The 137,912-nt window shown below is 47.3% G+C and overlaps 1 protein-coding gene across 1 annotated transcript; it reads left to right on the top strand.

Annotated features, from left to right (window-relative positions):
• Positions 1-46,053: 46,053 nt before the first annotated feature.
• LOC138837092 (neprilysin) lies at positions 46,054-115,619 on the top strand. Its single transcript, XM_070035881.1, has 23 exons — positions 46,054-46,155; positions 50,035-50,204; positions 50,868-50,903; positions 70,721-70,882; positions 71,760-71,840; positions 71,929-72,024; positions 72,145-72,263; positions 72,817-72,882; positions 79,561-79,695; positions 81,804-81,905; positions 83,311-83,447; positions 83,556-83,649; positions 84,733-84,861; positions 85,804-85,902; positions 89,648-89,728; positions 91,474-91,577; positions 101,329-101,387; positions 107,993-108,112; positions 109,130-109,263; positions 109,365-109,430; positions 110,548-110,643; positions 110,918-110,994; positions 114,694-115,619. The coding sequence occupies exons 2-23, from the start codon at positions 50,045-50,047 to the stop codon at positions 114,791-114,793; spliced, it is 2,253 nt and encodes a 750-aa protein (XP_069891982.1). The 5' UTR covers positions 46,054-46,155; positions 50,035-50,044; the 3' UTR covers positions 114,794-115,619.
• The last annotated feature ends 22,293 nt before the right edge of the window (positions 115,620-137,912 follow it).

The raw sequence follows: 137,912 nt of genomic DNA on the forward strand, positions 1-137,912 counted from the left end.
TTCCTTCATGAACCGGGTATATTTTAGTTCAAAGGCACAAAGGAGACTGGCCTGCCATCTTTGGAAGCACTGAGCAATCCACCTAAGGCCGGCTTCAAGACACTTTATTCATAACCTGTAAGAACTCCAGCTGTTTTCCTTGAGTTTGTTTTTCTACAGAATACTCTTCTTCCATCAAATTCTGAATCACAAAGTACTTTTCTGCAAAACATCCTCATTAATTTCATTTTATCTCAGAATCTATTTAAGGAAAGTTTTCTAAACTCTGCAAGTTCTTGCTTAAATTAAAATGTCAAGCTACTTTCTAGATTTAGACACTGGATCAGGAATGCAAACTTGATTTTGATTGCAAAAAAAATACTCCTTGTAGATATTTCCAATTGCATAATTTTATCCTGAGCTAATTTTTCCTTCGCATCCTCTTTCCCCTGATCATGCGGGAAGCTGGACATATATTTCTCCTTCCTGTTGTGTACCACAGAGGAGGGATTTGATTTCACACTGTAATATTATACGCCATGACCAACAAAACCACTCCAGACCTTGCTGGTGTCTGAGTTCCTCCTTAGTGAGAAATTGCAACATCAGAAGAAATTCAAAGGCTCGCATGCAGAAAACAGTCAATTCAGATTAAAGCAATCTATTATCTCGTGAAGAAGTAAGTACTTTTAGCTATTTGCAGAGAATGATTTTAGCTTGTCTCTGCTTTTCATGAGGTGAGAATCGTCAAGGGTTAGTCTATGAATAAACAGGACACTGATTCTTTTTAGGCAGTGGAGGAAATGTAAACTTTATTCACTGAATGTGTGTCTCAGATGTTTTACCCTTTATATAATAGCATTAAAAGAATCTATCAGAGAACAGGGTACAGATATGAAGTTGAACATGGCTCGCAGAGGTATAAGGAAGCCAACATTTAATAAGTCATGGCATTGGTGGCAAAAGTGCCAAGGACAGACCAAGATAAGAGAAGGATCCTGGGGGGAGATGGGAAGGGATGGGAAGGGGAAACAAGGAGGAGGCAACAATGTTTGATAAGAAATGTACTCATTACCTTGCCCATGTAATTGTAACTCCTCTGTACGGTATTTTCACAATTGAAAAAAAAAAGAACATGCATTTAAACACACACACACACACACACACACACACACACACACACACACACACACACACACACACACACACACACACACAAAGAGAAGGATCCTGCAATGTCTCAGTGCCAGGTATAGAAAAGAAACAAGATGCCACACTGTGCCAATTGTCAGGCCAGCTTTGAGTACAGATCAATACAGTACACTCCAACTCCCTGTCTCCACTGATTCCTTTCCTATACCAGCACACGTGTTCACATGTGTGCATATGAACATGGTATGCACAGGTTGTACATTATTATGTACTACTCATGGGAGCAGTTTACCCAGGAAAAGAGGCCCACAGCAAATCACCTGCTAAGAGGCTGGTTTACCGATACATGCATTGGAAAACTAGGGTAGACATACTGAACACCATTAATGAAATGAATTCACAAGCTAAAAATTACCCAACTGTGGTGTTTAGTTACTTGCATTATCTACAAATGTAAGATGTTACCATTTGTAAGAATTTGGTAAATATAAAATTAAAGGAGAAAATACTATATTTAGTATTATATTAGTATATATTAGTTTCACAAGTTGAGTAAATAAAAGGATGAGGAAAATGTCATAGAACTGGCCAGATATGGTCAAGGGAGAGAAAAGGAGGAAGAGGAGGGTAAAGGGAGCAAGGAGGGGAATGAGGAGGGGGGAGAGGAGGAGGGGAAGGGTAGAAGGAGGAGGTAGGAGGAGGAGGATTCCAGTTGTGAGAATGTTTGGCAAGCAGTAGATCAGGAAGTACTATGTCTCATCAGGGAGTACTGTGTCTTGTCAGGGAATACTATGTCTCATCAGGAGTACTGGCTGGACAAGTTCTAAACAGAGTGAGATTGTCCTTCTTCCAAAATATCCTAAGGAAACATCACAGGTAAGTAATCAAATTAACCGATTTAGCTCCTGTTGAGAACTAAGACGTGAGGTGCACGGCGGGACCTACCCATCAAGGTCAGGACCAGATAGTCACCGATCACTTCTGAATTTCTGGGTTTGTGGCCACCAAACTTTTCTTTAGAGCAGCAGTTTTGACATAGGATTGTATTTTTAGACATCTTCTAAGCAGCAATGTAAAGCTGGTCTTTGCTGTTTGTGCAGGTATCTACACCAAGGGCATGCTTTGGAATAAGCTCTATTGTAAATTAGGATCAGCAATGCCATTCACATCTGATGGTATCTAAAGGTCCAATTCATGCCTCCAAGTGGGCATGGGTGGCTCACGCCTATAACCCTAGCTATTCAGGAGGCTGAGCTCTGAGGGTCAGGGTTTGAAGCCAACCTGGGAAGAAAAGTCTGTGAGACTCTAATTTCCAATTAACCAGCAAAATCCAAGAAGTGGAGGTGTGGCTCAAGTGACAGAGTACTGGCCTTGAGGAAGAATGCTCAGGAGCAGCATCCAGTCCTGGATTCCAAACCCCAGGACTGGGACAACAACAACAGAAAATACAGTTTAGTAATGAAGTACTTCTGTACACAGTTTAGATCCAATGACTTAAATTTTTCCTGACAAATGCACATCACGAACACACTTCAGAAAGGGAGGAAAGCTCATCTCAGCTTGAGAAATGATGGATACTTTGCCCAACATCTAAGGTTGTGTTTCACACATTCTTGCATGACTCATGTTTTAATTTTTTTCCATTGTGAGGATGTGAAATTAGGTAAACGAAGACTAATATGAGGATTGTTTGCATGAAACAAAAAGTGCAAATAATGTCAGCAGAGAAGGACTAGATTGACAAGGTCCCAGGCATGAAAAATAACAGAGAGAGGGTGTGAGGACGTATAGCAGGAGGAGGAGGGGGTGCCCGGTCACCCAACACTGAGGGAGCTCCCAGAATTCCCAGAGGTCTGAGTCACTAATCACCCAACACTGAGGGAGCTCCCAGAATTCCCAGGAATTTTCCTCCCAGGGTTCACGAGTCAGCGTCCTGAGGCCAAAGCTGAATCACCTGTCTGTTTGCCCCTCTTGGCCAGGGCAGGTCAAATACCTTTCCTGGTGGACCTATACAACACCCATACCTGAGAGAAGAGCTCAGTTTCCAGAAAGAGCTAAATAAAGAGAACATGAGTTGCCTTAACCAAGTCCAGGCAAAACAGCATTCTGGATCTGAGATCAGAGAGCATATCTCACGCAGTAGGATCCAATCCTAAGATTCTGGAATTTCACAAGATGCTTTTCGGAGGCGCCCCGGCCCTCCCTCCGTGGGCAGGCAGTGGACGCTAGATAATGGAAGGTCTCGTTGCCAGCATCGGGGGTGGAGGAGGGGGGTGTTGCCAAGTAGGCAGTGAAATGCCACCCTGGTGTCCTCACATGCAGAGAGTATGGTCCGATCCATGTTTTGGTGTTTATTCTTTTAGCCACGGATGGAAATGTGGGGGGTGGCTTCAGGGAGCAAAACCACGGAAAGTCGGAAGCCTACTTAGGCAACTGGCAGGCATTTAGTCCAAACAAACTTATCCCAACTTGATCCAAAGTCACAGCAGTGGACTAGGAAGAAGAGAAGGGCATTCATTAGCGATTTCTAGAAAGCAAACCTCCCCGGAGCTTAGCAGGTTGGAGCCACCATTGAAGCAACGAGCAGATGGGTTGGTAGTCAGCTGGCAGTGGGGAGGGTGATGCTGGGCTGTGCGTGGAGATTTGGGATCCCCACTCGGGGGGAACATGCTGACATCTGGTGTGCGGAGAGAAGCTGATGCCACAGTGCATCAGAAAATATGGAAAGAAGTCTGTGAATGCCTATGCTAGCAAATGATGTAAAAGTCAAGTCTTAGGCGGCATGCATGAGCCAGTCCTTCCCTTTAATAATCCCTGACTCCATTTAAAGTTCCCAGGCCTTCTCCACTGGGCAAAGCAATCCAGAGTTCTCCCTCCCCTAGGACTGCCAGACGCTCAGGCCTGCTACACCTGGCAGCCAAGTCCTCTCAGCCCAGGAGCTTGAGCCTCTCCCCTGGAGAATCACTGGTGAACCTTCACTTTGTTCTGCGCCACCTGCACAGCTGTGGGCATTTGACTTTCCTGCTTCCAGCTCAAAGCCCTTCCCATGGATTTAGGCCATGGGGGAGGAAGAGAAGGGGAGGTGAGCCCAAGCGTCTCCCGCATTTTTCCTCCAATCCTGGGTCTCAGAATTCACTCCACTTTGCTCTACTGCTGGGCCAGAATAACTGGCAAGCTTGCAGTATGCATTGAATTTTAAAAGGTGACAATGTTATAATAAACAAAGTACTGGACACATTCATTCAGATGCGACCTTGGGCAAATTACTTTGAACCATCACAGTCTGGAAGCAGGGCCAGCAGAGGAGACACTCTGGGGTTGGGTATTTTAAGAGCAATTCAAACACATCCAGAAATGATAGAAGAAGCATGTTTGCTAAAATAGTAGCAAAAATGTTATCTGAGTTCAATTTGAGGTGCTATTCTTCTAATCTTTCTATTAAAAGATAAAACCGGAGTGAAAATATTACATGCTTCGCTAACCTTTGCTAATGCAGAGGAATGCAATTTGTTTTTTAAGAGCATAAACACTACAACAGGTTTTGAAGATAACCAAGCTTTGAAATCTTCCTTGTAAAAAACTTGAGGAGGTGGGGGGGTGCCTGGGTATGCAAAGAGGCACAGTAAAGGCATTGCAAATCATTACACAAACCCATTGCATAACCGCAGAGCAAACAACCTCGCTTCCTTTCCCGCTCCACTTAGAAAACATGAAGACCAACTCAAGCAGGCTTTTAAAATCTGAATCATATTTTTCTCAGAATATGAAAGAGAAACATAAGCTTTTTAGGTGGTTTAGTCATTTGAGTTCCATAAACCCCCAAACCGCTGAAGATCTAAATCAAGAAGCTGCAAGACCATCTCTTTGTCTGTCACCTGTCTGTTGGTCTGTTGTCTATCTGTCTGTCTGTCTCTCTCTCTCTTTCTCTCTCTCTCATGCATACACACACACTTTTCTGGGTTTTTAGTCCATTATGTATTAACCATTTTTATTGTTAAGTGTTAATATTATTTATTTCTAGCCACTCAATAACATTGTAGAGAAACCCCACCCTCGTCAGAAAGGACTAGTAAAGATCACGATTTTTGCCTTAGGCTGAAAAAGCCACTAAATACCTATCCATTGTGCGTTTATCTTTTTTTGTAAGATAGGTAGAATAAAAGATAAACATGAAAAATAAAAAGCTTTTTTGGGGGGGCATAAATCTCTATTTCCTTGGCCCAATACCAGTCGCCCAGACCTGTAATTCTAGCAACTCAGGAGGCTGAGCCCCAGAGATCTTCTAACCTGAGATCAGCTAGTGGATAGAAGCCAGCTTGGGCAGAAAAGTCATGAGGCTCCATCTCCAGCAAAAAGTTCCAGACAGGAGGTATGCCTCAAGTAGCAGAACACAGCCATGAGCAAGAAAGGTGAGCAGGAGTCTGAGGCCCTAAGTTCAAGCCTTGTAACTGATGTACGCGCGTGTGCACGCGCGCACACACACACACACACATATATGACTTGACTATATGAAAATGTTATGAATTCAGACCTTCTCAAGTTGGAACTTGTGATCACTCAGAGAAAGATTGTCCAGTGTACCTGATTGTATAAAATAATCAGGAAGTGCTGTCTCTCTGTGTGCAGATTCTTTTGGACATTTTTTCCTGTGGGAGTGTACAAGGAACCCCTGGCGCTGCCATTCTACCTGAGTCACACTCAAATCGTCTAGGCTTCCAGGCAAAAAAAAAAAAAAAAAGGCTCTACAAATGTCCCCGCTGCTGCTGTGCCCTCCTGCCCTCCTCCCCTCCCCTGGGGAAGTCACCTGGCTCATCCCCAGCAGTGTTCAGTCCTCCTCTGGTAGCTGAGTCTTCCCAGTTCACCTCCACACTTTGGTCACCTCCCTGCCTGGAGCACCGAGCTCGGTGCTTCTCCCACCAGTTCCGTCCGTCCCTCATGGTCTCTGCCCACTCCAGCTCATCCCTCACCTATTGTCCCCACATCTCCAGCTGTCACTCAGGAAGAGGCCACGCTGGGCCAGTCTCCCATCTTAACAACTTTTATTATGGATGCAATCTCGTGTGTTTATTGTGTCCTGCCTATTTACTTTCTCCAATCCTGCTCCCCGCCTGCTTCTGCCAGGAAACAGTCATCTTACTTACAGTGCTCACAGTAATGAGTGGGCCCAACAGCCAGGTAGGACACGTTCTCACAAGGATCGAATGATGTTTCTGTCTTCCAAGTAGGAGAATCCTTGCCTCTGGCCCTTTTCAATTTTTATTCCAGAAGCATCAGCTTTTGAGAAAAGCTATTGTCATTCACAAATGTTAAGTGACTAAGGCAACCATAGGTCTGTATCCATTTCTAAAATTCCTTCAGTACCCATTGCTTTCCCACAGAATCTCCTTCTTTTTTTTTTTTTTGTAAGCCGTGGGGCCATGATTGTCTGTAAGCCCCAGTCAGTACAGATGAATGGGTCTGTTGAATGCCACATGCTAGTTCACATAGTGTTGAGTGGGTGTCGAGTGCCAGTTCACGTGGTGTCGAGTGCTAGTTCACGTGGTGTTAAGTGCTAGTTCATGCGGTGTTGAGTGCTGCATGCTAGTTCACAGTGTCAAGTGCGTGCTGGTTCATGTGGTGTCAAGTGCTACTTCACATGGTGTCAAGTGTGTGCTAGTTCACACGGTATTGAGTGCATGCTGGTTCACCTGTATCGAGTGCTGTGCTAGTTCATATGGTGTCAAGTGCATGCTAGTTCACACAGTGTCTAGTGCTAGTCCATGCGGTGTTGAGTGCCGTGCTAGTTCACGCCGTGTTGAGTGTGTGCTAGTGTCGAGTGCTAGTTCACACAGTGTCCAGTGCTAGTTCATGCAGTGTCTAAGTGGCGCGCTGGTTCACACAGTGTTGAGTGTGTGCTAGTTCATGCGGTGTCCAGTGCTAGTTCACGTTGTGTTGAGTGCCTGCTGGCTCACGTGATGTCGAGTGCCATTCTAGTTCACGCCGTGTCTGTCCACACTGCAGCTAGGCTGTGACTGATGGCATTGAGTCCCTGGCAGGCAGAGTCATCCACAGGCGCCCAGCAATCTCCCCTGAAGGAATGCGGTGGAGGCTGTCACTGTGCAGAGATTCCCAGGACGCTGGCAGAGGTGCTGGTGAGGACCGGTGTCAGCTCTGCCATCCTGTGCCAAGCCCTGCCCCCTGCCCCCCACGAGGCCTCAGCCAGAACACCAAAGCCAGAACCTCAAAACCACTCTGTTGAGTGATTCCTACTCACCCCTAGCTCTAAAGCTCTGTGATCCCACAAAACATACTGGGCCACAAGCGAGCCCCGGAATTGTGTAAGTGCATTGGTTACTCTCTTCTTCTTATCATCAAGGTGATGTACAGAGTTTCAGTTACATATGTAAGGTAATAAGTGCATTTCTTGTCAACCTTGTTACCCCTTCCCTCAATTTTCTCCTTTCTCTTCCCAAAGCCTCCCCACCCCAAGTTGTACAGATCATTTCCAACCTATTGTCTTGTGCATATCGCTGCTGCATTGGTTCCCTCTGTCCTTTGTCTCACTATTCTGTTGTTCCCCTTCCTTTCCCTGATTCAGATAAATGTATATACAGTACCAGGGTACCAAAATCAAATACAGTGACAACAGGGGATATACCATAGGGGGAAGAACCTACAAAAGAAACAAGAAATCACATAGTACATTAAAAACAACAACGAAAAAGGAAAACTTCTTGTGTCCACGTCTTGGAGTTCATTTCCCTTAGCATCGTCTTATATGGTCCTATGTACATAGCTTTTGAGCTATGTTACTTTCAATGTTAAAACAGATCACACTTTCCCACCGTTTGTGAGTACCCTCTGTTTTAAGCAGCCATGATGCCTAATTTACCCTGCATATGTTCGAGAAACAGTATTGTGCTCCGTGAGGCAAGTTTCTGTTACATTACTTATTCTACAGTTATCATGTGATTGAGCCTGCCAGTTGTGTCCTACAGATCATATCATTGGTGATATGTAATCATTAAAATATCAAAATGCATGTTCTCCATACAATCTGGAACAATCCTGAGGATGTATTATTCACAGAGAAAAGCAAAAGGTACATTAACTCTCCCATATGCTGCCATATGTTCAAGAAAGAACTGTCTCTCTGTACCATTTATATTTCTGCCATGCACATACATTACCTTTTGAAAGAAATAGATTTCCTTTTCTTCGCAGTAACACATAATGGGAGAATTGGCACCTTGGGCTTCATTCGCAAAGAGCAATCCAATCACCAGCTCCAGGACCAGCTGCTATTTATTTGATATGAGCAAAGTCAGAAACGAAAAATAAACCAAATGAAAAAGCAGGTATAAAGATGACATTCTTGTAATTCCTAGCCTAGCTGCCTTTGCTGCAAGTTCCAGACGTTTCTAAAGTAGTAAGCAATGTAAACAGAGGCTGGTGGCTCACACCTGTAACCCCGGCTTCTCAGGAGGCTGAGATGTGAGGTTCTTGCTGATCAAAGCCAGCCCGGGCAGCAAAGTTGGTGAGACTCACATTTCTCATTCACTAGCAAAAAGCTGGAAGTGGAGCTGTGGTGCAAGTGGTAGCACACTAGCCTTGAGTGAAACAGTTGTTCATTCGAGCCCCAGCATAACACACATATGCTCTCATGCATGCACACACGCCTGCATACACACCTATGCACACACACCGCTAAGAGTTCCACAGAACAGAGCATTTGGCACCAGTCTAGGTTCCAGCTCTGGCCATTTCGGTTTCTGCTGCACAACCACAGACAAGTGACTTGGCCTTCTGCACCCTGTTTCATGGCGCACGGGGTGGAAGTGCCTGGTTTGCACTCTCTGGAGGCTAGGTGCATGCACACAGCCACCAGTGCCTCGGCCCCTTCCCAAGGCTCTCACCTTGTCGGCAGTCCTTGCAGGACCTCACACCGTCCAGGCTGCAACAACAAATGGACTTTTCTGGACCTTGGGGCTGGAGCTGAAGTGTGAGCAGACATACCCCTGCCCTCCCGCAGCACAGATTCTGCAGGGAATTTGAGATATCGCATGCAGCATGATGGCTCAAGGTGAGACTTCTAGCAGAGCTGGTGCAGGGCGCTGTGCAAAGGTGCATTGGGGCCTCTAACCATGGATGTGTCTGGCTAGACTTCTGGGAAGGGCCTCGTTCAAAGCCAGGCTGGATGTGAGAGGAGGGGCTCACACGTGAGTCTTGAAGGGACTTAGATGACATTGTCTTTATTTTTGGAAAGTATAGATTCACATAGCCAATTCACATAGCCAAGGGGCGGCAGGAGGCATCAGCCCCAGCGAGAGGCCCATGTAAGCTCTGGGATGCGGGAAAGACAGGACACCTCAGCCAAACTGGAAAGAGAGGCAAATAAACCAGAGGCAGAAGAGGATGGCCTGAAGATCAGAAGCCCAGTTTAGGATGTGGCTCCCTGGGCTGAAGTCAGGGGCTCATGCCTTGTGAGACGGCAGAAGAAATTTTAGACCTATTTTTGGAAAAGAAAAAAGAAGAAAATCACTTGGCTTTCCTGTGTGTGCACTGGTTTCATCCTGCTTGTATGTTTGAAAATGCAAACGAGCTGGTAGGACTTTTCGCCTTCTCCTTTTACCTGACTCCAAGGTAGGAGGGGATGGAGAAATGAAAGTTTTAATACATTCAACAAACTCTGGTACTATGGAAAACTTTGGCCATGTAGAATTGCTTCCTAGCTTTGAAACAGGGCATCTAACTCCTAATTGCTCAATTTTAATTCTGAGTAATCTAATCCTGGGAGGTAAATTAGACCCTTTCAGTGGGCTATTAACTTTCTCCCACCCCAAGGGGAAAATTGTTGAGCCTTTTCATGTGTTCTAGGAAGACAAACTTAGGAAACTGGCCTACAAGCTTATAATGATGGCCATGGAGTGAGTTTTCACAAGGGTTTAGTATCATTTTAAGTCAAGCCATCAACCCTTTCTCTCTTTCTCTCTCTCTCCCATTCCTGTATCTTTCTCTTTTCCTTTCTCTTTCTTCCTCCATTCCTCTCTTCTGTCTCTGCCCTCTTTCCTTCTCTATTTCTTAAGAAGTGAGTTCATTCGCACACTTTTGTCTTTCTCGGCACACGGAAGCATAGGCTATTTCTATCCATCTTTCCAGCCCACCCAACTCCCTGTATCTCTTTCCTAACCCCCCCAGATGGGTGCAGGCTCCCCCTGCATTGCAGTCTACTGTCATTTCCGACCTTCTGTCTGTAGTCTATGGAACTTGGCAGCAGGGTTTGTAGCTCTAACTGGCCTTGGTATTTCCTGGTCCCAGGAAGCACTGGACATGAGGCAGGCCCTGGACAGACCAGTATATTTTCTAAGTGAGCGTATGAACCGCACATTAGGCCAACATTCACAGGCTTGGGACAAAAATGAAATGCACTAGTTCAGCTAATCCAGTGACCACCTTCCACAAGAAAGAAGCCACTAATTCCTTGGGTTTCAAAAGGAATGTCTTTGTCACAACGGAAAGCTTTTTTCAAGAACCTTCATAATCAGGAGCTCTAGGTCCCAGAACAAAACAATATGTAGAGTCAAGCTAAATGCACTGGATCACCTGTTTTCCAATTAAGTACTAACACAGTTCATGAGCAATACAATTAGCTACTGTCTGCAGGAGTTCAGTAAAGATTGCATTGTCTTTATTTGTGGAAACTATAGATTTGTAATACAATACTCAACTCACAGAGCCAAAGGGAAAAAAAAACAAGTGGAGATATTTGATGGCTAGTTTGAGGGCTCTTATGTAGTATATAGCCAGCAAAATGATTCTACAAACAAAATGAAAAAGGAAAGCTCAAAACTCAGAATTAGAACCAAAAGACTATCTTTGTATTAAGAAACCAAATGATACAAATTAGCTTCTCTAGGTATACACTGAAACATGGGAGGAAATGCCACGTTGACTGAGCGGTGGTGCTCAGCCCATTGCACAAGCCTGGGCCTCAGGTTCAAACCCCAGGACTGCCAGAGAAAATGAAAGGATTCAGCCCTGACTACCAGTCTTGAAAAACCAAGATTTTCCTTACTACGACTGCATTTCCCAATCCAGGCAGACGTGAGGCTGTGGGTGGCTGGGAACTCGGCCGGTCGGATCTGTGGTTTGCAGGGGCGGCTTCCCGGGCCTCCCTGAGCCCTGGCAGGAGGAGAGCTGGGGGGGGGGGGGGGGCCAGGAATTCACACGCTCGGAAACTGCTGTGTCAAGCCTTTCTGCCAGGCGAAAATAACATCCAGCAACAGCTTTCCCCGCATGCTCACCACATCTGCACTCATTTGGGGTCAATCAGAAAACAAGCAACAAAGAACCGAGGAGACATCGGCCAACCATTCCGAAGTACAAACAGGGAAAGGCAGCTGTGTACAAACCCTGCAGAATGTGCTGATGAGGCCCCGGTGTGCAGAGAGCCACGTCCGAAAAAGGAAACGCAGCCTGCGAGCAGAGGGGAAGAAAGGCCCTTTCCCTCCACCTAAAATGATTCGAGGGATAGCAAGGAGGACATCTTCGTTCCACCCGGAAAGAGGCTTTCCTGGCCATAGAAGGTAGGTGGACAGCTACTGACTGACTGGCTGACCTCACACACAAACACAGGAGCAAATGACAAAAAAAAAAATCACAGACCAGTCTCTCAGTAAAGCATCTATTACTTGCCCACTGATACTTAAAACCGTGTCTGTGATTCCCGGGGACATGAATAAATGATAGGGACATTTTCCCATTTTAAGGAAGGTTGTGTTAGCATGTGTCAGTGTACAAAATGGGGTCTCATGGTGACGTTTCTGTGCATGGAGACAACGTATGTATCATGATGACTCACCCCTCCTTCCCTCTCCCTCATCCCCCACCCCTCCCCAAAGTAATTCCAGCAGCCCCTTGGTTCTCTTTCCATGGCTCTGTTCTCCCGTTGGTGTCTGCTACCCTCACCACGGGGCTTGTTTTGTTTCCCTGTGATTTGTTTTTCAGCATTTATTCATTTCCGTGACAGCAGCTCACAGGGGCCTATGTCATCATTTAGTCAGAGTGAGCTCATCGCTTGCTCTCTCTTACCTCGTCTCCCTTACAGCCTGCAAAGGAATGAAGACTCAATGTCCTCCCCTCAGAGAACCGCACATCAAAACCACACTCAGACCCATCTCATCCCATTCAGAATGGCAGCCCTCGAGGAAGCACAGCACAATGCTGCCAGGGTGCGGGAGAAGGAGGAGGAAACCCCACGCACTGCCAGTGGGAGCGTCCACAGTCCAGTCATTGTGGACATCAGTATGGCCCCTCCTCTAGTAAACTGCAAATGGCTCGACCCTAGGGTTTCGGGCCTATCTCCCCAGGACTCTAAATTAATCGACAAGTTTATTGCAGCTTTGTTCTAGCATCAAAAAGGCATTCCATGACTTGTCCACATTGTTCAAACCACACTGCAGCCCTTGCTCTGTCTTATTGGAGAGAACAAATCTTAAACAGGCCTTTTTGATGCTAGACAAAACATTCCTTACATATAAATATAAACAATAAATCAAAGTCTATATACATATACATATATAAACTCAGGTACATTTACAATATATATATCCCAATGAACTCAATATTCTTAAGGTCTTATTTTACCAAATAGACAAAATCTCTAGAGAAATCTTAGTAAAACTCAAACCTCACATCTGCCTGTTTTTATGCAAAATTAACAACTCTACACATTTAATTTGGGTGAAGATTAAAGAGGAAAATAAGTGTAGAGCTATCACAGTGGCACACATCTGTAATCCCACATGTAGGAGCTGAGGCTGGACAGCACAGATTTGATGGCAGGATCGATTACAAAGGGAAGTCCTTCAAAAGAGAGGAAAAAAAGAAAGGAAGGAAGGAAGGAAGGAAGGAAGGAAGGAAGGAAGGAAGGAAGGAAGGAAGGAAGGAAGGAAGGAAGAAGGGAAGGGTCAGGTACCAGTGGCTCATGCCTTTAATGCTAGCTACTCAGGAGGCTGAGATCTGAGGATTGCGGTTCAAAGCCAGGCAGGGCAGGAAAGTCCATGAGACTCTTATCTCCAATAAACCTCTCAGAAAACCGGAAGTAGCACTGTGACTCAAGCTCACCTTGAGCTGAAGTGGCACTGTGACTCAAGCTCACCTTGAGCTGAAGAGCTTAGGGACAGAGCCCAGGCCCAGAGTTCAAGCCCTATGACCAACAAAAAGAAAGAAAGAAGCAAAGAAAGAAAGAAAGAAAGAAAGAAAGAAAGAAAGAAAGAAAGAAAGAAAGAAAGAAAGAAAGAAAGAAAGAAAGAAAGAGAGAGAGAAAGAATGAGAGAGAGAGAAAGAGAGAGAAAGAGAGAGAAAAAGAGAGAAAGATAGAAAGAAAGAAAGAAAGAAAGAAAGAAAGAAAGAAAGAAAGAAAGAAAGAAAGAAAGAAAGAAAGAAAGAAAGAAGGGAGGGAGGGAGGGAGGGAGGGAGGAAGGGAGGGAGGGAGGGTCCGGGATTCCCAATTATTAAGCACTGTGGACATAGAGACACTGTTCTCTACAGCCATCAAGAACATACCTATCGAGGGAGCCACTTGGACGTTTGTTTGTTAAGTCTTCTCACCTATCTAGTGAGCCCTCCTGATTACACCTGGGTCCAAGTGGCTCAGTCTACAGATGCTCACTGACAGCATCAGTGTTGTGACCACACATGTGCACACACATGCACACATGCACGCACGCACACACACAACTGTCAGACGTCAGATTTCCATACGTGTTTCATCTCCAGACCCTGGTGGGAGCAGACACTGCCAGGGCAAAGCTGCCGCGCGCCGTTCCCGGTGCCGTTTGGAGGAAGTCATCCTCTGGGTGTGCAGAGGGAGAGCACTGTCAGCAGAGCTGGGCCCAGCTGACAGTGGGACAGGGTATGCCTGGCTGATGGTGGGGCACTGCCAGGCAAGCTGGAAATCCACCTGAACATGACCGATCAAGACTGAAGGACTGATATTCCCTAAAAATTGCTTAACACAACTTGTACTGCCCTCAGGAAACAGCTGGGAAGGGACAAGGAGTTTGATTTAGGGCAATTGGTAGTACCGCTTTGGAAAAATCAGGTGTTATTGATAAACACAAGGCAGGAGTAAGGAGATAAAGAACGAGGTGTGGATAACAGGGCAGGCAAACAGGCAATGGAGGGGGGGGCTGACTCCACAGGGACGGCATCCAGGGCCTGCCCTAGATTCAGGGGATGATGCGGAGGCCACAGAGCCGGTGAGATGTGGCCGTGGACAAGGTTTATCAAGCTCAGAGCACCTGGTTTAACGCGCATCCCAATGGAAGACAGATTGGGGACTGCCTAGATGAGAAATCGGTCCAAAGGGCATGCCCAACGAGCCTGCGTACTTATGTTGTTAGGCTGAGGAGCACTTCAAGTCTTGGAAGAGCCCAGGTGACCTCTGCCCTCGGGGGCCATTGGGTCTACCTGCCTGTGGAGGCACGCTGGGGGAGGCCCACTTCTGGAGGCTCCTGCCTCCCTGTCAGAGGACCAGCACCACATACACAAGGCAGTGAGGCTGACGCTAAATCCCACGGTGAGCCGGAAGCAAGGCGGAGACCTCTGCGGTCCTTGGGGCCACTTCAGAAAGATGACCACAGGCCCTTGAAGAGCTGGACAGGACCCCCCGGAGGAGGAGGCAACCCTCCACCTGCCCCCCCTTGCTCGCCCGCTCTTCATGCTTGCCACGTTCAGGCAGTGCAGCGCCAGCGGTCACCGGCTGACAGCCCAGTCCCCTGCCGTCACAGCGCCATGCCGGCCAAAGCCTCAGCCACCAGAGTCATGAGCCGACAAACCTCTTCTCTTAGCGTTCCCCCGTGTTGGGGTCTTTTGTGGCCACAATAGGAAACAGACTAAGACACTGGTGGAAATGTCCCAGATGTGTTCTGACTCCATCAGGACATAGGCACCTGTGAGCAGTACGGCCTGTTCATCACGAGTTCTAAACCCAGTGGGGTCCTGGAGCACCCTCAAGGGGACGGGGGCGGGGGGGGGGTAAGAAAACCCAACAAGATTCTGACTTACGTATTTCCTGATAATCATAATGCAAGCATTCCGTTCTTAGCTGTCTCGACTTTAGATGCATAGATGAGAATGGATTTGGGTGGAAGATCTTTGTGATGGGGTGAGGCAAAAGCAACACCACGGTGGGTGACCTTCCGCGCAGACACAAGCAATCAGCCTGGAGATACTGAAAAGTGGGGGGGGGGCGGGGGCAGGCGTGCGGGGGGAGGGGGGAATGGGAAGGGATGGGAAGGGGAAACAAAGGAGGAGGCAACAATGCTTGATAAGAAATGTACTCATCATCTTGCCCATGTAATTGTAATGCTTCTGTACGGTACTCTCACAATTAAAAAAAAAAAAAAGAAAAAAGAAAAGAAAACGCATCTCCCGTAAGCCATTCAGGCCTTTCCCATGTCACAATTCCTTATGTAGCTAAGAGCCCTGGCTGCTGACTTGGCATTTAGATTGCGTTCAGTGTAATAAAGCATCTAGAGAAGGCTTGAAGCATTCAGAAGTGTGTGTGCGAGCATGTGTGTGTGTGTGTGTGTGTGTGTGTGTACACATTCCACACAAACACTAAGCCATTTACAAAAGGACCTGAGCCTCCCTGATGCCTTTGTTTACCAGGGCAGTTCCCAAAAGATTCCTCCACACAGACCCTGGGATTACTGCCCCTGGGGAGGGGTGGGGCTCATTTGTAATCCCAGACTTCGGGAGGAAAATCTGAGGCTGATCTGTGATACTCAGTAAATTCCCTTCCTTGAAAATACAAAGTTATAAACAGTATCGACACCTTAATAATTTCCAGTTAGACATGGATTTGATTTTAGATTCTGGAAAATTCCGAGCTTTAGGATGTATCTTATCTGAATTGAAACAGAAGGGTGACAGAGTTGTACTATTTAGCCAATTTACCATGATGCTTGATATTTTAGAGGTTCTCTTAAAACATCATCAGCATAGGTACCTCAGATTAGATGGAAAGACTCAAATTTCTGAAAGGATTCACCTAATTGATGAGTTTAATACCAACATGGATATCTTTGTGTTTCTCTTGTCAACAAAAGCTGGTGGATTAGGAATAAATCTGACTTCAGCAAATGTTATACTTCGTGATATTGATTGCAATCCTTACAATGACAAACAAGCCGAAGATAGATGCCATTGAGTGGGCCAGACAAAAGAAGTACTAGTTATTAAATTAATAAGCCAAGGGACTATTGAAGAATCCATGCTAAAAATTAACCAGCAGAAGTTGAAACTAGAACAAGACATGACTACAGTAGATGAAGGCAATGGAGTATGCCAGCCGATATAGCCACGTTAAAGGCGACCATGGGCCTGTGAAAGGACAGTATTGATGTCCAAACTGAGGAGGGAGTATCAACTGGGTGCACTCAAGGACATTTGCATTATGATGACCATGGGGCTTATGAACGTTTGTAACTTTTTATAATTTCCATATTGCATTTCTCATAGTATGGACAATTTTTTGCCACAAACTGAATTCTCCAAATGCTCAATGAAATTTCCTAAAAAAAAAAAAAAAAGCCACAAATACATAGTCCTGAAGACATCGAATAATCATTTTACAAAGCAGTTTTCTGAATGGGGATTAGTTGGTGATTGTTTGTAACAAATATGCTAATGCTTTAGAAATGTCAGTATTTTTGTAATTATTTCTACCTCCAAATATATATATATATATATATATATATATATATATATATATATAGTCTCTCACTGGAAAAAAAAAAAGAAAGAAAATACAAAGGAAGAGAAGATGAGAGGCTTGTGAATCTACCATAGAACTCATTCGACTTTGTAAGTTGTTCCTGTATCTGGTAGACCATCCCCCGAACTGTGCTGGCCGAGCCTGGGGCCGTAGGATCGTGGCTGTGTTAATAATCCCTTGTACAAACCCAAGTGTGAAAAAGAACTCCTAAGTAGTGGTTTCCAGCGGAGTCACAGAGAGACGCGGTGACAGAACAGAGTTGGATTCCTAAGCCTCTTCCTGCCCAGGCTGATCAGAGCAAGTTTCCAGTGTGGCTGGGAACGAAATCACAGCTAGGAAGACAATCATTGGTGTCATAATTAATGAATAAATGAGTGCAGATGGCTAGGAAGAATTCCACAGAATTCCCAGTCAATCAGAAGGGTGTGTGGTTGACTGTCTCATACACACCTGACCCGAAGTCAGGGGTACTGACACCCCGGTAGATGAAAAAGGTATTTCCTTAAAAACACAATTGTGGGCAAATTAAGAAAATCCCTGCTGCCACCCTGGGAATTCAGGCTTGTCCACCCTCCCGTCAAAGGCTGGACAGAAGCGTCCATTATGTTATCCATTCTGGGGTGTGAGCTGTCTGGTTTGTTGTCGAGTCTACCTCGCTGTGCCCTTACAGCATCGTGTTGTATGGCCTCATCCTTGCCAGCAGCCGCTGCCCTAATTTTCCTCTCTGTGCCCGCACACAAGAGGAACATGATAAAATCAGACAAAATAAACCTAAAGACAATGACAGGTACAAAAAGGAAAAGACCGAGTGGTGAGCATGCTATTAGTCTGTGGTTTGGTGGGAATCATGCTTTGGTTTGGGGTACACAGGCTGTGAGCGGATGCGCTGGTTGTGCGGTGAACGGGTAAAAACCTGGCGTGATCCAAGCAGTTCCAGGAATGCGACTGCTATTGGATCGGTGAGGGAAGAGACGTCGAGCCCAAGGACCAAGCTGGAGCTCATAGAATCATTCAGGAAAAAAGAGATGGAGCAGGAATGTGCCTCCACCCCCACCATCTAAGACAAAGAGCTACTTGGCACAAAGAGCCAAGGATCCAGCCGGATCCTTGAGAACAGGGTGTATCTGTGGGCTGAAGAGAAGGATTCTTGTGGTAGTGATTTTTGTTTTGTTTTTGTTTTTCAGTTTTGTGTTTGTTCTAACAGTGCTGGGAACTCTGAGCTGTAAGTACTCTACTACCAGGCTAAATCTCCAGCTCCAGGGAAGGACTTCAAACTGACTGCTTTAATATTGTGTTGTTGGTGTCTGCGGGTTACTTTGTGTGTCACCATTGCTTTATAAATAACACTACCTTCTAAATAACTGGAAAGGAAAGGAAATCTCTCTTTCTTTCTGGCTTGGTGAGTAGGCCTTTTAAACTTCTGTGTAAGAGGAAAAGTCATTTAGGTCCATTCACATAATCTTACAGACGGTAAGGGTGATGTTTGGCATCTGAAAACCTGACACATGAGCACACTTAGACAGCCAGTAGAGACGTTGGCTTAGGTTCCCCAGCAGTGACCCTGTGGGCTGTGCGTGTTCTCCGGGGCACTTGGTGTATGTTGGAAGAACAGTGAATCGCCTCCTGACTGGTCCCAGCATGTGTGAAGAGGCGGTGCCTGCCACCTGTACAAGAGAAGAACTTCCAAAGTTTAATTTAGGAGGCCGGCCATGGCACCAGACACTCTAACCACGGGCAGGAAAGGACAGCAACCAAGGAGAGGGAGTTCCTCCAATACTCAGCTTTCCCTTTCTGTGGTGCTGTTAAAACCAAAGGAAAGGTGACAGTGTCCTAGAGATGAATTTGAGTTTTCCGAAGAGTGAGGAGATTAACCGGGGACGAACCCCACGCGGTATGGGGTGAGCAGCACCTTTGGCGGTGACAGAGCTGCAGCAGCTCCTCTGGTAACCGAGACACAGGACGCTAGAATGCTGAAGAGCAAAACCGTGTGAATCATGGGTCAGGGTGCTCCTCATCCCAGCTGGGTATGTGCTGACTCTCGGGAGTTAAACACAGGCCAGTAAGTCACTCACTTTTTGTACATATACATAAACACAAACGGGCAGATGTGTTGAGGTTGGACAAGTGAGTTTCAAAGTTTACTAAAAAAAAAGTCCCTTCCCTTCCCTTCCTTCTGCTTCTCCTTCCCCTTCCCTTCCCTTCCCTTCCCTTGCCCTTCCCTTCCCTTTCCTTCCCTTCCCTCTCCTTTCCTCTCCTTTCCTCTGCTGAGACAAGCTTCTCCTTCCCCTTCCAGGCTGGCTTAGAACTCACTAAGTAGTCCAGCATAGTGTAGAACCTGTGATCCTTCTGTCTCTGTCTCCCAAATGCTGGGGTTACAGGTAAGCTTCACAATACTTTGAAACAAACTCCTTACTTAATTTTTTAAAAAATCGTCCTATCTCTCTTAATTACATGTTTCTACAGTAGACACGATATCACAATAGTCTCTGCGTTTTTCTCCAGTTTTTCTGAATCATCAGCACTGTGGCTTTTATCTGGTCTCATTGCACTCCAGCCCAGAGAGGGTCAGAACCCAATGCATAGAATGACTCATAGAGGTTTGCAGAATTCCATGTAAAGAAGATGTGAGTGAGATGAACAGATAAGTGGAGGATTTGCTGTCAACATCACATATTTCCCAGAGCTCCAGAGAGCATTACTAATAGCCCACAGGCATGATGGCTGAGGGCAATCTCAGGAACTGGTGTGTGAGCTATCTCAAGAATTGTCCTGTCTTGGAAGAATGTGGTGATGTGGACCCCACCATCCAGCTCAGCCCCATCTTCCTGGCTGTGTATTTCCAGTGCTGTTGGTCTAGAAATCTTCCTTCCACCATCTCATCATTTGAGAATTAAACAAAGATCTTCAGAAAATCAGTTTCTGACCACTAATTCCCAACCAGGTGCTTTTTGACTGAAAGCCACTAGAGTTAAAAAGGAAGATGTTTGGGTAAGTAAAAATGTGGGTTTCACTCAAGGTTGCTAAAAGATAGGGTGAGAGATAAGGGTCAAGCAGTTTCCCAGGGCAAACCCCAGAGACCAGGGTTCCCAAACAAACCTGTCTCCAAGAAGATTCAAAAACAAGTGATGGGTGACTCACAAATCCAATTCTAGCTACCCGTGGAGCTAGGCTAGAATAGGGGGATCAGGGTTCAAGCCAGCCTTGGCAGAAAAGCTCCTGAGACCCTTTATCAACCCATAGCTGGGCATGATGGCATACACCTGTCATCTCAGCTATGAGAGGGCAGCAGGAAGACCACAGCAACCCAGGCAGAAGAGACCCCACCCCCATCCCAATGAGAGAAGCTGGAAATGGTGGCACTTCCCAGATAGGAGTGGGAAACCAAAATAGGTGGATCAAAGTCGAGGTTTCCCAATCAGGAAGCTAGAACCTCACTTCCAAACAACAAAATAGTCCAGGTGCCAGTGGCTCACACCTGTAATCCTAGCTACTCGAGAGGTGAGATGAGAACATCCCGTGTTAAATGATGTGAGGTCCCTATTCCTCACCCATGGGAGCTGAGTTCTGTTCCAGGAATATTTTTAGAGAAATCCTGATCAGAAGAAAAATCCTTTCTTTCTCCTGTGGGCCGCAGGCATCTTGGTGTGTTGGTGTGTTGGTGTGTTGGCTGCTTGGTGCTGTGGTAGTTACTGGCAAGCCTGGTGAGAGTATTTACAACTCCTCCCAGAATAGTTTCACAATTAGGCTAAGCACTAGATTCCATCGCCAGTGAGAGCTAGGTAGAGACCGGTAGTCCGTGTTTGTGGCCAGTTCCACAGGTAGCTGCTAAGGTCTGAAGAACCCCGAACCCACTGGCTTTCCTAACCTGCTTTCTTCTCCCCCCCGCCCCCCCTGCCCCCCAACATTCTGTACAGGAGCTGAGCAAGCCTGGAAATTTCCTCCCCAGTAACCAGCATTGGTCTAGGCTTTCTCTTTTTTGTATGTTTGTTTGTTTTATAATTTTAATTGTAAAGGTGATATATTGTTCCATAAGTAAGGTGATGATTACATTTCTTTTTGAAGTGTCACATCCCTCATTTTCTCCCATATCCCCCCCACACCCCCTCCCCCAAGTTGTAAAGTTCATTTCTAACATAGTGTATATGCGTATCACTGCTAAATTGGTTCACCCTTTGTCCCACTGTTTCTTTGATTCCCCTTCCCTTCCCCAAGTCAGATAAACTTACATACAAGACAAAAGGTACAGAAATAAAAAAACAGCAACAACAGGATAAACTAAGGTGGGAAAAAAGAAAGAAAAGAAGAAATAACTGCAAACAGTACAATAAAAACTTGGAGTTTCCATTTCTTGGAGTTCATTCCAATAAGCATCATTTTATATGATCATATGTACATAGCTATGGAGCCCTTGTCATCCTCTCCTAAGAATATCCTCCTATGTTCTCACTATGCAATGCTTAGAGTGCTGTTTAATTTATCATGTTCAAGTATAATTTTTTTGTCTTTTACTATCCATTGGGTTTACTTGTAGACTCATAAGCACATTCTAATCATTACAAGTGAGGGAAAACATGCAGCCTGTATTTCTTCAGGCCTGGCTTACTTCACCTAATATAATGTTTGTCCATGTCTTTCCATTTCCTTACGAATGGGGCGATGTCATCCTGATGGAAGTGCAGAATTCTATGGTGTATATGTGCTGCATTTTCTTGATCCATTCGTCCACTGAGGGCATTTGGGCTGATTCCATCTCTTAGCTATGGCAAACAACACTGCAATGAGAACTAAAGCCTCTGGGCTTTCTCTTAGTTTGATAAGATGCTCACGATCTGCACTATAAAAGCTTGGTAGTTACTGAGATGAATCCTCAGATGAAACTTTGTGAGTGAGGTTCAGGGACAAGCAGCCGCTATGTCCTTTTGAGATGACTTTTTAAAAAGAAAGAAAGAAGTGTGTAAGAATACAGTGAAATTTGGGAACCAATCACTCCAGACAATTTTTAAAAGTGGACATTTAGACACATTTTCTTCCAGATGACAATTTCCTGCAAAGGGAGTAATTTAAACACAGTCTCTTTTGATAAATAGGGAAGTTTTTTTTTTCTGTCAGCCCTGTAGAGTTAAAATAGGGTACCATGTGGTATTTGAGAAAACAGCTCACCCCGGCAGGACTCAGGACAGTGTCTTCCTGCTGGGTCCTTGGCTCTGTAAGCTCAAAAGGTATCAAGCATTTTTGCTATGATTAATTTTCAATTTTAATCATTTCAGAATGTACATAAAAAGGGAAGAAGAGGGAGGAAGGGGTGGAGAGAGGAAGGAAAGGAGGGAAGGGAGGGAAGGAGGAAGGGAGAAAGATAGAAAGGAATGTTAGCCATCTAATAGCACAGTCATCCAGCAGCATGAGACCCCTCGTGTTTGGTGCTGGCTTGGGGGTGTCACCACCTTGTATGGAGACGTCCCAGGTGACTTGCTGGTCCTTCATCTGTGTTTCTGTTTCTGGCAGAAGCTGCATTGTAGAGGCTCAGATCGAACTCAGACTTCAAATCGGACAGGCCTGGATTCCCACCCTTTCTCTGGGCTTGAAGACTCGAGCCTTCAATGCATGGCCACGCATCTCTAAGCTTCATCAATGAACTTCATCGCTAACCACCATGTACTGTGAACCTCATGTGAAGATGCGTGAAGTCAATACATGGAGTCCATAGCCCAAGTGACTGCAATTGGAAAACAATCAATAATAAGCTAAGACTTAACGTGTGGAAATGCACTCCACTAGGGTAGTTTGGGTTGCTGGGAACACGGCTCAGACCTCATCATCGTTGCACATGCACTTCCGTGTCTGCTCCTGGCAGCAGGTGTCCGTCTACGCTGCACCTTTTTTCTTACAGATGCCCAGAACCAAGTAGCTACTAGCATCTCTCCCTGCTTCCCTAGAGTGTGCTTTTCTCTCTTCTCCTTCCTGGGATAACAATTGTGAAAACTCAACACCCCCTCCCCTCCCCTTCCTTCCTCTCCTTTCTCTTCCCCTCTCCTCTCTCCTCTCCTCTGCCCCCGAGAAAGAGAGAGAGAGAGAGATCCACATCACTTCTACTTCCTATGACAACACTCCAGTTCCACCCTGGACTTCATTTGCCCAATCCCCCTCCCTAAATGCCCCCACCTCAAATTTAGTCCCACAGACAAGAAGCTTTGGGTTTATGGGTCTGGGTTGCAGTTCATGTTTACACCAGCCCTGCTGCTGTCAGCACGAATATTATCCACAACTCCCCCCACCCCATCCTACCCAAGCGTGCAAACACGCCTAGGGATGAAGGATAAGCAGCCTTGACAGTCCCCAGGCTGAAAGGTGGTGGGAGGCAAGTAGGGGGCATGGGGCCTGTGCAGATCTGACAGGTTTTGGTAACTGCCGAGGCAGAGGGTCCCCCAAAGATACCAAGGAGCAGCTGCAGCTCACAATGGCATGGGCTGCACATACAGATTTCAGGACCTGAAATCTCAGAGCTGGGGGCCCTTCATCCCTTCCCCCGACTGTAGCTCTTGCTCTGCAATATGTGGTAGTTTACAAGCTTCATTCTTTCTACATACCCAAGTATATTAAGACAGAGATTTGTGTCCAGGAATTTCATTCCTCGTAGTAATTAACTGGCATGGTGTCTAGAAATCAAGGTGCCATTGGCCCATCTGCTCTGGTTCAATGCCTTCCATATGCTAAGCCACTTCTTCAGAGCTCCCTAACAAATGCATGGATGAACGTAGGAAATAGGAAACCATGAAAGCGTCTGGAACCTGGGTACAGAGGGAGTCTGATCCTACCTTTTAGGTATTTACGAAGTGCACTACAATCCCTCCACGCCATCCACTTTGGCAAGCACACGGCTCAGAAAGAGTTCCCCGTGGGTTCCAAGCACACAGAGCTTTTTGCACATAAAAATCCTCAGCACTGTGTTCCATCACAAGGGAAGAATTAGCTTCAAATCGCCTAGCACGAAGCCTCTTCTTAATGTAGCTACTAGAACATGCTGTGCCTTGCGCGCGGCTGGAGGAATATTCCACTGTGTGGCTCTGGGGCCCACGTGTTCCAGGCCACACTGGGTGACATTGGCACAGGGGCCGTCAGCGTGAGCTGCAAACACTCTCACACTTCGTTTTGACAGGCCTCCCTCCTTAGAGCTCTGCAGACCGAAAAACAACCGGGGATACTAGGGGCTCCTGCCAGGGGCTTTGGTCCTGAGCACTTACTTAGAGCCCATCGTTGACTGCAGTCTTATACACTCACTCATCAGAGACGGCAACCTCCAGAATTAGATCTGCTGAACATACCTCTCTAGCAGGGCACGAGAAAGTGTTCCATGGTGGGTTGTTGAACCATTGTTCAGCTGGAAGTGGCAGCTTATGCCTGTTATCCCAGGTAATAGAAGAGAATAAAACAGGAGGATCAAGGTCCAGCCTATGGCTAGACAGGAAGTGACAGCCTATCTCAAGAATAATTGGTATAAGAAAGATCTGGGGGCTTGTCTCAGGTGGTAGAGCACCTGCCTGTCAAGAACAAGGCCCGCATTCAAACTCTGGTATTACAGAGAGAGAAAAGTAAGCCTTACAAACTCAATGAGCTGGACTAAGAGACACCCTACAGACAAGATAGAATAAGAGGCTGTGGAAGGGTCCACGGACAGAAAATGAGACGGGTCTATCACAGCTCTAGGGTACATGGGCAGCCTCAGACAAGCCACCTAATCCTGAAAACAAGTTCCTTCTAGAACAGAAGTAACAGTCCTGGGGTTTAAGAATCCATGAGTACCATGGCAGCTTTTGGACCACAACACATCCTTAAGCAAGTTTACAAACGTAAACTCCAGCAATAGATACAGAGGTAAATCCTAGCACGGGTGTACCTTGATCTTTGGTGTGAGGGAAATAGAATACCCTAGAAACTTCCTGGGTCCCTGCTGTGCACCCCACAGTCCTTGGAAGGGCCAACAGTCCAGGGTGGAGACCACAGAGCTGCCCAGGAGTCCTCATGGGACCAACAGGCCACAGCCTGCTCAGCCTCCAACAGACACGGCTTCTGATCCGCTTCTTTATTGACATAAGGTAATTGTATTGTGATATTTATAACATGCATAGGAGATGATGCTTGGATCAAGTTCAGGTTCAACCCATCTCTACCATTACTTCTTTTCTTTTTTTAAAATTGATTCTGGGGCTTGAACTCGGGGCCTGAGTGTTGTCCTTGAGCTGTCCAAGGGTAGCACTCTACCACTTGAGTCACAGCACCACTTCCAGTTCCTGAGTGATTCATTGGAGATAAGAGTCTCACAGACTTTCCTGAACCGTGATGCTCAGATCTCAGCCTCTTGAGTAGCTAGGAGGACAGGTGTGAGCCACCGGCATCTGGCTCTATTATTTCTTAACCAACAGCCATCCTGCTCTCTCCTGTTTAGTTTGTGATGAATTTCACTGTGCTATTATATATAAAAAACCACTCTATTATTCACCCTCCATCAGATCCACTTCTCCTTCTCCCCCACGAGGCCCTCCCCAACAGTCTGCCTGCATTTTTAGGTTAGAGTTAGACAAATGAGCAAAGCACATGTGATGACTGTCTTTCTGAGCTTGACTGTATCACTAAATCTGACCTCTAGTTCTCCAGCTGCCTGTGGATGACATAATTCTTTGTGCTTCATGGTTGCATAGTACTCCACGGCGCACACACATCACATTTCCTTTCTCTTATCATTGGGTGTTGGGCATGTCCCTCAGCTTGGCTGTTGCAAAAGGGCTGCTATACACATGCGTGTGCCCCCATTTCTCACACACGGACTCACATATCTGCCATTACATGTCACGCGAGTGTGTCTGCATCTTACAGGTTTGTGATTACGTGTGTAAGCGTGGTATTGATGTCCTCTGGGCATGGGTTTGCTTCTCTGCCAATCAAAGAGCACAAAGGTAGGAAGTGTCTAAGTGAGCAGAGTAGGTTTATTTAAAAGCAAAGGCATGAGTGGGACCCAGGCAGCAATCCAGGCCCTGTCTGGGTCTGTAGCTCTCTGTCTCCTCTCTCACCAAACCCTGCTCCCTCCCATTTCCAAGGTGCTATCCAAGGTTCCAGGAGCCTGATGAGCCCACACCACCTAGCTGAACCCTGCACAACAACACAGAACCGGGCTGGCTGGTGTTCGCCCAGCGGTGGTGTCCCTCGGGAGTCGGGCATGGTTGGTCTGGGCTCTCTGGCCACTCCACGGCAGGTGCCACTCAGGGCCACCTTGCAGGGTCTGACTCTGCAGCAAGTCATTAATAGGTCCTCAGGGAGAACAGTGAAATGAAATCCTGGAGGCACAGATGAGTCCGGGCCTCTGTAAGCCAAGGCCCAGAGGAGGTGGCAGGCCCATGCCGCAGCTTGCTGACGGATGCACGGCCACTGTCACACCAGGACAGTATTCCAGATGATAGGAAGAGCAAGTCCAGCTCTTGGCGCAGAGGTGAGCCGTGGCACCTGCGGGAGCAAGGCTGTAGCTCGGTGCCAACAAGCAGAGACGCGTAGCATGAACCCAGGTCAGGGGGTGGCAGCCTGGCCCTGTGGCTACCCTTTGCAGCTGGGTGACACCAGGCAAGTCGCTGACATCTCTGAGCCTCCTTTGTAAGACTGGAGGATTGCATTTCCTGATTGTCACTGTCCCTGTAGCGATGCTCACGCTCAGTCATAATCACGCTGCTCTCCGCAGCCAGATGCTCTTGGTTCAAAATGTGCATTCCGTTTCCTCAGCAGCATCCTCCAGGGGCTATTCTTTTCTTTAACCTTATTATCTGTTATCTGATACCCTTCAAATGCAATCCAGAGCGGTGTGGGTGCTGGGGCAGTAGATCCGTGGTCTTGACTCTAGCATGTGTACTGACCGGGCAGGCAGGGAGTGGCAGCAACAGAAATCTCTTTTCTTCCAGCCTGCAAGTTCCAGATAAATTGTCTCAGGTTTGATTTCTGCAGAGACCTCTGCCCTGGCCTGCCCGCCCACATGCCACCTCCACATCCCCCTACCATCACCTCCCTTCCCCACTGGCAGCCACCCCTCCCACTGCCTGCATGCCCCATGGTGTCCTGCTCTTCCTCCTCTAAGGACCCCCAGCCTGTTGACTCCGCCTGCTCATTCCCATTTTATCCTCATGACCTCCACCCCTTATCCTGCTCAGTCCACCATGCGGAAAGAGCGAGGACTGAGAGGCAGAACTGACCACCGTGGGCTCAGCCAGCAGGCTGTGTCTCTTTGGGGGTTCTCTGTGCCCCCGCAGCCCGGGCCTTTAGTGGGGGGCCTGTTCAACTTCATCTTCAGTAAGGAGCAGACCCCCAGGTCTGTCCACTCACAAGGCCAGAGTCAAATCGGGGAGATGCTCGGGTCCTGCATGGAACCGTGGTGACGTCTGGCAATTCTAAAAGCCACTGCTGTCAGAGTCGGGCTGGGTTTGGCTGTGACTGACAGTGACCTTGTGTCTGGAGCTCAGGGCTCTCTGCTTGGTGCTCCTCTCGAGGAGGGGAGGTCCCACCGAGGCCCCGGTCAGGCTCAGGCAGAGAATGACCCTCAGGCTCACCAAAGCTAAGGCTGAGATGAGGCAGAGTAAAAGTCCAGAGTCCACAAACTCCACAGTCCATCAATAAGACTGCCACGCATCTCCATGGCCAGCCGTGGGTGCCAAACCCATCCTTAGACACTGCTGTGCCAAAGCAGAAACTCACTAAACCTTGCTTCCCAAAGAACCATACCCAGGAGACCATGAGTTAAGCAGCTTTCTTTTCCCTGGATGAGAGCTCTAAATGGTCAGAGCAGATAAACTTGTGCTTTCTCCCTAAGTCACAGACGTCAGATGGCAGGAAGTTGGATTGCCTATAAGAATGCAGATTAAAAAAAAAAAAAGGACAGGAAAATTCAAATGTTCAATGTTCCTTAGAAGTAGAAACGGGAGGATCAGAGTTTCACACAACATTGCTGCACGTGTGCTAGGTCCACACATGCATGCTCCCATGGCCTGGTAAAGTTCAGAATGTCTGGGATGGAGGCAGAAAACAGCTGGAGAGGGACTAAGTCCTGAGACCATCATCTTGCCTGGCGTCCAGGCATAGGCCACTGTGCCCGCAGGCCCACCAGGCACCACGTAGGATAAGTTTCACAGTCTGGTTTTCCGCTTCCATCCTTTGTTCCAGTCTCTTTACACCTAGCACCCAAGGAATTCTAGAGCTGCATAGAGCAGGGCCTGCAATCATCAGAGCTCTGAGTGACTCTCCGTCTCAGCCAGGCAAAGCCTGAGTCCTTGGCAGTTCCCAAGTTCCTTCAGGTGTGGCCTGTGTGTGTCTTCACATCCAGCTCCTTCTCGGGGCTTGATTGTCACTCGCCCATCATTGCCCTCCGTGGACCTTCACGGGGCAGCCTGTGCCCAGCCTCCTGGGGCCTCTGCCCTGGGGCTGGGCCAGAGCAGCCGATGCCACCTCCCCAGGGACCCATTACAGCCATGGAGGAGCAGGGACCTGCCACTGTCCACTTCCAGGTGTCAGAATCCAGATGGACACCCTCTGCAAGGGGCCTTTAAGGAAAATGACGACTCAATAGAAGGCTGGAGGAGTTTGGCCTTCTCTAAACCCCTGCAGTTAGAATTAGGCTGTGTGCACACTCCCTGGCCTTCCCAGAGGTGTGAGCCTTTAAAACCCGAAGCGATTCCCACAGGGATTGCACAACCTGGGCAATGTCCTGCCTTAGTTTCTTCTTCTGTAACATATAATAATTAATAATAATAATAATAATAATGGTTCCATCTCATAAAGTGAGGTTTAAATGAGACAGCTTATCTGAGTGCCTGACTTTGCTGAGAAGCTAATAGATAAATAAATAGTAAAATAAATAATAATAAATAGCTCTTATGTGGGCATCAACTGCCTGGCAGCTCTGGTCCCCCCAGTTGGTCGCTGAGCCCAGACCCCCTGCTTCTGATCAAATGAACCTCTTAAGTAACATTCTACTCCAGTTATTTTGGTATCCAGGTGTGCTTCTTAGCAAGTACAGTTGCAGAAATGCAAATTTTGATATGAGCAATGTCACTGTTGGTTGTTTATCTCAACAAAACAAACATTATTCAGACAACTGAGATAGCAGCTGCGTTGTTAATGAATAGCAATTGTGGGCTCAATGTCAGCATTCTCCAAAGTAAGGTCTCCATCTTCTCTTTGCATTTCCAGGGTTTATCAGTGTCTGAGCCATTTCCGGAGTCACTGTCGTGACTCAGATCCCTCTCTCCCTCTCTCCCTAACTACAAAACTCTGACAAGGTGGTCCACACTTTGAAGACGAGGAAAACATCACTGGGGCAGTGGAGTAACCTTCTCAAAGGCTGATGTGTTGGAAGCAGAAGGAGAAAACATTCTAAATGATCACAGACTTTCCGGAGAGTTCAGGATCACATGCCAGGGTACACTGAAATGATTTCACACCATGTTGCCTCGTTATTATCTATTAAATAGGTAAATAGTAGCTATCTATTAATACAAGAGGGAAGTGAAGCCAGATTCCTTAGTTAGTATAGAAGAGACAGTACAACCATCTCTAAAGCTAGATCCATTATATTCATTATACTATAATTTCTTTTGTTTAGTTTTCTATTGCTTCTTTGTTTTAGTTTAGAGAGGAATGAGGAGCTACTAAAACAAGGTCTCACTATGTAACCCAGGCTGGCTTTGAACTTGAAATCCTCAACCTCCTGAGGACTAGATTCCAAGGCTGCACTACCATTCTCGGCTAGCCAGGTAACATTTACTGATCAGATAAAAATGCCTGTTTATATAAACACCAGCAAATTTAAAACTCATGGAAGTCAAAACCTTTAACTATTTAAACCCTTTAACTCAGGACCTCTTGCTCACTTTGACGCTTAACTCACATCTCCAGCTCAGCTTTTTGCTGGTTATTTTGATGATGGAATCTCACAGGCTTTTCTTCAGACCATAATCTTCCAGATGTAAGTAGTTAGGATTAGAGGTGTGAGCCACCAGAACCCACCTCCCTTTCAACATTTCAAGTAAAGGATAAAATAAGAGACATTTCCATGATAGGAAGCAACATTTGTATGCTAAGCAGTTCCTCCTATTTGCTGCTAAAATAGTCTATCAATTTTTCAAGGCTGAAATCACAGACCAAATAAATAAGAAAACGCAGCCAGTGATCTCTTGAGGACACTTCCAAAGGAGCCTTCAGATAATAGCAAATGCAGTGCCTTTGTTCTGATTAAGAGGCTGAACCAGCTAAAAGACCAGCGAAAATGTTCATCAAAATCTCCTGTGCTTTCTTCCAGAATAAACTTGAGGTGACACAGAGAATTTAACCGCAGCTACCCTGGGAGATGGTCTTTCAAACTAGGATATCAACAGGCTCAACATTAGACCATTATTTCAATTAATGAACCAACTATGCCGAGTGCCCCCAAAGAGCCAGGCTCCTTCACCAGGCAGCCCAACTCTCCTCAATGGCAAGATTCAAGTTCTGATCACCAGACAGAGACCTTTGTCCTGCCTGGCATTGCATCCGGAAGTCAGGAAGAGAGTTTGGGCCTGCCTGGTCCCTGCTCACCAAAGAAACTTACTGATGGTAAATCCCTGCGGCCCTAAGATTTACTTGCCCTGCAGGTAGATGTTCCCCGCCCAGCCAAAGCCAAGAATCCCCTGGCAGCAATCAATATGTCACTGGATCACCAAGCACCTCATTAGGGGCAGGGACTGCAGGTCTCGGTCAGGACAAGTCATTAATACAAGGAAGTGAGCAGTTTGCAGCGAGCGGTTTCTGTGCTCGCCTCCCAGGTCTATGACGGATTAGACTTCAGGCAGCAAGGGAGGACGGTGACTCAATGAAGCTGAGGTTTTACGCAGCTCAGAGGAAGGAGAAGCAGAGTTTCATTTGTTAAGCCAGCTCCCTAGTGTTTCCACAAAACATGCAGCAGGCATTACTGGACATGGCGTCTGCCTCTCCTGTCCCTTCCTACAAAAGTTGGAAGAACTTCAAAGAGCATGGAATTTCCATTTTACCCCGTGGGCCCTGCTCTGCTGGTCAATTTAGAAATGAAGCCAAACAAAAAGCAAAACAAACAACAAAACAAAACAAAAAAAACAACCAAAGAAAGTTTAAATTTATATCCAGCAAAACAAACAGGTCTTGTGTTTCCTGCGGAATCCTGTGGATCAGCAGCGGCCATCCAGAGCTCTGCACTGACGGGGGGGGGGGGGGGGGGGGGGGGGGGGGAGGGCCGCTCGCTGGCTACAGGGCAAGAGGCCACTGAGCCTGGGCTGTGTGGACGGAAGACCTGCGATGAAGCCCCGGCTTCACACTCAGAACTGCTGACTCTGGCGAAATGGTGAAGCCCAGGGCTGGGCTGAGACAGGATGGAGGTTAGGGGGGACCGGTGGGGGAGGAGACAACATCCAGCCCGTTAAACAAGGCAGCGTGTGTGTCACACCTGATTCCTCCCATGCAGCACCATTCTCTCTGTGTCCACCTGATGTACCGAGGAGCGACTCGGCCACGCCTGCCATTTTGACTTGGCCAGCTTTTTCACAGCACAGGGCCTCCAGCAACCTCTACTTACTATTGCCTCGAGCTCACCTCCTTTAGACGATCCCACATCCCAGAGGATCATGTGCTATGGATTTTCCTCTGCCTGGCTAATTTCACTCAGCACAATGTCTTCTGTTTTGTAAAGGACAAGATTTCTTGCTTCTGAAAGGCTGAATGCTACTTCACTGAATATAGGTACCACGTGTTCTTTATACATTCACCCATGACAGCACTTAGATTACACATGTTACATAAAGTTATGGCAATAAAATACACATGCATATGTAAACATAAAATATTACAAATAAAGGCATGTTAAAACAGTGAAATGATAAGAATTTTTTGAGTGTGTTCGTTACTCAGAGACCTCAAAGAGATGAACAGCAAACAAAACCCATTTCGTGCACTAGTATTCCATGTGAAGAAACCAATCTTAAAAGCTATTTAAAAATGAAAGAGCTGCCTCAGTTTTGAGGAGGACTGAGAATAAAAATAAAGCAGGAAAATAGGAAATGGCAAGAAGAGTAGCACGGGAGGGCAGGCAGAGCAGGCTGGCCTCTGGGTGGCTGGGGGCCATCGTCCTCGGGCCTTGGCGTTGTCCCCAGCGGCTCAGTGTAGCTGGCTGGACTCAAAGGAGGTCCCAGAGGTGAATGGGGCACTGGTGGTGCTGTGTCCTGATGTTACTGCTAGCTATGTGAGGGTCTTCACTTGCTAGAAGATCTCATTTGTCTAAATATATACTGCATTACCACCCAAGACAGGCGGGTCTCTGATTTTGTTTCCTGGTGTTTGGCTCGAGTTCAGTGCCTCAGTTCCCACTCTGAATCAGGCCTTAGTTTGTCTGGCTTTCCTTTCTAAGTTGGTTTTTCACCTGAGCCGCTGGCAGGGCTCAGCTCCCTTCCTCATCAATTCCCTGCTTTGTTCCCTTCTTCTTTCCCCTCAGCTGCCTGTACTGTCTCCTCCCGCCAGCGCCTTCCCTTCTGCTTTTGCCCACCATCTGTGGATTGAAGATGCGGGCATTGGGTTTTGCCCGAACCTCTTCACCCACATGACATCTTCTCTTCTGGCATCCTTTGCTCATTCCTGTGAGCCGTGCTGAAGGTTGGTTCGGGTGCACGCTTGCTGTATGATTCCTCCGTCTTCATACAGCTTCCTTCCTACGTGCTCAGTCCGGGTGGATGTGTCCGCAGACACTACTGGTGCGTCATTAGGAAGCGCTTTCTATTTTCCCTCTCTTAGTCCGGTACATTTTCCTAAGCTGTGCACTCACCCCTGCTTTCCTTGTCTCTTCAAACCATGGTGACCATGTGTGGGAGGGAATGGAAGGGGTGTGGAGTTCAGTGATGTCATTCAACACTTAATTAATCTTCTTTCCCCGAGTTGCTTTTGGGTGGACTGTCACAATTCGCATCTTTGCTGGCTTGGTGACGCAGGTACATATTTGTTTGATTCCTGTGGCCATCCATTATTCTTCCATGCATGTCTGTAATTGCTACAGTTCTAAAATTTACTATTTTAAAATGTAATTTGGGAAAAAGAGGGACATAAGATATAACTTTTTTCACCACCTTACCCCAGAAAACCCAGGCAAAATGTTTCTATAATGCCTATCATATGCTCTGAGACATATTTGGCAGTTGGTTAAAATCTCGTAAACCTCCCTAGCTTAATAATTATGATGATATATGTGCACCGTGGAGACTCCTTAGCGGTGATTGTAGGAGCTCTGTGGGAGGAGGGATCGATGGGCAGACCCAGGCAGGAGAAAGGCGCCTGGCCATCCCGAGGATATGATGCCCACCTGAGTATCTCTTCTTTGATGCCAGAGCCAGGATTGCACTTACTGCTCGCTGTCTACCCTGCTTCTAGCACTAAATAAGTACCTGTGTGTGGATAAGAACTAATAAGTACTCATGTATGGATAAACAAAGGAAGGTAATCATAACAGGACATAAACACAATGATGTCAAAGAACACGGCAGACAGGACAAACATCTCCAACATTCCTTCACCAGGCCCGCCCTTTTGCCAGCTTGGAACTAAAAGCAACAAACAGGTATCGGCATAATGAGTCAAGAAAATAAAAACATGAGGAGAGACATAATTTAAAAGATGACATCAGAACTGAAAGAAAAATAAAGTAGATGACTGAACCTTGACTTGAGTCTGGAAATGCCACAAAAATGAACAGCGAATTACATTTTTAAAGACCAAACTAGGGTGTATTTAAGAAAATCGAAGTAGATTAATAGTATAAAACTATGTATATAATTCAACTACAGATGAATTAAAATTTTCATGAAGTTTGTTCAATTAGAAAAGAGAAATACATGTGGGGCGCTGGTGGCTCATGCCTGTAATCCTAGCTACTCAGGATGCTGAGATCTGAGGATTGTGGATCAAAGCCAGCCCGGGCAAGGAAAGTCCATGAAACTCCTATCTCCAATAAATCACCAGAAAAATGGTAGTGGAGCTGTGGTTCAAGTGGTAGAGCACTCGCCTTTAGCTGAAGAGCTGAGGGACAGCGCCCAGGCCCAGAGTTCAAGCCCCACAACCAACAAATAGAGAGAGAGAGAGAGAGAGAGAGAGAGAGAGAGAGAGAGAGAGAGAGAGAGAGAGAGAGAGAGAGAGAGAGATGTTCTATATAAGAAACATATATGAGGCAAAAATGATCATTATTCACTAGCATAATAAATACATGTAAATAAAATTTTAGGAAGCAAGAATATAAGATTTTAGTACAAGGGTGTTGTGAGTTGGGTAGTCAGGGAATTAGACCTAGAGTTTCAGAACAGGGTTCTTGTATTAGTTGGTTTTTATTTTCTGAGCTGTTAGTGTAAAAGGCAACAAGTGCTGAGCTTATAAGTGTACCATTGCTTTGATCCACTAGATGAGCAGGCCCTGGCACCAGGAATAGCTCTTCACATCTGCCCTCTGGGACACCAGGGACCAAAATGACAGTTTTGAGAGTTGGCAGCGAAATTATATGGTTTCACAGCTGTCAGACAGCTGCCTGATCTATGAGTACCTTTCCCCTGGGTTGTCTGAAATCTTACAGACCCTTCTGTGGGCCAGCTGCTATGGTAGACGCCTGCCATCCTGGCCACACAGGAAGCTAAGGTTAGGAAGGTCCAGGCCAGCCCACGCGATCACACCCTCATCATGGGCTCTTAGAAGTCGGTATGGAAATCGCCTCACGGCCAGCAAGAAGTCTCAGGAAGAAAAAGAGTGTCTCACACTTGGTGGTGAATTACACACTTCCTAGCCCTTAACCACAAGCAACCAGGAACAGAAGAGGGGAAGAGAACAGAAACAACATTTCAGGCATACCATAGACAATTCAGGGGGCACAAGGAGGAGTCGCTCCATGCACACACACCCCTCCCTCCACCCACGATTCCTGTGAGGTTTTACTTCATTCTGCCCTTCACCTTGGCTTTGATCTTTTCGTATTCCTGTGATCATTTTGTCATTAAATTTTTAATGGTATAAAATGGCTTTAATTACATAAATGATTACATAATTTATATCCGTAGAAATGAGTCCTTCTGAATGCTTAGACCAACATGATCATTTGAAAGTCTAATTATTGACAGATGATTGAGGCATGGATAAAAATATTAATATCCACTGTAACCACAGTATGATTTCAAACAGAAGGCTTGCTTGACGAAGTCTTTGACCAAAGAAGCAATATCTATATTTATACGCTTTCTTGCTCCAAGAAAAATAGTTACATTTTATAGAGATATGCAGGCAATTAAGTTAGTGTATACCACTGAAATGTTATTGAGAAAATGATTGCAGAAGTATTTTGCACATTTTAGCTTGGAAGAAGTCAAAGAATTTTCTCCAAGTCATAAATCAGGGAGAAGTGATCCTTTTCCAGGGGAAGGGCAGTGATCCTTCGTTCACTCCAGGACTGAGTGTGTTATAAAAACTGACCTTGAGAGTTCTGCATCTCGCCATTGTCTCCAAATGGACACTGTTGCAGACATCAGCCAGGGTGGCTGAAGAGCAGGGGACTCTTAGCAGGGACTACCGTTTTATCATGCAATGACCTCGTGGGACTGCCATTTTATCATGTGGTGACCTCGTGAGACTGCAGTTTTATCATGTGAGGACCTTGTGGGATTACTGATTTATCATGTGGTGACCTCGTGAGACTGCAGTTTTATCATGTGAAGACCTCGTGGGATTACTGATTTATCACGTGAGGACCTCCTGGGATTACCATTTTATCACGTGGTGACCTGGTGGGACTGCTGTTTTATCACGTGATGACCTCGTGTCAAGAAGATGGTTGGACAGGGCAGTTGAAAATGAAGCCTTTTGGGCTGGGAAGGTGGCTCTGTGGTAGAGCGCTTGCCTTGCATGCATGAGGCCCTGGGTTCGATTCCTCAGCACCACATAAGCAAAAAGAAAAAAGCCAGAAGTGGCGTTGTGGCTCAAGTGGTAGAGCGCTAGCCTTGAGCTGAAGAGCTGAGGGACAGCGCCCAGACCCAGAGTTCAGTCCCCATGACTGGACCCTCACTCCCCCCACCCCCAAAAATGAAGCCTTTAGCGACAGAACGCCTGTGTTTAACGTCAGCCATATCATTTGTAAGAGCAGTGAATGTCTCCAGCCTGCCATCATGGTTCATTCACCCAGTACGCACAGGGAGGGGTACAAACCACAAAGAGATCCCCTGCCCTGTCACACTCCCCCATCATACCACCCCCAACATACCTCTCCCTTCACACCACCCTCCTCACACCTCCCCATCCCACCTCCCCCCTCACCCCTCCCCCATCCCACTTCCCCATCACAGGTCCCAGTCACATCTCCCTCAGGGCCTCTGCCACTGTCCACTCCACACTCCCCGGTCTAGTCCCAGTCCCAGGCCTACTCTAGCACGGGAACAGCCTCAAAGTCCCGATTTACTGTCTCACCACTGAGGCTCAGGGCTGGCGGGACACGGCTTCCCTCAGATCAGACCAGGATAAACGGGTCCTCCAGCCTATGCCTCCACTGTCCCTAGCCATCTTCCTCCCTGCCCTCCGTCCATCCGCTCCTCTGTCTCTCCTCTTGCCACGGTGGACCTTGGCCAGCCACTCCAATGCAGCCTTGTCCTGGTTAATTATATCCATGACAACCTGCTTCCCCCACCACCCACCTGGGGTTCCAGAAGGACCTGTGCTGGGGAAGGACGCAGCTGGGGAAGAACACAGCTTGGGGAAGGACATGGTTGGGGAAGGACACGTCCAGCCCCGAAGCGGATGCTTTGGCAGTGTCTTCACAGAAAGTTCTCATTGGTGTGGGGTGTGCTGCTCTTCTCTGCCACCACCTTGGACATCGTTGCCCGGTGACTATCTCAGGCTCTGTTCCTGTTTCACAGTCTCCTCTCCCTCACCACACTGGAGACTTTTTAAGAAGGTAGGTTGTTTTCTCTCTGCTGAGATGGTTTTTCTATTTGTGCTGGCACTGGGGCTTGAACTCAGGCCTTCATCACGTGCTCACTCGTGGCCGGTGCTCTACCACTTGAGCCAGCCTCCAACTTTTTGCTGGAACGTGTTCATTGGATGTCTTTGTAAGGATAATGGTTAAAACATAGTCACCCAGGGGAAATAAGAGAATGGAGGTTCTTGGAGTTCACACTGGCTTTGGGGGTGGAATGCAATGGGAGGATTTAAGAGGTTCTCTGAGATAAAAACTGTAACACTTGGAAACTCACTGTAGTCAATAAAAATGTCACAAAAGATCACTTGGGTGTTTTAAGCACAGATAAGCTTGGTACAGTGTTAGAGTTGTGGGAACTGGATCTACAAAACTTCCCACAAGTGAATAAAAAGGGGAACGACATTGATCTATCTGTGCAGATTCGGAGTGATCTGCTTGTGTCAGAAGCTGAGAGAAGAGTGGGTGGAAAGGCAAAGGAAGAAGGGGGGACAGGAAGGAAAGGCTTGCCAAGGGTGAGCACCACCTGGTAGAAGCTTAGCGAAGGGAAGGGCTTAAGAAATGCATGGGTTAAAGATGAAAGGTTTGGCCCCAGTGACTCACACCCATTAGCCTCACTACTGAGATTGAGATCTGAAGATCAAGGTTCTAAGCCAGCCCAGGAAAACAAATACGAAAGACTCTTTTCTCCAACTAACCAGTAAAAGGCTGGAATGGAAGTCTGACTCAAGAAGTAGCACAGCAGCCTGAAGTGAAAAAGCTAAGAAACAACACCTGAGTTTAAGCCCCAGTACTGGTGCATGTATGCACGCGCGCACACACACACACACACACACACACACACACATACTTGTACACACACACACATAGTATTGATCAATTTCTGCTAGAATGTGCTAGTGTCATTACCAGAGGAGAGAAATTGTACTTTAGGGAAAAAAGCTTTTTGATCTATTTTAAAGAGTTCCTGGAGAAATTGTGCTGAATTCCTCAGCAGAATGAAAAGCCCACAATCTTAGGAGAGTCAACGTTAATTCCATGAGGTCAAGAAAACAGGCCCGGTTGCCTTTGGCTATTGTATCTCAGAACTCACTTGGCCCACTGAGAAGGTGACAGAACACTGGCCCACTGAGAAGGTGACAGAACGCTGAACCCACCAGCATGTGGTGGAATGCACCCCTTATCTTTGGGGTATCATGCACCCCAGCAGAAAGCCCTTTCCTGTGAACAGGACCCAGCCTAGAAACTGCTGGAAATGGGCAGAGCCAGAGAATGAAGGAAGAGACTGGATTCCCTCGGGAAGGGAGCTGCCACCTTGACCCACAATTTGACATCACAGGCAAGCAAGGGGAACAGACAGGCTTCTGACAGGAGCGAAGGCAAGCCAGCCACTGAGTACACTCTGGGAGCCATCCTCTAGCCAGTTACATGTGTGGATGTGCTGCTCAGGTGTGTCCTATTTAATACTTTTCTTGAGTAAGGTTTCCTCTGAGGTACGTCTTAATTCCATCTTGGAACTACTGGTTCACACAAAAACTCACATTTCAAAACTCCTTTATCTCAAAGTAGCTCATATTTTCTTTTCTGTATTTGCTGAGCAGAATAATCAACAAGAGACAAGCAAGCTGGGGCATCGGTGGCTCATACCTGTAATCCTAGCTACCCAGGAGGCTGAAATCTGAGGATCACAGTTCAAAGCCAGCCTGGGCAGGTAAGTCTGTGAGAGACTTATCTCTAATGAAATACCAGAAAACCGGAAGTGGTGCTGTGGCTCAAGTGGTAGAATGTTAGCCGCACCCAGGCTCAGAGTTCAAGCCCTACCACAGACAAAAATAAATAAAATACAAAAAGAGACCAGGTCAAGCAGGAACTTTGAAGCAGCCCACTTTGATAGAAAAGATGGCTTTTACAGTAAAAAGTTACATAGCTATAATTTACTCTAGAAAGTTAAGATGGTAGGAGTTTCACTGTAAAAACTTTGTGCAGTAAAAGGCATCTCCTAGCATTTTAATTCTTTTTTTGGGGGGTGGAGGGGTCCGGTCTTGGGACTTGAACTCTGGGCCTGGGTGCTGTCCCTGAGCTCTTCAGCTCAAGGCAAGCGCTCTACCACTGAGCCACTTTCCCAGCCCCAGCATTTTAATTCTTGACAAATTGGCATTCAAATACTTTGGCTGCCATCATCAACACCTAACTAGATTCCACTCCCATGGGTTCAACAAACTGAGAGAGGGGAGAAATCCACATCACAAAAGCTGTAGGAGAGAAAAAAAATCCACAAACTATCACAAAAATGTAAAAATGTGAATAAAAAGCACAATGCACAAAACTAGTTACCTGCATTTTACATGGTAGTAGGTATTCAGAGTACAGCAATCTAGAGATGACCGGAGGTATACAGGCACACTAATAATGACAGGCAGAAACTCAGATCTGGGAGGGACTGTCACCCATTTCCCATAGTGGCCAAGGCTGACAGAATACACTGAGGGCCTGTGAGGATGAGGCTGGGCATTGAACACAGGTAAACACAAGGATCCCAGGCAGTAATAGCACTTACTGAAAGACCAATCCTCTCAAACCAAGATTAAACATCGTGGCCTTTGAGGTAAAGGACACCCTCGCCAAAGATCGCTAAGAAATAAAGCATGAAGAAAGAGGACTCAGCTGTCCACAAGCTGGTGAAGGGCTTCTAGTTTACTGGGCGCCTTTTCTAGGAATGTGGAGATCCATGAGCCCTGAGAGAGCGATCACAGAGAGAGCCTATTGTGTCTAAGTTCAATGCAGCCTTCCAACAGCCACAGGCACTCTGGGGGCAGCGGACAGGTCTAATGGTAACACAGAGCCGAGTGTGCCCAGATCCAGGCGGAGCCAGGGCCCGAAGTCGCCAGCTGTGTAAATGCCGTGTGCCCACATGAGTGGGTATGAACTGCCTTCTCCACACCATCCCAGTGGAATCCGAGCGCCATGCTGGGATGACACCTGACTCCCTGGGGACGGGAAAGGTGAAGGATCTCCTGTGGAGCCCAGCTTGGGCTCGGGAGGCTCCAGGGAAGCCCAGACCGGCCAAGCCTTTCCTGGCTGGTGAGGTCAGCATGTGTGGAAAAGCTCAGCCAGCAAACAGTCTCCATTCCACGGCGAGAAACTTGAGTTCCAGCTACTGAGTTATCATCAGTGAAGAGCCTGCTCAGCGAGTGGCCATTTCACGGTGATGACTTGATGATTCTTAGGTATTTTCTCTCGAGCGCAATGCCGTCGCATGCTAGAGTCTGTTTAGTTTGTGGTTTCCGTCAATTACTGCAAATTTGGCATTCAACAAATGTTTTGTCGGATGTGAGATGCATCCAATGTCACGCGTGAATCTACACTCATCTAGTGTCACAAGTGCATCCACATTCATCCCGTACCACACATTCATCCACACTCATCCAGTATAGTGTGTGCATTCGCACCCACCCAGTGTCATGCATGAATCTACACTCATCCAGTGTCACGAGTGAATCCACACTCATCCAGTGTCACACATGCATCCACATGCATCCAGTGTCACACGTGCATTCACACACCCCCAGTGTCACACATGCATACACACACTCAGTGTCACATGTTCATCCACACACATCCAGTGTCACGCGTGAATCCACACTCATCCAGTATCACACATGTATCCACATGCATCCAGTGTCACACGTGAATCCACACTCACCCAGTATCGTGTGTGCATTCACACTCATCCAGTGTCACACATGCCTCCACACACACCCAATATCACATGTGCATCCACATACATGCAGTGTCACATGTGCATCCACCCACATCCAGTGCAGTTCACAGAACACCAACGCACAGCAGTTGGCACCACCTTTCTGTGTTGAGATCCCCTGTTCCTTCCTTTATCTGGCAAATCCTGCCTGGTCCTCAAACCAAATCAAAATGTACTGCATGATACTATATTAAGAAGTCCTAAGGATATATTTCTGGTGAACTTTGCATGTAAATCCAAATTGAAAATCACCACAGTCTATTGTAATTATTCCTTGATTACATAACCATTACAGACTTTCTTTGCTTTGCTTCTGTAATACCATGCATAGGACTACTTTTTACTCTCTACCGTATTTTTTGAAGTCACCATATTGATATGTTTAGCTGCAGATGGCTATTTTGCATTCTGTATAGTACTCTGTTTTGTGAATATATTACAATATTTTATCCTTTCTCGCATCAATGAATTTTTGCATTCCAGTTGCTAAAAAATATTATTATAGAACAAGGATGCATGATGTCCTGGGCATTTCAGCAGGTGCACCTGTGCACTTTCCTTTCCTAGAGTGTGTGCCTGAAAGTGGAACTGTGGTTATAAACTTGTTTCCTGTGTGTGCATGTTCATGTTGCTTTGGCTCTGGGGGTTGAGGGATTGAACTCAGAGCCTTTCGCGTGGTAATCAGGATTTCTTCAACTGAGCTATTCTGACAGAGGCCCCGATAACATAGATTTCAAACACATATAGCCCCCAGGTACCAGTCATGAGGTTTGAACTCAGGGCCTGGGAGCTGTCTCTGAGCTTTCTTTTTTAAAATTTTTTATTGTGAAAATACTGTACAGAGGGATTACAATTACATGGGCAAGATAATGAGTACAGTTTTTTGGGGGAGGGGATGGTCGTGGGCTTGAACTCTGGGCCTGGGCACTGTCCCTCAGCTCTTCAGCTCAAGGCTAGCGCTCTACCACTTGAGTCACAACACCACTTCCAGGTTTTTCTTTTTCTTTTCTTTCTTTTTTTCTTTTCTTTTTTTTTTTTTTTTTTTTTGCTTATGTGGTGCTGAGGAATCGAACCCAGGGCCTCAGGCATTCAAGGCAAGCTCTCTACCACTGAGCCAGCTTCCCAGCCCCATGAGTACATTTCTTATCAAGCATTGTAGCCTCCTCCTTTGTTTCCCCTTCCCATCCCTTCCCATCCTCCCCCCACCCCCCCACCCAATCCTCCCCGCCCCCCCCACCAAAGTTGTAAAGTTCGTTTTTCCACATAACGACTTGTACTTCTCATTGTTGCAATGGGTCCACCTGTATCCTTATTTAAACGACTTGTTTTTCGCCTTCCCCTCCACAAATTATACCGACATCAAATACAGTGAAAGCAGGGGTTATACTGTCGGGGAGGGACATACAAAGCAACTAAGAAATAATCTTATAAATGCGTTAGAAACAATCTCATGAAAGAAAAAAACATTTGAATACATATCTTAGGGTTCATTTCCCTAACATCACCTTATCTGACCTTTTCTGCTTGACTCAGACATATACTAGATATATTGCAAATAAGGGAAACCATGGGACCTATGTCTCTTTGGGCTTGGCTTTCCTTAAATCTGGTGCTCTATCACTTGAACCATAGACCCATTTATGTCTTTTGGGTAGTTTACTGGAAATGAAAGGTTCACGGACTTTCCTGCCTGGGCTGGCTTTGAACCTAGACCCTCAGATCTCAGCTTCCTCAGTAGCTAGGATTATAGGCGTGAACCACAGTGCTTGTTGCATTTCAATACCTAATTCACAGAGAACTAAGGGTTTGGTGGGCTTTTTTGTATATAGTAGGGATGCAGATCTAAGCTCTATTTCAATCATTTTAAATCTTTATTCTAACAGACAGGGTATTTTGCCAGATTGTCAGAGCAACAAATCTTTTTCAACAAGAACAAAAACTTGAGCTCCAGTGCCCACTCTGCATGCAGCCTACGCTGGAAGCAAACACTCGCTCTGCTCTCATGCCCTACCTCTCACCCCTGGCTCTAGACAAGCAGCCTTGTGCACACTGAGAGCCTCATCCCAGGAGGTGTGGGGAGGAAGGCTGCCCAGAGAGGCCGGGAGAGCCCAAGCCCTGACAGTCCCAGCTGGCTGCTCCTCCTCAGACTGTCCACAGGGGTCAGACCCTTCCCGCCAGCTGTCCAGATCTCGGGGGAAATGCAGCACACTCAGCAGGGGCTCTCTGGGTCTCTGGGTGAACTGTCTGCACAATCCCGTGCCAGGAACATCTCCAGTGGAGGAGCTCTGAGTTGCTTGTCTTTTTTTAGCCCGGCTTGCGGTTCAGAAGCATCACAGAGAAAAGGTCACCCCTCCTCTGCCCTACACAAGTTTTCTCACAGGTATTTGCCTACATTTTGCAGCTTCTCCACCTACTATACCAAAACAACTACAGATCACTGATTAGAAAATCCAGATACCACTGCTATCACTCATGGTAATTCTACTCGGTAAATTGAACCCTTCCACTTTCCCGTTTATTTCCTTGCTATGACTTCCTTCCATTCCTAAACAAAATTCTATTGGATATTTTTAATGAATGGATATATTTAATGAATCCAGAGATAACTGGATGTCATTTTTGTCTAATCTTTGGCTTCTAACTGGGAGATTTGGTATGATTATATTTGCTGTCATTAATATAATTCGATGTATGCCTATCTTCTTTTTACTCATTCGTACTTTTCTAGTATTTCAATCTTTTTATTTCCTTTTGGATTGATTTTTGAAATTTAATTCCAGTAATTTTTTTCTCTCAGCGATTTAACCTTGTGCATTCTCCTCTTATCTTTTAGTACTTCCACTAGTAATCTTTGCATGTAGAATTAACTTAATGAAATCTAAAGTCTAGAATTAATTAATATCATTGTTTTCACATTAAAGGCATCAGCAAGGACTTCTGCAGTGTAGAATGCCGGACTCGGATGGAGTTTCTTTCAGTTTCTTCACTGTGTCCTTGACTGATATGTGTGTGTGTGTGTTAGTGTATGGGTATAGTTTGTATATTAGTATGTGTGGTAGTGTGTATATGTGGTTGTGTGTGTGGTAGTTTGTGAGTTAGTGTGTATGGTAGTGTGTAGTGTGCATGTGTGTGGTAGTGTTATAACTCTGTGTGTGTGTGTATGTGTGGTAGTGGGGTGTTATCTTAAGGTCTTTCACTTGCTCATCTTGAATGATTACTCTACTACTTAAGCCATACCTCCAGTGTGTAATTTTGCTGTTAATTAGATGGAATCTTGTGAGGACTAAGAGCTGGCTTTGAACCAGGATCCTACTGATCTCAGACTCCTGAGTAGCTAGGATTACAAGTGTGAGCCACTAGCCCCGGCTTAGTCAAACTTAAAACCGATCCTCCAGCATTTGGCCAGTGCTGGCTTAGCCTGCTGAGTCACGCTTCGCCCTTGTCTTGCATGTCCTTCCTGGGAGTGTTGGGTTTTCCGTCAGTCATTCTCAGGGTGACCCAGCAGTGCTAAAGCCACCAGAGAACAGCTGAGCGACTCGCCAAGCTTCACACCTTCCATGCAGAAATCACAGCGCCCAAGGTCCACTCGTGAGAAGTATTTCATGCCTCCACGGAAAATCTCTTCCATTTGATAAACACATCTGACAAAGCAGCAGGATACGAAGCACTCCACACACTCTCTAAAATAGAGACATGAAAAGTGGGAGAGGGGAGAGGACCACCAAGTTCAGGAGACTCTGGGTGTGTTTCAGTACACACTCTGTGTGTGTGTGTATATGTGTGTGTACACGCACGCGCACGCATGTGTATATATAGTCTGCGGTTGGAAGGAGAGAGGGGAATCAGTGTTATGGGTACTGGTATACTTCATGTTCCATAACTGACTTCGAATTCTGGAATAAGAATTCTCACCATAGCTGGGAAAGGCAGCTTTTAAAGACCTGCATGATTAGGTTTGACTCCCAACCCAGATGGAATCTGGGGGTCCTAAGAGAAAATGGTTCTGTGAAATTAATGTTGTAGGCATGTTGTAGGCACAGGCTGGTTCCCCTACCCTGGGCTCATGGGTGCCAGGCCCCCGGGCCTGCGGGGTGTGTGGAGGTGAGGGTGGAGAGCAGAACAGATATCATTCTTATCCTCAAGGCCTCACTCTTACCAAGAAAACAGAAGAAGGTGAGGTGAGATAGATGAGAAGGGAGAGGGGGAAGGAGGAGGGGAGGGAGAAGGAAAGGAAAAGAGGGAAGGGGAGGAAGGGAGGAAAGAGGAAGGAAAGGGGGAAGGAAGGGAGGAAAGGAGGAAGGAAACAGTGAAGGGAGGGAGGGAGAAAAGAGGGAAGGAAGGAAAGGAGGAAGGGAGAAAAAAGGGAAGGAAGGGAGGGAGGAAAGGGGGAAGAAAAGAAGAGAGGAAGGGAAGAAGGAAGGAAAGAGGGAAGGGGAGAGGGAGGGAGAAAGGAAGGAAAGAGGGAAGGGAGAGAGGGAGGGAGGAAGGAAGGAATGAAGGAAGGAAGGAAGGAAGGAAGGAAGGAAGGGAGAGAGGAAGGAAGGAAGGAAGGAAAGGAGGGAGGGAGGGAAGAAAGGGAAGGAGGGAGGGAAGGGAGGAAAGAAAAAAGGAAGGAAGGAGGGAGGGAAGGAGGGAAGAAAGAGAGGGTGGGTGGCAGCAGCCGGGTGGGCCTGGGCAGGGGAGATTCCAGGCTGCACCACAGCCCGGCGCCTCGTTCTGGGGAGCCCGCCCCCCCCCCCCCGCTCCCGCTGCAGCCCGGCGACTCGTTTTTGGGGAGCCCCTCCCGCAGCCGGCTGATCAATTCCAAGAATGCTCCGGGGTCCTTCGGGCAGAGCTGCGGCAAGAGGGGACTTTCCCACGCCGAGCTGCGCGGGACGCGCCCCGCGCTGTCGCCCCGAAGGCGCCCCGGGCCCCGGGGGAGGCGGGCGCGGGGCCGTTCGCAGGCACGGGGCGCGGGGCTGAGCCGGCGGCAGGCGGAGCCAGCGCGGGCGCCGGGGCCGCCCTCGCCCGCTCGAGGTGCGCCGGAGGCCGCGGTGAGTCCCCCGCGGGTCCCCGGGAGGCCGGGGCGCCCATCGCCTTTCCGCCTGGGGCTGGGGGGAGGCGAGGTGGACCCCGGGGGCGCGGCCCGGGCGGGGTGTGCAGCGGGGCGCGGCCACCGCCAACTTCTCCCGCACGACGGGCGCGTGCCGGTGCCGGGGCCGGGGTTGAGACCGGTGGCGAGGCCGGGGCGGGCGGGGGCGCTGCGGGCGGGCGGGGCACGGGGCGGAGCCCAGGCCGGCGGGAGGCGTGGCAGCCGCGGGGACCTGCGCGGGGGGCGGGCCCGGCCCGGGCGCCCCGGAGGAGGGCGCAGGGCGTGGTGTCGGGTCCGGGCCGCGTCCCGCGCGCCCTGCGCCCGGCCCGGCCCCGCCACCCGCAGGCCGGCGCGCTCGCTTCTCCACCGCGCTCGGGCCGCGGGCCGCCTCCGCGCCGCGAGCTCCTCGCCTCCAGGTCTGTTGGGCGGCGGCCTCGGCGGGACCCGCGCCCCCACTTTCTGGGTTTTCCCTTCACACTTCCCCGGCCGGGGCCCCGGTGCCAGCTCCTGGCTCCGCTCCGCTTATGTAATTGGTGCGGGAGCCTCGCGGGGGGCGCGGGACGCGGGGGGACCGGAGCCGCGCGGGGGGAAGACTGGGGGGCGCGGGACGTGGGGCGCAGGGGGCGAAGCTGTCTCCTCCCTGGGCGGAGCGCGGGGGGCGCGCGGGGCGAAGCTGTCTCTTCCACGAGCGGGGCGCGCGGGGCGCGGGGCGCACGGGGCGAAGCTGTCTCCTCCCGGGGCAGGGCGCGGGGGGCGCACGGGGCGAAGCTGTCTCCTCCCCGGGCAGGGCGGCCCGTGGGCGTCGGCGGAGCGCCGCGACCCCCGGTGACCCCGCAGCCGGGCCCTGGGCGGCGCGGTGGCCCCAGGCGGGCACCGAAGCGGAGGAGTGCGGGGTCCGGGACCCAGCCCGCGACCCCGTCCCGCGCCCGACCTCGCCTCCTACCGCGAGTCAGCCTGCGCAGCCGGGACCCGTCCCAGAGCAAATCCGGAAGCTGCTCCCCAGCCTCAGTTTCCCCTCACTGGCTGGCTGACGCAGCGCGTGTGGGGATTAGTTAATGCCGCATGGTGAGGAGGCTTCTGGACTCTTCCACTCGGGGGTCAGGGCTGGGAAATGGTGGGAGGAGGAGGAGGATCGCCTTTGAGGGGCATCGGGCGGGGGCGGCCTGGCTCCAGAGCCCAGCCCGGGTCCGAGCCGAGGTCCCCGGGCGGGCGGATTGCGGGGCTCCGGGCGGCAGGGTCGGCCTGGCCCAGTTCGGAGGGCACCAGAACTTTTAGGGGCGGAGATGCTTTCTCGGTGCGGGTCTGAGCAGCAGCCCAGCTTGGTAGGGCTAGAGGTGTGGCTCCGGCGTGTGCTGCCTGCCTGCCTAACTGCCCGCCTGCTTGCCTGCTTGCCTGCCTGTCTGCCTGCCTGCCTGCCTGCCTGCCTGCCTGTCTGTCTGTCTGTCTGTCTGTCTGTCTGTCTGTCTGCCTGCCTGCCTGCCTGCCTGCCTGCCTACTATCCGCCTGTCTGCCTCTCTCTCTCCTCTCTGTCTCCTTCTCTCTCTCCCTTTCTCTGTCTGCCTGTCTGTCTGTCTCTGTCTCTCTGTCCCTATCTCTCTCCCTCCCTCTCTTTTCCTCCCTGTCTCTGTCTCTCTGTCTCTGTCCGTCCGTCTGTCTGTCTGTCCATCCGTCTGTCTCTCCCGGGCCAGGTGCGGGGAACCTGGATGATCCGGAGCTATCCTGGGGCTCAGCATTCTGCCCCCAATTGCCTGACGGGAAATCCCCGCACGTCTGCACGGTTGAGTGACCTGACCCGGGCGCACGGCGGTCCGGGCAGGGCACGGGCTGCGGGGCAGCAGCCTGGCTGGAGCAGGTACCGGCCGCCAGGCGGGCGCTCAGGCACCACCTCTCTGGGCGGGTGCAGCTCTGAGGCCCGACTGGCCCTCCTTCTCCACCGCCCGCACCGCCTGAGCTTCCAAGAACCCCGCTGGCGGCCCCGAGCCAGCGCACGGGCCGGGAAGGACTGGCAGGGGAGGACCACCCGCCTGCCCACGCACAGGGCTGCTCCGTTCCACCCTGAGCTTCCCTTCAGAGTGGCACCCTGTGACATGTCTAAAAAAAGAACGCATGGGGAGGAAAAGGAATGGGTTGTTCTGTCGTTCAAACATTTCTCGATTGTCTTCTGAGCTGTAATTGGGGGGATCTCTGAGGGTGCTCCCAGCGATGGGCATGAATGTCCACCTGACCGCAAGGCCACCGCAGTCCAGGCCACTGGAGGTGACTTCCCAAAGGAAGCCACACACTGAACTCAGCTAGACCACAGTCTGTGGACTCCTCAAGTCCCCTGAGCACAGCGTGCAGGGATTTGAGGAGCATTCATGAGACATGCCAGCATGCAGGGATTCCAGGAGCACTCAGGAGACACAGCAGTGTGCAGCTGCAGTATTTGGTCTTCAGTGAGCCAGCCACTTTCCCTGGCCAGTAAAAATAGTGCTATTTAGTTCTGTCCCCATGATACCCTCGTGTAATCAAGAGGGCCATGTTTGAGACTTTGGATCTTTAACTCCACTGTGGTTCATTTATTAATCACTCAGCGTTATTTGCTGGGTGTCCCTGATGGACTTCAAATGTAGAGTCATTTTCTACTTCTCGTGGTGCCTCAGTTTCCACAAAGACACCCTCAGCTTCAGAGCACTTCACCTTGATTACACAGCAGACCCTTGCCCAGGAACTGAATTTATATTGAGCCATAAATGGCTGATCCGTTAGCTTCTGACATACATGTCTACAGACGAGCCAGAAAAGTGAAGTTGTTCTAAGCTACCTGGAAAGATAATTGTAAAGAATTACTAGTACTCTGATGTAAACAATGCCCTTTAATATTTAGGCATATGTCCCTTTAACTTTCCACCCGCAATTTCTGCAATAAGATCCTGAATTGCTGGAGTGGCAGGAAACAATTGCATTTCAAATAGTGGCCCAACCACGTGTTTCCTACAAAGAATGTTGACAATTTGTGTGGGCTTGGCAGACACAGAGTCTAGCCTGAAGTTGCTGTGAGCCTGTTCTCTGCAGTGTAGGATTAGAATGCACCATCTATCCTAGGAAGGCTGGGGGGATGGTAGGTGGGAGACACAGACTGACCAACACATGGAAAGAATCAGCCCCCTGCTTGGTTGGTTGGTGCCCTACCTCTTGAGAAATGCCCCCATCCTTGCTTTTTGCTGCATTGTTTAGGAAAGGAAGTCTCCTGGACTTTTCTGTCCAGACTGATCCTTCAAGCAGCTAGGCTCCCTAAGTACTGCTCAGTAGGCAGGCTCAGGTGTGAGCCACCAGCAAATGTATTTTCCTCTAGAGCTACCCAAAGAAATGACCATGTGGTTATATTTCACCACCACCTTGTGATCCAGTGAGTGACCACTTTCAGAATGTTGTCTAACCAGTTTATTAGACACACGTATCAGAAGTAGTAATTTTGAGCAATAAAAAATACCATTGTCATATGTAAACTACCTGGAGTGTTTGTTCCTCTTGGATTTTTTTCTGTAGTCATAATTCAGATGACTTCCTGCTGCCTGGGGCTTCATTTGTGGTCATACTTGAAACTATTGCTTAGTCAAAACCTCCAGGCACTAGTCATTGATTTTTGGAGCTTATAAAAGAAACCCCGGAGCAAGATATAAAGCTAACCTTTCACATTAGTCCAGAGTTCACAAGGGTGAGTTTAAAACGCTGTAAATAACAGTGGAGAAAGTATTTGCTTATAACCTTCTGAAGTAACACTGTGTGGGCAAACCAGCCTAGTTTCTGCTTGTGTTTGTTGAGCTCTTCGGTGCTTACCAAAAGGTGAGAATTAAGACCTTAACCTTTTGCTTTTATTCAGCCTGTCTGTTTGTGTGTGTGTGTCTGTGTGTGTGTGTCTGTGTGTGTGTGTCTGTGTGTGTGTGTCTGTGTGTGTGTGTCTGTGTGTGTGTTGATAGTGGGACTTGAACTCAGGATCTTGTACTCTTGCTTGTCTTTACTCAAGGCTGGTGCTCTGCCATTTGAGCCACACTTCCACCTCAAGCTCTTTCCTGGTTAATTTTGATGGTTAATTAGAGGTAAGGGTGTCATGGTGTTATGGACTTATCTGCCTGGGCTGGCTTCAAATCTTGATCCTCAGATCTCAGCCCCCCCATGTAGTTCAGATTCCAGGCCAGCGCCTGGACACCTGGCCGCAGCCCCACTCCTAAGCATTTAGAAAGCCGCAGATATTTTCTTCTTTGCATCTACTTACATGTTATTTGCAGCGTTCTGACCTAGCTCTGTTTCTGCAGCCTGTAGGTGATGGGCAGGTCAGAAAGTCAGATGGATATAACTGACCTCAGCCCCCCGAAGCCGAAGAAGCAGCAGCGATGGACTCCGCTGGAGATCAGCCTCTCGGTCCTTGTCCTGCTGCTCACAGTCATCGCCGTGACCATGATTGCCCTCTATGCAACCTACGACGGTGAGTGGCTGGCCTGCTGCCACGCATGTGCCGTGAGCCCTTCCATCGCTGCCATCGCGCATGCGCCCTCCCATCTCCGCGCATGCGCCCAGGGCAGACACCCCTGGAGAAAAAGGACCCCAGCCTGTAAAAATGGCGGCCTTCCACTTAAAAGCTTAGTAACTGCTAAGTACGTGTACTTAGATTCAATTCATGAGGACTCTACTGGGTGGCTTTGATGAATCAAAGTGTCCACCACTCTATCAATTCATGTTCGTTGTGTCACTGACATCCTAAAGGACGTCTCAGGAATCTGGGAAACCTGATTTGGGTCTGGGAAGATTTGCAACAGGGATTAGTAAAGATTGGTTCTCTAATGGGGAAAAAAAATGGTAACAATGATGAATGAAAAGAGCAGTGATTTCAGCAGAATAGTCCAGGGCTTGGCTGGCAGAGAAGACAGAATGATTTATTTTTCTGTATAATCAAACTTCCAATTTAGGATTTGCCTATGTCATCTCCCTGTGTTGCTTTTTAACCATCAGCAGTGATATCTAAGGCTTAGGCTCTTGCTTTAAGGAATTGCTTATTTAATTGGCAGGTTTTTAAAAAAAGAACAAAAGGTAAAGAGGGATTAGAAAATGTGTATTGTAAATATTTCTGTATCCACTCTCCTTTTCCTAGATGGTGTTTGCAAGTCATCAGACTGCATAAAATCAGGTAAGAGATCACATTTACATTTAATAGTTTCACAGTGGAGGGCATTTAATAATCAGATGATGATGGAGATGTGTGCAATTGTGCTTCGTTTATATTTGTATTCATTATAGGTCACCTGTTTGTGGTTTGGCTTTTAGAAAAAAAATGTATTTAAGTGTTACATGGATTCATTAGAATATTCTAGAAAATGATTTAATATTTTAATCTTGGGGTGTATGAGGAGGCAGTAGAAACTATGTCTCATATATGTATGTGTGGAGCTGAGAATGGAGTTGGAGAAGGAAGCTGATAGCTGAATGGAGCCGATCACTGTTAGCTGGTGTGTGGTGGGTGTGGATTTGGAAGGGTGTCACATGTAGGCAAGGTGTGGGGGGACTGTGGGGAGGCAGGATTTGGAAGTGGAGTCATGGAAGAGGGAAAAGTCAACATCAAAGAGGAGTAAGAATGAACCCAATGGCTCTGTGGGTGAGCTCAGTGCTTGTCCAACAAGAGCAAGGCCCTGGGTTTGACACCCAGCAGGAAAGAATGCATCATGTTGTTGGAAAGCAGTGAAATTACAAGCTGGGCAGATAAGGTATATTACAGAGACTTGAAACCCATGGTGGCTGTGAAAACAGAGGAGGAGTGAATATTTTCTTGGACAGTAAAAGCTGAGGGGTGGTTTGGGAAAGGCTGGACTGGACATGGTACATGAGATTTCTGTGCGGTGGTGATGGAGGTTTCCTGGGACAGAGGCAGGCTTGCATGTGACAGAGGCTTGTCTATAACAGAGGCTCCTGTGGTGGAGGGTGTCCTGTGACGGAGGCTGTCCTGTGGTGGAGGCTGTCCTGTGGTGGAGGCTTGTCTGAGGGCTCTGCATGTGTCTGGGTGCACGTGGTTGAGGTCACAGAAAGGAAGATGTGGGTGACTTAGCAGGACGGTGAAACCAGGATCACATTAAGTTGAAAATGATGTCCCCTTCCAAACCCTGAAACTGAAGAAGGTGGCACTGGCCATGTAGAAACAGAGGTGGAGACAAATTCGGCATGCTTCATCCAAGCTGAAGGACAGAGAGCAGGGCAGGCAGGCAGCAGGGAGGCCGACATGGGGCACAAGTGGCCATAGGTGCATTTGGGGGTCTTGGCTTGTGGGGGCATGGGGAGCCTTGGAGGTAGCACTGAGCTCCCATGGCAGAAGAGAGGAACAGGGAACAAACTTGGGACTATCCGTAGTAAAAGCAGACCGGACGAGGACCGAGGAATGGTTCACACAGAGCCATGTGTGGAGAGGAAGCGTCAGGAGTTCCAACCCTTCCCTGTTCTCAAAGAAAGAGGGCGTCTGTCCTTTGTCCCCGGTGGCTGGAGCTCCCCCTTGGGTTTCTCTTACTCAATAAACATTGCAGGATGATGATAAGGAGACGCCTGGGTGTTCTCTGTCAGGGTCCAGCATGCGGAGTGCGTGGCCTTGATTGGTTGTTTGCTGGCGGTGTTTTGCCCCAGGTCTGTGTCGGGAGGGCAGACACCTTGAACCGAGGGTAAGGAATATACGATTGGATCCGAGCCACTGTCTGCTGAGTATAACAGCATGGACTTTCTCAGCCAAGGGCTTGCTCAGAAACAAAGACATTTCTTTCTTCTGCAGGCTCTGCACAGATTCCTTGGCTGGGAGATGCCAGGGTCCCCGTGCAGGGGCAAGTGAGCGTGTGCCTCAGTTGTCAGTCAGTCCCTCCCAGACCCTTCCACACCGCCTCTGCCAGCTGCCCCAGCCCACGTCCGTGTCTCCCTGAGAAAGTTCCACTGTGATGCTCACTTCTTTCATGTCTTTCGCTTGTGTCTTGCATCACCCAGCTTAATCGTATTCTCTTCTCTTCCTCTTTATTTTCTTCCTCTTTTTATTTATTTATTTTTTGCATTTTATTTTTCAAGAAACTGGATTGTTTGATTGCGGGGCATACTCTTATAAGCACCTTGGGTGACGTTGCTGTGGAGGTTTGGAGGTTCCTACCTGGTGCAGTCCCAGGGGGTACGTGCATCCCCGGGGGCGGGGTCCCAGTGCTGCAGGCAGTCAGCTAGAGGTGGCTTCTGTCACCAGCAAGCCAATAGCCTGGGATGTGGCAGTGTACCTTCAGCTCTTCCTCAGGTCCCCTCAGGAGCCTTGGGCCTTCCAGGCTTTGGACATGATTGTGGTTTGTGGAGTACATTGCTTATGGTAGAACTCAGAGTTCAAAGACGCAAGAGAACTCTGAAAAGTGAAATCCAAAGGGAGAAGGGTTGGGCGATCTCTTAGACCCCAGAAGCTGCTTCGTGAGTGTCTGTGTGCATCTTCACCCTTGTGCATCCTCGCACACCGGGACACAGCCAGGGTCTCTGTGCGTCCGTTTCATGTTACTTTAATATAATAGTTGAGGCCAACTAGCTTTGTAAAAAAATGGAAGTTTAGGTGGAGTGGTACATGCCTGTAATCCAAACTATGTAGCTCATGGTCAGAGGCTGGCTACTCTACTCTGCCTACCACACAGACCAAGGCTGAAAGAGTCAGAACAGGGCTCTTGTGGTCGAGCTCTTGCCATGTGAGCACCAGGCCCTGGATCCAGTTGCCCAGTACTTGAAATGAAAAAGAAATAAGTTCATTTATCTCACAGTTCAGATGTGAGCGACTTAACCCCGAGAGAGAGCAGTACTCTTGTGCAGAGTGTCAGACACCACTATGTTTTTCTGGTGACTTGGAGAGCAGTAGGAGCCAGAGGAGGCTCCTGAGAACTATGCCTGCTTCAATTCGGTGCAAATTTTAGTTCCCAGGCGGACATCTGGTGGGACAGGACACAGAAAGGAGATACTTTGTCCCTGTACGGTGAAGCAGTGTGTCATAGTCTACTCAGGCATTTGTATATGGCCAAGTCTCTCAGATCCGCAATAAAGGACAAGGGCCAACTCTAGGTGACCCCTCGGAACCCTTCAGAGCAGGAGATGAGACTGCTGCATTATGGATTTACACATGACAAAGTCATGCGGGGAGTGAGAACAGAGCAGGCGTCTCAGCAGACAGACCCCGGAAACACACCTTTGCTCACTTAAACCCAGCAAGTGGAACTTTGCTGCGGGTGGCTTTCCCGACTCGGTTCTCGAGACAATCAGTGGTCATGCCTGCCTGGAATTTCTCCAGTCAATCAGTGTCTGCTGGTCAAATCTGGCAGAAAAATGTTGGTGGTCACTTATGAGATAAATACGCACCTGGAGAGCAGGTTTTCTTACCTTCTAGGGACATTGTAGACAGTATTGCACCAACATTTTTATTGCATGGGCAAGGAACGGGCACCCTAGATAGGTGGAATTAAGATCTTAGAGGGGAGAGATAGCCATGTTCAGTGAGCTCCCAGGGAGTTCAAAGGTTTGCTTTACAGCTACAAAAATTACGTGTTTGCAGTTTCCATGTGTGAAGTACACTACCCAGACTCTTTTGACAGTGTGAGAAGTCATTTATAAAATTCTGGAAATGGGAAAAGGAATGATATGTTGGTGAAGGGTGGGTGTGCACCAGCCGGGGCTGGTCCGCCAGCACTGGGTCTCAGTGGAGAGACACAGACCCCTGTGCAGGGGGAGGGCTAGACTGGGCCCTGCAGGGCACAACTACCAAGCCCTTGGTGTATAGCCCATTGCAATCAAATTAATGGATCACTTAAATAAAACCAGAACAGAAACGTCACCCAAGCCCCTAAATCCTGAAATTTCCATTCTTTAAGAGGTTGGTAGTAATCTCTTCTTTAGTCCTCTTTCTACACTGGCCAGAAAAATTCTCTGTTTCAGGAGATGCATAAAAACAGAAACAATACAGAGAGTGCTATAGTGCTATATAGAGTGCTATATAACAGATATCTCTGTTCAGGTACAGATATGTGAGAGAGGGTTCCCTCTCTTGGGGGGGGGGGAATTTGCTGGTACAGTGGATTGAACTTAAGGCCTTGAACCATTGCTCAGCTTTCTTGCTTACAGTTGTTACTCTGCCACTGGAACCATGCCTCCATTCTAGCTTTTTGCTAGTTAGTTGGAGATGGAGTCCCAGGGACTTTCCTGCCTGGGCTGGCTTCAAACCGAGATCCTCTGGGTCTCAGCTGAGGGGGAGTTCTTAGGGGAATCTGCTCACATCACCTCACGTCACATTACCTCATGTCTCAGCACACACTTTCCTGACATCTGGGACCAGGACAGCTGCTGCTGGTGCCCTGACTGTGTTGGAGGTGCTGGAGCCACCGGAACTGATAGGAAGTACACCCGAGTTCTGAGCGCAGAGGCCGGAGGCTCTGGAGGAGAGGGGATTTGCTGCTCTCGGCCCTCCCTGCTCTCACCGAGGCAGGTCTTGCCTGAATTCACAGGTTGAAATGCCAGTCTCTTCCAGAAATGCCCATGGACACCCTGGGAATCCTGGCCAGTCCGAAATCAGGGGATTCCTTAACCCAGTCAAATAGGTATCTAAAAATTAACCACAATAGACAATCATAAAAAAGCTACACTACACTGAGTATGAAGATGTGAGCAAACCGCTCCATCACTAATCCCTGGGGAGTGTGTGTTTGCACACTCCCACCTCAAAATGTGAGAATCATTTGGGGAAGCAATTTGGCATTTTTTGCAAAAACCTAACCTACAGTGGGACAATCTCAGTCCCGGGAGACGCGGGCACACAGCCTGGTAAGGATTTTGCTGTGATTGCTCGCAACAACATTTTTCACTCTAGCCAATGCTTGGAGACAACCCGAATGCCAGTAATCAAGTGATAAAACACAGTGGAGTACTATGCTGTGGTGAAAAGAAACAAGCTACTTATACAAGCCACAGTACGTAAGACCTGCAGAATCACTGCTCAACACAAAGTAAGCCAGACACAAAACCTCCTGTGTTATATTAGTACTCAGAGTGCAGTCAGTGGAGGCAGAAGTACAGAGGTAGAATCAAACATGGCTGCTGGGTTGGGGTGGAGCAGGGATTGGCTGCGGCGAATGGTCCAGGAGCCTGGAGAGAACAAAGTGGTAAACTTTGTTTTAAGGAGACACTAATGTTACAAATACTGAAAGCAGGACTCTGGAAAGCTTACTGCATCTTTTTCCATTAAGCAACGCTTGGCACCAGAGACACTGATCTGTGATCTTAAGTCATTTTAGTTGTGTGCATGCATTCCCTACATATAGACATTGGACTTAAAATTGTCTCATTTCACAGAGAAGCTGCAGTGGCAGCCCTCTGTGAGGCACTTGCCCTTCGAGGAAATGTGGAAATACACATGGGTCTAGGACACAGATGTATTCCACTTAGCATCTGATTTCATGAAATCACAAGTGCACTATCTGGTGCTTTTTACTGAGAAATCACAGAGAGAGAGGATAAACTTCTTGCCTTGCTGTCTCCACCGAGTTTCCAGGTGTTTACACTGCAAAGGAGCAGGCAGACTTGAAGAGCCCCCTGTGGTCCCCAAGGAGGGGGCTTGGCTGCCTTTCCCGTTGCTTCCTGATTTCCCCTTCTAGCCCAGCCAGCCCTTGTATTTCTCGCTGGCCTCACAGGCCTTACTGCCAGAGGTTCTTGGTGGTTGCACTGGGCAAGCAAGATACAATACTGATGGAGAGAATGCAGGCCAGGTTGCAAACGACCTTGTGGGCCGCGCCAGGGGCAAATTGTAATTCCTACTAAACTCTGCTGAAAGCCAGTCCATGGTTTTTCTGAAGGCTCCAGAATCTCGAAGCTTGCCTGGTGCAAAGACTTACCCAGACAGGAAGGGTAGCTCAGCAACCCCAGGGTGGAGAGCTTGTAAGGCGGAGGCTCTGAAGTGTGTCTGTGGGGTTCCAGGGCAGCGTGAGGATGGACAGGATGGGCAATGTCCTGTGTGGGCCAGGAGTTTTAGTGTAGACTCTGTGTTTGAGCATCTTAACTCCTGTCAGTCACAGTGGTAGGAGAAACCTGGTCCATGATCCCAGCTCAGAGGATGGACTGGAGGCCTCCATGGTCCCAGCTCAGAGGATGGACTGCATAGCAGTCCTGCAAGGTCAATGTCTGTCTGATGTCTGTCTGATGGCTAAGCCCCTCTGAGATTACACAGCAATCTTGTATCTACTGCATGTGCCTTCCTCTCCTGGTTCCTCCTGGAGAGTGCTGTGGGTTGACAGTCTCTCCTGGACATCCCTGAATGACGTGACTTTCTATTGGTAATTCAGACGCATGCACCTCTTGAGGCTGGTTGCTTGAATTCTGGAAATGGACCTGTGATCTCCACTCTTCTTTTTTTGTGCCAGTCTTGGGACTTGAGCTCAGGGTCTGGGCACTGTCTCTGAGCTTTTATTTTTGCTCAAGGCTAGTGCTCTACCACTTGAGCCATAGTTCCACTTCTAGCTTTTTGGAAATAAGAGTCTTACTGGTTTCCTGCCTAGGTTGGCTTTGAGCCGTGATCTTCAGATCTCAGCGTCCTGAGTAGCTAGGATTAGAGGAAGCTCCAGCTCCCTCTTTGTTCTTCTGTGGCAGGAAGGTGTCCCGGGAGATGTGTTTTCTGGCGCGTACACAGTTTCAGCCCATTTTCTCCTCCCATTTTCCACTGCTCCCTTGCTAATTGGTCCTGTCGGTCTCCGGACTTTCCAACATATGAGCTTTCTCAAACCCACAAGTTACGATGCAAACACGGTTGTCATTTTCCTCTAGAGGTCAAATGCGTTGTCTGGAAATGACCGCCAGCAGCATTATTTAGAACTAAGGGGAAGGGAAAGGCCTCAGATGAAGCATGGTGCAGTGTAAGAGTTGCCAAAGGGTACTGGCAGGGAGAAAGAGTGCTGTGGTCAGGTGGTGAGCCTCCCGCGCTTGCCCAGTTGGGGTTGTGATTTGCTGTGGGCAAAATGGACAGATGTGGGTAACGCCTTGTGGGAGGCAGTACTCACAAGGCACAGTGCTTACACCAACAGTGGTGAAGGGGAGTGATAAGTTTCTGACTTGGGCCAGGTGGTAGGTGTGCCCTTCATGTCAGGGGACACAGCAGCTTAACTGTGGGGACCCACGCTGGGAGGCATTAGCGCCCACAGCATTTGCCTTGGATGGGCTGCTTAGTTCCACAGGGGTGGAGGGTAGGAAGCTGGTGGATGGTGTCACTGATATTTCCAGAAGGAACAAAATGGGAATGAGAACCCCAGACGGCATAGGAGGAAGCAACAGCTTACAGTTAGAGAGGGAGACTGGGAAGGCGTCACTGGAAAGGTGGAAAGAGGACTCAACAATGGTGACACATGTGGATGGGCGGAGTGATTATCAAGCCCAGTGGTCAGAGGAGCTAAATGGGGCTGGGGATTCTGGCAGCAGTTGGGGATGGGGATGGAGAGGGCGTGGGGAAGAGGACGGGGAAGGAGACGGGTTCCCACCCATTGGCACGTAGGAGAGGATGGAACCAGACAGGAGGAGCCATTGCCCAGGGGTAGCAGGCCCTGGCCCTGCTCTGTGACTGGAGACAGTGTCTGGTGGGGGCTATGCGGGCCACGTCCGATGCTTCAGCTCTCTATGTGTCTGCTGCACTGTCCCAGGACTTCTGCGGCCAACCGGAATCATGTTACTTTCAACTCGATCCCCGGCCCAGCTGAAAACCCTTCAGTGGTTTCATTTAACTCTTTCTCAAAGCCAGCATCTCAAAACAAAACCCAAAGTAAACAGAACTTTCACACTTCAGAAGTCAGATCGCCTTTTCTGTTTGTTTTGTTTTTGTTTTGATTCTGGTGCCTTTGGTCCAGCGGAGTCTGATGACAGCGCAGCGCCTTTGCTGTGAACACAGTGGTAATGAATGGGAATTAAGGTCGCTGTGGAGACCAGATGCTTGGAAGATAAATGAAGGCATCTAGCTGGAACCCGCTAGTCAGCAGTGCGGCTTGTCCTCTGAGGTGGACGGCTAAGCAAGTAAAATAGAAAAATGCGAATAACACCCTATCTTTTAAGTAGATCTTTTTCCCTTTGGATTAATCAAAGCTTTCCTGATCTTCAAAGATATTCTTGAAAAACTCTCTCAAATCACTAAAAACCTATAATGAGATGTTCATAACAACTAAGTTTAACTTACTAATGCTTCCCGCCCCCCCCCCAAAAAAAAATCCCTTCATGAAGTTCTTTAGCTTAATTTTCTGATATAATGAAATTAAGCTATTTTTTATATCTCTGCTGGTCTGAAGATAAAATAAAGTCATTATCCCCCCAAACACATGGTCATTGCAGTGAGTGATTTCACAACTTAAAAGCCAAGAAGCAAAGTTGTAATACTTATGACAGAAAAATCGGTCATATTTGAGTGATTCAGATGAAGAGTGCTTCAGGCACTTGGCCGCTGACTCAACTTGGATTTTTCAAGACACTGCCTCATGTCCTGTAGCAAGCATAGGACAGTACAGGGAGAACCCGGAACACCGCCTTCAACCCTCACGTACCCCCAGCAACCATGGCATGCTACAAAACCAACAAAAGAAGCGGGAGAGCTTCAGAGTTCACAAATGGTGCTTGAGGTCCCGGCGGGGGCTGAGATCCAGTGGAGACCCAGTCCAGATCTGGCACCCCCTGGGGCCAAGGTGGATGGCTCAAGGCTCCACGCCTGGAAGCCCTCCGCCTGCTGATCCGCCCTGACCTTCACTCTGGTTGTTGGGTTGGTGCATTTTACTTCTGACTCTTTCCCCATTTCTGGAAACAACTCTTGCTTCCACTCACTCTCCCACGGCCTTCTGGGACTGGTCTCACTCACTCACAGCTTGACTCTTAACCTTTGGCTGGAGCTGAGGGACTGGAAGCTGTCTCCAGCACTGTCCTTCCTCAGTGCTGGGCCTGTCCATTAGCCCTGCCCACTGGCCTAGCGTCTCTCCAGTACTTTTTAATGTATGTATGTATGTATGTGTATGTATGCACGCATGTATGTGTGTATGTATCGCTTGGCTTTTTCACTCAAAGCTCTGGCTTGAACCGCGATCCTCAGATCTCAGCCTCCCAGGTAGCGAGGGTTCCAGGCCTGAGCCACCAGTGCCCAGCTCCAGTGCTTGTTAGTTGAGAACTTCTTCTGTTTCTGATCTGTCTGGAAGAGGACTCGGCCTCACTGGACAGGCCACTGGATGGCCAGCGCCAGGACTGAGCCCAGTGGTGCACACATCCAGACTTAAGGTGAAGCAGCTTCGGCAGGCACAGCACAGAGGAAGCTACCACAGGTCCTAAGGGGCCTGCCTGCAGGCCTTTTCATTGGTAGGCTTATTAGCTAATCAAAGAAAATCTATAATGGGATTATATGTGTGAATGGCCCAGTGTTTTCCCCAATACTGCTTATCTGACTTCCCGTGAGTCACTTTTTAATTCAAGGATTGTAATAGGCAAAAGGATCTACTACCAAAATATTTTAAAGATTCAAATAACTGTGTCTTTGGATGTTATAAACAGCAGATGGAGATAATTTACAGATATGCTTTGTTTTTATTTTTTAATGGCCTCATTTTCTTATACAAACCTGTTTTAATTAGCACGTAGTAGTTGTATGAGGCGGGGGGTGTTGTGACATTTCCATACATACATACAATGTAAAGCACACATCATTCCACATGTACAATGAAACATACCCTAGTCAGACTCACCTCTCCTCTCTCTCCCTCGCCTCTCACCCAGCCTCTTGTTGAGAGCAAGGGCACATTTTAGCGTCCCACATAGCCCTGTCCATTCCCCAGGTCTCTCCCCTCTCTGCAGGCCTATATCCTTGGTTAGCAATAAAGTCAATTATGTAACTTTCTCTGTGGTCTAAATTGCTTTGCTAATTCTTCCCTCCTAAGCTAGAACTAGGTCAGCAAGGAAATTTTCACACACATTTCTCCTTTTCCCTCGTTCCTGTTTGAGAGAGATTCCCGCTATTTCCTCATTTGATTAAGAGTTTGCAGCTCTCCAGGATCGGGGCCACCCGATCTGCTCTCCCTTTCTGCACCCCAGTTCTCTCTAGAGCCCTGCATTCTGTGTCATGAATGCTGACTTTTGTTCCCTGGACATCATTATTTAGCTGAGTCTCGCTGCTGTCAACAACCATCTTGTTCTTTTTATTTTTTGCTGGTACCAAGTTTTGAACTCAGGGCCTCGAACTTGTTCAGCTTGCCTGTTGGCGTGGCACTGTACTACTTAATACCTTCAGCCCAGCTTTTTTTTTATGGTTATTCGGAATGGAGTCTAGTATACTTTTCCACCTAGGCTAGTCTCAAACTATGATCCTCTGGATCTCTGCCTCCTGAGTAGCAAGGACGCGGCACAACTGGAGTCATAGCCGTCACCCACAGCCATCACTGGAGGCTGCCGGGGGCTCCTCTGCTTTGTTTGTAAAAGGCCAACTCCAGCTCCTCGACCACTGGAAATGCACTGCGGGCAGCTGCTGGCTGACCTTTAGACTACGTGTCAGGTGTGTGTTTTTCCTTATCTGCTGGCTAAGCGTGACAAAGAAAAATAAAACCTGAGCCAGGTGAAAAAAACCTGTCATCGCCGGGCAGACAGACATCATGTCCGGATAGAGTGATGTCAAAATGGATAGAGTGATGTCATAGCTGGATAGAGGGGTGTTCTTGCTGAATGGGATGACATCATGGCTGGAGAGAGGGTGTCATATCTGGATGGATGATGTCAGAGATGGATAGAAGGTATCATGTCTGGATGCAGTGATATCAGAGCTGGGTAGAAGGTGTCATGGCTGGGTGGGGTGACATTGCAGGAGTTAACCTGCATTACAAAGGAAAGGGTTGTGTTCCAGATGAAAATCTGCAAGCTCTGAGCAGAAAGGTGGTGTCTGGCCATTCGACATGCTCTGGTCAGCATGGAGTGCCACAAGCATAACTAGAGGCCCTCAGAATTACTGTGGACATGAAATGAGGTTTCAGAGCCTGTTCAGTCTTCTGGAGAAGGAGAACTGTTGAGGGGGATCCACGGATCTCCTGGGCTGGCAAGGCTCTGTGACAATATAAACACGTGGAATCAAGCCAGCTTCATGGAATCATGCCGCGCAAGGCTGAGCTCATTATCGGAGCTAAATGTAATTGGTGCTGTCTAGAAAAGAGACTTTGTATAACTTCATTTCATCTTAGGCCTCTTTTTGGAAGCACCGGTGAACTGGCTCAACCTCTCTTTGTGTACTTTAACCAAAGTTAAGCGAAGGCAGGGACTTTGAGTTGCTCTTGGTAACTACATGTTATTTGAGGTCTGCTTGTCATTCTCAATCATAATCCAGATAATGTGTCTAAAGAAGAGGAACATGGGCAGGCTTCGAAATCATCTTCAGAGATGTCTGCCAGCATCCAGGGAACTTGGGATCTACCCAGAGTGCTCCTGGGGGTGAGGAGGGCGGGTACATGGTTACCCTCCCCTCTGCCCTACCTCCAACAGCTGCAGTTTTTAAAAAGAACAGTATTATTCTTCACATTAGAAGCAACAGAAAATCTGCTCACTTCATTGAAGCATCGTGTTGTGTTTGGGTTATATCATAATGCCTAATAGCTTTTGCCAGTTCAGGCTTTTAGGATTCAGAATGCAAAGTGGACCTGAAAAGGAACACATATTTCTACACTTACGGAACTTGAACTTAACAGTAACACTGGTGCAGCTTTCATGTCTTAACAGAATATGTTTTGGTTGTGAATTTTGGGGAAATCCCTTTTGGAAATTCTACCTGGTCCTGTCTAGATGGTGAGCCATTCCTTCAAATAGGTTCTGAGACAAAGTTAAAAACTTTCACTGGGGCTGGGAAGGTGGCTCAGTGGTAGAGTGCTTACCTTGCATGCATGAGGCCCTGGGTTCAATTCCTCAGCACCACATAAGCAAAAAGAAAAAAGGTGGAATTGGCGCTGTGGCTCAAGTGGTTGAGCAATAGCCTTGAGCTGAAGAGCTGAGGGACAGCGCCCAGGCCCAGAGTTCAGGCCCCACGACCGGACCCCACCCCCCAAAAAAAAACTTTCACTGGCTTGAGAACAGCCAACTAAAAACTGCCAGTTTATTTGATTTTAGAGTCCTAAAATACAGGGCCAAATGAAGCTGAAAAAAAAAACCCTACAACTTCATATAGTGCATGTATGTTATGGAGAAAATAAAATCTTAATTGGGTGTAAAGAAAAACAGTGGTTGCTATGGAATTTAGATTTTCTCATTGTTTTTAGAGAGCTTCTGCAATTTCTTTCATATTACTTGGAGTTAGGACAAAACAATAATGTAGGGAAAACATCAGCTTAAAATTAGACCTTAATTCAGTCTAAATTCTCATTGTGACCGTGGGTATGTGATTATTCTGTGCCTACATTTCCTTGAAATGAGTGTGATGTTTCCTTTTACAGAACTATTTTTATGTGTGCTGGTCCTGGGGCTTGAACTGGGGCCTCGGCTCTGTCCTCTAGCTTTAATCTCAAGGCTAGCTCTGCTCTACCACTTGAGCCACAACTCTGCTTCTGGCTTTCATGATGATTAATTGAAGATGAGAGTCTCAGGGACTTTCATTTCCGAGCTGGCTTCTAACTACAGTCCTCAGGTCTCAGCCTCCTGAGTACCTAGGATTACAGGTGTGAGCCTCCAATGTCTGTCTATAAAACAATTTTCAGGGAAGTAATTAAAAGCAAACAGGCAAATGGAGAGCAGTCATTATATCTGGACTCTGATGCTAAGCTATTGTATTCAAATCCCAGCATTGCCCCTAACTAAGCATTTGGCCTTGACCACAAACCATGACTCCTCCTACATTAAATCTCCAAGATGATACCATGTCATGTGTGTTGATGCCCACCTCCAACACATATGCCCGGGAAGCCACATCTGGAGGATGGCAAGTGTGAGGCCAGCCCGGGTTGCTTCGCCAGACTCTGTCTCAAAGTAGATAAGCAAGTAAATATAAAGTAACAGAAATGCATTGACCATGTGGGATTAAATGAAAAAATACCAAAATAGCTGCAGAAGTGCTCGGCACAAAGCTGAGTGCTTCATGCGTGTTCAGCACTCACCTCTGCTACCCCTGTCATCACGTGGGGGCATCTGCTGAAACACAAATGTAATTTGTGTTGTCATTTCTACTCTATTTGTAAATCTGACAGAAAATGGACTCGGTTCACTAGGGGTGTGTGTGTGTGTGTGTGTGTGTGTGTGTGTGTGTGTGTGTGTGTGTGTGTGTGTGTGTGTGTGTGTGTGTGTGTGTGTGTGTGTGTGTGTGTGTTGGTACTAGGGATTGAACTCTGGGCATTCTTGCTCAGCTTTTTCACTCATGGCTGGGACTCTACCCCTTGAGAACCATGCCTCCATGTCTGATTTTTGCCGGTTACTTAGAGATAAGCATCTCAGGTTTGTCTGTGTGGCTGGCTGCGCACCTAGAGCAGGTCTCAGCCCCTGACCAGTCACCAACGCCCGCCAACCTCCCAGTCTTCACACAACTTGACTTAAAATCTTTGACACCATTTGACTTATGATGTTTTGCAACTTTACGTATAAATAAATGCATATTACAAATGCATTTGTTAGACATAATACTTTGAATTCTGACTTTGGACCTTTCCCCCAGCTAGCAACAGGTTGAACTATATTGTCTGGAGGTGCTGGGTAGAATGGTGAGCCACAGTTCCCAGTCAAGTAGCCTGTGGTCCTGAGCACACAGAGAGCTCTGAGGCTGAGCTTTGGTACTCAATTGGTTAGGTCTGGATTCATCGTAACTATATTTCCAGTTTACAGTGAGTTCATCAGGATGCAGTCCAGTTGTGTAGAGCACATGAAGTATACTTAGCAATTACTCTTCCAGCCAAGTATAGATCTCCTCCTATGAACACACATGTGCAGTGTAGCCTTGCTTGGCTGGAAGCATCTACCAGATCTTCTGGTGTAAATCCACAGAGAGCAGGTGGGTAGGCATGGCAGCACAGGGTGCGGACAACATGAGAGTTGAAGCCTCAGCCAGGGATGATAACCCTGGAGTCTCGCCAGGGCCTGTGGGACAACAGTGCAGAGGCACATAACATCTGGAATCTTCCCTCACTTCCCCATCTCTCGTCAACCCAGACATCACACAAGCAATTTGGGGGCAGGGATTTTCATTTTAAAATGAAGAGTAGGTTGTGGAAGAATCCAGAATGCTTGTCCTGAAAGCCATTTGCATTTATTAGCACTGGAGTCAGCATGCTTGCTGAGTTCCAGTCGTTTTCTCTCCGGGAATGGTCCCCCAGATTCCACTTTCCCCACGGCCATGTCGGAGCGTAGTCCTCTGTGACCCGATGTGATTGTGCTGTGTTTCCCTGTGAACTCTCAGACATCCTGACTTGGCCTTACTTTTGGTTGGGGGACGTGGCGGAAGAGAGTGAGAGAGAGGCAGCAGTAAATATGGTTGGCCATGATGTCAACAGCTGATTTGAAGCTGTCAGAAGTCACCTTGTAAGTAATCAAGCTTAATGTCTGCTAATAAAGCTTGCTTTTCAGACGGGAGGTCTGCCTGTCCTTCCGTCTGCCCAAGATGGCAGCCGCCATGGGCACCTGATGTGTCCCCAGAGCAGCCAACAGACAGCCAATCGCAGTTACCGAAAACACTGACCTCGAAATGCTGTGTAGTTGAGGGCTAAAACCAATTTGGAGAAAATAATCTGGAACTAGTTCTGCTCATGTACACATCCCCAAACCTTTCTAGCTGAAGATGTTTTGCCATGGAGAAAGAGGTCTCTCATGTGCGTGCGGCATAAACAAACTCCCAAATATAGAGTGACAAAAAGCGCCCTAAAAACAGGCAATCAAGAAAGAGACTGTGTCCATGCTGTTCTGCCGCTGAGCTGTGCTACTGCTTCCTACGATCTCTGGAACGTTCCAGAAGACTACGAGAAGAGCAGGGCCACACCCTCACTTGGGGTGGATCCCGGCTTGCAGATTTACCGACTCTCGGAAGTAGACTTGTAGCCCCAGAACCAATTACGGAGACACACGCTCAGTGGTTCTCAGACACTCACAGACCAACGAAATGTGCCTGTCGCCTCACATGCCAGGGCTGTGCCAAGTTTGCACGAGGAGACCGAGCAGTCTGTGGAGCCCTGCTCCCCGCATCCTCACATGCTTGTCGGTGACCTCCCTGACCTCAGTGGACCACAGGCACACTGAGGGGCGGGGCTTCAGAAGGCTGAGCTGCACCATACGGAGAGGAGCCACGTGTTCCATAATGCTACCTAGACAGCAGCTGTGGAGTAGCTGGCGTGAGGCGTGTTCACAGACTGACGCTGTCTCTGGAAGCAGACGCACACAGCAAGCTCAGGTATCCCTCTGTTGGGACCAGAGACTGACCAGAGCGAAACCTTGTATTTCCTCTAGTGTTAGTGCACCCATTCAGTGATGATGTCAATTTATGGAACAAAAGTCCTAAGAATAATAGAAACCAACCAGACACTGGCTTTTTACTTCCATAAAATTGCTGATACGGAAAAGGTTAAATGGCCTATGTAGGGATCAAGTTTTAAAAAATGAAATCCACGCTGGGTGCTAGTGGCTTATGCTAGCTACTCAGGAGGCTGAGATCTGAGGATCGCAGTTCAAACCCAGCCCAGGTAAGAAAGTCTGTGAGATTTTCATCTCCAAATAACCACCAAAAAACTGGAATTGGAGCCATGCCTCAGAGTGGAAGTGCGCTAGCAACACAGCTACGCAGACAGTGCATGCACTGATTTCAGGCTGGCCCCACCTGGCTGACAGTTTCCCCAGGAGTGCTTGATACAGGCAGAAATTTCTTTTAAAACACATGCCTGCGTGCACGCACAGGCATACGCCTGGCCAGAAAGCTGGTCTCTAAAAGTGTGTGTGTGCAGACACTCAAATACTTTCTGATGGCTCCAATCCCATTCCAGCCAGCAGCCCTTGGCATTGTTGGAAAGAGAAAATGAGACAGGAAGGTTGGGACTTTGTGGGGTGTGTGTGTGTGTGTGTGTGTGTGTGTGTGTGTCTTACAGTGCCAGGAAAGGTACCTGGGCCTTGCCCATGCTGGGCAGGGGCTTCACTGAGTTCCATCCCCAGCCTCCTTCCCAATGTGGGCACACAGCAGGGCCCCAGGTCATGAGACCCCATGTGTAATGGCATGTGGGAGATGGAAGGGTGGCGCCTTGAATCTCTTCTGAGGGACGTGGGAGCCTCCAGGGCTGTCAGCAGCGTGGCCTGCGGGCCACAGAGGACAGCAGTCTTGGTGGTCCTGCTAGCATTGTCTTCCCCACGCTGGGTCTGGGAGTGCTTGTGGCTAGTGGTGCCTGGGGGAGTGTGCAGGTCCATGATCCTAACCTGACCCACCATAGTGAGGAGAGAGGGTTGGGGCACAGTCCCTGCAGGTCCTGGGGTCATGGGCAGGTTCTGGGCACGAGAGCGTGGAGACTGACGTGAGCAGAGCCTTCCACGGCGGGTGGGGAGGTGTTACAGGACACAAGGCAGGCCCCCTCGCAAAGGGCACTGTCACAGTGAGCCCTGGAGCCACACCGGGCTGAGACAGGGACCGGACAGCACACACAGCAGAGAGGGCACTGGGGTGATACCAGCCTGCATCTCCCACACACTGGGTCCTATGTGTACGTGCTTCTGTCCTCCTTGGTCCCCTGGTGGTATCTCAGAACCAGCCCAAAGAGTGATTTAATAGAAGAGGAGAGGCCCCCTGGCCTGGTGGGGGGTGCCCACCCATCACATGCCCCCCTCCTGTGCCCACCTGTCAATGTCCCCCTCCTGCGCCCACCCATCACGTGACCTCTTGTGGCCCCCATCACGTGTCCCTCCCCTTGCACCCGCCCATCATCACGTGTCCCCCTCCTGTACCCATGTCAGTCCCCTTCCCATCCTCAGTACTCCACCCGTAGGGGAACGCCTTAGCTCAGAGTCTTACACCGACTAAAGCATAAGTCCAAATGACTTGGTCTTGCGAAAGTGACTTAGTGTCAAAAACTAGAGAGTTCCAGAGCCATGGGATTCCGGGCAGGTCAGTCTCATTTAAGAACCTAAACATTCCTGCCGAGCTAGCAAGCATCTCCTGTTCATATCCACACAGTAACAAATATAGTAATTAATGACTTCCCGGAGGCTGGCTGAGCTTGTTTTTAAGTTGTTATAGTCAAATAAGCCGGGGGAATATTACAAGGAGATTAGTTTGGGGGAAAAAACAGTGTGTCATTTATTATCAGCGCAGAACATTCGGAATTGTCATTTGTAAGAAATAAGCTCATTATTAATAAGAGATTACTTTTCTGGTCTTTATGTGACTATTTTCTTAAATTAATTTTTTTCTTTATTGCAAAAGAAATGAGTGTTCATCTAATGTAAATTGGAAAATAGAGAGGGGCAAGTAATACAAAATTAAATGCACCCAGCATCCCTCTCTCTGGGTGCAAGCCTTGGTGTGTGTGTCCCTTGGACCCTCAGAGCTGATGATACGTTTTAAACTATCCCAGACCTTTCATTTTACCCAATATGTTTGCCTTTCCTGGGTTACTGTGTATGTTGATCTGGTAAGGTGGATCACTTTATTTGGTTTTTAAACTCTACTTGTTTGCTCCAAAGTGAGAAACCCATAGATAAGGAAACATCTGGGGATCCGAAGTGTGGCTGGGCGGAGGGGTTGGGTGATTCAAGACAAAGCACAAAACACGAAAACAGCCAGTTTGACAGTTATGGGTCTGTTTCCTATGGCTCAAGCCCCAGCCCCTCCTGCTCACTTTAAAGGAGAGCCAGCACCGAGGAGGTCTGAGAGTGAGGTACAAACGGAGAACCCCACCCCACCAGAAGAGATTAAAGGAGGGTGATCAAAGCTCGAGCATAAAAGCGTTAGCCTGTGACTTGACTTGGCCGAGGGCCCCAGAACCATCCTCAGAACAGAGCTGTCTTTGAAGTACTGGAAGCACCCTGGCTCAGAGGAGCTCTGGTCCAAGGACTCTGCAGGGTGGCACAGGGGCCAGCGGAGGTCCTTCTGCCCATCTCTCCCAGGCCACCCGTCCTGCCCATGCTCTGCCCATCTTTCAGGAAGTGCCAGAACACAGTGCCTCTGGTGTGGCACAGGTGCTGATGCTGGATGCTGGGAGCTGCGCTGAGCTTCAGGCCGAGGAAGGGGTGGAGGAAGCCGGCCACTGTCCCAGCCCAGCTGGTTCTGAGCAGCCTGTCCTCAGCCCCCGCCCATCACTGCTCTGTGCGCCTCCTCCTCCTTCCCTGCACTGCTCTGTGGAGTGACTTGATAAGTAGGCCACGCTTCCCCAAATCGGGGAGTGTGTCCTGCCCAGACCACCGTGGCCTTTCAGCATTACGCCTGGATTTCCTTTTTGTGCCGATACTAGGGTCTGATGCTCTCCCTTAGCTTTTTGTCACTCTAGGCAAGGCGCTCTACCATTTGAGCCACACCTCTACTTCCAGCTTTTGGCTGGTTAATTGAAGATGAGAATGCCAGGACTAAGGACAGAAGTGCTGTGATACAGTAATCACTCCCCCTGCTAGGAACAGCTATGACAGAGAGGGTGCAGGGAGGAAGGGAAGGCCAGTATTGAAGTCAGGTTAAAGGGTTTGTGATTCCACCCGGAAAAAGACAAGACAGACATTTCTGCGCAAGCTTTTGAGCAGCGCAGTCTTCGGAGCTTTCGTCTGTGAAAACCGAGCCGAGCACACGAAAGGAGCAGGCAGTACTGGTTGCATGACTTTTAATCAGCAGCAATGACCATATGGGTTCACACTGACTGTGGAAGGCATCACAGAAAAGAGTGTAAGAAATTACCAACACGCCGAGGAGAGAGGAAGGAGGACTTCCAGGCTGGGAGGCTGTCGGCCATGGCCCTCACAGCAAAGTACAATAGAAGTTGAGAGAGGCATGGCCTGGAGTCGGCACCAAGGGACCAGAGCCTCAGTGATGGACACACAGACGTCCAGAGGTGGGCGGAGGTGGACGGACATGGGAACTGGGCCTCTGCTGCCAACTCAAGAAACCCACGCAGCCCGGCGCCTCGGTGGCATTTTTACTGAATTGATTGACTCAGAGAGTGAAGTTCTTCCAGAAGCTCACCTGAGAACTGCTGCTCTTTCCTCCTGGAGGCTGGCCGAAGTGCTCTCATGTTTTCACTGTAAAACTGCGTGGCTTGTCTCAGAGTGGCAAGGAGAATGGAAACACAGACCCTTCCCTCCCTCCTGCCGTGTCCTCTGGGTACAAGCAGATTATGTCTTACACACCTTTTATCAACTGCAGCACCTAGAAGAGTCAGTAAATTCTCAGTGTTGGTTGATTTGAATTTCCATCACAGTCTCCAAGATAAAAGAGGGGACATAAGAAAAATGAATACACTTACAGCCAGTCTAATAATGACATAGATACTCTGCATAGAGAAATGCAAATTGGGTACCAATTTGAATTGCAAACATGTCGTACCCAAGAACCAAGGAGGGATAACTGGCTTCAGATCTATCAAACTGATAACATCCTCTAACAGGACTCCCAGAGACTCCCAGAGTTGCAGAAATGGCAACTGAGTTACCAGAGGGGAGAGTATGAGAGAACCAGGGCAAGGCAAAGAGTCTGCGCTCTTTTTCCTTTGGAGATAGTGACTAACCAGAAACCCAATTATTCAGGAGGAATGGGTAGGAGACTTCTTGGGGTGAGGAGAGACTGGGGAGAGGATGGGAGGACTCAAGAGACCATGCAAGAATAAAATGACCCAACTAGAGTAAAAGCAGAACAGGGACTGCACACAGATGTGATTCATCGCGGCCGCAGAATTGCCATGGCCGTAGGCAAGGAGAAGGCCCATCGGTCCCCTTGGTGTGACCATCAGCAGATCTTGCTTTGTCTTCAGAGGCCTGCCTGCATCTCACCCCATTCTTTCTCTGGTCTCACAGCTGCCCGGCTGATCCAGAACATGGACTCCAGTGCTGAGCCCTGCACGGACTTTTTCAAGTACGCCTGTGGCGGCTGGCTGAAGCGCAACGTCATCCCGGAGACCAGCTCCCGGTACAGCAACTTCGACATCCTCAGAGACGAGCTCGAGGTCGTGCTCAAGGGTGAGTGCAGACGACCTCCCGCCTCACCCGCCTCACCCGCCTCCTGCTCGTACAAAGCAGTGGCTGCTGGTGGTACAGAGGGCCAGGCAAAAGATTCACGGTGCTGGAACGGCTGGTGTCGGTAGACTTGGCCTCTCCTGTCATTCCTGCCTGTGCTTGTGGGTACACAACTGATAAACATGTCCTGCCTGTGCTTGTGGGTATACACAGACAAAGGCCTTCCAGCTCCAGAGATGATACACGTATGCCATTTTAGAGGGAACAATGAATAACCGTCCGTGCCCCTTCCGTCCCTGTGAGACATGATTAAGGTTGATCTTCTCTCAGAAGCTTAGGGGAGGTCTGAACTCCAATCTCCATCCTCTGTTCCATTCTCCTCTAGAAGTTGCTTCAAAGGGAGAAAAATCTTTTAGCTCCTTTAACATCTAACCATGTAGAACCATCCATTTAATCATTCTGACCATGAAGGCTGCAGCTACACAAAGACAATTCTATTCCCGCCCTTCAGAGGGATATCTCTATTCAATTCCAACTTCCTCTGTGTCACTTACTTTTCCAATCTCAGCTTCAAGCGAAGTAACTCTCGCCTAGGACGAAGCACTGCGTGGCAGCCTGCAGGCCTCCAGATAATCTCGTGGAAAGTCAGCAGTCCTCGAGATAATCTCATGGAAAGGACTCGCATCTGAATTGGCTTGTGAAAACTGTCTTCTAGTTGCGGGCTGGGAATGTGGATCAGAAAATGAGTTTGGCTTTTCCCTTTGGGGTTGGGAACTTGGAAGAAGAAATGCAAGGCCTTGGTTCTGGTTTTACCGAACTTAGGCCGGAAGCCATGGCGGCTGCGAATGAGCAGATGTTCTGATGCGTTTTCCTCCTTCAGACGTCCTCCAGGACTCCAAGCCAGAAGACATAGTGGCCGTGCAGAAAGCAAAAACCTTGTACAGGTCTTGCATCAATGAGTGTAAGTGCTCCTTATGTTCATTTCGATAGGAATGGGGCCAAAATACACATGAGCATCAACTTGCATTTCTTTTGATTGTTTCCTGAAGCTGCCATCGACAGCCGGGGTGGACAGCCTCTGCTCAGACTGCTGCCGGAGATACACGGGTGGCCCGCGGCCACCGAAAACTGGGACCAGACCTATGGTAAGGCAGCTCCCTGCTGTCTATTTTTAAAGCACATGGATATCCGGGTGGCGTCCGTGATCGCCCTATCAGTCATGAACCCCGACTTCTAAAGACCTGTGTCCACTCTCATTGCTTTAGGGAGTTCTTGGACAGCTGAGAAAGCTATTGCACAACTGAATTCCAAATATGGAAAGAAGGTCCTTATCAATTTCTTTGTTGGCACCGATGACAAGAACTCTAACCAGCACATCATTCACGTAAGTCTGTGCCGCACAGCTCGGGGGACTTCACAGCGCGACCTGACTTCCAGGCACCCTGTGGCAATCCACACTTAGAAGCAAGGCCTGTTTTCATGTCAGTCACACGAACAACCAATAAATTCTGTGCTGGAGGATTGCTATAGATTCCTAGAATGTTCACCCTCACTAGTGAGTTCTAGAGCTCCCACAGGGCTTTGTACCAGCCCTTGCTCACGCGCCCGCACCAGGGGAAGAATATGACAGGCTCCCCAGGGGTGAGGTAGGGCCCCAGGTAAGAGTGGGACAGAAGAGAAGGCAGCCAGGTGAGGCCAGGTCCTGGGCCACTGCTCTGCAGAGCCTCACCATCTGTTTGTTGTTTCCTTCGGCTTCCCTGGAGCCTGTGGGTGGCAGAGCCACCTCCAGGTCAGGTTCCGCTCAGGCCTCATGTTAAAGCGGCAGCCACTGGCCTATCTATCTCTAGCACAGGCGCAGATGGGCATCTGCTTTGCTCCAGCTATTTCTATACCTACAGAATGTTTTATTTTTTTTTTTGTATGTTTTTTTCTTCTAGTTTGACCAGCCTCGACTCGGCCTCCCTTCCCGAGACTACTATGAATGCACTGGAATTTATAAGGAGGTATGTTCTGAAAGGGGGGAAATAAATCACTCTCAGTCACAACTACAGAACCATCTGTTGCAAAAACCTGTAATTAATGAAGGTGACTAGAGCCAAGTTTGAACATCCTTCCCACATTCTCAATTCATGACAGACACCTGAAATCACACAGAATAATGAGCCATCTTTCATACAATTAGTCAAAAAGACCAAATGAAGGTTAAAAAACAAAAAGCTTAACATTCCTTACCGGCATCCTGATTTTAGTACTGAAAATCACGCGAGTCTGACTTTTTGCAAAGTCACTTTTACAAGTTTTAATTCACTGGTAACTTGCAGCATTTGGAAAGTGATCAGGTTGTTTGGAGCATGGTGTGGTGTCACTGAGGACAGCGGTCAGTTGACTAGTCCCATGAAAGGCATTCTTCTAGAACCTTCTGAGGCCTGTGCAAGCAGGGCATCCCTCCTCTGGTTCTCATACTGGCCCACCCACCGTGGGCTGATAGAAGGGACAGCTCAGGCGAACCAGGACAGCTGTGCGTGGTTAGATGGGAGGGGCGGCGGGAGCCTACAGATGTTTTCCTCACCATTATTTGGTAGTTGACCTTCGATGACCCTAGGCCTCACGGAGTATGCCCTGACTGAAGTCACTTACTGGTTGCAGTCCTTAGCAAAGGATGCTTTTGCCTCACACTTACTTTGCCTAATTACTAAGGTCAATCACATGGAATAAGCTGTATTTTGGAGTTGATACCCAACGCTGAAAGGAAGGGAAACCTTGAGGTGTCGTATCAAAGGCCGAGCCCAGATCATCACACAGGTGCACGCTCTCTCCCGGGAGCTGTGTGTGCACTGGCTCCGGCCCTGGCCCGCAGCCAGCTGCTTCCTGTTTCAGAGTTAAAAGATACCCAGGAGGTCAGCTCATTAAATCATGCTATCGTCCTGTGAGCAGGGTGTGTTTCATGTTTAGGATTGTACCTTCATGCATATACCGATTTGTTCCCAGTTCTAACGTATGTAGATATTCCACACTTTCCAAGGTCTTTCTGAAGTCACTCACTATGGTGATGCTTCTTTTTCGTTCTTCATTTGTCCAGCAGGTGGGAGGTAACAGTGTGTTGGTGCATTCATACTTGGGTATGTGGCACTCTGGGTCTTGAATCTGGCATAGGGTGTTTTTCTTGACTTAGGGGGTTTGTATGAAGTTCTGATTTGTTGGTATCTTAGATTAGGAGGATGTCACTTGATTATACAGCCCCCCTGGGGGGCGTCTGTGGACCAGGGGCCCCAAGTGTCCGAGGGTAGTAGGGTGTAGATGTGCAGACCCCCAGCCTGGTGACTGGGGCTGTGTGGACCAGGGCCCGGTTCCTAACCAAAGAAAGACGTTGTTGTATGAGGGCACAGCCCGGTGCCCACAGCGCATGTCAGGACTAGAATACTCGTGAGTAAACCGCTGGGCTAGAGAAGCCGTTCCGGACAGGAACCCATGCTTGCATCCAGGCTGGCGAGAAGGAAGAGAAAGGGATGATTCGTCCAGGGCTCTTCCAAACTCTTTGAGTTCAGAGGGGGGAGGGGAGGGGTTTCTTAGGGAAGACGAAAGAACTTAGAATGTGGCCACATGAACAAAAGCCAAAAAGAGATTACTCAAGTCTGTGTGTCTGAATCAGAGGGAAAGCACACAGGACCCCCAAGCCCTGTCTGACGGGAGAAGAGCTCAAGGGTGCTGGGAGCCGAGACTGACCCTCCGAGGTGCGAGTACAGCCGAGGACCAGGCTCTCTGAGGTGGTGGGAGAGAAACGAACCCCGAGGAAACAAGCCCCCCCCAGCTCCCATGGAACCCACATGCTAAAGGAGAAGGCAGACAACAAAGGAACCCGTAAAGACACCAAGGATAAACAAACGATAAATCAAGATAGTGCTACAAATACCAATGTAGGAGAAGAGTGGCAGGCAGGGCGGATCGTTTGAGAATGATTGAAATGGGCTTTCTTGGCCATCTTAAAATTTTTGTTAGCATCCACACTTGTACAAGGGATTTGTCCTGCCACATCCATGAGTGCATACCACACTCCCTCACCGCTCCAAACATCCTAGCAGGCCTTGTCCATCCCTTTGTACATGCATACATGAGGCCTGTGGATCCCTTCACATGTGTACATGAGGCTCATGGGACGAGACCTTTGCATATGTGAACATGAGGTCAGTGTGTGCGAGGTGGTGGTGGTAGGCTGTGCAGGGTGGTGTGGTGTGTGTATGTGTGCACACACACACATGCATGCACAAATGTGTGTGTGCAGGGTGGTGGGCTGTGCAGGGTGGTGTGGTATATGTGTGTGTGCAGAGTGATGGGCTGTGCAGGGTGGTGGTGGGCTGTGCAGGGTGGTGTGCACATGCGTGTGTGTGTGTATGTGCATGTGTGTTCAGAGTGGTGGGCATGTATGTGTGTAGGGTGGTGGTGGTGGGTGTGTGCAGGGTGGTGGGTATGTACAGGATGGTGGGCGTGTGTATATGCACACTTGCATGTGTGTGCGTGTGTGTGTGTAGGGTGGTGGGCTGTGCAGGGTAGTGGGTATGTGTGTGTGTGTGTCTGTGCAGCTTGGTGGTGGTCAGCACTGGTTTCCTCTCTCAGGGATGACTGGTTTGGTGTCTCCTGTAGAGGACAGTGCTCACCTCATCCCTCCTCTCTGGGCACCACCTGATACATGCTGGAGTTTCACCCCTCCCAGATCTCTGCATTTAATACAGTATAAAGGGCGGTTTGACCTGGGAACCTGGGAATAGGACAAGGGGCATATTCTGGAGGTGGCCGGGCTGTCAGGAGTCCTCTGTCTGCTTCCCGAGCCCGGCCGATGACCCATGCGTGCCTGCTCCTCTGCACTGGACGGGAAGCCCCTCTGGACACAGCTCCGGCCCGGAGCCCTGCTCGGGCTTGTGCTGTCCCTCCCCTGCGTCCCAGAAGGGTGGTGTGCTCTGGGTTTCTGCAGACCCTCGGTGGCAGATCCTCGGTGGCAGCATATGCCGGCTGGGGCACACCCAAGCCTTTGTAAGAGGAACCCCATCTTTTCTGGCAGGGGTCCTGTGCATCCCCCAGCCTACCACGTATGTAACACTTAATTTCCCCCACCTCCGTAGCCGAGGGTCAGGCCACTGTACACTTCCCAGTGCCTCCCTGCCCGCACTGCCCAGGGGTCTTGCTCACTGCCTAAACAAACCCTCTGGAGGGGAGCCCCAGCCTGTGGGCCGCCCCCCCCAGAGGACCAGCATCGGGCAGTGTGGACAGTGGCACTTCTTCCCTGGCTTTGCTGCCACTGCAGCCTGGAGGAGGGCAGGATTAAAATGGCTTCTCCCACCTCACTGAACCCCAGCTTTTCCCAGGCAAGGGGGCCCCACTGTTAAAGAACTAGCATGTGAATGTTATTGTCTAGTGCTGCTACTGAGAAGGCAGTGCTGGCCAGGATAACTTGCCACGTGCCAGTCTCTAGGACATGTGTGGCCTAAATCTGCACCCCATGGCTGGTTTATGGACTTCATCCTACTGTTTAAAACCAGTCGTCCCCTTGAAATGGCTCTTGTCAGTGCCAGGGTTTAATGGTTGCTCCTGGCACGGAAGACTGTGGAGGGATTTTCTTGGACCCTTCTTCACTTGGAGGATCGCTGACGGACTCTTCAAAGAGGCTGGCTTAAAGTGCTGGAGTGTGGCTCAGCAACTAGCACTTGCCCAGCATGCGCAAGGTCCTGGGGTCAGTACTTCACACTGCTAATAATACTAATACCAATGCTAATCTCTTTAAAGGCATGAGGAATGGCTCAAGTGGTGGCAGAGCGCTTGATTCCCAAAGAAAAAGAAATAGAAGTAGTTGACTCAATGAATGTCAAAAACAACAGGCAGCTCTAGTCCTCATCCCTAAAACAACCTGAAACTTTATAGTAGAGTCATATCTTATCAAAGGACTGTAGCTGTAGCAGCCAGCTTGGGCTCTCACAAGGCCTGCATCATTTGGAAGCCAGGAAAGTTGATCAAGCTCCTAACACAGATTTCAAAACGCCCATGGCAGGAGGTTTCCAGGCTGAGTTAACCCACTGGGCTCCTGGGGAATGGGGTCCAAGCCCCATCTACCCCACCCAGTGTCCCTGTTGCTGCCCCCCAAAGCTGAGGACACTGTATGGAAGCAGGGCTGGTTTACAGAGCCAGCGCTCATGGAGAAGCCCCATCTGTCTTCTCACCTCATTAACAACAAAGCATCTCTCAGAGCAAGGAAAAGTCTCAGTAGGGTGATACTGGAAAAATTCAAATGACCATTGCCTTCCTCATAGTAATTCCCTGCAGAAGGGAGATGGGTTTATATGCTGTGAGTGCGGATAATGCGGCACTGGCTTCCAGAGAGGGACTCCATGCAGCCTGAATGCAGACCTGCTTGTTTATTTCAAAGTGAAACAAGAATTCTGATTAGCTTTTAATAGGAAAGGAATGGAGTTGGCAAGAATGTAGAGAAATATGAAAGTGTGTGTGTGTGTGTATTCATTTCTGTTACCTTAGTGACTCGTTTTTTATGCAGATTCACAGCTGAAAGCTGTTTGTTCTCCTGAGAGAAGCAAGTGCCTGAAGAGAGACATTTGCTCCGGGGGGGGGGGGGGGAACAGTGGGGAGGGGAGGGAAGAGGAAGAGGAGGAGAAAAGGAAGAGGAAGAGGAAGGGAGAAGGGGAAGGAAAGAGAGGAAGAGGAGGGGAAGAGGGGAGAAGAGAAAAGAAGGTAGAGGAGAAGGAAAGGACGGGAAAGAGGAAAGGAAGTAGAGGAGGAGAGAGCCGCTAGGGAGCTGGGCAGGAGAGCACAGCATAGCAGAGCTTCCAGGGGAGAGGGACGTCCTCAGAAGCTGTTCATGCAAAGGTCACGAATAGCAAATTGAAAAAAAACTTGTCCAATCTGCTTGGTCCTTGCTTGGTATCATATTTTCATTTCACCGTTAGGCTTGGACCACTGTGAATAATGCGTCTCTTTGCACTCACAGTGAAGACACAAGTGTCCCTTGCTTGTAAACCATTAGTAGGGATAGAACACATTCTTGAGCGCTTGGGTATTTTCTAGCACACACTGGGCCCTTCGCGCTCGTCTCTGCCCCGGAATCTAGTCTTGGAAGCACAGACGGCCCGCCTCCCCTCCCACTGTGGGACCGTTTTGTTTTCCTGATAACTGTTGCCTACTTGGCCAGCTGGTGCTAAGAACCTAAATTTGGGGTACATTTTAAGTGAGATGAGATTGTACTTTAATTGCTGATGGGAAATCATGGCTAAGAAGCAGCAGGGAGCTTTGATTTCCTGGAGTTGAACTGAATATGAGTAAGGTATTCACATTGTCTATAAGAGGTCGATGACAATACAACTCACTTATAGCTTACTTCTACAAATCAAAATGTACTTGAAGATAAAATATCAAGGAATTGAGAGCTGGCATCTAATGGCATCTTACAGTGAAACCCCTCAGCACTGAGAGTCTTGTGGAATAAGCTAAACACACTCAGGAACTCCTGAGAGCAGTCATAAAAAATTACTGTTTGATCTGACAACAAGGACAGAGAGATTTCCTGATCATATTATTTCAGTATGCAGCTATGTTCTCCTCAAACATGAAAACATTCATGGTAGATATGAACAAAGAAAATCTGAGAACAGGTTTGGTTAAGGAATTTACTGTCATGTAAGAAAAAAACAGTAAGATATAATATTTCTCATGAAGGATTTTCAGTTTCTTTGTTTTGTGGTTGTCGTTGTTTTTGCTGGTCCTGGGGCTTGAACTCAGGGCCTGGGCGCTGTCCCTGCACCTCTTTGTGCTCAAGGCTAGCACTCTACCACTTTGAGCCACAGAGCCACTTGCAGTTGTTGAGTGGTTAATTGGAAAGAAAGAGTCTCACCCGGACTTTTCTGCCCCGGGTAGCATTGAACTGTGATCCTCAGATCTCAGCCTCATGAGTAGCTAGAATTACAGGCGTGAGTCATCAGTGCACAGCTATTGCAATGTCATTCTTTTTTTTTTTTTTTTTGTCAGTCGTGGGGCCTGAACTCTGGGCCTGGGCGCTGTCCCTCAGCTCTTCAGCTCAAGGCAAGCACTCTACCACTTGAGCCACAGTGCCACTTCCAGTTTTCTGGTGGTTTATTGGAGATAAGAGTTTCATGGACTTTCCTCCTCAGTCTGGCTTTGAACCATCATCCTCAGATCTCAGCCTCCTGAGTAGCTAGGATTACAGGCGTGAGCTACCAGCACACCCAGCTTGCAATTTCATTCTTATCAAGGCAAAATGACTAGATTGAAAATTGCATGAGTTCCACATTCAGTGGTTATAAAGTATTTATTAAACTTTTGTTTATTTGGCTGTCCTGGTATTAGAACTCAGGGCTTTGTACTTGATAGGCGGGTACGAGACCACTGAGCCACAGCTGTAAACTCTTAATTAAAGGACAGCTTTATCTTCTAAGACACTGTGCAGGTCATTTCTTTCAGTACATTGGGAAGGTTTCTGTTTCACTGTGCTTCACCAACTGTGAAAAATGAATCCTTTACAGCACTTTGGCTCTGTAGTGACTGAGCTGTGTTGCGTCAGATTCACTTGTGATTCATTTTCAGTGACGGAAAGAATCATGGCAACTTAGAGTAGCGTGCTGGGCATTTAGAAAGTTCTCCAACATTTTATCATTTATTTCTTGCAGGCCTGTACAGCCTATGTGGATTTCATGATTTCTGTGGCCAAACTGATTCGTCAGGAGCAAGGATTGCCTGTTGATGAGAACCAGCTTGCTCTGGAGATGAATAAAGTTATGGAACTGGAAAAAGAAATCGCCAACGTAAAGCACATTTTCTTTTCTGATATGCTAACTAATGTCAATCTCTGTACCCTTCCCCCCTCTCCTGCTCTAAGGACACAAGTGTAACTCCAACCACGTGATAAAAATTCATTCTTCAGGAATGGATCACTGACTCCAAAAGAGTCTTTGAAACTGCAGAGTTTTATAGCAAACTGGGTGACCCACTAACTCTGACAAATATTAAACTAGATATACTCAAATGCCAGTAATAAGTGGATCACACCAACAACACTACCATTACGTTTAAGTGTTGGGTGCCTTTGACAGGAAAGTTGGTAAATAGCTGGTATCTAGGTCGATGGTATTTGTAGTGAAATTTCAGTGTTTGGGGGCATTACACGGAGTGAAACAAACCAAGGTGCGCAGGTTTTGCACACAAACAGCTTCTGCTGTAGTAAAGAGTTTGACTTTATTTTGTAGTTCTAGAATTAAAAATGATCACAGGGATCAGTGTCTGTAACCCCTGATGAAGTGCTAGTCCCAAACATGGCCAGAGGCCAGAGCAGATTTCCAGACTGCTAACTTAAGAGAAGGGCAGGGGCGCCAGCCTCAAGTCCCAGGGGATAAGGTGCATGCAAGTCTCTGTGTCCCCGTGAACCTGGGAGGCTGAGCTGGCACTTTGTGCTCTGATGGTCCTTGGGTATTGCTCTGTCGTCAGAACCCAGTCAACTTTGACTCTGGTGTCTGGGTTCACTGAACCCAGACTCAGAGTCAGCTCAGCCCCTCAGCCCTCAGAACCCCTCACCTCTGCCAGGCGGCCTCATAAGAATCTTAAAGAAAGAAGGTCTTAGAGGACATTGTAGCTTTCCTGGGCTGCATGGAACTAAGTGTTCAGGCCTAGCTGGGCTGCTTAGAGCTACAGCTAGACTGATGGGTTGGTGGGTAGTAGTCTGATGGGTTGGTGAATGGTAATCTGATGCATTGGTAGATGGTAGTCTGATGAGTTGGTGGATGATAGACTGATGGGTTGGTAGATGGTAGTCTGATGGATTGGTGGATGGTAGTCTGATATGTTGGTTAATAGTGATCTGATGAGTTAGTGGATGGTGGTCTGATGGGTTGGTGGATGGTAGTCTGATGGGTTGGTGGGTGGTACTCTGAAGGGTTGGCAGATGCGGCCTGATAGGTTCCATGTGCCTCTGTGGGCCCAGTTCTGCTAGTGGATAATCCCGCCCCAGGATCATGCCACTCCTGCTGTCTGAGTTCTCCCTTGAACCAGCCTTGGCCCTGTAGAGACAGCTGTATCACTCGGAGTTATCTGTGTTTCACTGTCACCTTTCTTGCCTCTGAGTAGGGCAAGGGGTCTCAGCCCCTTGGGTACACTACCTGTGTTCCTCTGACAGTAGGCAGCAGCCCGCAGCAGTAGTGATTATTTTCACAAACATTAGTTGCCTTTTGAGAACATTTCAGCCATTATCACCAAGTAATAATTACCCTTGCCTTGTCTCTCCTCACTTAAATTCATTTTTACTCATTTAGGCCACTAACTGGAGGGCTGCTAATATAATGTCTTATTTTTCAGATTTAATGAATAAAATAAGATTGGCTGCTGTTAAGCGTAGAGCAGCGCTGTGGTTGAACAGAAGGGCGAGGGCAGGAAATTAGGGATCTGCTCAGAAACCTCACATCCTGACTTTTCTGTTGTTTGCCATAAATTGTGAGATAAACTCTTTTTTCTTGGCTGGACTTTGAGACATTGAAAGGGGCAGAGGGCTTGAGATTGGAGTCTTTGATAGGTAAGTTGGAGAGGACGATATCCAGGAAAGTTATTCTGTGACGCAGGACAGGATAGAGTTCCCCTCAGCTCTGGTCCATGAACACAGCTTATATGGCTTGGTAATTTATCAAAGTATACAAAAAGTTTTTGAAGAATTTTGCAGTCAACACCATAGCCGCATGTTGATAATTGTTACCGAATTCATAAAATCTTGAATTTCACTTTTCTTTCCAATATGACCAAATAAATCACAAATCAAGTGTAATATAGACCACAGTGAACTTATCTTATGCCTTTTCTTTCCTTGTGTATAGTTATATTTTTCTAAGGAGTTCCTTTCATTCTAATCATGAAAAATTATTATCTATAGGCTACAACTAAACCTGAAGATCGAAATGACCCAATGCTCCTTTACAACAAAATGACGGTGGCCCAGCTCCACAGGAACTTTTCACTAGAAATCAATGGCAAGGTGAGACAGAGTTTCCATTGGCCCTCTTACTGTGCTGTGCCCTAAAATTAAAATATTGTTTTTTTAATTCATTGGTTTATTTGTTGAAATGAATTAAAATTCAAAATTGCTTCAGATAACACTAGCCTTTGATAAGATCTTTTACAAAAAGGACCATTTGAAATCATTTTATGTACAGTTAGAATAAATTTAAAATTTAAAAATCAAGGAGGGTATGCAATAATCTTAGAAACTATAGCAGAGCAGAGACTGGAAGAGGGGGAAGTCTTTGAGACTATTATATAGTCTCTGGGCTGTCAAACAATAAAACACTGAATTTCTTCTTTAGTCCTAAAGCAGAGTAATTTATTCACAGAACTGTCAATGGTTTCAAGGCCATCTCTAGAGGAGTTCTGAACAAGAATAGAGAAGTAGAATACAGAAGGAAGAAGACAGTCTGTCTCGTAGATTCTATTTATAAGTAGGACTTGATTTCTTTTCACTTAGCTAGTTTCGAACAATCTCATTTTGGGGTTGTATGTCTACACTCCGGTTCTTGTTGAGGCACAGTGATGGAAGATATACACAAAAAAACTATCCATCTTTAGCCCTAATTCTTGTTAACAAGGATTATATGTATAATAAATGTGTCCAAACCGCCAAAGGAAATCAAATATTTAGCACCTAAGAGTCTATGATATGCACTCCATTTGTGGAGTAAGAGACAAGAGTCTATCTTCTAGAAACTCTGAACTTAGCTTCTGAAAAATAAAACTTGGGTAACGTCTAACATTAGCAGTTCGAAGTGTATTTTTTGATCTGGCTTCACCCCAGCTATATTACCGTGTATGAATCCATTGCTCATTAATATCCATTTTTATTTAATTTTTTACACATTTCTGATTTTTATTCAACATTTAAAATGTTCTCAGGTATTCTTTTCACTGGCAGCTCAGTGGAAAATGTGCCAAAGCAAACAGTCATTCCACAATCACAGAAGTACACTCTTAAAAGACATTTGAGCTCATTTTTATTTTTGCATAAGCCCCAAAAGCTATATTCTGAAAGCTAAGTTTCCTTTTTATTTTTTTTTATATTGAGTAAAGAAGATGACAATGGACCTAATTTCTAGTTATATGTATGTTCTCTTCTCGAGGCTTACAGCTCTGTTGTTTCTCTTAAGTGGTTGGTTTAATTATGCTATCTGAATAATCATGTTGCACAACTAATTTTTATTCAACAGCTGACTGAAACAATTGAGGAGACCTCCCAAACACATAAACTGACTATTACGATAATCACTTAGCTGTGCAACCAACACCCTTCCATGTCTGCCCTTCGTAAACGTCATTGAATGTTGGAACCAAGAAGAGAAGTCTGTAATTACTGAGTGTTTTGTGCCTTCTCTTGTTCTGTTTCTTTCCAGTCATTCAGCTGGTCAAATTTCACAAATGAAATCATGTCAACTGTGAATGTCACCATCCCCAGTGAGGAAGAAGTGGTTGTTTATGCTCCAGAATATTTAACCAAACTTAAGCCCATTCTTACCAAATATTCCACCAGGTAGGTGTGTGGGAGTGCCCCAAGCCCCAACTCTGCCTTTCCCATCCCTCTTTAGAAGCCCTGCAGCCTCATGCTTTCTGTTGCTGGGTGGTGGGTTTTTTTATACAGAGATCTTCAAAATTTAATGGCCTGGAGGTTCATAATGGATCTTGTAAGCAGCCTCAGCAGAACCTACAAGGAGTCCAGAAATGCTTTCCGCAAGGTGAAAAAACAATCTCTCTTTTCTTAAGATTTAAAGCGTAGGGTCGACCCACGGTCAGGGAAGTTTGCCATGTTCACTGCTAGATCGGGGCGAGCTTTGCCCACACACACAGAAAATGCCAAGTGCCGCTTGCTTTGCACGTGTCTAGAGTGTGCTGCCCAGGTGGGGAGGGGTAGGGCTCATGGGCTGTGCCATCCTGGAGTGATTTTCCATGGCTGCCCAATCTCCTAGTCCTCTACAGAGAGACTGGGCTGTGTGAGAAGCTGGAGGTGAACACCGGATCGATTGGTTGCTGTTGCTGTTGTTGTGCAAAAAGCATTGCAGGGTATCTGTCTCAATGAACTTGACTTTCAAGTGCCCTCAGCACACTGGACAAAGACACAGATAGACTACACTGACTTGGAAATCCACTGACAACACGATTACCCCAAGAAACAGCCTGAAAGTCTCGCTGTGGGCTGTGCCTACCCCGTGTAAAGAATTGCTTGGGTCCTGTTGAAGGGGGCCAGGAGGGGAAACGCTAGCCTACATTGATGTCTTGGTGTCCTGGAAAGAAAAAAAAAGCTGAAAATTCCAGTTTCCCCCTCTTAAAAAGAAAACAGAGCCACATGTTTTTAATTAAAGAATACAAAAAGGGCATTGTGCTAAACTTGCTTTACCAAGGTTAATCCTCTGATACATAAATTTATCCACAGAAAGTTTTTCTAAAGTACCTCGGGTTCAGCTAAAACATTTTTTTTTAAAAAAAAGCAGGAAAGTGTTTTCTTCTGTAGAATATTTTCCCTTCTGAACATGTTCATGTGACGAATGGCAATGTTTTTATTTACTTTCACAAGGCTTTCTGGAAGGATATGAACTTAACATGGCCAAAAGTTTTCCTGGGGCCTGCCACATCATTTGCAGACCATTTTTAAGTGACGGTCTGGCGGGTTATGTTGTATCATAGGTCAGGAACATATGATGTGTGAAGAGGAGCAGTGGGGCCTATACCCCAGAGTGGATACGAGAAAGCCAGAGCTGGACGGTGGGGAAGGTGCGGGCCATGTTCCCCGTCCCACCATGCCTCGCTCTTCTCCTTCACAGGCTCTGTACGGCACCACCTCGGAAACGGCGACCTGGCGGCGTTGTGCAAACTACGTCAATGGAAACATGGAGACCGCCGTGGGGAGGCTGTACGTGGAGGCTGCATTTGCGGGGGACAGCAAGCACGTGGTACTGTCCCGGGCCCTGGGAGGCGAGCGTGTGGTGGGGACAAATAGCATGCAGAGGTGGCCTAGGCCTGGGAGGAGGACAGCAAACACAGTGATGGCCTAGGCCTGGAGGGGGACAGCAAGCGTGCGTGGACGTGGCCTGGCTCCTCTCCCAGTGACCTCACAGTGCCCTGCACTGCCCTGTGTGCAGGCTGTGTTGCTGGTCACAATTGTCCATAGCTCAGCTCAAACCTCATTAGCTGGCAGAGAGCCCAGCCTCCTCCAAGCAAATCTCCCTCCCCAAGGACCGGGTTGCTTCTGATAGTGTTGAATTCAAAGCCCCCTGTCCACTCTCCAGACACAGCGCACTAGGACCTGCAAACACGGTGCTCCCCCGGCCCCAGCACGGATAAACCCACACTGCCAAACTGACACAAATGACCGTTCTATTACCTGCTAACTCCCTGGGGGGTTACTGGAAGGATGAGAAATGCTCCATTTTTTACTGTTCCTGAAAAGAAGACAATGAATTTAACAGTATAGTGAAAGGATGTATTGAGAATCTGCTTCATGCTTAATTAAACCTCTAATGGTTTAAGTATTAATCAGCTAGCATTTTGATAGTTCTTTGCAAGGAGAGTGGGAGCCATTACATTCTGTACCAACTAATGGCGATTCTGAACCAGTGGTGATTCTTCCAAATTAATGTGTGTATTATGAACAATTTAATCAGGAATCTGGAATTGGACTAGGAACAGACAGGAATATAGGTATATATAGTAATAACACTTTAAAATATAATGAGCCCATATGTTCATTTGTTTGGTCATAATTTTTCTCTAGATTTACACTTGTTAACATGTTACTGTTCCTACAAAGACAGCATGCTGCTCTATTTTTACAACTTTGAGGCATAAAGAATTGTGTTAGGGATTATCTTTGGCTTCTGTTCTCTTTGTTTGAGGTTGAAGATCTGATTGCTCAGATCCGAGAAGTTTTTATTCAGACATTGGATGACCTCACATGGATGGATGCAGAAACCAAGAAGAAAGCTGAAGAGAAGGTAAAAACCAGGAGGGCTACACATAAAATTTTCTTTATAGGAAGAAATTAACTATCAGATACCTAAGAAAAATTATAACCAAATATGGCATGAAAAGTTCCAAGCTCCTTCAAAATGTAATGTTTCCAGTTTCATGGATAAAGATTTTTTAGTAAGATTTTTTTATGTCAGCAACCAACAACACAATCCATATTTAGTTTAAAACTTTAAAAATGCAACCATTTAAAAAATTATTATAAAAGTGATGTACAGAGGAGTTACAGTTATATAAGTAAGGTAATGAGTACATTTCTTGTCTAACAGTGTTATCCCTCTCTTGTTTCCCCCCTCCCTGCCCCTCCCCTTTACCCCTCCCCCCCCCCCCCCCGCTTTCGCTCCCCCTCCTAACTCCTCTCCTCCCAAAGTTTTATGGTTCATTTCCAACTAGTATCACTGTTGGCCTTGGTTTCCCCTTTGTCCTTTGTCCCTCCATTTCTGTGATTCCTCTTCTCATCCCCAAATCAGATAAACTTATATGCAAAATAAAAGAGTACAGGAATCAAAAACAGTGACAGGAGGGTTTAAATCAAAAGGGAGGAAAGGAAAGAAAAATAAATAACTACATACAGTGTGCAACAACAACAAAGAAACCTTTTGTTTCCATATTTTGTTGTTCATTTTGATTAGCATCATTTTATATGGTCATATACACCTAGCTTGCTAGCTATTGTGATCCTCAGCTAGGACTATCCTAGACATTACTAATTATTACAAATGAGGGAAACCATGGGACCTATATTTCTTTGGGTTTGGCTACTTCACTTAATATGATTTTTTTCAAGTCTTTCCATTTCCTTACGAATGGGGTGATGTCATTCTTTCTGATGGAAGCATAGAATTCCATTGTGTATATATACTACATTTTCTTGATCTACTCATCCACTAAGGGGAATCTGAGTTGATTCCACGTCTTGGGTATGGTAAACAATGCTGCAGTGAACATGGTTGTTCTGGTGACTTCAGTGTGGCCAGGTTTATGGTCATCTGGCTAAATGCCCAGGCCTGGGATTGTTGGGTCATAGAGAAGCTCTCTGTTTAGTCTTTGAGGAACCTCCATACTGCTTTCCAGAGTGTTGAACAAGTTTATATTCCCACCAACAGTGTAATAGCATTCCCTTTTGCCCACATCCCCATTGTTATTATTAAATGTTTTCTTTATAATGGCCTTTCTAGCTGGGGTGAGGAAAAATCCCAGTATTGTTTTGATTTGCATTTCTTTTATGGCCAGATATGTTGAGCATTTCTTCATGTGTCTATCAGCCATTCTTAGTTCCTCTTCAGAGAAGTCTCTCTTTAAATCTTTAGCCCACTTATTAATGAGATGATTATTTCTTTGAGGATTTGCTTTGAAAGATTTAATTTTTTGAGTTCTAAGTATATTTTAGTTATGAAGTTCTTGTCTGTTGTAAAGCTAGCGAAGATCTTCTCCCAATCTGTAGGGTTTCTATTTATCCTGCTAACTATGTCCTTTGCCATGCAGAAGCTCTGCAGTTTAATGCAATCTCATTTATCTGAAGACTTTGGAAAATAAGAGGAAATCCTGTATGAACAAATAGGGATTTGTGAATTTATAGATAATATATTATTGGTTCATATGTTTTTCCTTCTATAAAATATAAAATAAAAGATCTCAACCTATCACTCTAAATTTGCCCTTCATTTGTAATGTAAAATTCCATTTAAACACTTAAAATAGCCCCTATTTAGCTTTATGGTACAGCTTAGAGAGAAAAAAAAATATTACATTGCTATTTAAGTGTAACATAGTATATTATTTTTTGTGTTAGAAAACTTGAGTAAGAGATGTTGAAGAAATATTTTTATCATTACTCCTAACTACCCTCTAGGAGCAATTTTAAATGAGACTTTCAGTACCAGTATCCTGCATAGAAATGAGTGCAAAGATTCCTCAGGAAATCTTAAATTTACTGTGTTCGTTGGTTTTTATGACAACATGAGCACCAGGAGGAAGGAGTCCGTGAGGCTGGAAGGGAGCGTTCCCCTCCCTGACCCACCTCTGTTAGGGTGGCAGAAAGAACAGACCCCTCTGAACTGGCATAGGAGCCTAGAGTAAACCATTGTACTGAGTCTGCTCCAGTTCTCTTTTAGAATTAAGTCACACAGAACTACTCGAGTTTGTGGCTCTTGACCTAGAAAATAGGTTGAGTTGGGCCTAGAAGCAGGGCCTCCGGAGTCATCTTTATCTGTGCGGTTCCTTCGCTGCTCAGACGGGATTGGTCTGTCCATGTCTCACCTGGCCATGGCGTGGTCCTGTTTGACGTGACCAGCTGGCTTGTTCTGATCAGCATTCCCAAAGTGCCATCACCAAACACCAGCCCTGCGGGCCACTCCACATTGGGGTCAAGAGTTTAGGAAAGCGTCCCAGCCCCACCCAATCCCAGAATACACCCATTCGTGCGTGAATTTATTTCATGCCAACCATCTCTCTTTAGAGAATCTTTACCAGGTCAAAAGTTGCTCCTAGCCTCACAGGTAGGCAGGCTCCTCGGTGGCTGTGCGAGACATGTTTAGTACGTGTTGAACACAGGGTGAACACAACAGCAAAGCAGTTCTCTTCAACACTTACAATAATCTAAGACTCACCTTAAAATCTACTTGATTTCAAGTCTAAGAAATGCTGACGCAAACCTACGTACTATTTTTCCATAGCATTTGCCCAAAGTATTTGGCTGTAAATGTTGCACAAAGTACCTTTTCTGTAGAATTTATATCTCTGAGAGCACACCAAGGAATTTTTTTTTCTGTTTAGGAATAAAGTACCGTGGAGAGGGACCTGATTTGTAATGCATGGGAACTGAGAGGAAAATAGACTTGACCTAAGTGAATCCAATGACATTGACTTTCTGGACCCCAGGGGGATGCGTAAGCCCAAGCTCACAGGACAGTTCTGTAGCCAAATCACATCACTTGTTGACAAACCAAGTAACTCAGAGATTCAGGCTTCCTTCTCCATGAAAAGCTTAAGCTAATTAGATTAATTAAGAATAATAGGATATGATATAATCAAAAGTCGCTGGTGACAAAAGCAAGTGAGAAATTAAAAAAGCAATAGACAAGCAATGATAATAAAATAATTAAGTCAAATAAGTAATTTTAAAATAATTAAAAAAATAGAAGTTTGAGTAAAAGATAAATACAAACTGGGATAACAAGGAAAATGCAGTTTTCTGCTTGTTTAATTAATGTTATTTGTTTAACTTGAGAAGATGGCTCCACTGAGTTCTGGGAACAAAGGAAGACAGAAGAACTCAAGGAATCAATATTCAGAAAGAGCATTAGCAGGAGAGCCCCTATCTGTTTCCACAACCAAATCAATGAAGTGGAAAGATAATTATAGCTTGTGAGAATGGAAGCTCTAAATATTACCCCTTCTATAAAATAACACGAGAAAGTTCATAACAACACAATGCATTTGAAGCAATGACCCACGTCCGTTTTTATTTTGGCTTTCTCGGTAAAACCACAGCCTGTGAGAACTGGTATTGGAAACCACATTCCAGACCTGGCTTTTGTTGACTTATTTTTTTAACCAAGACAAAACAACCCCAAAGGACTCTGGCAGAGCGGCGTCCAGCATTCTCAGTTCGCAGCGTGGATCCACAGTTCCTTGGCTGCTAGGGGCAAATTCTGTTTGTATTTGGAAGTTATACAATCATCCTCACTTTGAATATTTTAATTTTCCTAGGCTCTAGCAATTAAGGAAAGGATCGGCTATCCCGATGACATTATTTCAAATGACAACAAGCTGAACAATGAGTACTTAGAGGTGAGTGCTAGACTAAGGCTGAGGCTGGGGTCAGTGTCAGCTCTGGCTCGGAGTCGCTGGAGCTCTTGAGCCTAGGCCCAGCTCCACAGCGCCTCTTGCAGAAGCCCTGGAAGGCCAGTGCCGTGCTGTGGCCAGTCTAGCCTTCTGTCTCATTGGCCTGTCTTGTACTGGGGTTTTGCTACGGTTTTCTATATGTTTTCTTTTTAAGAAGGGTGACCTGGCGTCTTTTAAGGAGCCTAGGGGGCTGGGATGGAGTGGTGAATGTCAGGCCGGCGGGGCAGGCCCCAGCTCAGGTTTCCCCTTTCTCATGACCCCCACCCTAACCCTGGTGGAGGGAGGGGACCCCTAAGTCCTGCTTGCTCTACGAAGCAACAGGTAGTCTGTACATGTGAGAACTGGGAGCTAGATTATTCTGCCATGGGTCAGTAACAATGACAAGAGAAAACTCAGCCATTAGAGAGAATGATAGTGCACCATTTGCCAGGAAATGGAAAGACCTAGAAGAATTTCTGTCAGGGGAAGTAAGTCAGACCTAGAAAGACAAAGGTGGCACATTTTCCTGGAGTGTGGAAGCTAGTGTGAGCCCATAAACTTACAAGCAAAGGTGTTGGGTGGCGTCCAAGTGCATACAAGTAGATTAATTGAGATATGGTAGGTTGAAGGCAGAACTCAAATCCTGTCATTCTTCAGAAAGGCAGACGTGAAGTTCAACAACATAAAACACCAAGAAGGGAGTGTTTGGAAGGGGAGAGGTAGGCTAAGAAGGGAGGGGAGAATGAATGGAGAGCAGACGCAGAGGAGAATTCCATGAATATCCTGCAAAACTAAGAGGAGTTAGGGAAGGAGTAGATTGGGAGGTTCCACTGAAAATGTTGAAATGGGTGGGTGGCGTGGATCAAGATGCATTTCCATAAACGGCCTTGTTAAGTGACAACCCCTTTGCACAACTACTTAAAGACTACAGTTTTCAGCAAGCCACCACAGTACTGATTTCAGAGTCAGCTGAGAGCGACGTGACTTACCTGTGGCCACCACAACCGACACCCTGGTTTTGCCCCCATGGCCCTCCCAGAGGCCTGGGGTAACCGTGCCGAGAGGCTAGCTGTGAGGAGGTCTGCAGGGCCACAAGCGCCCGCCTACCGTCCGTATGCAGGCAGTTCCACTGGCATGCTCACCTGTGTCAGCTGCGTAGTTTGCGAGTCTCAGGGGCATGGAGAGACGCTGGTTCAAATCCCAGCTCCACTCCTCAGGCAGGGACAAGTGACTATGTCGTCTGTGCCTCCACTTCTTCAGCTTTAAAGTGCTGACCACAGATCCCAGTTTATAGTTCCATCATGAGGATGAAGAGAGTCTAATGTGTCCTTGGAGTTCCACACGGCAGCCAGTGCCCCGTTTCCTTGTCTGTGTGTGGAGGTGATCACTGTATACCCAGCACTGCTGGCTCGGTCACTTCTTAATTAGTGACTATTAACTAGAGTAGAGATGGAGACCGTCTGGCAGTTAGATGTTGTATAGAATCCTGGAATGCAGAACAAGGCTGGAGAGGGGTTTAAGTGGCAGAGTGTAAGTCCTGACTTCAACCCTCAGTACTTGAAAAACACGTAGACAGATACAGATGCCATGCCTACACATGTGGATGGATGGATTTCTGATTAACTGATGGAATTTAAGGAGATGTGTTTTCTACTAGAAAGTTTGTGAGCCTTAGCTTTACTATTTCTCCCCAAATCTTTTCTCTTCTATAGCTGAACTATCAAGAAGATGAATACTTTGAGAACATAATTCAGAATTTGAGATTCAGCCAAAGTAAACAACTGAAGAAGCTCAGAGAGAAAGTGGACAAGGACGAGTGAGTACACTCTATGGTTTTCTACCCTGATCGGAGCTGAGGCTGAGCAGCCAGGCCGACGGCTGGGCGGGGTGCTGAGCCCACTCACAAGGGGCCTTGCACGCCTGGCTCTGTGTCAGGCTCTTAGGAAAGTTAAAAAGCACAATATCCTCTTTCCATTTAGAACTTCTAGGAACAATCATTATATCATACTGAAAATAGGCTCAAGAATTTGGCCAATTTAAGGCTTTCTCAAACTTCCTACATTTCTTTATCCATGTCCTAGACTGGACTAAATTCTCGTGGATACCTTAGCGTCCCAGCCTGCTCGTAGGCCTCCAGCTATCTAGAATGTCCCTCTGCTGGCAGCGCCCCCCTTGCTCCAGCAGAGGAGTGGCCCCGGTCCTGTCTCCTCCTTCGCTGCGTCTCAGGCCCCTCTCCTCTCTGCGGGCGCCTGGCAGGAAAGCAGGGCTGGCTCTCAAGGCCTTCTGGTGACACAGGTGCTTGGGATTCACTCTTGGTTTCTTGTTGGGTCACATGGACGCCTCTCCCCCGTCTGTTAGCATGAGTGTTGTTACTAGAGCCTCTGAGCTCCCAGGGAACAAGGCTATTTCTTTCACCATAAAATGCAGCACACAAAACACTCTCCATTTATGAGTGAGCAAGTGAAAACTACACACGTGAACTGGATGTTAGCTAAACAATAATGCCAAAGCGATGCGGGGTTCATCCATGCACTCCTTCATTGTTCACATCCATTTACTTGGTTGATTTATTTGAGAATGCAGACTAAGTGCAGGCACCAGTGGACCCTAGGAAAATAGAAAGGTGAACAAGGAGACAAGATGTGATGCCGTAAACTCTACCACAAGGAGGGGAACGTGCCAGGGAGGAGCCAGGTGTCCCACAGAGTGGACGCTGGGCATGGGTGGGACGCTTCATTCCTCACATAGCTTCTGAACTCTTGCCGCACCGAGGAGCCTGAACGATAGTTAAGTCCTACTGACCACCAAGCTTATCATTATGAGCAAGCACAGTTTCATCTGGTGCTAAAAAGGAAGCTGCCAGCCGGGAGTTGGTGGTCATGCCTTTAATTCCAGCTACACAGGAGGCTGAGATCAGAGGATCACAGTTCAAAGCTAGTCTGGTCAGGAAAGTCCATGAGGCTTTTATTTTCAAAAGAAAGCTAGAAGTGGAGCTGTGGCTGGAGCAGCAGAGCACCAGCAGAAAGGCTGAAAGTGGCTCAGTTCCACCACTAGAGCCCTCAAAGTCCTCCCAGCTTGTGTTTGTGTGGAGTTTGGAATTTGGAGGGAGGGTCTTGGTGGTTCCACCAAGGTCAGCCCTGAATTTCAAGTCCCCCTCCTAGGCCTCCCCTGTGCCTGAACCTACAAGCATGCGTGCCACACCTGGCTGCCATCATTTTGTAATGTAGTGTACTGTATTCACTTTCATCAGAGTGATTTGTGTCCAAGTCTGTCTCACTTTAACACCAAGCCAAAACTTGATGCGAAATTTACTGAATGTCTGATCAATAGCACGCATACTTCAGCCGTACTTTGAGCCCTCTCCATAAGTTTCTGACAGTCACAATGTGTTCTAGTTCCCAGGGGCTTCTTTAACACTAGCTTTTCTAGCTTTGCTCCTTTCCTCCATTCTCTGCCTCTTTCGGAGTACAGAGATTTGAACATCTGAGTGTACGCTGGCATCACAACTGCGGAATGTTTCGTGACGCAGGTTGTGTTGCATTTGCTCTGTGCCTGAGATTCAGGTTGTGGCATTCTTCTTTAAGAAGCCTCTCGTTGAGCCTCTGAATTTGTGCTAATCTCTCTGTGGACCCGTCTTGCATATGTAATATTATGGGATTTCTCACAAGACGATGCATTGAATGTGCCAGTTTAGATTTGACACTTATTTTTGACTTCCAGAATAAGTAGAAGCAGTTTGGCACTATTTCTTCCTTCTGCCTTGTTCGCCTATCTTGTAGAATCACGTTTCAGATGCTAAACATCCTCACTCCTAAAGTCTTGCTGGAGAATTCCACATCCGTGTCCCAGAGCGGGTGGATAGACGCCAGCCTATGGCTGCAGAAATGAGAGGGCATTGCAATGTCCAAAGTACCTACTAACTTAAATAACTCCAGTCAACCAAACAGTCAGGTTTTAGGCCTTTGCTTTTCCCACTCAAGTCGTGGCTCCCTGGGAAATCCTCCCATATTGCAGCAAAATGTTGTGTTTGGGACCCTGATCCACTCTCTGTGCTCCAGACCCAAGTGTCCAGCACTGACCCACAGACACAGAATTCTCCATTTCTGTAAAAATTAATAGTCCCTTATCCTTTTATCTGTTTTCTAAAAACCTCCCTTTTACTGCGCTCGTCCTTCACCCCGTGCTGCCCCCATCTGTCTATACTCCTGACTCCAAATCTCAATCCAAAGACTGGTCTGTATCTACCCACTGCTAATCAAATACCATACTGGCATGGGAAACATCTCCATGTCACCAGCCCCGTTGTAACTTCCTTGATGAGCACGTTGCTTCCATCACCCAGAGTTATTCCAATTTTTGCCTAACTCTTATCCCAGCCCGCTCACATCTTCAGCTGATCCTTCCATGACTGGAGAGGTTTTACAAATGTAGATGGAGTCATGTCATTTGCTGATCGGACGCCTCTCCATGGATCTGTCTTCTAGTTTTGTCAAGTATGAACGTTTCACAAATAGATCCAAGGCCCTCCACCCAGAATTTGTCAGAAGCCCACCACAGCCCAGAGCTCCAGACAGACAGGGAAAGCCTTCCTCTGTCGTTTTTGGCCTCTCTCGTCTTCCTTGTGGGCCTGACAGAAACCCCAGAGGGCTTTGACTGGAGATGTGTGTTCACTCTTCTGCCCCATGGCTCACAGCCTCTCCCCTGTGTCTGCCCCATGGCTCCGGTCAGCACAGTGGCTGGCAGGGACCCGCCCTCCAGGAATCGGGGAAGGGGAGGCCCATCCCCATGAACACGGGTGAGCTTGCTGCTCGTGGGAGGGCTTGACAGGAGAACGGCCAGTTGGTAAAGATGCGGACCCAGCTTCCCCTGTACTAATGGACACATGGTTGCTGGTGGCGTGGCACTATCATGGCTGGAGCTAACCCCTCACCCCAGCCCTATCTTTGCTTAACAAGTTTAACAAGTTTAAAAGAACAAAACTAAGGAACTCAGGCTGGCTGCATGTGACTGTCCCAATTAATCATTTGTATAACCTTTGACCTGATGAGCCCGCAGCCCAAGGCTGCTCATGTGGCTTCCAGTGGGTGTTTGTAAGTTATCTCAAAGGAAACATCTTCAGTGCTGATTCGTAAGGAATTTCCAGCATGCGTGTTGTCAAATAGAAATGGTGCTGAACTGACAATACAATGCCCACTGGCAAAATTACTTAGTGATATAGCTAAAAATAATCATTAGTAATATATCTAACATTATTAACTTCTAGCAAGATGATTATTCAGAGTTCAAAACAGAAAAATAAACCTTGAAGCTCCGGAATAAAGCAAGAGGAATCCTTTTTATTGTTTCTAGATTTCACCTTACCCTATTGGCTTTTCGGGGCAAAACTTTCTGGAAGCAAACTGTGGCCCCCGTGAGTGGAGTTTGTAGATTGAGGCGATAGAGCCTCAGAGTGCTAACACAGCACTTAAAAAATGAACTTCTAGGGGCTGGGAAGGTGGCTCAGTGATAGAGCGCTTGCCTTGCATGCCTGAGGCCCTGGGTTTGATTCCTCAGCACCACATAAGCAAAAAAGAAAAAAGTCAGAAGTGGCGCTGTGGCTCAAGTGGTAGAGCGCTAGCCTTGAGCTGAAGAGCTGAGAGACAGCGCCCCGGCTCAGAGTTCAGGCCCCACGACTGGACCCCCCCACACACACCAAAAAAAAAAAATGAACTACTTACTCGTACAACATTCTATCTCTGGAACCAGGTCAGCACTTAGGCTGCAGTAATGAGATGAGCCGAGGATTTGCTCCACACGACACAGGCAAGGAGGCTGTAGGGTTCTGGCTGTTCTTCTACACTGGACGGGCCGGACATAGCAACCACAGTCAGTGGAGCTCAGGAAAGGCAGTGTCCCGAGACAAGGACTCTGTGCCTCTTCCTGAATGGCAGGCAGGCACAGCGGTGGCGCCCTGTGGGGAAACGGGTCCCCTACATGTCCAGGACCCGCAAAGACCCTGTTCCGCCCACCACCCCATCCTCACTAGAAGTTCAAGGCAGCCCAACCACCTTGGTCTTCGTAACTGGTGAGAGAGGAACTCAGGAGTAGATGTGAACACAGTACTGGCGACAGGAAAGTTCATTAGAAGAGAAACATGGCAGAAGGCGAGCAGAGGAAGACAACAGCTGAGCGCGTATCCGCCATCTTGACGTCTGATTCAGAGCCTGGCTTGGGGTTACATGGGGGCCTAGAGGGCTTTCAGATCGGGGGACCTCCTCTCTGTGAGTGTGTGACTGTCCAGTCCTTTCACAGCCAGGCAGGTTTTGGTTTATTGGCTCAGCCTGCCATCTGCCTCTGATGCCCCGATTCTCTGTGACCGCACATCGTGGTAGCCTCTGCCGAGCACATGGCCTCCTGATTAAGGAATGCGCAGCCATCCTGGGAGCGCAGCACCCACATTCCTCCCATCACAGGCTGTGATGAGAGCCAGCTCCCTCCCCCCACACCACATCAACCAAGAAGAGCCCTGGTGAGCGAGGAGGAGCCAGGCTAGAATCTGGGAGGAAGGGGAGCAGGGTGTGAGAACTTCGAGACCCCAGAAAAAGCAATCCCCATAAACATCGCTCCAACGAAATTCACTGGGAAGAGGGACCGAGCCCGTGGGGGTAGCTCAAGGCCAGAGACGGCCCAAGAGCAGAGCACGCAGGACAAGGCAAGGGTGACACGTGCCCACACGTCGCCCAGTCTTTCATCCTCCCGTTCAGCCAACAACTCTTTCCAACGTGTCTTTGGACTGTACGCAAAATGCATTTAGTCTGCAAAAACATTTCTACTTTTTGGTGAGCACCTGAGAAGGCCTTTGGCTCTGTTTTGCCTGTGGTGGGGTGGGAGGGAGCTGGGTAACCAGGGCTCGAGTTTTAAGCAGGTTGTCTGTCTGTCTGTCTTTATGAGCACACAATTATTGTGCAGAGGAATTTCATTGTGATACTGCCATATATGCACACAGCTGATCAAATTCATCTCTTTGTTTCTTTCAGGGTTTGGTTTTTTTTGGTGCCAGTCCTGGGGCTTGAACTCAGGACCTGGGCATTGTCCCCTAGCTTTTTTTGTTCTCAAGACTATTACTCTACCACTTGAATCACATCATCACTTTCAGCTTTTTGCCAGTTAATTGGAGATAAGAGATGTTCTTGCCCTGGCTGGCTTCAAACTAAATCCTCCAATCTCAGCCTCCTGAGTAGCTAGGATTACAGGCATGAGCCACCAACAGCTTGCTCATCACTCTTCCTTATACTTTTATTTTTTTTATAACCTATTCCATTCTCCTCCACCAGTGTGATCCAAAGCTCTTGGAATTCCATTAAGGTTGGGAGGATTTTTCAGGATTACTCCGATCCTGTCTGGCTGTGCTGACTCCTGCAGGGGCCGAGGCGGGGGGGGGGGGGGGGGGGGGGCGCTGAGGACATGCGGCCTCTGGTGGCCACAGCCTCTGCTCTCTGTTCTGAAGGGAAGCACGCACACACACACACACACACACACACACACACACACACACACACACACACACACACACACACACACACACACACACACACACACACAGCTGCAGGGTGAGTTAGGTCAGCTCACCGGGCATGGAAGACCCTGGGTATGCCAAGGGCCAAATGTCTGTTCTGTCCCAACTCTGTTCTAAACCCTAGGGATATAATTAGGCCCTGGCTGTGTGGTTGGGTCCAGTGCCCAAGGCAGGCCATCAGCTCAGGCGGGCACTGAGGCATCTCGTAGCATCTAGGGTTTTCATTCTCTCCTAGAAGGAAGGCCCAGGGTTACTTTAGACACAAGAAAAGTCACCAAGAGAAAATTCTGACCCAAGTGGCCCACCCACCTCCAAGTTCCTAAAACCGGAAACTTCTCTGCATTTGACCTGCCGCTCATGTGTGCACACACGTCCTCAGACTCACAAGAGTATGCCCCCCAAGACCAGAACCGCGTCACCACCCACTCACCTGAACAGCCCCTTTCTGTTAGTGTTGGTGGAAAGGAGTGTGGGTTGCCCTGTCCCGTGCTGGAACACGAGTCCTGGCCTCACTGAGCTGTGGGGAGCAGGCCCGCGCCGGTGACACTCTCAACGCAGCTTAACGATCTCCTTCAGCTCTGCTGAGCTCAGCCTGAGTAACACGTAGGAGGGCAGAGTGTGGCGTCTGCTTTTGGCTTAGCCGGCTGCGTGTCTGCCAGGCGGGCTGTGTTCTGGTCTCCATGGTATCGGAATGACCAGGTGCTGGGATGGCAGGTGGGGGGAGAGGCCTGCAGCTCTCTGGATGCTAGTGCCTGCTCCTCCTTGCTGCTGTCAACGAGATGTCTGAGATGGAAGGGGGCGCCGGGTCCCTCTTTCCACTCAGTGATGGACCCACGCTGGGGGTCTGGCTATTTAGTGCCACAATGAGCATAAGCTTAGCTGGCAGCACTAAGGTTCTTCCTCCCTGCATCCCCATCCATCCTCTACATCACATATGCACACGTGTGCACATGCATTTACACAGACAGCACATGTGCACGTACACATGAACATGCATACTTGCACAGACCCGCATGCACACACAGCTACTTGGGAGGTCTGCTGGGCTCCGGCCTGCTGCATCAGAGCCTGTTCAGGAAGCAGTGTCCTCATCTGGGGCAGCGTCACTCCAGCTGGCCTTTCCTCCCCCTTGGGTGGGTTCCCTCCTCCCTGACCACCCCAGGCTCACATTCGGGCTTCACTTATGTGAACTGTCTGCGAGCGTGGAGACCCGTGTCCATCAACAGAACTGGCAGCTCTAATCACGTAACTGTTTAATTGGAGAAGAAAGAGTTGGCTTTGCCCTGTAGATTTCGCTTTTACATGACCAGAGTGAGGCATTTCACGACTGACCACTGGCATTCGACTAGGGGCTGGGGCTGATGTTATCATAGCCTGATCTAGGCTGTAGCAATCTAATCATCTGATCACAGTATGTTTAGTTCTGCTCATTGTCAGGACAAACTGCTGGGGGATGTGAGGCTGGGATGGAAAAAAGGAAAAAAGGCAGCCGCTGCACAAGCCACCATAATTCTAATTTTATTTGGGTGTTCTCTGGTTATAAATAGCCACCTATTTTCTTGAAGGCATAATTCACAGTGGACATTTTAATATGTAAAGTTCTCCCAGCTGGGAAGTCACTACCATTAATCACATGCAGTCTTAAACGCCTCAAAGTAAACACAACAAGAGGACGCAAAAGCAGTACAACAAAAAGCGTGACACTTATTTTTACCAAGACAATCAACATGAGATGGTAAAATGTGAGCTTCATCTACCTATGGTGGAAGGATGACTTTCCTGTAATCAGAGTTAATTTGAAAACAATTTGAATGGACACTTTTTCTAGTTCATTATTAAGATTTTGACAAGTTCAAAGCCAGACAATTTTCAGCTGTCATTTGTAGTTATACATAAATGTCCACGCAGAGGTCACCACCTAAATTAGAATTCTGTCACTGAGAAATTGAACCATGGAGACTTGGAAAGGCCTTAACTTTGATCAGGACTCCAATTTGAACAATATCAAGTGGCTCAGAAATGAGTTTTACTGCCACAACTGCTCTGAAGGTGTTAGGGACACACCAAAAATACTGTTCTCAAACCACGCAAGGAACAGTGTTTCCTTGGGAGTGGAAGAGCGTGGTGGCAGTCCGGCCCTCTTTGCAGCAGCCTGATGTGTGCTTGAACCTGGGTCAGAGCACTTCTGTGAAAATACACAGACAGATCCCTTGCCTGTTACTCTCCCCAACCCTGTCTCCCACCTTCATTTCCTTCCTGCAGTATTTGTTTATCAAGAGAGCGGAATCCGCTCATTCCGTATGGTTTCTGATCCCACATCAGTTGGGTTTCCAAGTCGTAGAGTCCTTGTTTATCCTGTGAGTCACTACTAGCTGAGTGGGCAGTATGGGGTTTAATTAAAATAAACACATTTTATTCTTGTAGTCATCAACTTGCAAGAAATGCCACAATATTAATGACTCTGCTGAGCTGGTTAGGGAGGTTGGTATGTCCATCACCCTGGGATGTGAATGTTTTACTGTGACTGAATGAAAGCACTGAGGGCTTGCGGAGAGGCACAGGCCGGGGAACTACCTCAGCTCCAGCCACACTTACCAACTAACCAAAGTTCACAGAGACGTTGACTGTTGAAAAGAACTAACCAACCAACCCTGTCCGGGCCTTCTGAGAAGTCTGCCTCCTGTCCTGGAGACAAGGCATGCACTTGTAAGGTACCAGATGGTTCTTGAGCTCGTGGCTTTTGCCATTCATTAAGAGATAAGAATCGTACTTCCCCCTGATTTCCCGTGTGTGTGTGTGTGTGTGTGTGTGTGTGTGTGTGTGTGTGTGTGTGTGTGTGTGTGTGTGTGTGTGTGTGTGTGTGTGTGTGTGTGTGTGTGTGTGTGTGTGGCTCACGCTCACTGCAGGTCTAGGAACAGCTCTGGCTGCACTCTGTGGGGTGTGCTCCTGTGCTCTGCAAGGGAAATAACACTCCACGCTCTGGCTGTAAACCTAAGTGACAGGCGTGACCCCACTGGGTAGCAGCAGATGGTTCTCTATGTGCACGCGGTGCACTGACACTGAAGACGGCCTCTGACACGAAGCCATGTCCATTTTCTTCCAGCAGTACACATGTGGAAGTCTGTTAAGATGAGGAGATTCCTGTTGCTTCACCAGTGTGGAGCACCTGACTGTTCATCTCCATCTTTCCTAACACCCACACAGAAAGACCTGAGAACTGTGGGTCCAGCCCTGTGCCTCTCACGTGACCCCTGCGACTTGCTTTGTTTCTGCTTCTGTTTGTTTTTTTCATTCAGTGTTGCATTCTAGTTATTCACGTGTCTTTCTCCTTTCCTCAACTAAACTAGACCCTCCTGTAGTCAGGATCTGTTTTCTATTAGATCTCTACAGAGCCTAAATGGCACAAACTGACAGATAAATTAAGAACCACCTGAAATTCACTTGTGAATCGTACAAAGATGCCCCTTTGCTCAGGTGCTAGAATGCTGCGTTTTGGAAAAATAGTTTTATTAAAGACCAGTATCAATAATTGTTCCTACCTGAGATCCCTCTTTATTTCCCAAGTGTTTCTTTCAAAGTGTAGAATTTAACCAAAAAAAAAATTAGAGGTATTTGAACCAGACATTTTAATGACCTATTCTTTAACATTTTTTCAACTTCTCCAGGATCATTGGCCTAGTTATTTCGTGTTAGGGCTAAACCACATTTCATTATGATCTTAACCCACCGCAGTTCCTGAAAAGGTACACTGTAATATCTTCCACGCTGTCATATGCCTCCCTGAAAATTCATGCAAATGAGGTAGCAGATGGCAGACCTAGATATGCACTGATTTTTTTTTTTGCAGCAATAGAAACATTTTCACATGAGCTTCTACCTAGCAAGCTAATTTTAACTTGTTGATCCTACTTTGAACAGAGCTAACATGTGTCTAGGAAGAAGGTGACGGTTCTGGTGAGCAGAGTGGATCAGGCGCTGTGATGACTTTTCTGTGTTCTTTTTCTCTCCTCAGGTGGATCAGCGGAGCCGCCGTGGTCAACGCCTTTTATTCTTCAGGCAGAAATCAGATAGGTAAGGTGCTCTCCTAAGTAATCCTTTCATTATTTCTATCACTCCCAACCCATAATGCTTTCCACCACTCACTTATAATACACATCCAGGACTAGAGCCAAAGCCAAGTTGCTTATTGGTTGGATACACTTCTTAAAAGTAGAATATATCCATGAACTTCTTTCTCCTATATAGGAAAACATAAATCAGTATACATTGGATTAAGTGGTTTTGTTTCATTGATGATATTCCAATATTTAGCTAAAATGGCCTTCTGGTTTGTAAGTACTATCTCAAAGTTGTTGCTCAGTAAATCTCTATAAAGTCATGCTGAGATTCAGAGTCAGTATCAGCACTCTGTATCAGTACCAAGAGTCAACTTTGTGCAGATTCTGTTCTTTAGGAATTCTGTGTGATGGCTCTGGAGAAATTATGTCAGTGTATCATGTTGAGCTCTATGAAAATGTGTGAAAATCACTTTTGATTAAAAGAGAAAACATACACACACACACACACACATATATATATATATATATATATTTTTTTTTTTTTTTTTTTTTTTTGTCGGTCGTGGGGCTTGAACTCTGGGCCTGGGCGCTGTCCCTCAGCTCTTCAGCTCAAGGCGAGCGCTCTACCACTTGAGCTACAGCGCCACTTCCACACACACATATATTTATGTGTGTGAAACTGTGAAAATCACTTGATTAAAAAAGAAAATATGTATATATACATATATATGTATATGTTTGTATGTGAAATTGTGTGAAAAGCACTTTTGATTTTATATATATATATATATATATATATATATATATATATATATATACATTCACACACACACACACACACATATGTGTGTGAGGAAAGTTCCCACGCGGCCCCATCTCCACAGAGGTCTCCTCGACGAGCAGCTGTGGGCTTCTGTGAGGAAGCAGGCCACCCTACATCTCCAAGTAAGACTAGCCTACAACAGGAACGGAATCCCAGCATTCTGAACTATGCATTCTCTATCTGAACAACATCCTCAGACTCATTTTTTAATATGCTATGAATTTGATTAGAAATTACAAAATATCCTTCGAGATATTTACCATGGATTTTTTAAAACTTGAAAGAAGTTTATCTTTTATTTTAAAATGATGAACTCCTTTTGTTTCTCAGTCTAAGGAAGGAGGTTAAGAAGTTATCTGTTTTCTTCTGCTATTTTTAATATATATTTTTATTGTAAAGATATTGTAGAGAGAGGTTACAGTTACATGAGTAAGGTAATGAGTACATTTCCTATGGAGCATTGTTACCGTTACTTTGTTTTTCCTCTACCATCCCTTTCCTCTCCACCTCCCCAACTGCTTCGTTTTCAACATAGTGTCTTGTACATCTCATTGTTACAATGGATCAGCCTGTATCCTTATTTCAGCATTTTGTTACTTCCTTTCCCCTACCCAAATTAGAAAAATGTATATACAAGATGCAGGACACTGGGATCAAGTTTAGTGAAAACAGGGGTTATACCATGGGGGAAGAACATACAAAAGAAACAAAAAAAATCACATAGTACATTATAAATACAATCCCAAGTTACTGGAGCTGATCCAAAACTTTGGCAAAGTAGCAGGGTATAAAATTAACCCTCAAAAATCAAAGGCTTTTCTATGCTAATAATGAGAAGAGCATGGCTGAAATCAGGAAAGCAACTCCTTTTGTAATAACCCCACAAAAAAATTTTTTTTAAAAACTATGAGTTAACTAAAGAAGTGAAAGACCTCTATGATATAAACTTTAAAAACCTGAAAAAGGAAACTAAAGTAGAACTAAGAAAGTGGAAAAACCTCTCAGGCTCCTTGATTGGGAGGATTAACATGATAAAAATGGCAATACTGCCAAAGGCTATCTACAAATTCAATGCAATACCTATCAATATCCCAGTTTCATTCTTTAATGGAATTGAAGAAGCAATCCAAAAATTCATATGGAACAAAAAATATCCCAAATAGCAAAAACAATCCTTAGCAGAAAGAACAGTGCTGGAGGAATATCAATACCAAATTTCAAACTCTACTACAAAGCCATAGCAATCATAAAAGCTTGGTACTGGCACATGAACAGACCTGAGGACCAATGGAATAGAACTGAAGTCCCAGAAATGAACTCATAGACCTATAGCCACCTAATCTTTGATAAGGGAATTAAAAACAGAATGGAAGAAAGACAGCCTCTTCAGTAAATGGTGCTGGCAAAATTGATTAAGCACCTGTAGAAAACTAAAGCTGGATACTTATATATCATCCTGTAACAGAATCAACTCCAAATAGATCAAAGATCTCGAAGTCAAGCGGACACCCTGAAAACACTGCAGGAAGGAATAGGAGAAACTCTAGAGCTCGTTGGCATAGGCCAAAATTTTCTTGATAAAGACTCAGAAACACAACAAATCAAAGAAAGGTTGGACAAATGGGATTACATGAAACTGCAGAGCTTCTGCATGGCAAAGGACATAGCTAACAAGAGCAATAGAAAGCCCAACGACTAGAAGAAGATCTTCACTAGCTATACAACAGACAAGGGCCTCATATCTAAAATATACTTAGAGAAAGTGGCACTGTGGCTCAAGTGGTAGAACACTAGCATTGAGCTGAAGAGCTGAGGAACAGCGCCCAGTTCCAGATTTCAAGCCCCACAACCTAAATAAATAAAATATACTTAGAACTCAAAAAATTAAATCTCCCAACAACAAATCTTCAAAATCAACCACCCGATTAATAAGTGGACTAAAGACTTAAAGAGAAACTTCTCTGAAGAGGAAATAAGAATGGCCAATAGACACATGAAGAAATGCTCAACTTCTCTAGCCATAAAAGAAATGCAAATCAAAACAATATTGAGATTCCACCTCACCCCAGTTAGAATGGCTATAATCAAGAATTCTAATAACAACAGATGCTGGAGGGGATATGGACAGAAGGGAACCCTTCTGCATTGTTGGTGGGAGTGTAAACTCGTTCAAGCACTTTGGAAAGTAGTATGGAGGTTCCTCAAAAGACTCCACATAGAGCTCCCCTATGACCCAGCAATCCCACTTTTGGGCATTTACCCAAATGATCACAAACAAGGCCATACTAAAGCTACCAGCACAACTATGTTTATTGCAGCATTGTTTACCATAGCTAAGATATGGAACCAACCCAGATGCCCCTCAGTATATGAATGGATCAAGAAAATGTGGTATATATACACAATGGAATTCTATGCCTCCATCAGAAAGAATGACATTGCCCCATTTGTTAGGAAATGGAAAGACTTCTGCTATTTTTATGGTTTCTGTTTTTAGAGTAAATCTTGAATCCATCTGGAATTTACTCCAGTACATGATAGGAAAATAAGAAACTACATAGTCAGAGGAGATTATAGTCACATAGCACAGAGATGAGGAACAAGGCATGCACACCTACCTTAAAACCAGCTCAGAGTCTAGGCTGCCCTGCCTTCTGGATTCTTTAAACGCAGGCCTAGCCATGTTAGTGGTGACACTGCGACCTGTGTCACCAGGCCGAGGTGGTGTCCCTCAAGGACAAGAGTAGCCTGTTCCATAATGTCTTTCTCTCTAGGGCTTCATCACTCTGGAGAGATCTCTGTCTCCTCTCCTCTGCTCCCCCTCCTCCTCTTTGTCTCCCGCGCTGCTCCTCCTTAATGTGCTTCTGTGAGTCCTGAGCCCGGGGCTCACATGCACTAAGCATGCACTCTATCACTGAGTCACATCCTCAACCCAGAAGACCCTTCTTATCTTCACAGTGTGTCAGGTCACACCCAGCTCCTGCCGCAGCCACACCAGGTACGCAGTTCACCAGGATCTCTGCATGAGTGTGGCCTCTCTTAAAGCTCATTTAAGTCTTCAAAGGGGGGTGGTGTGGACCCAAACCCATGGGACCACCCACCCCTCCATGCCTGCAGAACAAGCACCAGAGCTTGCGCAAGCATGTGTACCTCCCTAATCACAGCCTTGGTGGGTTTGGCGTGAGATCCATTACAAAGTGTGAAAGAATATAGAAAAGCGTGCGGCATACACACAACCCCACTTACACACATGGACACAAAATGCCTCAAGTCGAAGCACTTACTCATTTGACTTTTGTTGTTCAAGCCGTGGGGCTTGAACTCAGGGCCTGGGTACTGTCTCTGAGCTCTTTTGCTTAAGGCTAGCACTCTACCACTTTCAGCCATGGTACGTCTTCTGGTTTTTGAGTGGTTAATTGTAGATCAGAGTCTCTCAGGGACTTTTCTGCCTGGGTGATCCTCAGATCTCAGCCTCCTCAGTAGGATTGCAAGCGTGGGCCACTGGCGCCTGGCCTCATTTGACTCATTGTTCTGCCCAGCAAGAGAGAAAACCTGAGTTCAAATCCCAGTACTGAAAGAAAGCACAGCTAAGGCAGTTGGCTACGAACAACAGTTGCAAAGCTGATAATAGCAGCAATAAGGCGAATGGGGAGATTCTCATGACCGAGGCTTAGCTGACAGAGTCAAAGGTGAAATCATAATCTGCAAAGTTGAACTTAAAGACTAGTATTTAATACGAGCCATAAAAATCTTATCACTTGCTCAAGAGTGGCATGCCAGGCTGTAATTAAATCAGCAGGCTCTTTATAGTTAATGTTTAGTCTTGATAGCACATTTCATAAGAGCATTTTATATAATGGGTGGATTTTAATCAGAGTGCAGAGTGTGGGAGATAGCGCTTACTTTAAGTTAATAAAGTACTGCACACCACTCTCTTACCTCCGGCTAAAAATAACTTCTTGGCATCTTTAGCTCCGGCAGAAACATGCAAGATCCAACTTTCATCAGAACTCCCCAGGGACAAAGGGCTTTTTATTATTATTTTGTCATTTGAACATGAAGGCAACTTTCCTGTTTTTTAAAAGTCCTTCTGTAAAAATAATATTTATCCCTGAAAAATAAGAGCAGGAGGTTAGGTCATATTTAGTCCACACACAAAACATTTAGTACTCTGTGGTACTTAGATCTTACGGGTGTTTTATTTTTTTTTTCAATATCTTAAATTTCTGAAGGTCAGGGCCTTTCATGTGAATTCCTGCTATCTTGCACAACACCAGCCCTGGGGTTTGCATGGAAAAATGTGTTCCCACTGAAGGCTCTTTGCCTAATGACAAAACACAATGAGTCAGAGCCTTCGTGGAGCCTAGAATTTGCAAGCACGAATACAGAATTACAGAGCTGTAAGCATTCATTTGTAAGGTCAGAGATTAATCATGCTATACATTGTTGTCCCAGACCAACAGTGAGTATTATTACTGTTGTTGTTTTAATTAAATATACCCCAAAGGAAGAGAAGAAAGGCATATCCATGTTGCTAGGAAGCATCGGGAGGCAGAGAGGAGGGCAAGATTGCAAGGCTGGGGTAAAGGGCTTAGTGAGCTGGAGAGCAGAGGTAGCCAGCGTCCCCGTGGATGGGGAGGGGTCCCAACCAGAGAGGCACTGTCATGTGACTGTGGCTTACACAAAGGGTAGATTAGACTTGGCATGATGCATGATGGGTGAGCCAGGAAGTGAGGAGGGAAGGTAGAGGACTAGGTCATTCTCCAGACCAAAAGAAGGCGGAGCCAAGATGGCAGAGGTCAGAGTGACATGAAGATGCAGGCAAAAGGAGGCCTCACCTCCCACACTCAGCAAAAGACACTAGGCCCCCAGACACAGCAGAGAGGCACACTTTCCACGCCTAAGGCCTGCCGGCTGCCTCGGGAGGCCGGAGGGGAAGGAGTGCCATGCTCCCACACCTGCGCGCAGAACGCCAGTGGTCGGCGTGGGCCAGGGGTGGACCTCCCCAAGCCACGATCTGCCAGCTGCTGGGCTGCACTTGTTAGGATTTTCCACCCATTCGCTTCTCCTGATGAGCCATCCCATCACCACTCACAATTCAGGTCAGCCACTGCTGTGGCTTCAGGCTCTGGAAACAAGGAAGAACTCCAGTGTCCCAGCCAACAAAGACACTCAAGCCTCGGCTCCCAATAGGATACGTATTTGAGGTGCTGAGGTGGGCAGGAGAAGATTGGACAAGGAAGAAATCCAACCATAACCAACAAAAGGCACAGAATGTGAGGTAGTCCCAGGTGCCTTGAAGACAGTGAGCTCAGAATAACCTGTGGGCGGGAAGCCTGGAATGCAGGGCTGCGTTAGTTGAGATCATATTAGAAAAGGTTAAAGTCTTAGACAATTAAAATGAATACTTGAACTATTGAGTAACCATGTCTCCCACATATATACCACGGGGAAAGGGCTTTGTGAAGGTCAGGAATAAATCATCCTTGCTCCAAACTCTTCCCTACAAAAATCAATCTTAAAAAAATCTCAGGTGTGGATCAGGTGAGTAAATCAGATGATCACATCAGTCCTAGACGGTAGATTGACTGCCTTGATGTGAAAGGGCTTGTCCCGGTTCATGCCATGCCATCCTGGCTCTTGCCACATGATTCCAGTTCCCACCACACCGTCCTGTATGTGCCCCAGTGCCACTGGCACGGAGGAAAACAGGTGGGCAAGCAAGAAGCCCACGGTAGGCCTGCTGCCAGCCGTAGAGTAGACAGGGCTCATCTCCTGCCCCGTCTTTCCCACAGTCTTCCCGGCTGGCATCCTGCAGCCGCCCTTCTTCAGCGCCCAGCAGTCCAACTCCCTCAACTACGGGGGCATTGGTATGGTCATCGGACACGAAATCACCCATGGCTTTGATGACAACGGTAAGTGCCAGGGATATTTCCTTTGGGATTTGACCTCTAGGAATTAGCAGTGTATCACCTGGAGCTGGTGGCTTCACACCTGAAATTTTAGCAACTCAGAAGTCTGAGGTCCAGAGAAACATGGCTCAAAGCCAGCCAAAGACCAAGAGACTCTGTATTTGAAATAAATAGCAAAATACAGGCTGGAGGCATGGCCCAAGTGGCAGAGCACCAGCTCCCATGCAAAGCAGAGGGACCCTGAGGTCAAACCTCAGCACTACCGATGAAGAAATTAAAATCCAGAGTTATAATTGTCTATACAAAACTCCATCGCTTCATACATAGGGAGCAGGGGACCTGTGTGTATGTGTGTGTGTGTGTGTGTGTGTGTGTGTGTGTTGTGTGTGTGTGTGTGTGTGTGTGTGTGTGTGTGTGTGTGTGTGTGTGTGTGTGTGTGTGTGTGTGTGTGTGTGTGTGTGTGTATGGCTGGCAGCTCCCTTACTTCATGGTTCACATCAAACAGTACAAGTAAATGCTCAGATACCGGAAGTCAAAAAGAGGAAAAACAGCATCATGTGGCAAAAAGGTTTCAGGAAGGGGGTGGGGGAGTGTTTCAAGTAGAAAGATACAGCCCTGAGCAGTTGCTCCCAGGGGCTGGAGGAATAGGAAGCCCAGAGTAACAATGCTGACCTTCTGAACGTTCCAGAATGCCAAATTAAACAGATGAGGACTGTTTACCAGGTGGGCCTTCCCCAGATGAGGAAGCCAGCAGTTTCTCCCATCCTCTGCCCCGTTTGCTCTTCTCCACATAGTAGTCTTCCACGCCTGTCATTTGAAACTAAAGATTCCTGGGGACACGCAGGTCGTCTGTGCATCTGTGTCCTTGTTATGACATTAGAATTTTGAATGCAGCTGTGCAGGTTAACTTTTTTCTGTGATTTTACTTTTACGGGCATTAAAGAACAAAACCAAACTAGGACAGGAGATACTGTCATTCTTGCTATAACGCATCTCCCTCATTAAATAAACACCTCACAGGCCGAAACTTTAACAAGGATGGAGACCTCGTGGATTGGTGGACACAGCAGTCAGCCGACAACTTCAAGGCACAGTCGCAGTGCATGGTGTACCAGTACGGGAACTTCACCTGGGACCTGGCGGGCGGGCAGCACGTACGTCCTCAGAACTGTCCAGAAAGCTCTCAGATATGGTCAGTCCTAGGAGAAGTCTTGGCTTTTCTCAGCAGTCCTAACAAAGGATCTTTTCTAAACAGCTCAATGGAATTAACACACTGGGGGAAAACATCGCAGATAACGGAGGCCTGGGCCAGGCGTACAGGGTGAGTGGTGCTGTTTTATTCTGACAGTAATAATGGCCGTGTTGCTTTGACCGCACCTCAGTATCCCAGTGAGGGGCAGGCACTGGGATCTCCCGACCCCTGGGTGGAGTTCTCACCAGCAGTGTCTGCCTCCCATCCCCTCATGGCTGCGAAGCTGAGCATCATGAGAGCCGTCTCGCTCTGTGAGGCCCTCCTTCTTTGAGATGTCTCCTCTCTGGTTCCCTCTCTGTTGCCCTGGCCGTCTGCTTCTCCTGAAGCAGACTCGGTCCTCCTGGCTCTCACCGAGTTTCCCATCCTTTCACTGGGGCCTGAAAAAGTTCACAGCAGTGAGCTGGTAGGATCCCGAGGTAGGATTCTGCGCGTTCACCCTGCAGATGCTCCGCAGATCCATGCAAAGGAGGCAAAGAAAGGAGACACCCTTCTCTTTCCCCAGTGGGATCCCTTCCTTTGTAAGAACTGTACAGAATATCTTGGGTCAATCTCTTTAAATATTTTCATACACTAAGGAGATCAGCATACAAATGTATGTGAGAGTGTGTGTGTTTGGTACAGGAATGAAGGACAGTTGCAATTTTTAGTAGTGGTGTGTAAACCCTTAAGAACTGAGAACCCTCTCTGTCATTCAAGTGGCCTAATTCCTACCTCCTAATGTCACTGCGATCTGGTTTCTTTGCCCCAACTTCGGGGGCACTGGCCCTTCCCCTTGGACACCTGGGACACTAAGGATCTCTTGACTTTTGGCAAGAGTCACTTAGGCTAAATCTGGGAGAGTTTATTTTGTGCAGAGTAGTAACTACGCTAAATATAGCCGTGACAAATGGCCACCTCAGCAGCCAGCCGCATGTCCCCATCTAGCTGGAGCTGACATTTATGTAAGCCACTAGCAGCAGGTCTAAGTCATCCATTCATGTAAACACCACTGTTGTCACCTGGCACGTGCCAGGCTCTCGTTCTTGTAAAGCAGTGTCATGTTCTTTGCGGCGTATTGGTAAATAAACCCACAAAATGGTATAAATGAACAGTATTTTGATGTGGAAGACTAATTACTTGAGTCCACGCCCTTCTGAGTAGGTTTATTGTGACCATCCAGTCAATATAACCACCCTTCTGCTTTCAGGCCTATCAGAATTACGTTAAAAAGAACGGCGAAGAGAAACTCCTTCCTGGGCTTGACCTTAATCACAAACAACTGTTCTTCCTGAACTTCGCCCAGGTACTGCATCTTTCTTGATTGAGTATGATGCAAAGCATGTGTAATTTCACAGAACTTTCTGTGCTGCGTGCATGTTGCCTTGTTTTCCCCAGTGGTGACAGGACCTTGGGGTTGACTGGCATCCACAGATGGTCAGACCTCATCTATGATCGTGATTATGTCCTGGCTGCCATTTATCAAACGTTACTGAAGAATGCAGAATTCCACTTTAATTGTGCTTTTCCTCCAACCTGCCCTGAGCACATTGCTTTGCTTTGTCTACTCCGATCTTTAGGTGTGGTGTGGCACCTACCGGCCGGAGTATGCGCTCAACTCCATTAAGACAGACGTGCACAGTCCAGGCAACTTCAGGTAGGTGGCCTGAGGGGCAGCCAGGCACCGCCACATTGTCTGCACTGCTACCACATTTGGCTCTGAGTTTATAACGTAGTGTTGTGCATGTGAGAGACAGAGACACACAGAGAGGACCAGTGCATACAATAGCACATGAGGAGAGAGGGCCCCACTCATAGTCCCAGGTGTTTTACTCCAGCACATTTGTGTCCTAACCCTGGGTCTTGATGGATTCCAGGAAGAAAGATGCTCCTTTAAAGCCAGCAAGGAATTTCTAAGAGCCCTGGAGTGCAATAGCCCTAATGTTGTGAGTTCTAGGATCTAGAGTTGAGTTGGGAGATACTTAACGTCCTTCCCAAATTAGAACACCATGGGCTGAAAGAGAACTACCCGCCAACTTTCTAATTTTGGACTCTGGACATTAAGCAGCCATTTTGGAGGCTGAATTCTGAAGACTGCCCCTTCCTCCACAAATAATCACACTTCAACATCCACCCCCATCAACAGCACCCGCCCCCACGCAAGAATGTCTGGAAAACAAAATAGTAACGAAAGTCCTCGTGGGGTGTTTGGGAAACAGAGGTTGAGAACAAAAGGGAACAAAAGCCCTACCTGGAAGGAACATGAACATACAGTCCTGGAGGGGACACTTCGGGTCATGAAACACCACTGTAGCCGGCCGGCGTGTGAATGGAGAATCCAGCTGTCCCAGTGTACTCTGTCAGGGATGTCGACCATGTCCAGCGTGCCCCATGCTCCTGCTGAGTGTGCTTATACACCAAGCATGCCTCGTGTTCATGCCTAGTGTGCTGTCCGTGATCCTGAGTTTGCTCACACCAAGTATGCTCCGTGCTCACGCTGAGCAGCCTCCCCTGCAGTTCCCTCAAACTCCATTCACTCAGCAGCCATATTCTGTGCAAACCCAAATTAGCTGCCGTGGAGGTAATGAACAAAAGATAGCACCAGGCCAGTTCCAATCATTTCCCAGTATAGCACATTCAAGAAATGTTTAGTTTTCACTTTTTAAAGTTGTCTTTTCGGGGCTGGGAAGGTGGCTCAGTGGTAGAGCTCTTGCCTTGCATGCAAGGCCCTGGGTTCCATTCCTCAGCACCACATAAGCAAAAAGAAAAAAGCTGGAAGTGGTGCTGTGGCTCAAGTGGTAGAGTGCTAGCCTTGAGCTGAAGAGCTGAGGGACAGCGCCCAGGCCCAGAGTTCAGGTCCCACGACCGGACCCAAAAAAAACAAAAACAAAAACGTTGTCTTTTCCTTTTGTCAAAAAAGGAGGTATAAGGGCTGGGAAGGTGGCCCTGGGTTCGATTCCTCAGCACCACATAAGCAGAAAAAGCTGGAAATGGTGCTGTGACTCAAGTGGTAGAGCACTAGCCTTGAGCTGAAGAGCTTAGGGACAACGTCCAGGCCCAGAGTTCAGACCCCACAACCAACAACAACAAAAAAAGGGTGTGGTGGGGGTTTCCCATTATGGGAATCTTGGTAAGTTGAAAGTATTATCATTACATTCTGAGACTGGCAGGGAACATTTATAATTCACATACTCTACCATATAATCAATTTTATTAAATGTGTCCCCCATGTCCCCCGTGAACTAAACCAAGTACCCATGAACACCTGGGTTCCTATGATGTTAATGGAATGCCTTGCCTGCCTGCCCTCCCCCCAAGGAAGAAGAGTTAGAAATTAACTTCACAGCAGGAAAAATCAGTCTCAACCACTACAGCAGTATTTCCTTAAAATACATTTGCTACCTTCCTTGATGAGCACAGAATCTTGAACTATACCCTTTTCCCCCATAAATTTATCAACTGCATAGCATTATTCTACTAACTGAAGCTCCAGGGCTTTTTGTTGCTCCTCTCTCTGTCGGTATGACTGTGTCTCTCTCAACTGTCTCTCTCTGTCACTCTGTCTTTCTCTTGTTTCTCTGTCTCTGTCTCTGTCTGTGTGTATGTGTCTCTCTCTTTTGAACCAGGTGTGTGAACTCAAGGCCTCACACTCTTGTTTAGCTTTCTCCCTCAAGGCCGGTGCTCTGCCACTTGAGCCTCTCACCTTCATTTCCAGCTCTCTGCTGGCTCATTGGAGATAAGAGTGTCCCATGTGTCTTGCCCAGACAGGCTTTGAAGTGTGACCCTCAGATCTCAGCAGCTAGGGTTACAGGCCTGTACCATCGGCAGCCAGCTGTGTTGCTCATTCTTATGATGAGAATGTCAATAACTAACTTGCCCTTAGGAGTTAATAGGTAAGCACTTGACAGTATTCTGCCCCCAATTTTTAAAACCATACAATTTTTACATAATTTTATACAATTATAATCGCTAACATTTTTTTGATTCATAACATGTGGGAACGTATTTGTATCACTTAGTAACTTTGGGGGTTCTGGCTTAAAAGATATCTCCAACTATTTTTCATTCATAATGAGAGAAGTATGTGTGTGTGATTTCAAGAGTAAATGGAACGCCAACTTTTTGTTGAGGAAATTATTATTTTCTCTGGAGGTGAAGGGATTTCCTTGGCAAAAGGTTGAGTTTACATTTATTTTGCAAGCATGCTGCTTCCTGGCTGTACAAAGCAAAACATATTTGTTCAGGAACTTTAAAAGTAACAGCCACTGAGCTGCTACTCACAAACAAGGCTTGATGTTGTACATGAAAATATTTTCAGAGGGAAATTTGTAAACCTGTGCCCAAGCAGCACACACAGCATCACAGACAAAAGACAACACATTCTTGATGTAAAACCAGAGGCTGTGTTTGGCATATGCTGCCTTCCTAAACCCCAATGTGCTTCTAAATAAACCTTAATACTTAAAAAGTAATTCCTTTAAATATGGTAGATGTTAAGTCCACAATTTAAATATGATTTCTTTTTGGAAACCCAGTACTTGGTTAGCTATCAGGGTCATAGTGAGGACTGAGCTGCGTTCTTCTCTTTGCTTTTTACATTTTTATTAGTGTATATCAGTTGTACGGAGAAGGTATCATTTTGATATTTCTATACACACATACAATGTACCCAAATCAAAGCTCCCTCAGCTCCTCCACCTTTAAAACAAATTTCAATATGTTACACTCTTCTGTTTTCAAACATGTGTATCAAGTTCTACTTTATAAAACTCACATCACTGACAAGCCGTGGAATTTTTTTCATGGCCTCATTTCCAATATTTGTCATTCATTTGTTTTGGAAGTACTGGAGTTTGAACTCAGAGCCTTGTGCTTGCTCAGCTTGCTCACTTGACTGGTATTCTACCCCTTGAGCCATGCTTCCTGTCTTGCTTTTTGCTGCTTATTTCGGGATGGCCTCAAGTCATGATACTCCAGATTTTATTTTCCTGCATGGGTAGTATTATAGGCACGAGTCTGGCTGTTGGGTTTCTTTGTATGATTTAGCATGCTTGGGGCTAGCCCATCTCCAATGTGTCCGTGTTTCTTCATTTCCTTTAAACAGGAGCCTTGGTTCCTGGTATTTTATTTTATATAGAGGTGGATTTGTATGCATTCTGCAGATTCTATTTATCTTTAGCACCTGCCTACAAACTTCTCAAAATGGCTGGAAAACAACTATAGCACAAAAGGGCTGGGGGCGTGGCCCGTTCACGTGGCCTTCCCAGAAACTCCCCAGCGTCCCCGGGACTGCAGACCTGCATGTCACACACCGACAGGAACTTTTTATTTAGTTATTTATTTGGTCTGTCTCTAGAATCATTGGGACTCTACAGAACTCCGCTGAGTTTGCCGAAGCCTTCCACTGCCGCAAGAATTCCTACATGAACCCAGAGAGGAAGTGCCGTGTGTGGTGAGCGTGCCGGAAGTCCCTGGCACAGACTGGCCAGCCCCGCAGACCTGCAACTCTCCAAGCCCCAACACAGACCCAGCGGTCACTGGAGGGACTCGAAGGGGGGGGAGGAGAGTGCGTCGTGGAAGGAGACACGATGACACAAATGGAATTTGGTTATTCTGGCACAAGTACGGAAGGAGGGGCCTCTGACACCATCCAGTCCGTCCCCCCGGCCCTGCCCAGCTCTGAGCTCACATATGTCTTACCACACTCCTACCACTCAGTCTGCCATCTTTTATTTTAAGCAATCTTGGGGGCAAAAATGAGTATTCTAAGACTGTTCTTTTTTTCTTGTATTGCTTTACTGATTGAGACTCTTGAAGCTCCTGCAATTTTCTAAACAACTTCTTGTTCTCTCTCTCTCTCTCTCTCTTTCTCTCTCTCTCTCTCTGTGTCTTTCAGAACTTGGTCTTTTTAAAGGGATTTGTAGTAATGTATAAAATAATAATTTTTATATTTAATTATCAACTACATTATGACTAAGGAACTGTTATTATAATCAATGATGATTGAAGTTTCAGACCAAACAATTATGAACCAAGATCTGTAAAATGGCATACAGATGAAAATTTGAGACTATTTAAACTTATAAATCATATTGATGAAAAGCTTTAAGCACAAACTTAGAAAAGTTTTCTAGAGATGTACAATATTTGGGGTGACAAGGAAGATTTTCAAGCTGAAGTCTGTCCTACGGCGGCTGCGTCGCTCTGTGTCTCCACACCCTCTTGGGCTACTACCTGACAAAACTATTTTGATAATAAATAAATTCAAGTTGTGAGCCTTCACTCACAAGCCACCTGGCTTTAGTGCATGTTTCTAAACAGGAAGGGAGGGTTCGCATGGACTTGCTCTGGAATTCCAAGTCACGTCACATTGTGGACTGGGGGATGGGAGGGGGCTTCTAGACCCCTCCCATACAATTTCTCTTCCTGTCTTATTAGTTTTCCTGTCTTATTAGTATTTTTTGCCAGTATTGGGACTAGAACTCAGGGCCTGGGTGCTGTCCATTAGCTTTTTCACTCAAGGCTAGCACTGTACCACCTGAGCCACAGCTCTTCTTCCAGCTTTATGGTGGTTAATTGAAGGCAAGAATTTCACAGACTTTCCTGCCTGGGCTGGCTTCAAACCACCTAAGTAGCTGGGATGACAGGCGTGAGCCACACATATCTGGCTAGTTTAACTGGTAAAGATTTTATAAAAGAGCTTCACTGCTGAGTCCTTATTTTTTCCTAATTAAAGGGGAAAATTAGATGTTACTTTTCTTGCCTTTTGAAAAATGCTCACTGGTCTTGAAAACACTGTTAAAATATCATCTCCATGTAAGATTGTGAAGACAGAAGTGGACGCATGGGGTTCCGGGAGCTTGCTCCCACCATGCACAGCCTGCAGCCACCGCCTGCAGGAGCGGTGTGCCCTCCCGCAGCCCCACGTCCTTCCCCCCACTGCACCACCATGCTCCTCACCCCTACCCCAGCCATGCCCAGGCTTCCCATGCCATTGCCCAGCTGGCCAAGCTCTGCTTTGGGGTAGTCAGCCAGCGTTCGCTGTCTCCCGTCTCCACTGCCTCATCTGAGACATCCCAGACCATCTCGCCCCCATTGCTGGATGGCTCCCTACTCCAGGCTGTGCCTCAGACCCTGGAGGCACTTCCTGTTCGAAGCCCTTAGAGATAGCGCACGTCGGAGTAAAGGTCTACACTTCCCAATCGTCATCACCTTTACTTGAACCAAATTCCCCCAAGTCCATCCAGAATGGTTAGAAAGGAACGCTGAAAATTCAGTGTCAGCCCAACCATGAATCTCTCATCCTTTTTCCTGTGCTCACAGCCCTCACAACCCTGGATCCTATGGAACAGATCCATGTATTATTTTCAAATAAACAGGAAATGTGGCATTTGCAGTTGTTAGTTAACTCTGAATTACACCGCTTTTCTAGGTTGCATCATTCCTGTCCTGTTAGACCAACTGAAGACAGGATTGAGGAATGAGTACAGTTACAAAAAGTCAGGAACATCCCCACCACTCCTGAGACAGACCCCACTCCACGGGGACCTCATCTCCAGCGCCACATCCCACCATCTATCCACAGAATAAGAATGAGACTTTCTGGGCACAGTACAGCAAAGAATAAGAACAGATTCCTTCTCAGCCCCTCACACACGGACACCACTGCCCACACCCAGCGTCTCCCAGCAGCAGCACCGCACGGGAGGAAGGGCAGAGTGGGATCTCTGTCAGCCGCCTGGTGTCCCACTTTACACACCTACCTGACAGCTCACACACATCCCAGCCCAGCGCGGCTGAGTCCAGTTAAGAAGAGACATGGAAAGGTGATTCACCAAGCGCGAAGGGTGAGGTAACTCAGATGAAGACAGGAAAAGCTAGGGTCAGCACGTGGATCAGGCATTTGTCTCCATACTGAAGGCCCATGGGAGTTCCACTGAAGGCAGAATGGCCGATTGTCCTGGAAGTTGAGTCCTTGCTGTTGTCCCTTTCTGCCACTACGAAAGAAGCCACTGTGGGCCTCAGTTTCTCACATCCATGTAAAGTAGAATTTGATTCCAGTGGTTCTCACTAGGGTCTTTCCTCAGTCAACAATCATCTCAGTCCTCCCCTCCCACCCCCACACACACATGTGTCACCCACACTTCAGTGCAGGAGTTCCTTGAGACTACATTTTAGCCCAAATACGGAGACCAAAGTCTTCTTGACCTTGTGTCTGTTATTCATATTTGGCATTTAATAGGAGAAAAACAAGCTTGCTAATTTTCTCAAAGGCATTTATAATTCATGTTGCCACCGACTACGTCCTGGGTGGAAGACAGCTGTTCGTTTGGAAAGAAAATTGCTCGACTCTGTCTCAGGTTCCAATCTCAAAAATGCAAAGTAACAGCAAAAGAATTTTTCATCCTGTTGCTTTTATGCCTACTCTGCTCTGTCCCAACGATTCAACCTCAAGCTAACTTCCCTCCCATTAATGTCCTGAGAAATATTAAGAACAGACGCAGTTGCTGTTGCTTTATAGTCTTACACTTTCTGATAACTTTACACTGAATTTTAAAAATGAATGATACAAATGATTTTACCAACATTTTCTTCTTTTTGCTAGCCCTCCTTCCAAAGATAACTGCAGTTCTTGATGGGATTTGTTTTCAGGTATAAATGTAATGGTTACCAAATGTCATAGCGAGTCATAAAGGCAACCATATGACTTAGTAGCCAAGAAGTCCCCTGTTCTCCTCTGGGCCACTGGACTCTGAGAAGAGTCACGTGTGACTCATATCCTAAAGGATTGTATATTCAACCTCTTTCTAATAATATTTTCTTAGTTTTAACTCCCTTGTGTTTGCATTTCCTCCAGAACAGAGAAAAACACTCTTATCGTTTTCCACCTTGTTTCTATCTTGTCTAAAAAAATAGTTCATGGGAATCCTAACAGAAAAACAAGCATAGTGGTCCTTTCACTTGGGAAGGGGAGACAGACTGGAAGTCCTGGTATTTATGGTGGAATTTTATGCCCTGAAGTCTCCTTTCCACTCAGAAACTGCCACACCTTGCAGGGCCCTCCATTCGGGAGCCAGAGGACACACATGGAGCCCAGTGCCCTATGTTCACAGCAGCTCTACAGCCCCCAGAGAGACAGGGATTTAAAACTTCTAAACACTCGGAAATACTTAGACTGGCTGAGTAGACATGCAAGGGGGCATGGTGCCAAATAATGCATCATCAATTCAATTTTGTCAAAATACCATTTCACAGAAAAAGACTGGTAAGCCTATGTGCCAAACATTAATCGGGAACATCTCTGGAACTGGAAGGGCAAGGGTCTTCTTTTCTGGTTTGCTTTCATCCTTTTTATATTTTTTGGCTTTCTGAATTTAAACATTTTCCATGATGAGAAAATGTTAGTGCTTAAAAGTCGTTTTCCAAAGTGCTATCATGAAAAAAAAAAAAAAAAGCAAGGGGAGGTGGTGAGGGGTGAATGGGCCGAAAAAGAAAGCTCTCAGTTCAGTCCACCTTCACATCTTGGGCAGCTGGGCACCTGGCGCCATGACTTTGGCCGGGCAGCCTGGATCTCAGGGTATTTTGTGGCTTTGACACACAGCTTACCAGCCAAAGGGGGATGAGGGGCGCTGGCGGCCTTTCCTCTGATGGTTGGTAGTTGTCCTGAGGGGAAAATGTGAGCTCCATGGCAGAGCAGGGAGGGGGAAGGGGGAAGAGGGTTGCTTTTCCTGGAAGGGCCAACAGTGCGCTGATGCAGCCATGCACTAGGATCCAGTATCTCCCAACAAAGCACAATGCTCACCAGAACTGACAGGGCTGAGGACTGGGCCCACACCGTGTTGGAGCAGCTGGAAGACTATTACTGGTGAACCACAGCCCCATGGTGTCCCTTCTAGGCAGAGCTGGCACCTAGGGGTGGGTCCAGAGGAAACAGCAGAATGCCAGTCCTCGCAGGGGACACGTCTCTTTGGCATTTTCTGCATCAAGACCTCACTGCAGATGTGTACATCAGGCAGGAGCTGGCCCAGTCACAGCTGGAGGGGCAGCTGGAGGTGGAACAGGGTGAGCCGGTGGCCTCCGCATGGCTGTCCTCTCCGTTACCACAGGACAGACTCTCCCACGGCAGTGTGCATTTGATGAATCCACACACACCCCAAGAAGAAGGCGTGGAGGGGCCAAGAGGCTGTGGAAATCATAACCATTCATCCTCATGCTTACACATTATGATCTTGGATCTCTTGAAGAAGAACACCATTTTTCCAAAAGAAGAAAACCACCATTTCTAGAGGCAAGTAGAAAGGTCCAAGGCACAGTGATTTCCCAGGACAGCTGAGATGGTACACAGTGCACATTTATACCTTTCCATGAATATTATCCTAATGAAGACACCGTTCCTTTTAACCAGAAAGTTGTGTTATCACCAGCACAGGTTATAAACAGGAAAGTCCATAGTGTGGATTTGAGCCAGGCACACAACTTAGATCATAAAATATTTCCCTCAAATGTAAATGTAACCTTAATAGGGTGCCATATCTTACAGGTAGTTTGCTTAAAGTCAGAAAGGTTAACAGATTTGCCAAAATGCACACAGATAATAAATGACAAGACAGAATTACATGGGAGTCCAAAATGTATGTAAATTGACTAAGCAGGCCTTTCCATCACCCAGGTTCATTCTGCCTGTCAGAAGCTGGTGAGTGGTCACAGCTAACGAGTCTCAAAATACATGTGTCTTTTAAGAAAAATTATTGAAAGGCAATATGTGTTCCAATTTCTTTATTACTTTATGTAATAAAAGAAATTTATTTCCAAAAGGACATTGGAATCTTTTAATGAGTTATATCAGGAAGCACTGCATGGTTCAAAATACTGTATTAGAAGCACAAATGAAAGTAATAGGCAAAGAAAAATAAAATAAGCCAATATTCTTTGGCCGGCATTACATTCATCTGTGTGTTCACTTATTTCTTGATCATGTTCTGAACAACGCACCGTGGAGAAGCTAGGCCACGGCCCCAGAGTCAGCCCTGCCCTTGGGAGTGTGCACCTCTGCTCTACTTTAGAGCCTGTTGGACTCTGGCTACATTGAGCCAATAACCGATTTCTGTTTCCAGTAACTCCAAAATAAAATCTGAGTTAGGATCAAGGCTTTCTCAAAGCCAGGGTCGGGCAGATGGTGTATGTCGCAAACAAAACCATCTGATAATGGTGAAAAATACCAGAACCAGAGGCACTAGGGCACAATGTTGTGGAAAAATCTCAACATGGATACTGGAATGGATCCAGGAGCCTCCAGAGTCAGGGTGAAGTCCAGCCAAGCGTCTGCTCCTGAGCTCCAACATCCTCCCCAAATGGCCCTAATCATCTTCACCTCTCAGGAAAGACCCTGAGCCAGTGCCAAACAACGGCCTCTCTTAATACTCTGTCATTTCCCCAGCCCTAGGTCCGTTCTGTGGACCTCAATACACACGAGGGCTTCGGCTGACAAGAGTGACCCTCTGTTTTTCTTTTCATTGTGTCATCTTCGCTGCTGCTCTGGATCTCCTCCAAAGGATTCTTTTTTTCCTCCAGATCTTCTTAAAATGCAAAAGATAAAAAGTGCAATCTTTTAAGTATTAATTTCCTCACAGGTAAAACAGTCAAGGCAAGAACACACTCCAAACAAAATAGTTTTGAACAAGATGGTAATCTGGAAGAAGATAATTCAATTTATTAGACAGGGATCTTCCCTTTGTTTTTAACACCAGAGACCTTGGAGAAACTATTTAAAGGAACTTGACCTCCTCAGAAATAAAGTGTAGAGCGTGCCGGGCGTTGGTGGCTCACGCCTGTAATCCTAGCTACTCAAGAGGCTGAGATCTGAGGATCTCGGTTCAAAGCCAGCCCGGGCAGGAAAGACCGTGAGACTCCTATCTCCAATAAACCACCAGAAAACCAGAAGTGGCGCTGTAGTTCAAGTGGTAGAGCACTCGCCTTGAGCTGAAGAGCTGAGGGACAGCGCCCAGGCCCAGAGTTCAAGCCCCACGACCGACAAAAATAAAAATAAAAAATAAAGTATAAAGCACATTTTTATCAATTTTATGTGAATAACACCTCCCTGGGCAGGTCCACAACTCCACAAGCGGGGCATGTCAGGACATATGGCCAAAAGGAGCTGAAGGGTACCGAGGGAAAGAAATACTCTCATCAGCTGACTTGAGAAGGTGAGATTATCCTGGGTTCTGCATGGGACCAGGCATCCTGACAAGGATCCTTTAGAAGTACCAGAGAGTCCTGGGTGCCTCGCTTACGCTAGTTCCAGCAGTGGAGACAGCAGCATTGAAGTGAAAGCTAGTTCAGGGGAAAGTTACTGAGACTTTTTCTATAAAGAGTGGTTGTGTACACCTGTATTCCCAGCTACGCAGAAGGCAGACACGGGAGGATCACAGCCTGAGGCCAGTCTGAGGCAAAGATGCAATATCCTATCTGCAAAAAGGGCTGTAGGTATGGCTCAAGGAATTGAAGGTGTGACTGCGTCTCCCACACTTTGAAGACAGAGGAAGAGGCTGGATCATGATTTGAAGACAGAGGAAGAGGGTGGATGGTGATTTGAAGATGGAAGAAGAGGCTGGATTGTGGTTTGAAGACGGAGGGAGAGGGTGGATCGTGGTTTCGAGATGGAGGAAGAGGGTGGATCGTGGTTTAGAGATGGAGGAAGAGGGTGGATCCTGAGAAGAAATGGCTTCTGAAAACTGGATGGCAAAGGCAAGAAATGGATTCTATCCGAGAGCCCTCCAACAGAAAACAGTCCTGCCTGCACCTTGATTTTGTCCCGGTCTGACACATATTACAGGATTTCTGACCTACACTACTGCAAGATAATCAGTTTGGGGTGGTTGAAGCCTCTAAGTTTATGCCAATTAGTAACAGAAGGTAAAGAAGAGACACACTATAGGTAACTGTTCAGTAGCTAATGCCTCAGAATTACTGCAACTTTTTGAAAATTATATGAAGCTCAGATGTTATCTTCTAATGGTGTGATGTAGGCCCCGGTCAAGTTCAGTCAATGTATGCACATTCCCCAGCGATCTGCCCTCGCATCGATTGGAGAAAACTAGAGACGCGTGGGTATTACTCTAAACTGAGACGAGTTGTCCTAGTGAGTCCTTGAGGCAGAGGCCAGGACACTGGCTGTCATTAAACAAACCCGACTCATCACGCAGAGGTTGGAAGTGTGGCAATTAGCCAGCCTTGCCTGTCTCCCACCCTTCATCTCAGCAGGCAAACCAATTAACCACCAAGAGTACCTTCCTTGTGGAAGCCCTAATATGCCGGGAAAATATTCATGCTGTCCTCCACGAAAGCAACTAAAATATAAATTGTTTAGGCAAAGCGTTAAGAAAATAGAAATGTGGGACTGTGGAAATGCTAATCCTAAAGCAGCCTTGGGATCATCTGGCCCTGGGAACACTGTGTTTTCCTGAGAAGTTATTTATGTCTGTGATTTTCACCTGAGGCTAGCTAATAACCAATTGGTCTGTTCTCGGGAACTCCTGTACTTCCGCATTAAGGAGTGTGTCATTAAAAAGATATATTAGCCAAATGCCTAAATACTAAAAATAAAGCAAGGATAGTCATCCTGGCAAGCAGGATCCACACAGACAGCCCTGGAAGGCGTTTTTGTTTGTTTGTTTGTTTTTAATATATTACGTGTGTAACCTGTGCTGTTTTGTTTGTGTTGCTCAGAGGTTCTTCAGCACGGACTGAGCTTTGTGGACAGCCAAATGGATATGTAAATCCCGGGCCATGGCACCCCAAAGCCAGCCCTTCACAGCTCCTTGAAGCGGATGGATCTTCAGGAGTTTTGTGAGCTACTTGGTATCACTGGCGTGCAATCACCCCACACTGGGTTACTTTTCTGAGGACTGACGAGCACAGCACTGGTGTGACCGACGTCAGCTCACACACACACTGCAGCCAGGGTCGCGTGTGCCTCACACCGTGAGTGTCCATGTTGGCAGCTGGACCGGCTCTGGCCACCCCTTGGGCAGCTCCCCCAGCACTCTGGAAGAGCCTCTGAAGCGGCCACAGCAGAGCTGCGTTAACATGACACTAGAGATGTGCACAACTCTGACTGGGATCTCAGATGGCGCTCACAGGGCTCTGGGCCAGGGCTGGGGACAGATGTTTCTGTTTGAGAACCAGGTGCTAAATGCAAGGCTGCCATCCTCCTTTCCACCACAAATGCCTGCAGGCACATACACCCTCAGGTCCCCACGCCAGGCCTACCTCACCTACTGTCCACACTCTCCACCTTTTCCTCAGGCCATCCTGGTACCTTGCCAGGCTAACAGAGACAAGATGGGCAACTAGCGGAGCATAGGCAGAATGGGAAATGCGTTTCATTTCAGTTCCTGGAAGGCTGGAGCAGGCAGAGCTGCTGCCTGGTCAGTCCGCATTCTGCCCTGGAGGCTTTGGTCAGACCCACAGTGGGGTCCAGAGAGGCCGAGGCTGTAAACAGCCCAAGGAAATGAGTAGGGGGTGGGCACTTGCAAGAGGAAGAGGCAGGACCAAGGAGGGAAGGGGGCAGCAGGGTGGAGTGGGGAAGGGGGAGAATGCAAGCAAGAATTCAGTGTATGAACCACAGAACTGAGAAAGACAAGGGGAGGGGGAGGGGAAGCTGGGGAAAATTTAAAGTGAGAAAAGTGAGAAATTTAAAGAGAGAAAATTTAAAGTCAAGAATCATTGTATGCATAAACTGTTTTGTTAAATTGTAAACAAAAAAAAAACAATACATAGCCTAAAATTAAGTAATGGAAGAGGTGGCAGGGGAGGAAGAGGTGAGAACATGGATCAAAATGCACTGTACTCGTAAACTCCTTTGTACAACGACTTTAAGATAATAATATTTTTCAGTGATTTTACAGGAAAGAGTATTGTACACATCCCGGTTCTGTGATAATGGTAGACATATGAGGAGAATGCTACCTCATAACAAAGGTGTTTAGAGTTATTTGAGGCACTGTCAGTTCCCCTCATTTGCAGTAAACATTCCACTACGCGTGCAGAATAGACAGGGTGATCTTTGCTGATGTGGTAATGTGGCCCTGAGCTCTTCACGTGGTGGAGAAGCAAAAGAAGGCTGCTGTCAGTAACATACGCCAGAGTTAGAACCAACACTGACCCTGATTTTATCAGAACTAAGAGATTAAGATGCTTTCCCATTGCATTCAAATTCTTTATGAAACTGGGCACCAAAGTCCCCTGACTATCATCCTAGCTACCCAGAAGTCTCAGATACGGAGATCACAGCTTGAATTCAGTATGGGCAGAAATGATCACAAGGCTCTACCTCAGAAATAACCAGCAAAATGCCAGACTGGATGTATGGCTCCAGAGGTAAAGAACCAGCCAAGCAAGCAAGAGCCAAGCAAGCATAAGGCCCTGAGTCCAACCCTTGATACCAGTATAATAATAATAATAGTACCAATAATAATAGTAATAATTAATAAAAATAATAAATCCTTTATGAAATGCTGCAAATTCAGTTATACAGCTCCAGTCTAGCATTTGGTTGTCCTTTTCAAGATATACTTGAAACTTGTGTTCAAAAATGAATCACTTTCAAGAAAAGCTGGGCCGAAAGATACAAGTCCTGAGATGTCCATCCGACAGTGCCTGTCACCGGCGATGGCTTTGGGAGACCCACCTCCCAGGGCCCCATCTCCTCCTCTGGAAGGGAACAAGCAAGCCAGCCAGATGCCAAGTACTGGAGCGGGAGCTGCCCTGTGCCCGGTACCTCAATGGGAGCTACCTGGTCCTGCAAGGGAGCTGCCTGTGAGAAGCAGCACCTCCCATGCCTACTGTCTGAAAGAGCTCTAATTTTAAATTGTATTTCAAATGATGTTGACATGCCTAGAAGCCAGAGGATTTTTTTTATTGTTAGTATAAAGGTGATGTACAGAGGGGCGACAGTTATGTATGTCAGGTAAAGAAGACATTTCTTTTTAGACACTATCACCCCTTCCCTTGCTCTCTCCCAGTTTTTCCTCCCATCCCCACACACAAGTTGTGTAGTTCACGTTCCACATCGTGTCCAGTGAGCACTACTGCTGCACTAGTTCACCCTTTGTCCCTCAACTTCTGTGCCCCTCCTTAGTCTCCCAAAGACAGATAAACAAACAGAACAAAAAGGAAAGACAAATAGCAAAAACAGAAAAAAAACACATTTCCATTTGCTGACATTCATGTCGATAAATATTATTTCATACCATCAGATGCACATAGGCACTGCACTTTTGTGTGATGCCTGCAGTCCTGTACAGTTGATCACATCCCGTGATTGTTAGATTTAGCTTCCACGTGTGAGCGAAGACACACATCCTCTGTCTGTCTGAGCTGGCTTACCCTTCCCTTCACATGACTTGCTCTAGGTCCCATCCATTTCCCAAACCAGGGAATTTTATGAGCTTCCCAGACCTTCTGAGCATTGTTCATTTTAAAAACAATGCCCTGTTTTCAATTAAGCATATTGGCATACACTCAGATTCTGTGTGGAAGACAGTTTGCGCTGGAGTTGGTGACGACCGGAGCTGAGGTTCTGAACTTGAGTAATGCCTCCATTGACAAAAATCGTGGTGGGAAATAATCAAAAGGAACTGCGGTGCACGCGTTGCTGCACAAGCGGCTTCATGCTCAGAGCAATAACTCTCAAATCTAAGACATTTTATTGATCTTAACATTATGCCTACACAATCCATTATACGTTTATCCTTGGAAAAGAAAATAGGCTTCGGTATGTCTTGAGGGGTCACGGAGCAGCGTCCCACAGGGTGGAGCGTAAATGACAGTTCGCCACTACCACGCTCACTAGAGAAACTGGAGGAGCCGCAACCTCGATTGGCGCGAGACAGACAGCTTCGCCAGGCACACAGCGCCGGTCCACAGAGCTCTGAGGGCTGACAGAGCTATTGAAGAATGTTATAATGGAATACAGACCTGAAAGGGAATTCGCCTTTATGTGAAAACATTATTTGCAGCCAATGAGCTGAGAGAAAATGACACGCAGGGCACTTTCAAATCAGGCGGTTATTAGACAGAATGGCCTCTGTTGTGGAGAATCTCAGCAGACTGACCCTTCCTGCAAGAAGATCAGCCTGCCGGCCCCACCTCTGGCCCGCCGAACTTGCCAGTAGGGCTGGGGCTGCCATACTGCCCAGGAGCCACCTGCTGGTGACACTGCTGATCGGTGAGAGGAAACCACTGCATCTACAGAACTGTCTCCCCAAAGATAGCTGACACTGAGCATAGGGAAGGAAAGTCTCAGCCAGCAGCCCGGCACTCTGCCCAGCCTGGCACGCCATAGCCACGCATGTCAGCTGGTCCTCCTGGGGTTCAGTCATCTTGGGTTAGTGTAGATGATCTGAGCAGGTGAAGACCAGAACCACTGGAAGAATTTCGGTTAGAGCCCTACCACCCAAACAATGCAGACTTTCAAAATGTCTCACTCTGCTGACTGAGTGTATAGCTAATTAGTCAGGTCTCCAAAGGGACAATAGAGACTGCTTCTCTCTTGCCACTAATAAAATGGGGGTACTTATGCCATAAATGCCTGCAAGAGACAACCAACATGATAATCCCTTGGTTGGAATGCTAGTTGCTTATGAGCCATAAAGAACCAACAAAACTATTTGACACTCTCTTGCCTTTAACACTCTCTTTCTAGGTCAAGATAAAAATTAAAGTTGTCATGTAAGGCCAATATTAAAAATTAGTGCAAAGTATCTAAAAACAAAAACCATGGCTCATTCTGATATCAACCAGGTTTAGCCAACATGTAACTTGTTACAAACCTGTTTTGTAATTGGGGATTAAGCCAAGCCATTAAGAAGGTCTGTACAAAACAGTCAGCTATAATAAGAGGAACTCAAAAGTTAGGATGAGCCCAAAACAAGGATTCTAGCTGCCTAACATCTGGCAGTTAATGAAAACCAAACTTCAATGTAAAACTAGCAAGAAGGATAGCGGGAACACTGAGTGATGAGCCATGTCCGGATGCAGGAGGACCCTGTGGGAAGGAAGGGATTCAAATGACTCAAATGTAGATCACCAAGAATCTCAGCACCAGAGTTTAGCTTGAATTTGATAGCCAGGAAGAAAAAGGAGCAGAAAGAATGTCCAAGTCCCTCTCATGAGGGTGGGGAGAAAAGTGGCAAGTAGATGCTCTCCATGATCTGATTGCTGCTCCTTCTGCCCAGTCCCCAAGGAAGGGAACAGGACTAGCAGAAGCAGATTTGTCCCAAAAGAAGAAATGACATTGGGCCAGCTGCCAGAGCTCTGTGCAGCAATGTCACCTCTACCTTGAGCCATCTACTGGAGCTCTGTGCTGCAATATCACCTCTGCGTTGAGGGTTTGGAGTAGCCGGTGTTCCTGCTGCAACACTGAATGGCCCTGCAACATGTCTGAATTAGTATGACTAAACCAATGGCACTGAATGCTTGATGAACAATAGGAATGGAGCCTGGGGAAGCCCAGTTTCTTATTGCCAGATGAGGTCTGTGGTGCCAAAATTAAACATCCCTCCTATGTCCTCTTGAGGATATTGTTTCCTATGCCTTGTGGACAATACAATCACCTTCATGATATCGCCCACATCCCCGGTCACTTTGCAATGTGTTCTGCTTTGAGGTAGATTCTTGTTATTTAGTTATTTATTTTGTCAGTCATGGGGCCTGAATTCTGGGCCTGGGCGCTGTCCCTCAGCTCTTCAGCTCAAGGCTAGCGCTCTACCACTTGAGCCACAGCACCACTTCAGCTTTTTTTTCTGCTTATGTGGTGCTGAGGAATTGAACTCAGGGCCTCATGCATGCAAGGCAAGCACTCTACCACTGAGCCATCTTCCCAGCCCCTGAGGTAGATTCTTAATAGTACAACCATCACAAAAAATATTACCCACATTGTATTACTGCTATCATTGTTTAAAAACCAAGGTTTATTCCTTTTTTCTCTACATCTGGACCAGTTCTTTTAAAATATAACTGACACTAGTCTTGGGGCCCTCTCCTCTGCGCCTGTGGCTTGAGCAACATCCTTTCCTCAGCGTGCTCACACACACACGCGCGTGCGCACGCGCGCACACACACACACACACACACAGGCTCCCCTAAGCCCTGGTAGCCAAAATGTGCCACCCATAGAGGCAGCAACCAGGAGGTCCTGAGAGAAGGTGGCTTGGCAGACCAGTCACCTGCACCCATCACAAAGCCCAGCACAAAGCAGGAGCTTAACAAATAGCAAGTGAATGACTCAAAGCATCTTGGACCTAGCAAACAGAGCGCACACATGCGCAAGAGACCCTGTGGGCTCCTCCAGGGTGGAGCTCTGCCACTCACTGAAGACCGTTGGCCAGGCCGTGGAGCCTGGGAGGAAGGTGTGCGGAGGAACTACCACGAGCTGCGTGAGAGGCTACGAGATTCTCACTGGTTTAAGGTCACCACTAAGACAACTTTAAAGCTTCAAGGTAGATGGGAGGAAATGGGAAGGAAACAGACGGAAAGGGAAGTCCAACTCTGAGCTCTGCTAAATTACAGAGAGGAAGTAGGCACTATACATAATCTCACTGAAGTCAAAGCTGATAGATTTTTTTTCTATGTACAGAAAACACTGGAAGCACTGAAGTGCGTATGCACAACAACTTAGCTGGGAAAGTAGCAAGGTGGAACCAAAACCCATCTCTTTCCAAACACCAAAGTCTTTCTATCAGTGTTTGGGTCAGATACTACACACAGTTGAAGGGGTTACACTGAGGGAGGGGCCTGACTCGTGGTCAGACTCTGTCCCCCAGACTTGGTCCTCACCCTTTGGGGTCTAGTCAGCACCCCAAGGTTCACTCGCTTCCTCTCCCACATTCCCTGTAACAGCCGGTCACTGTGAATGGGCAGAAGGCCGGCAGCCCAGAGTACGGCTGGGACTAGCCTGGTGTACGCATGGAACGGGCCGCGCCTGCCTGCTCCTGGCACGGCCTGGGGAACCCCGTGGAGACAGTAAGTGTCTTGACTCCAGTCACTCCACATGTGGAGCATCATTGGAGGAGCCCCAGAGGAAAATGAATTAAACAACAGTGAAATAGAGTCGTCCTGGGACACTAGGGCAACAAAAGAACAGCTGCAAGTTACATAACGCAAAAGTGCCCCCAAGACACCAAACACAGAGTAGAAAGACAAAAGTGAGAGGGGCTGGGCCCCAAAGGCCCGCCTGCAATCCTGGGTACTCAGAAGGGAGAAGGCTGGGAATCACAGCTCAAAGCTCACCAATCCAGGCACTCATCATCAATTAACCCGCAAAGAGCCTGTGGCTCGAGTGGTAGAGTAGCAGCAGGGAAGAAGCTGAACAAGGGCACAGGCCTTGAGTTCAAAGCCCAATATTAGCACCAATTTAAAAAACACACACACACACAAAAACCCTAACTCAGTATTTGCTAAACGGGGCACTATTCTAGGAGGCCATCAGATATAACCCAGTATTTTAATTACATTAATTGCTCACAGAATAAAAAGCATTTAGTAATATTAATGTTTCCTAGACCCGTATTCTTTTTGGGGGGGGGGTCCAGTCGTAGGGCCTGAACTCTGGGCCTGGGCACTGTCCCTCTGCTCTTCAGCTCAAGGCTAGCACTCTACCACTTGAGCCACAGCGCCATTTCCGGCTTTTTTCTTATGTGGTGCTGAGGAATCGAACCCAGGGCCTCAGGCATGCAAGGCAAGTGCTCTACCACTGAGCCACCTTCCCAGCCCCTAGAACCGTATTCTTTAAGGGTTATGAACATGCTGTTGGCAAGCATATTTCCAGTTCACAGGGGAAATGGATATTTCTCAGACCCTGGAAGATTTCTGTCATGAGGTCCAGGCTTACATTCCACCTCAGTGCAGGCATTTTGTGATGCTGATGGCCCAGAGAAGCAAACAAGCCAGTTTGTTTAAAAGCACAAAAGAAACAGAATTTCAAATAACATTTTTTAAAAAAAAGATTGCATTTCCATGAGCCTGGTACATTTGTTGGCAAAGATTGAAATTGAGTGGTGAATTAATTAGAAAATTGCCAGAGTTAAGGTAATCAGTGTGTCTATTAAGAGGTTTGCTGGCCAAAAGAGAAGCGCCCAACCATAAATAAGTGAGCTAGATCGTTCTGTATTTGTCTGCGTCTGTATCTCATTAATCACCAACCACCCCATGGCGTCGAGCTCCGGCTCATTGGAATGCATTATTAAAGAAACTATTTAAAAATTTACAAAGCTACTATTAATTTTTCATTTGTTCGGCAAATATTTAGCTTCCCTCTAGTGTGAGCCACACTCTCTCCTAGAATCCAGAGGTAAACAGAACACGTAATTTCAGTCCTCATAAAGCTACCCCGGGGCCCGCAGGTGACCTGGAACACGTGTCTGGTGCCAGGGGCTTCTCGGAAATGCTGACGGTGACATCACGGTGGTGGTGGACAGGAATGGCCCAGCCTGCACAGGGGTCTCAAGTCACATTCAGCTTTACAGGATGCAGGCCCGGTACACAGGCACTGAGATTGCTATCCCCCCCACCTTCACCCCCAAAGCCAAGGCAGCAAGCTCTGCTGTCTCCCCACGGCTCCACCCACTGTGGCCCTCGCCAATTCTACCCGCTTCTTGTGCGCAGCACGTGAACTTCCACCAGCCCTTTTCCTCTCTGCGGGATCATCAAGTCCTTTCCCTACACGAAGGCAAATTTCTTCCTAAAGGAGATGTCTGTTAACAGGTGATAAATGGTTTCTTTTCCTACACAGAGAAGACTAGTAGTCAACTACTCCAGAAAATAGAAAAAGATGTCTCTGTGTTAGGAAGACTTGAGTAAGCTGCATTCGGTTGGATTGAGATGATTACCAAGTGTCCTCGGAACCCCCCAGGGTAACACAAAGGGCCTCCGAACGATGCTTCACAGGAAGGGACACGGCAGACACAGAGTCAGGAGCCAGCCTAAGCCATGTTCTGACCGGCTTCCCGGTGCCATCAAGAAGGAGCTTCAGCCGGACGCTGGTGGCTCATACCTGTCATCCTAACTACTCAGGAGGCTGAGATCTGAGGATCACAGTTCAAAGCCAGCCCAGGCAGGAAAGTCTGTGAGACTCTTATGTCCAATAAAGCACTAGAAAATGGGAAGTGGTGCTGTGGCTCAAGTGGTAGAGTGCTTGCCTTGAGCTGAAGAGCTGAGGGACAGCATCCAGGCCCAGAGTTCAAGCCCCATGACCAACAACAACAAAAGAAGCTTTCTGACAAAAGCAGGGGAGAAGAAGACCTTGAAATGAGAAGAGTGAACGTGCGGCTTTATTTTAGATCCCAAAGTCCTTCTGCTTATGATGTATGTATCTGTGTTAAGATAACAATTCTAGCAATGTATGCCCACTCAAGAGTGCATTCTAGCAATGTATGCCCACTCAAGTGTGAATGTGATCAGCACACTGCAGGAGTCAGTGATATAAGATCGCTATGTGGGCAGAGAGACAGAGGTGCCAGGGGACGCAGCTGGGTGCTGGGGGGCACGGCTAGGTGCCAGGGGGCACAGTGTCCACACGTTGACAGCTGTGGAAGCAGCAGGCGGCCTCTTGGCCCCAGGTTGTCTGTTGAGCTGTAATTGGAGATGTGGGCACAGTGATGACCAGGTGTGGGCTGGTTGGAAAGCCCCCTCCCCCCCCCAGGGAGAATGACGATGATACAACCGTGCCATGCCGGTCCAGGTGACCTGGATGGGCACCGCTGTGGCAGTGGAAAATGCACATGAACTTGACAACGATCCAGGAGGCAGAATCAATGGAGGTGATGATGGAGCTCCTGTGGGTGGTGAGGATGGGGGAGAGGACACGAGGTGGGTCTACAGGAGCACTCCGCCCCCCCATCGTGAGGGGGGACGGGAGGCCACCAAGTCTGGGGAAGCACCTGGCCCCAGGGGAAGGTGTTTCACAGTCAAGACCCACAGAGAGGCTCCAACTTGCCACTGGAGTTAATAACATCCTTGTTTGAACACTTGATTGCTCTCCTATGTACTTGACCATAGTGCACCTTCTCCTCTTCTGTCTGAAGGGAATGGGAGGGACCAAGCCGTCTCCCCCAGTGACATCTCTCCCTACTCTTGGTGAAGACCTTGTGTCCCAGAGTTGTGCCTTCTACCACCATGGGAGCTCTTTCCTGACTCTCTTCTTCGTGTCCACCTTGACTACATCTGAATCTCACCCGAGAGCTCAAAACATCCTGCTGCCCATCCTAGACCATTAACATAGAACTTTCCAAGGTAAGACACCAAGACCTGTGTTCAACTTCTGACTGAACCAACAGGAGAGAGAAGCTACTGAGGAAGAAATGGGAGGTGCCATCGGTGTCCTTCATTTGCTTCCTGTTTTCTTTTTTTGGGGGGAGGGCAGTGCAGGTAGACTCTCTCTAATCACCAAACACGAATTTTTCTTTGTTTTCTTATGTTGGTACTGAGGAACTCAGGGGCTAGACTCTGTTCCTGAGCTTTCTGTTCAAGGCTAACTCTCTACCACTTTGAGCCACAGCTCCACTTCTGGCTTTTTGCTGGTTAGTTGGAAATAAGAGTCCCACGGACTTTCATGCCTATGCTGGCTTCAAGTGTAATTCTCAGATCTCAGCCTCCTGAGTAGCTAGGATTATAGGCATGAGCCCCTGACACCTGGCTCAGAGCCTAAACCTTTCTGAGCATATTTTTGTTGTGCTTTCTATTATGCCTTAGAGTATGCCTAATATAGAAATCATGCTTGGAAACTTTTTTTCTCCAAATGACTGAGGATGTTGCTCTGTTCTCTTCTAGCTTTTAATGCTGTCTTTGAGAAATCTAGAGGCATTCCTGACTTTTGTACATAATCTTGATTTCTTTCTCCTTTGCCCCAGTACTGGAAAAACAATTTTCAGGGATTGCCTGGTGTGGGCCTCTTTTCACCCATTTTCTTACATGCCTGCAGCCTTTTCCAATCCTGTCAACACATTTTCTTATGTCCCTTCACCATTGACTTCTCATTTATTCTCTTGGAAGCCAATGTATTTTGTGTATGGGATATCTGTGACCATCCTACACCATTCCTTCTTTTCTATGTCCCACGTCTAAGTCTTCTTGGGCTCAGATGTGCAGAATTGTGCTTCTGCCAACCACCTACCTCCTGTGCTGGGGTCCTAAGCCCAAATTCCTCAAGCTGTGACTGTTTGGAGACTGAGTGTAGTAATGAACTGGAATCATTGGTGACCCACAAGTCTGGGGTTTGGTGTAAAAATAACACATCTGTACATGACACCCACAGAGCAAACATCACGTGACCAGGAAGTTGGGCCCCACCGGCTTCAGACGACACCAGCATTACTGATGCCCGGCAGCCTGGCAGCCTATAAGGGAAGAAACCACCGTAGCTCAGGCCCCAGACAGCACCGCCTTGCTCTGGCAGCCTTCGCAAGCTCATGGTTTTCTTTACTGAAGCTTTTCTGCACATCACTTTCCAACAATTGTCTCAAAATTTCCTCTTGTTTGATAGCACATTTTTTTTGAAGACTCTGTTTGTTCTCTGAATGTCCCTTGGTAATAATAGCACCTCTCTCAGGCCTGTGAGACAGCAGAGCTTTTCTTCTTTTCTTGAAGATATTAATGCTAGTGTTCCTTTCCATGTTTCAGTTTTCGGTTCCTCCAAGTTAGTGTGTGTGTGTGTGTGTGTGTGTGTGTGTGTGTGTGTGTGTGTGTGTGTATGTGTTAATTATCTTTCACATTGGAGGTTTTCCTCCAGTATCTGACTCTCTGCTCATATTTAAGAGTAAGACAAATAAAAAGGCAGATTCCAGTTCTCAGTGGGGCTGGGGCAGGGTGTGTTGACTGAGCCCAGGTCCTTTGATCTTTAACCCAGGGGGTGAGAGCTGCCAACCCACAGGCTGAGTCTGAAACAAATGTCTGGCATTTGTTTTGTTTCCAATTAGCTTTGCCTTGCCTTTCGCTGGGGCTGTAACATCTCAGGACCCACAAACCACCACTGCTTTTTTATTTAAGCTACTTTTAAGTCTGGAATGCCTACATGACTTTTATTTTTCCTAACAGCCCAAATCTTGTGTATCCTGGTAGGAGCTGGGATACCGCTTTCCACACGTTCTCACCTGCAGCCTTCTCTGCTTCGTGTGGGTCTGGAGTTTCACATCTCCACCCTTCCTTGTCATGGAAGATGTGGATGGCTACGTGGCTTTCTCTGAGAGGCTGAGTGGCCTGGGGACAGGATGTCTATGGCAGGCTTTGGTAAATGCTGGGGAGAAGATTCCTTGAAACTCCCAGGCTCCCTGAGCCTGGGCTGCAGGAAGGGAAGGAGGAGCAGGGAGCATGATTTGATCTTTTTCCCAAGCTCCACTATTGAATTTTTGGTTAAGATTGTGAACTCCGACCCTTCCTCCATAGAACAAGCCGCAAGCCCGGCCAAGACGTGGTGTGGTTTTCAGACAGACTTTCAGATGAGGACACAGAGCGTAATCTGTTTCACATGGTGGACTATTTCCCGAGCCAGAATGAAAATAAAAGGGAGACAGAACTCATGACCTGTCCAAGTGAAAGGCATCAGGTACTCTTTCGGGACTCAAACCATATGTAGCATGGTTCTTGGCATAGCCAGCAAGGCATCTGTGGACGGTAAATCATTGTTTATGATGGAGACTCTGAGCCGCTTCCGGTGCCCGGGAACTCTGCGGCCCTCTGCGTGCACCACACAGCATCCTGCCAGGTCCTGAGACGCTGAGGTTCTGACCCTGGACCCCAGGAGCATGGGTCACATCCCTCCCCTCCTTATCCTGCCTCCCACACTGAACTAGTTAAACAAGACTAGCTAACTCTTTGTTCCTATTCATCTTTCCCTCCCAGGAAAGCTTGGAACCATGTGGGTTTTTAATTACTTAGGCAGCCCTGGGAGTTACCAAATATGGACTCATTCATTCGCACAGTAAACAGCGTGTGTTTGGATTCACGGGACTTTACGAGGCTAGAGAACCCTGGAGGCACCAGGTGGATTTTAAGAACTGGGCCTCCTTGTTCTCTCAAACTGGACATGGCGGTTAATGGACCAGCGGAGCCATGGATGGCCCAAGGCGGAGATGCTCTCCAGACACTGTCACACAGGAACTGGGGGAGGGGGCATAAGAATCATAGACTCCCTTCTTAAGTCTGTATCTGTGAGGTAGGCAAAGCAATTCATCTCCTTCAGAAGGCTTTTGGGAAAACCAGTACAAATGATGTGTTTGGCGCATGCTGTGCGGATATTAGTTCATCATTGTTTATTAAGAAAAGCAACAAGACAGAAACATGGTAACATCTCAACTCACTGAAGGAACAATTGTTTATCTTAAGAAATGGGTTGGTCAGGTTTGGTGAATCCTTGATTCTTGTAATCCTCCATTCTTGGGGAAAGCAGAAGGCAGGGGATCATTGTTCAAGCCCAGCTAGAGTGTGCAACATTGTGAGAATCCATCTCAACCAAAGTCTGGGCTCAGCGATGTCTGCTTTTATCCCTAGCAATTCAGGAAAGCCCGAGGAGGAAGGCCGAAGCTCAGGCTGGCTCAGACCTAAAATGAGACCCTGCCTAGAAAATAACCAGCACAAAAAGTAGCTGGGGGTATGGTTCAAGCAGTAGAACACCTGAGAAACATGTTAGATCTCCGAACTTGGCAAATACAAAGCTAAAACAAACTGGTGGAATTAAACTAGAAATATCCAAACTTTTATATTTGAGTGGATGATTTTAGTAAAATATTAGGAACAAAACAAAGAGCAACAGACCCAGCTAGGCTGATCTAACGAAGCCCCTGCTGATCTGTGAACAGGTAACTATCGAAGCTCTGCTCTTGGCAAGGCACAGAACAAAGCAAAATACATCTTACGCACAGATGTCTTCAAAAGTTAGTGTGAACTGTTATGGGATAAAGAGAGAGCCCACAAAAAGTAGTCACCCTGGGAGTGGCATAGCACTGTCCCCAGAGCCTCACGGGAAGATCCCAGTCTTCTTACTTGTTAGTTGTGCAGGGTATAAGCAACAGCCACACAAAGTATGAACAGACATGCTGCTATGACAGTGTGCCCTAAGTATGTTAGACCTCACATCTTAGAGCTAAAGCAGGCCACCGTGGCCCAATCTACACATGAACCTTGCCTGAACCACATGATTTAGCTTTAAATATATATACTCGCATAAATTAACTGAACAGAGGGTTCCGCTGTGGTCTGCATACGTACATATATGTGGTTCGACCAACTTTATGTCCTCTTCACGACTCCTGTGCTCGTCTCCGTCTCCTCTGCAACCAATTTTAGTAGGTTTCATCATGCCATTTCCATCCATAGATGACATATTTCCTTCATATTCTCCCGCCATTCTGGCCCCATGCATTCACAATGTGAGTTGCTTGACAGTAGTTATAACTTTGAGGTTTCATCTACTGAGTGAGAGTTCTCACTTCAGCTGGGCAGCATTTCCTCCTGTGGGAGAGGCCAGCTGAGGCCACTGCCACCTCCCCTGTGGACTGGTGCATGTGCGACTGAAGCCCCACTGTGTTCCCCTCCCATCCTCCCTTCCTGCCCTGCCCCTCCTGTCCTCCTCCCCCATTATTCCCTCCTGCCCTCACCTCCTCTCCTCCTGTCTTCACCTTCTCTCCTCCTCTCCCATCCTCTTTTCCTGCCCTCCGCTCTCTACCTCCCCTCCTGTCTTCCCCTCCTTCCTCTCCCGTCCTCACCTCTCCCTACTCATGGTCTCCCAAGAAGCCAGGGCATCCACACCCCTCTTCCAGAGTGACACTGTGCTATTTGGGTTACCTTCCAGTATTGAAGACTTCCTTTCCCAACCTCAGTTTCCCTAACATTGGTCAAGATGTTTCTCTCAACGTTCATATACAGAAACTCAACCTGGCCTTCCTAATCCCACAGCAGGGAACTCCAAAGTGGGACAAGCCTTTTCCTGACAAGCTCAATGGACTCTGGAGGAAGCCATACAACCAAAGGGGTTAGAGTGAGCCCCACATCTGCCTGCCTGAGCCCACACGGGAATCAAACACACATCATCCCAAGTATGGAGTCCTGGGGAAACGTGCTGAAGAAGCTACACCAGGCAAAGTAAAAGCAGCTGGTCCCACATGCAGGAGCATCCCTCACATGAGGGACCATGACATCTCAGGGACATCTGGGTAATGGAGCCTGAAATCCCATCCAACGAGCTTAAGTGTGTGTGCCTGTATTAGTGTGTGGATGCATGTGCCTGTGTGTATGTGCGTGTATGCATGTGCCTGTGTGTACAGTGTTCGTGCATGTGTGCCTGTGTGCGTGCATGTGCCTGTGTGTGTGTACATGTGTCATTGTGTCCACTGGGGACAAGGATTACTCACAATGAGTCACGGTTCTGTTTCTGGGCTCAGTCTCCTGCGGTCTGGTGTAAATTGAGGCTGGGGTTTTACAGCTGCTCAGTCACCTGGGAAGGCCTCTGGGCTGGCACGGGTGATTTTTATCAGCGTGTGAGCACAGGCTTCGCCTGCCAAAAGGCTGGTTCTCAGCTAGAAAAAT

Source organism: Dipodomys merriami, unplaced genomic scaffold (assembly GCF_024711535.1).
Source record: "Dipodomys merriami isolate MVZ:Mamm:240054 unplaced genomic scaffold, mDipMer1.0.p SCAF_261, whole genome shotgun sequence".
In the NCBI taxonomy this organism is placed as follows: domain Eukaryota; kingdom Metazoa; phylum Chordata; class Mammalia; order Rodentia; family Heteromyidae; genus Dipodomys; species Dipodomys merriami.

Bases quoted from the DNA above. Each gene is read 5' to 3' on its own strand.
- LOC138837092 (XM_070035881.1), top strand. From the start codon at position 50,045: ATGGGCAGGTCAGAAAGTCAGATGGATATAACTGACCTCAGCCCCCCG. The intron at 50,904-70,720 runs GTAAGAGATCAC...CTGGTCTCACAG, and splicing joins ATCAGACTGCATAAAATCAG to CTGCCCGGCTGATCCAGAAC. The intron at 70,883-71,759 runs GTGAGTGCAGAC...TTCCTCCTTCAG, and splicing joins GCTCGAGGTCGTGCTCAAGG to ACGTCCTCCAGGACTCCAAG.